This window comes from Oncorhynchus mykiss, chromosome 11, assembly GCF_057628025.1.
Source record: "Oncorhynchus mykiss isolate SJ-2025 chromosome 11, ASM5762802v1, whole genome shotgun sequence".
Taxonomy (NCBI): domain Eukaryota; kingdom Metazoa; phylum Chordata; class Actinopteri; order Salmoniformes; family Salmonidae; genus Oncorhynchus; species Oncorhynchus mykiss.
Genome location: NC_143032.1, coordinates 63115001 through 63242500, shown reverse-complemented (window position 1 = coordinate 63242500; position 127500 = coordinate 63115001). Strand labels below are relative to the sequence as shown.

The following is a 127500-nucleotide window of genomic DNA, read 5'->3' as shown; positions in this document are numbered from 1 at the left end:
CCCAATATTAATGAGTTGAAACTGAAGTGTGGTGAGGGTGCCCATGTCAGGCCGGTGAAGAGGTTGAAGCTGGGGAAGGTGCAGAGCATCCTGAATGAGATCCTATCATGCTCCAGCCAACATGGCAGCCTGGCACTGAAGTCCGCCTCGGCTCCGGTCTCTTCCGCCATGACGGTCATGGCCTCTACCATTGAGGCTCGTCTGGGAAAGCAGATCAACGTCAGTAAAAGAGGAACCATCTACATCGGGAAGAAGAGGGGGAGGAAGCCGCGCTCTGACACCCAAACCCTTCCCCCCAGAGGTGGGGGGACCAAGCCCCCTGTGCCTGCCTCCATGTCCAGCCTGTACAACAGACTCCTAGTGCCTTCCTCCCCCCCTCTCAGCTCCAGTACCCTCCTCCTCAGACCCCACACCCTGTCCTCTCTGTGCCACCCCAGCCCTCACGGCCTCCACTCTGACGCCACCATGCCCAGCCTGCAGCCCATCAGTGCCCTGCCCTCTAAACACCCAGGCAGGGGGCTACTGGGGGCCGGCTGGAAGCTCTCTCCCCCGCGCCTCCTGGCCAACTCCCCGTCCCACCTATCTGAGGGGGCGGCGTCCATCAAGGAGGTGACGCTGTCACCCATCAGTGAATCACACAGCGAGGAGACTATTCCCAGCGACAGCGGCATAGGGACAGACAACAACAGCACCTCTGACCAGACAGAGAAGGGGACCAACGCACGACGCAGGTATCTATCTCTCTGTTAGTTTACATGGTTAGTTAGTTAGCTAGAAGTTACGGAGTGAGTGAGTGAGATAGGATGCTAGTTAAGTGAGTGAGGGAGGGAGACAGTGAGTGAGTGAGATAGGATGCTAGTTAAGTGAGTGAGGGAGGGAGACAGTGAGTGAGTGAGATAGGATGCTAGTTAAGTGAGTGAGGGAGGGAGACAGTGAGTGAGTGAATATTGCCCAGGGGTTTGTATGAAACCACAATATCGACATTGTACATCCAGTTGACAGGTTTTTGTTTTGTGTTGCAGGTACTCCTTTGACCTGTGTGGGTTTGAGGCTGCGGAGTCTGCCGCTCTGCAGGCATCCAGTCGCGGCAGTAGGGGTCGCTGTGAGCAGCCGGCAGTGGTGGACAACTTCCTGTCCCACCAGGAGAAGAAGCAGAAACACCGCAGGAAGAGGAAGTGCCTGCAGAGCAGAGACCACCTGAACTACCTGTCTGAGCTAGAAGAGGTATCAAATCCAACTTTCTAATAAAATGTCATTAAACTTAGTGTAGGAGTAGAAAGAAGTTGCCACTAGACTTATTGTATATGATGTCACAGAGATATCAGAGGACAGGCCCATTGTAATAGCTGGAAAAGATTAAATAGACCGGTATCTAACAAATGTTGAGCCCATGTGTTTGATGTGTTTCATACCTTTCCTTTAGTATTATCCAGTACTGATATGGTCTCTCCTCTGGACTGTATGTATTATCCAGTACTGATATGGTCTCTCCTCTGGACTGTATGTATTATCCAGTACTGATATGGTCTCTCCTCTGGACTGTATGTATTATCCAGTACTGATATGGTCTCTCCTCTGGACTGTATGTATTATCCAGTACTGATATAGTCTCTCCTCTGGACTGTATGTACTATCCAGTACTGATATGGTCTCTCCTCTGGACTGTATGTATTATCCAGTACTGATATGGTCTCTCCTCTGGACTGTACGTACTATCCAGTACTGATATGGTCTCTCCTCTGGACTGTATGTATTATCCAGTACTGATATGGCCTCTCCTCTGGACTGTATGTATTATCCAGTACTGATATGGTCTCTCCTCTGGACTGTATGTATTATCCAGTACTGATATGGCCTCTCCTCCTCTCCTCTGGACTGTATGTACTATCCAGTACTGATATGGTCTCTCCTCTGGACTGTATGTGTTATCCAGTACTGATATGGTCTCTCCTCTGGACTGTATGTATTATCCAGTACTGATATGGTCTTTCCTCTGGACTGTATGTATTATCTAGTACTGATATGGTCTCTCCTCCTCTCCTCTGGACTGTATGTACTATCCAGTACTGATATGGTCTCTCCTCTGGACTGTATGTGTTATCCAGTACTGATATGGTCTCTCCTCCTCTCCTCTGGACTGTATGTACTATCCAGTACTGATATGGTCTCTCCTCTGGACTGTATGTGTTATCCAGTACTGATATGGTCTCTCCTCTGGACTGTATGTATTATCCAGTACATTTTCGGCCTCTCCTCTGGACTGTATGTATTATCCAGTACTGATATGGTTTTCCTCTGGACTGTATGTATTATCTAGTACTGATATGGCCTCTCCTCCTCTCCTCTGCACTGTATGTATTATCCAGTACATTTTCGGCCTCTCCTCTGGACTGTATGTATTATCCAGTACTGATATGGTCTCTCCTCTGGACTGTATGTATTATCCAGTACTGATATGGTCTCTCCTCTGGACTGTATGTATTATCCAGTACTGATATAGTCTCTCCTCTGGACTGTATGTACTATCCAGTACTGATATGGTCTCTCCTCTGGACTGTATGTATTATCCAGTACTGATATGGTCTCTCCTCTGGACTGTACGTACTATCCAGTACTGATATGGTCTCTCCTCTGGACTGTATGTATTATCCAGTACTGATATGGCCTCTCCTCTGGACTGTATGTATTATCCAGTACTGATATGGTCTCTCCTCTGGACTGTATGTATTATCCAGTACTGATATGGCCTCTCCTCCTCTCCTCTGGACTGTATGTACTATCCAGTACTGATATGGTCTCTCCTCTGGACTGTATGTGTTATCCAGTACTGATATGGTCTCTCCTCTGGACTGTATGTATTATCCAGTACTGATATGGTCTTTCCTCTGGACTGTATGTATTATCTAGTACTGATATGGTCTCTCCTCCTCTCCTCTGGACTGTATGTACTATCCAGTACTGATATGGTCTCTCCTCTGGACTGTATGTGTTATCCAGTACTGATATGGTCTCTCCTCCTCTCCTCTGGACTGTATGTACTATCCAGTACTGATATGGTCTCTCCTCTGGACTGTATGTGTTATCCAGTACTGATATGGTCTCTCCTCTGGACTGTATGTATTATCCAGTACATTTTCGGCCTCTCCTCTGGACTGTATGTATTATCCAGTACTGATATGGTTTTCCTCTGGACTGTATGTATTATCTAGTACTGATATGGCCTCTCCTCCTCTCCTCTGCACTGTATGTATTATCCAGTACATTTTCGGCCTCTCCTCTGGACTGTATGTATTATCCAGTACTGATATGGTCTCTCCTCTGGACTGTATGTATTATCCAGTACTGATATGGTCTCTCCTCTGGACTGTATGTATTATCCAGTACTGATATGGCCTCTCCTCTGGACTGTATGTATTATCCAGTACTGATATCGTCTCTCCTCTGGACTGTATGTATTATCCAGTACTGATATGGCCTCTCCTCTGGACTGTATGTTTTATCCAGTACTGATATAGTCTCTCCTCCTCTCCTCTGGGCTGTATGTATTATCCAGTACTGATATGGTCTCTCCTCTGGACTGTATGTATTATCCAGTACTGATATGTCTCTCCTCTGGACTGTATGTATTATCCAGTACTGATATGGTCTCTCCTCTGGACTGTATGTATTATCCAGTACTGATATGTCTCTCCTCTGTACTATATGCATTATCCAGTACTGATATGGCCTCTCCTCTGGACTGTATGTATTATCCAGTACTGATATGGCCTCTCCTCTGGACTGTATGTATTATCCAGTACTGATATGTCTCTCCTCTGTACTATATGTATTATCCAGTACTGATATGGTCTCTCCTCTGGACTGTATGTATTCTCCAGTATTGATATGGCCTCTCCTCCTCTCCTCTGGACTGTATGTATTGTCCAGTACTGATATGGCCTCTCCTCTGGACTGTATGTATTGTCCAGTACTGATATGGCCTCTCCTCCTCTCCTCTGGACTGTATGTATTATCCAGTACTGATATGGTCTCTCCTCTGGACTGTATGTATTGTCCAGTACTGATATGGCCTCTCCTCCTCTCCTCTGGACTGTATGTATTATCCAGTACTGATATGGTCTCTCCTCTGGACTTTATGTACTATCCAGTACTGATATGGTCTCTCCTCTGGACTGTATGTCAAATCAAATCAAATTTTATTTGTCACATACACATGGTTAGCAGATGTTAATGCGAGTGTAGCGAAATGCTTGTGCTTCTAGTTCCGACAATGCAGTAATAACCAACAAGTAATCTAACTAACAATTCCAAAACTACTGTCTTGTACACAGTGTAAGGGGATAAAGAATATGTACATAAGGATATATGAATGAGTGATGGTACAGAGCAGCATAGGCAAGATACAGTAGATGGTATCGAGTACAGTATATACATATGAGATGAGTATGTAAACAAAGTGGCATAGTTAAAGTGGCTAGTGATACATGTATTACATAAGGATACAGTCGATGGTATAGAGTACAGTATATACGTATGCATATGAGATGAATAATGTAGGGTAAGTAACATTATATAAGGTAGCATTGTTTAAAGTGGCTAGTGATATATTTACATCATTTCCCATCAATTCCCATTATTAAAGTGGCTGGAGTTGTGTCAGTGTGTTGGCAGCAGCCACTCAGTGTTAGTGATGGCTGTTTAACAGTCTGATGGCCTTGAGATAGAAGCTGTTTTTCAGTCTCTCGGTCCCAGCTTTGATGCACCTGTACTGACCTCGCCTTCTGGATGATAGCGGGGTGAACAGGCAGTGGCTCGGGTGGTTGATGTCCTTGATGATCTTTATGGCCTTCCTGTGACATCGGGTGGTGTAGGTGTCCTGGAGGGCAGGTAGTTTGCCCCCGGTGATGCGTTGTGCAGACGTCACTACCCTCTGGAGAGCCTTACGGTTGAGGGCGGAGCAGTTGCCGTACCAGGCGGTGATACAGCCCGCCAGGATGCTCTCGATTGTGCATCTGTAGAAGTTTGTGAGTGCTTTTGGTGACAAGCCAAATTTCTTCAGCCTCCTGAGGTTGAAGAGGCGCTGCTGCGCCTTCTTCACAATGCTGTCTGTGTGAGTGGACCAATTCAGTTTGTCTGTGATGTGTGGCCTCTCCTCTGGACTGTATGTATTATCCAGAATTTATATGGTCTCTCCTCTGGACTGTATGCATTATCCAGTACTGATATGGTCTCTCCTCTGGACTGTATGTATTATCCAGTACTGATATGGTCTCTCCTCTGGACTGTATGTATTATTCAGTACTGATATGTCTCTCCTCTGGACTGTATGTATTATCCAGTACTGATATGGTCTCTCCTCTGGACTGTATGTATTATCCAGTACTGATATGGCCTCTCCTATGGACTGTATGTATTTTCCAGTACTGATATGGTCTCTCCTCTGGACTGTATGTATTATCCAGTACTGATATGGCCTCTCCTCCTCTCCCCTGGACTGTATGTATTATCCAGTACTGATATGGCCTCTCCTCCTCTCCCCTGGACTGTATGTATTATCCAGTACATATATGGCCTCTCCTCTGGACTGTATGTATTTTCCAGTACTGATATGGTCTCTCCTCTGGACTGTATGTATTGTCCAGTACTCATATGGTTTCTCCTCTGGACTGTATGTATTATTGAGTACTGATATGGCCTCTCCTCCTCTCCCCTGGACTGTATGTATTATCCAGTACTGATATGGTCTCTCCTCTGGACTGTATGTATTATCCAGTACTGATATGGCCTCTCCTCTGGACTGTATGTATTATTGACTACTGATATGGTCTCTCCTCCTCTCCTCTGGACTGTATGTATTATCCATTACTCATATGGTCTCTCCTCTGGACTGTATGTATTATTGAGTACTGATATGGTCTCTCCTCCTCTCCTCTGGACTGTATGTATTATCCATTACTGATATAGTTTCTCCTCTGGACTGTATGTATTATCCAGTACTGATATGTCTCTCCTCTGGACTGTATGTATTATCCAGTACTGATATGGCCTCTCCTCTGGACTGTATGTATTATCCAGTACTGATATGGTCTCTCCTCCTCTCCTCTGGACTGTATGTATTATCCATTACATATATAGTCTCTCCTCTGGACTGTATGTATTATCCAGTACTGATATGTCTCTCCTCTGGACTGTATGTATTATCCATTACTGATATAGTCTCTCCTCTGGACTGTATGTATTATCCAGTACTTATATAGTCTCTCCTCTGGACTGTATGTATTATCCAGTACTGATATGGTCTCTCCTCTGGACTGTATTTATTATCTAGTACTGATATGGTCTCTCCTCTGGACTGTATGTATTATCCAGTACTGATATGGTCTCTCCTCTGGACTGTATGTATTATCCAGTACTGATATGGTCTCTCCTCTGGACTGTATGTATTATCTAGTACTGATATGGTCTCTCCTCTGGACTGTATGTATTATCCAGTACATATATGGCCTCTCCTCTGGACTGTATGCATTATTCAGTACTTATATGTCCTCTCCTCTGGACTGTATGTATTATCCAGTACTGATATGTCCTCTCCTCTTCTCGTCTGGACTATATGTATTATCCAGTACTGATATGGTCTCTCCTCTGGACTGTATGTATTATTCAGTACTGATATGGCCTCTCCTCCTCTCCTCTGGACTGTATGTATTATCCAGTGCTGATATGGTCTCTCCTCTGGACTGTATGTATTATTCAGTACTGATATGGCCTCTCCTCTGGACTGTATATATTATCCAGTACTGATATGGCCTCTCCTCCTCTCCTCTGGACTGTATGTATTGTCCAGGACATTTTTGGCCTCTCCTCTGGACTGTATGTATTATCCAGTACTGATATGGTCTCTCCTCTGGACTGTATGTATTATCCAGTACTGATATGGTCTCTCCTCTGGACTGTATGTGTTATCCAGTACTGATATGTCCTCTCCTCTGGACTGTATGTATTATCCAGTACTGATATGGTCTCTCCTCTAGACTGTATGTATTATCCAGTACTGATATGGTCTCTCCTCTGGACTGTATGTATTATCCAGTACTGATATGGTCTCTCCTCTGGACTGTATGTATTATCCAGTACTGATATGGTCTCTCCTCTGGACTGTATGTATTATCCAGTACTGATATGGTCTCTCCTCTAGACTGTATGTATTATCTAGTACTGATATGGTCTCTCCTCCTCTCCTCTGGACTGTATGTATTTTCCAGTACTGATATGGTCTCTCCTCTGGACTGTATGTATTATCCAGTACTGATATGGCCCCTCCTCCTCTCCTCTGGACTGTATGTTTTATCCAGTACTGATATGTCTCTCCTCTGGACTGTATGTATTATCTAGTACTGATATGGTCTCTCCTCTGGACTGTATGTATTATCTAGTACTGATATGGTCTCTCCTCTGGACTGTATGTGTTATCCAGTACTGATATGGTCTCTCCTCTGGACTGTATGTATTAACTAGTACTGATATGGCCTCTCCTCTGGACTGTATGTTTTATCCAGTACTGATATGGTCTCTCCTCTGGACTGTATGTATTGTCTAGTACTGATATGGTCTCTCCTCTGGACTGTATGTACTATCCAGTACTGATATGGTCTTTCCTCTGGACTGCATGTATTATCCAGTACTGATATGGCCTCTCCTCTGGACTGTATGTTTTATGCAGTACTGATATGGTCTCTCCTCTGGACTGTATGTATTATCCAGTACTGATATGGCCTCTCCTCTGGACTGTATGTATTATCCAGTACTGATATGGTCTCTCCTCTGGACTGTATGTATTATCCAGTACTGATATGGTCTTTCCTCTGGACTGTTTGTATTATCCAGTACTGATATGGTCTCTCCTCTGGACTGTATGTATTATCTAGTACTGATATGGCCTCTCCTCCTCTCCTCTGGACTGTATGTATTATCTAGTACTGATATGGTCTCTCCTCTGGACTGTATGTATTATCCAGTACTGATATGGTCTCTCCTCTGGACTGTATGTATTATCCAGTACTGATATGGCCTCTCCTCTGGACTGTATGTATTATCCAGTACTGATATGGCCTCTCCTCTGGGCTGTATGTATTATCCAGTACTGATATGGTCTCTCCTCTGGACTGTATGTATTATCCAGTACTGATATGTCCTCTCCTCTGGACTGTATATATTATCCAGTACTGATATGGCCTCTCCTCTGGACTGTATGTATTATCCAGTACTGATATGGCCTCTCCTCTGGACTGTATGTATTATCCAGTACTGATATGGTCTCTCCTCGTCTCCTCTGGACTGTTTGCATTATCCAGTACTGATATGGCCTCTCCTCTGGGCTTTATATATTATCCAGTACTGATGTGTCCTCTCCTCCTCTCCTCTGGACTGTATGTTTTATCCAGTTCTGATATGGTCTCTCCCCTGGACTGTATGTATTATCCAGTACATATATGGCCTCTCCTCTGGACTGTATGTATTTTCCAGTACTGATATGGTCTCTCCTCTGGACTGTATGTATTGTCCAGTACTCATATGGTCTCTCCTCTGGACTGTATGTATTATTGAGTACTGATATGGCCTCTCCTCCTCTCCCCTGGGCTGTATGTATTATCCAGTACTGATATGGTCTCTCCTCTGGACTGTATGTATTATCCAGTACTGATATGGCCTCTCCTCTGGACTGTATGTATTATTGAGTACTGATATGGTCTCTCCTCCTCTCCTCTGGACTGTATGTATTATCCATTACTGATATAGTTTCTCCTCTGGACTGTATGTATTATCCAGTACTGATATGTCTCTCCTCTGGACTGTATGTATTATCCAGTACTGATATGGCCTCTCCTCTGGACTGTATGTATTATCCATTACTGATATAGTCTCTCCTCTGGACTGTATGTATTATCCAGTACTGATACGTCTCTCCTCTGGACTGTATGTATTATCCATTACTGATATAGTCTCTCCTCTGGACTGTATGTATTATCCAGTACTGATATAGTCTCTCCTCTGGACTGTATGTATTATCCAGTACTGATATGGCCTCTCCTCTGGACTGTATGTATTATCCAGTACTGATATGGTCTCTCCTCTGGGCTGTATGTATTATCCAGTACTGATATGGTCTCTCCTCTGGGCTGTATGTATTATCCAGTACTGATATGGTCTCTCCTCTGGGCTGTATGTATTATCCAGTACTGATATGGTCTCTCCTCTGGACTGTATGTATTATCCAGTACTGATATGGACTCTCCTCCTCTCCTCTGGACTGTATGTATTATCTAGTACTGATATGGTCTCTCCTCTGGGCTCTATGTATTATCCAGTACTGATATGGTCTCTCCTCTGGACTGTATGTATTATCCGGTACTGATATGTCCTCTCCTCTGGACTGTATATATTATCCAGTACTGATATGGCCTCTCCTCTGGACTGTATGTATTATCCAATACTGATATGGCCTCTCCTCTGGACTGTATGTATTATCCAGTACTGATATGGTCTCTCCTCGTCTCCTCTGGACTGTTTGCATTATCCAGTACTGATATGGCCTCTCCTCTGGGCTTTATATATTATCCAGTACTGATGTGTCCTCTCCTCCTCTCCTCTGGACTGTATGTTTTATCCAGTTCTGATATGGTCTCTCCTCTGGACTGTATGTATTATCCAGTACTGATATGGTCTCTCCTCTGGACTGTATGTATTATCCAGTACTGATATGGTCTCTCCTATGGACTGTATGTATTATCCAGTACTGATATGGCCTCTCCTCCTCTCCTCTGGACTGCATGTATTATCCAGTACTGATATGGTCTCTCCTCTGGACTGTATGTATTATCCAGTACTGATATGTCTCTCCTCTGGACTCTATGTATTATCCAGTACTGATATGGTCTCTCCTCTGGACTGTATGTATTATCCAGTACTGATATGGCCTCTCCTCTGGACTGTATGTGTTATCCAGTACTGATATGTCTCTCCTCTGGACTGTATGTATTATCCAGTACTGATATGGCCTCTCCTCTGGACTGTATGTATTATCCAGTACTGATATGGCCTCTCCTCTGGACTGTATGTATTATCCAGTACTGATATGTCTCTCCTCTGGACTGTATGTATTATCCAGTACTGATATGGTCTCTCCTCTGGACTGTATGTATTATCCAGTACTGATATGTCTCTCCTCTGGACTGTATGTATTATCCAGTACTGATATGGTCTCTCCTCTGGACTGTATGTATTATCCAGTACTGATATGGCCTCTCCTCCTCTCCTCTGGACTGTATGTATTATCCAGTACTGAAATGGCCTCTCCTCTGGACTGTATGTATTATCCAGTACTGATATGGTCTCTCCTCTGGACTGTATGTATTATCCAGTACTGATATGTCTCTCCTCTGGACTGTATGTATTATCTAGTACTGATATGGTCTCTCCTCTGGACTGTATGTATTATCCAGTACTGATATGGCCTCTCCTCTGGACTGTATTAATTATCCAGTACTGATTTGGCCTCTCCTCTGGACTGTATGTATTATCCAGTACTGATATGGTCTCTCCTCTGGACTGTATGTATTATCCAGTACTGATATGGTCTCTCCTCCTCTCCTCTGGACTGTATGTACTATCCAGTTCTGATATGGTCTCTCCTCTGTTCTGTATGTATTATCCAGTACTGATATGGTCTCTCCTCTGGACTGTATGTATTATCCAGTACTGATATGGTCTCTCCTCCTCTCCTCTGGACTGTATGTATTATCCAGTACTGATATGGCCTCTCCTCTGGACTGTATTAATTATCCAGTGCTGATATGGTCTCTCCTCTGGACTGTATGTATTATCCAGTACTGATATGGCCTCTCCTCTGGACTGTATTAATTATCCAGTACTGATTTGGCCTCTCCTCCTCTTCTCTGCCAGGTGGTGGTAAAGCTGCAGCAGCTACATGTGTCCCACCGACGCTACGCCTCCTGCTACCCCCAGCAACCCTACCCCTCCATCTTCCGCCTCAACTTCCACCATCACTACTACCCCCTGACCTATGACCCCTACCCCTGTGATCCCGCCCCGTACCTTCGCAGGACCGCCGAGCTCAAGGCCAAGAGGAGGCGTGGCCGGCCCGCCAAAACCAGCGAGCCAATCACATCCAAGCTGCCTTTTGTCCAGGGTTTTGGGTATCCGCTGGCGGGGGGGAACTACTATGCACCATATGCCATGCCTTATGCCCCGCCTCTGAGCCTGGGCTACTACACCCCATCACCCCCACTCTACCTTCCCCACCATCCCCACGGCCCTTCACCACCCTCCCCCTTCATGAGGCCTGCCGTCCCCCCTCCGAAGTTCCACTCTGGGGGCCACTCCAAGCTCCAGGCATCTAGCGGCCCACTGCAGGGCTCCTCTGGTCGGGGAGAAGGACTGGGATCCCTGGGTGGTGGAGGTCTTGGAGGGGTGAGGCTCCACAAGAGGAAACACAAGCACAAACACAAACATAAGGAAGAGACCAACCTCCTCTCACCCCATGACAGACAGGAGCTGGGCGGGCTCTTCAGCGGTGCCAAGACCAATGGGCTGCTCAACCTGCTGACGGACAGGTGGGAGATGACCAACCAGAAGCGTCAGGAGAAGCAGAGGGGGGGTGGGAGAGGCTCTAGAGGGGGATCCAGGGGAGCGATGTTTGAGTCGAACCCTCTCTCTTCTCTCTCTGTGGACCATGTCCAGTTCCGCCAACGCACACCCGGAGAGCCAGTGTGCAGCTTCGTGAGCAACTACAGCAGCCAATCACTGCGGCCAGATTTGACCTCTGACCTTTTCAGATTGCGGGAGGAGGGCAGTGGGCATGGCAGAAGGAGGGGCTTAGCAGTGTTCGGAGAGGAAGGGGTGATGTCGTTCCACAATGCCAGGAAAGAGAAGATCCATGAAAGAGAAGAGTCCTTCCACAGTTCCAGCCCCACTCTAACAGGTAACATGTTACTATTCTATTAGACTTATTACCATGTTATAACACAGCCCCACTCTAACGGGTAACAACGTGTTACTATTCTATTAGACTTATTACCATGTTATAACACAGCCCCACTCTAACGGGTAACATGTTACTATTCTATTAGACTTATTACCATGTTATAACACAGCCCCACTCTAACGGGTAACCTGTTACTATTCTATTAGACTTATTACCATGTTATAACACAGCCCCACTCTAACGGGTAACATGTTACTATTCTATTAGACTTATTACCATGTTATAACACAGCCCCACTCTAACGGGTAACCTGTTACTATTCTATTAGACTTATTACCATGTTATAACACAGCCCCACTCTAACGGGTAACAACGTGTTACTATTCTATTAGACTTATTACCATGTTATAACACAGCCCCACTCTAACGGGTAACAACGTGTTACTATTCTATTAGACTTGTTACCATGTTATAACATATGATGTGGATAGTGTTTAAGGTGTCTTCCAAGTTTTCGAAGCAGCCAGATGAACATGTGTAAGCCTATAGCAGACAAAGAGGCAGTCAGCTCCTAAATCACCAAATACTGAACAAATGTGTTTGTGGTACATTCTGTATTCTGAGTGCAGCGAGCACATCTGGCCAGAGAGGGAGAGAACGAAACGCATGGGTGGAGAGGTCTATAATTCACCAATCTCTCCCTCCCTCCCTCTCAGCCTGCCAATGGTTGGTCCCAGAGATATATGATTCCCAGGTTGTGATTTATATTCTCCAGACAGGCAGTAAAAGGCTGTGGCTCTGTTAACAGAGCTGGCTACCAGCCAGGACTTTAATGAGTGGGGCCTAGTCCAGCGGAGGGGGAGAGAAGCCAGGGGCTCACTTAGATTACATCCCCCTCCCCAGGGGTCCCATGAGAGATGACTCACGCACACACTACCCCCCTCTCTAACTGCCTTCTTCTACCCCTTTTTCTCCCTCTCCCTTCCTCCATCTCTTCTACTGCTCTAGACAGGGTATACCCCCTCTTTCTCTCTATTCCCTCACTCTCTCCTCTCCCTGTTCCCTCTCTTTCCCCCATCCTCCCCGTCTCTCCTCCCTCCCTCTCCACTCCCTCTTCCCTATCTCCCTCTTTCTCTCCTTCCTCTCTCTACTCCTTCTTCCGTCTCCCTCTCTCCTCCCTCCACCAGCATGACTTACTGCTACGTCCACAGACCAGCCCTAGCCCAATTAAAACACACGCACACTGACACACACAGACACACTGATCCGAAATGTATATTTTTCTCCACTCTTGTGTGATTGAATGTTTCTAAATCATTTCTTCCTGTGATAGAATGTTTCTAAATAATTTCCTCCCTTGATAGAATGTTTCTAAATCATTTCCTCCCATGATAGAATGTTTCTAAATCATTTCCTCCTGTGATTGAATGTTTCTAAATAATTTCCTCCCTGTGATTGAATGTTTCTAAATCATTTCCTCCTGTGATTGAATGTTTCTAAATAATTTCCTCCCTGTGATTGAATGTTTCTAAACCATTTCCTCCCATGATAGAATGTTTCTAAATCATTTCCTCCCTGTGATTGAATGTTTCTAAATCATTTCCTCCCATGATAGAATGTTTCTAAATCATTTCCTCCCTGTGATTGAATGTTTCTAAATCATTTCCTCCCTTGATAGAATGTTTCTAAATCATTTCCTCCTGTGATTGAATGTTTCTAAATAATTTCCTCCCTGTGATTGAATGTTTCTAAACCATTTCCTCCCATGATAGAATGTTTCTAAATCATTTCCTCCCTGTGATTGAATGTTTCTAAATCATTTCCTCCCATGATAGAATGTTTCTAAATCATTTCCTCCCTGTGATTGAATGTTTCTAAATAATTTCCTCCCATGATAGAATGTTTCTAAATCATTTCCTCCCTGTGATTGAATGTTTCTAAATCATTTCCTCCCATGATAGAATGTTTCTAAATCATTTCCTCCCATGATAGAATGTTTCTAAATCATTTCCTCCCATGATAGAATGTTTCTAAATCATTTCCTCCCATGATAGAATGTTTCTAAATCATTTCCTCCCTGTGATTGAATGTTTCTAAATCATTTCCTCCCTGTGATTGAATGTTTCTAAATCATTTCCTCCCTGTGATTGAATGTTTCTAAATCATTTCCTCCCTGTGATTGGGTGTTTCTAAATCATTTCTGCCCTGTGATTAGATGTTTATCTGAGCCTGATTAGAACTGTGTGTCTGCTCCCACTAATCAGCAGGTTCAACTGCTGAGTTAATGAAAGTGATTTTCTCTGTGTGTGTGTGCACACCCACACCCACACACACACACAATATATAATTCATCCTCCTGCAGTTGGCTAAAAGCTCTGGATAGCAGTGTACCTTAAACACAGGTCTAGGATCAGGTTACCATACCAAAATCTTAAACAGGACACAGAACTGACCTCAGACCTGTAACTTTATTCTCCACTGGACTGAGGCTATAGATATTGAGCTATACGTACTGCTGAATGTAATCATTTTTATGATGCTAATACACTGAGTGTACAAAACATGACAGGTGAATCCAGGTGAAATCTATGATCCCTTATTTGATCCCTCAATCAGTGTAGATGAAGGGGAGGAGACAGGTTTACAAATTGATTGTATGTGTGGCATTCAGAGGGTGAAGGGGTAAGACAAAAGATTTAAGTGCCTATGTACAGGGTATGGTAGTAGTTGCCAGTCGCACCAGTTTGAGTGTGTCAAGAACTGCAACGCTGCTGGGTTTCTCACGCTCTATAGTTTCCTGTGGGTATCAATAATGGCCCACCACCTAAAGGACATCCAGCCAACTTCACAAAAATTGTGAGAAGCATTGGAGTCAACATGAGCCAGCATCCCTGTGGAACGCTTTCCACACCTTGTAGTCCATGCCCTGATAAATGTAGGCAGTTCTGAAGGCAAAATTGGGTGCAACTCAATATTAGGAAGGTGTCCCTAATGTTTTGTACACTCAAGTGTATGGAGCTCATAAATTCCTGTCCCTGTGTGTGTGTGTCCTTGTGTGTGTGTTTCTGTGCCTCACAAATTGCTACTACTCAGTGCTAGTGTATTGTCTCAGTAGAAGAGAAGCTATGGACAGGAGGCTTTATATGTTATCATGATCGTATTATGACGCAGGTCTTATTTCAATACCATTGGGCATGTTTACAATACTAGAGTCTGGACTAAACGTTTTATGTTGTTTAAAATCATCAGCAAGCATTTGATAGCTATGAAGACCAATGATGGATTAAATATGAATTCATTTGTGTGTCATTCAAATGTATTTCGGTCTAATTATCACTTTGTTAGCCGTAGTGGTTAGTTAGTACTGTTACATTGTCACAGCTTAGAACAACGTGGAGGAAAACCCTGAAATACTGAGAAACCACACTGAATAGGAGAGAATGAGGTAGAGAGAGGAAGAGAGCAGGCGCGTTTAAAGGCGGCTCTTTTTGGGCCTGTTGTGTCTGATTGTGCTATTCCTCCATTTTGGCTTTGGTTTAATCTGGGAACACTGCCCAGAGAAGAGGGGGTGGGGCTGTGAGAGGAGGTAGGAGCTAGAGAGGGAGAGAAGATCTGAATTGCATACTCCTCACATCCTCTATCCTCGTCTCCTTCTCAAAACCCATTGAACGAGGAAGCCAGAAGTCCTTCCCAGACAGCAAGAGCGAGATAGGGGAGAGAGAAAGAGCTGTGTGTATGAAGGGCAAAGTTCCCAGTTCATCAGCACGAAGGAAACAATATGGCTCCAGTTTCCTCTGCTCAGCCAATCTTATGCTGAATTTGTGTGTATGTGTGCCTGCTTGTGTGTGCATTTGTGTTATTATCTGTGGTGCGTGTGTGTGTGTCTGGCCTGTTTGCCAGCCGGTGCTCCAGATGTGTAGAAACACTGTTGTATAGCGACACATTTAATGGCTGGACACATTTCTGTGGGTTTCCTGCTAGCAGAATGGAAGCTCCTCTCTCTCACACTATTCATCATTCTCTTTCTCTCTGTCTCTCTCACTATCCATCTCTATCTCCTCTCTTTAGCACAGGATGGAATCTCTACTTCTGTTTCAGCTGCAAGGCAAGCCTGAATAAGGCGGAAATTAGCAGGAAGGAGCTCGAACAAAAACCCAAATATTTCAATGAGCAGCAATCTGGGCTTTTTGTTGGTATTCAAGACAATTCTTTCTTGGTAGCATTGTCTTGTGAACCCCCTAATTTAGCTTTTGTTTCATTCACTGTTAAACGGCTGATATATGTCTTGTAACCCCACTCTTCTCCATCTTACATTGTCAAAGTGCGGCCACACATCTAACTCTCTCCTCTGTCTCTCCTCTTTCTGTCTGTCTCGCTCTCTCTTTCTGTTTGTCTCTCTCTCGTTCTCTCTGTCTTTCTCGCTCTCTCTCGGTCTCTATCGCTCTCTCTCTCTCCTTGTCTCTCTGTCTCTCGCTCTCTGTCTGTCTCGGTCTCTCTCTCTGTCTCTCGCTCTCTCTGTCTCGGTCTCTCTGTCTCTCTATCTGTTGCTCTCTCTGTCTCGGTCTCTCTCTCAGGTGTTCCAGGTAAGAGGAGATATAAGCGTCATGAGGTGGAACAGATCCACGGTGAGGTCAGGAGGATGTGTTCTCTCAACAATCAGAGGAGCTTTGAGCACGTGCAGAAGATCCTGCGTGTGAAGCGTCTCCAGCGCCAGGCCAAGACCGGTAACAACGTTGTCAAAAGGCGACCTGGTCGCCCCCGGAAACACCCCATTGATGAATTTGAACCCAACAATTACGGGAGCGACATAGGGAGGGGCTTCGGGATGCCGGTGCTGGAGAGGTGTGTGGACCTACCGGGCAAGCGGAGCTTAAGACCAAGTCCCGCCCCACAGCCTCTGGAGTTTTCCAATCACGACTCAATCTCAGTGGCTATTGAGACGGTAGTTCACAGAGCACGTTCTCTGGCGCCCCCACTGACCAGAGGAGGGAAACGCAGGGGTAGACCCAGGAAGGAAGAGGGAGGGGATATGGCGTTTCATTAGCTAATCAGTCAGCAGGACAGTTGCAGATACAGATGAGCTCTGACCTATCAGAGAGCTGGTGAGAGGAGCTAACACTGGCCTTAGCAGCCAAAACGGACGTCAATTCTGGGACCTCTGTGCACTTTGACCTATTGGCCTGTCTGTTTCTCTTCTATGATTGGATGTAAGGAGTGTGTAAGGAGAGTAACATTAGAAGAGCAACAGTGTTGCACTTCTGAAGACGGACAATGACACTTACCATACATGTATGTGAAACAATGATGCGTATGGTACTTTAATATGATACTGTATGGTACTTTATGGTACAATATCTGATACTATATGGCACTATTTGATAAGGTACTGTATGATACTATGGTACTATACAGTATGAAATACAATGGTACTTTATGATAGTCTTTATCTGAATGTGGCATTAGCCACACCTTTACCAGCAGACGGGGGGTGGTGATTGGTTAATATGATATTGTGCAGCTCTGCTTAGTTTTGCCCCCCCCCCCCCCTGCCGCAGAGATACTATAAAGGCAATATGCTGTACTGAGCCTCCCTGGCCTTTACAGCTATGATCTAACTGTACATAGGAACATACTCCACTTTTACCCGCCTTTTACCCCGCAGAATACAGTCCATTTACATGTACTGGCTACTCATATCAAACTGAAATGTTGTACCATAGTCCATAAACGTTGGGATTGTGGTTTTATAACCAAAAATAGACCTGGATGTGACTCAGGACATGTTTGTTTTCAGGCTGAAGGAACCACATCTATTCATTCATTTATTCTGTGTATATAAGAAGGTCATCACATACATGGGAATATCAGGGGTGTTTGGTGAAACCTTAAAGGTCAACTTTGGGCAAAAACACAAAGATAACGGCTTTTCACTGTATAACTGATCAATGCTCCATCATACCAGGTCATTTAATGCAACAACAAAAAATATATAGATAAGATATTTGGCTAAAGAAGTGCCATTTCCTACCGATCTCTACAGCTTCTGTCCAAAAACAAATCCTGTGAAATGACTTCTACACATGGAGGAGATACTGGCTAGCTACAGTGGCTAGCTTAGCTAACAAACTAGCTACGTCGGTCGCAGCGTAAGAACAGAATGACACGTCGATGATCCACCAAACCACCAACACCCCATTTCTGTTTGAAAATTGAGAAAGAGGCGAGGTTGGACCATTTTTTTGTTCCCAATGTCGACCTTTAAAGATGGTTTTCATTTGCTATCTAAACATACACTTTCATTTAATCAAAGTCAACACTTACATGCTTGTTCTAGCCTTACGATTTGGCCTTGACTTCATTGGTGGACATCCATTCAGAAACGTGCTTTAATGTAAACTATTTGAATATGCAGGATGCTCAGCCAATGGCGTCAAACCTAAGCCCAAGCCTGAGATTTGATTGGACAGTAAAGATGGAGGAGGACTAATGATCAGTGTGTGGTACTCTGATGGTTTCTATCTGAGTAGTGGTAGGAAAACAACATGAGTAGTGGTAGAAAAACAACAATTAAGTATTGGAATAGGGAACCAAAGCCTCAGAGTTATATGTGTTTCACAGACTTGTCAGACAGGTGTGGGGTTGTCAGTGTTCTCATTCTGCAGCTAAACACACAGGACATTAGATGTTAGCTAGCTAGAATGTTTTCAGTATTTCATAAAATAGCAGTAGGTACGTATTTCATTGGGACCTATGTCTAATGTAAACTTGGGAAGCCTCTCCTCTCTCTGTGAGGGTCTTGTCAGCTCCAGCAGTTCTGCACGTGCCTTATGTTTGTTTCTTAAACCATCACATCTCATTCTGTGGGAATAAAAAATGGCAGAGAAGTCACTGAGATTGAAACCACGTACTAATGATTGTGCATTTTCGACACGTGTGTCTTAGCCACCACAACACGGGCACTACCTATGTCCCTTTGCAGCCATACGTACAACAGGCCTGATTCCATTTAAGGTTTCACGCCCCTTATGCTCATCCCTGGCTCTTTGGATTGAACAGATAAAAGAGCTCTGTGAAGCACTCTATTAGAGAGAAAGGTGGATCCATCACCATGCAGTCTTTTCATATCTGAGCTGTGAGGAGCAGAGGTGGTAGGAGCCAGGGAAAGTGGACTTGAATCTAAATGGAACCAGGCCCCCCGGGCTGTGGGCGGGCAGGCTGTGCCAGGGGAGTTCTGGTGGGAACCATGCTGTCTTACGTAGTTGTTTGCTATGCATCAGGTCTGGCCTGAGCTGTCTGAGGAGTCCACCCTTCCACATAGACAAATAAGTGTCTTATTTACCCAATAAAACATGCAGTCATGTATCCAGAAGTGTGAATAATATCAGTAATAATTTGTAAAGCGTTGTGCAGAAGGTGACTATCATTTCATGTCAACTTTAGTGACTGCAGCTCCCTGCAGTGCTGCCTTAATCAGAAGTCAAGCTCCAGTTGTGAAGTGTTTATCTGTTGTAAATAGTCTGTTCTGTTGTGTACTGCCTGCATGGATACAAACTGGCCTCAGCTACATGTGATGGCATATCCCCTCAGACCAACCTAAGCCCATCCTAGAACACAGACCCATCTTAGTCAACATTAGACATTAGAACCAGCAATACCCCTTTAGTCAGTCTCTATCCATCAATTAGAAAAGTCATCAAACAGTCATAGCAAGGTTAAGATCCCAGGACCTGTGCCAGCCTATGATAATGACTCTTGTTGCACTTCAGCCAAGACCAAGAACCCCCATTGGCTAGCAGCTATACTCCCCTCAGCCAATGGGTGCCTAGTGCAGAAGTGCGTGTGTGTGTGTGTGTGTGTGTGTGTGTGTGTGTGTGCACAGAGGGCATTACCAAACCACGTACTCAGACCACGTGCTCAGAGGGCATTACCAAATATACACCTGTCCTTGTCAGTGTGTGTGTCAGTTCTAGGCCACTTAGAGAGAACAGAGACTGAACTGGATCTCATAACCAAACTACACCTTTCACAGGAGGCCTGGATCTCTCTAACCGGGTCTAGGGTCTGGGTGTCTGAGTGTGGTCTAGTGGTAGTCTAGGTTTGGTATAAGGGGTCTAGATGTGGTATAGTTGCGGTCTAAGGGGTCTATAGACTTCAAGCTTGGCAGCTCAGTATTCCATGGTTGGTCTCTGATGTTGGAGTTAAGCCACTGGGATCTGTCTGTTTCTCTACCAGCCGATGTTCCGGTGCCTTCTACAGCTGACTAGTATTGTCCTGATCCTCTGCTTAACTACACACAGAGACCGACCGCATGGTCCAGTACGGTCAAGGTGGGTGTTACGGTCCCTGTTGTGTACTGGATTCTGTATTCACTCTGGTCCAGCTGTGTGGCTGGTATGATTACAAGTAGAAGTTTCCCTTAACCACAGATCCAGGATCAGATCACCCAACCCTAAATCATAACTTTCATTATCAGGGGGATGAAAGAACATCTGGTCCTGGATCAGTGGTTAGGGGAGAGTTCGACCCCTCCACAACAGTCTGACTAGTCCAATACAGCTACTGGAGCTGAATCATACTGTATGCATCTCAAATCACTCCCTACACCCTAAGTAGTGTACTACTACAGAAGACTATATGGAAAATATGGAGTTATGTGAGAAGCAGCCACAGTCTCTACTAATATGTGTAGTCATTAACATATATGTTATGTTCCTACGCTATATTGTTGTTCAACGCTGAACATGCAGATGAAGGGTCGATGAGGAAACCAATAAATGTACTTTGCAAGAGCACAAAGTGAGCTCTTAACTGTGTTGGCATATTTGAGTTGGTATACATAGTGTATTTGAACCTTTTTACTAGAGTGGGTTTTCTTTTATTTGCATGCTCCACTTGATTGTATTCATCAATATTTTAGACGAGCGGAGAAGTTGACTTTCAGTTGAATTTGGAGCAAGACTTGTACATTGTTTGATATGTTTCTTTTTGTAATGGATTTTTAATTCATAAAGCAGTTTTGTACATTGTATGAATTTAAAAAAAAAATGCAAATATTTGACATATAGAAATAAGTAAATACTTAGATGGGCATGCATATGCATATATCCTTCTTAGTATGTATGTGTAAATGTGCACATATTTTGTATTTGCCTTCGCTCATATACAGATATATGTCATATGCACATATACATGCAATATATATGTATATCCATGTCTGCTGGCATGCTTCTGGTCATGTTTACCTATCATGATCTTGTAGTCTATTTTTTTTATTTCTTTTCTCTGAGGAAAAGCTTGTTCTTTTGCTACCGTTTTCCTGGCTGGCAGCATTGGGCACTTATTAAGATGAAATACAGTTGAACTTGTTCATGTTATTCATTGTGTGAAATAATAAATGAATTTATTGAAAGCTGATGATGTCATTGATATGTTTGTTCTGACCTCTTATTGAGGTAACCTTCCACAGGGGGACATCGGTGTGTGTTCCAAGTGCACCCTGTTCCCTATATAGTCTACTACTTTTGACCAGTTCTCTGCGTGCGTGCGTGTTAGATGGCTGCAGTAAGCTGTGCAATGCTGCAGAGACCTACAACTCTGTCACACTTACACACACACATACATACACACACATTTTCTCACATATATCCTTCTTAGTATGTATGTGTAAATGTCACGTTATTTTCACACTCTACTAGCTTGCAGAGGATCACACACGCACATACACACACACACACACAGTCTCACACTTACATTTTACTCTCACACCTGCATTACAACACACACACACGCATTATGTCCTCGCTATTAGCATAACCTACAGAGTAGATACCCTCTACTTTCGCCCTCTGTTAGTTCATCAAGAGCTGTAGGCTGGGCTGCAGGCCACTTTGTGATTGGTGTAGGCTAAGAGGGAAGTGCCTTACCATTGGCCGCTGCCACCTTGTAAAATTCTCCTGTTGCCATGGTTGCAGTGTGAACTGCCCAAATGTGTGTCTGTGCATTTGGTGTAGTGCTGGAAATGTTGGAACCGGTGTTATTGCGCTAAAATCATTCCTCTTTGATGGAACTCTGGAATGTAGTGCTGTCACATTTAAATCTCCCCTCAGGAGCCCATGTTTGACTGATCACAATGCACTCCTCTTTACCCTAGGGGTCAGGCACCTAACACATTTAAAGTATCAAATCATAACTCTACCAGCAGATCAATAACACATATAGCTCACCAACTCAACAATGAGTCTTTTTTTCGTAACATATGAAGTGATTTCTAGCATTGCCATCTATTGACTACCACAACTCTCTCCACATATCTAATCTGTCTTTATGAAAGGTTACAGGGTGAACAGACAGATGTACTAAACATTTGCGTATCTTTTAGAACTGAAAAGTGAAGGTCAAAACACCATAATGATATACTCCATCACCACAGACTGTTGAAGTCTGGTCAGTACTGGGAGTTGGGCCTGTTCTCTAGCAGAGTGCATCGTAAATGGCACCCTATTCTGTATATAGTGCACTACTGTTGACCAAAGCCCTAAAGGACCTGGTCAAAAATAGTGCACTATATAAGGAATCACAGGAGGTTGGTGGCACCTTAATTGGGGAGAACGAGCTTGTGGTAATGACTGGAGCGGAATAGGTGGAACCGTATCAAGTAAATCTATGACATGGTTTCAATATGTTTGATGTCATTCCATTGGTTTTGTTCCAGACATTACTATGAGCCATTCCCCTTTTGACTCTGGCTTTCCAGTTCTATGGTCCACACAGCAGAGAGACTGGAGATGACCTCTGGTGGTAAGAAATTGAACTATACCCTGAACATCACTGTCCACCAGGCAGATCGCTCAATATTGACTTTGAAATTGGACGTCTGTCCATGTCCTGAGGACATCAGGAATGCTTTCAAAACTGGCCACAATAGGCAACATTGAGCGCTATCAAAATCAAGTAGTCTTGGGCTTTGCTAAGGTTTGGTGGATAATCCCATGACTCTGGATCCGAGGTCACATATTCAATCCCAGGGGTAGACACTAATGATCTTTTTTTTGTTATAACCCTATCCCTTAACCCTTAACTATTCGGAAATGAATGCCTAAACGTAATGTTTTAACTGTATCCAAAACCTTTACCCTTAACTTCCAAATTTGACATTTGGAGAAAAGGAAAGATGCTGAGCAGGAGGAGTCAACCTAGGGTGTGAAAAAACATAGGATTGGTGAAAGTAATGTGGTGGATGCTCACTGTGGAGCGATCTGCTTTTACCTGTCCTGTTCTGATCTGGAGCTGGAGCTGATCTGCTCTGCATAGTGATGGCTACTGTTGCCATGGTGACAGCATGACTCATGGCAGTTTGGTGAGTGTAGTCGTCTTTTTGGTGTGTGTGCACGTGCATGTGTGTGTTGTGCATTTGTTGAGCCTTCATGAGCAGATCCATTTAAATTATATTAGTAGAATACTTCATTTTCTCTCTCTCTCTCTCTGTCCCCACATGCTTCAAGATGGCCACCATTGTTCCTGTACCCAAGAAGGCAAAGGTGAACTTAATGACTATCGCCCTGTAGCACTCACCTCTGTCATCATGAAGTGCTTTGAGAGACTAGTCAAGGATCATATAACCTCTACCTTACCTGCCACGCTAGACCCACTTCAATTTGCTTACCACCCCAATAGATGCACAGACAATGCAATCGCCATCACTCTGCACACTGCCCTATCCCATCTGGACAAGAGGGATACCTACGTAAGAATGCTGTTTATTGACTATTGCTCAGCATTCAACACCATAGTACCTGCCAAGCTCATCATTAAGCTCGAGGCCCTGGGTCTGAACCCCACCCTGTGCAACTGGGTCCTCAACAGTGGGGCCCCACAAGGGTACATTCACCCATGACTGCGTGGCCAAGCATGATCAACCACCTGAGCCACTGCCTGTTTACCCTGCTATCATCCAGAAGGCGAGGTCAGTACAAGTACATCAAAGCTGGGACTGAGAGACTGATAAACAGCTTCTATCTCAAGGCCATCAGACTGTTAAACAGCCATCACATTAGAGGCTGCTGCCTACAGGCATAGCCTAGGAATCACTGGCCACTTTAAGGAATGGAACACTAGTCACTTAATAATGTTTACATATCTTGCATTACTCATCTCATATGTATATACTGTTTTCTATACTATTCGTCTGTATCTTAGTCCGTTCCGCTCTGACATCGCTCGTCCATATGTATATAGTCTTAATTCATTCCTACTTACATTTGTGTGTATTGGGTATATGTTGTGTAATTTGTTAGGTATTACTTGTTAGAGATTACTGCACTGTCGGAGCTAGAAGCACAAGCATTTCACTACACCCGTAACAACATCTGCTAAAACCGTGGATGTGACCAATAACATTTGATTTGATCATTTTGGTTATTGGCCCAATGCTCTTAACTGGTAGGCTACCTGCTGCCCATCTGAGCCAAATTTCATCATCTGCTTGCATGCGCCTCCCCTATATTAAAGTGTTTTGCTACTTCCCTGCACTACGCTTTTCCATGTACTAACTTTTACTATACCACAGGTCAGTATAGTCTAACGGTCTATCCTGCCCTCTACCCACCATTCATAGTGACAATAGTGGTAGGTGGATTGTTTGTCCAGATCTGCAATAGGCTAACTAGCAATACATACAGTGCATTCGGAAAGTACTCAGACCCCTTGACGTTTTCCACATTTTGTTATATTACAGCCTTATTCTAAAATAGTTTTTTTCCTCATCGATCTACATGCAATACCCCATAATGACAAAGAAATTCTGTTTTTGGGAAATTTGTGCAAATGTATAAAAAATGTAAAACGGAAATATCGCATTTGCATATTGAAGGTTTTCAGACCCTTTACTCTGTACTTTGTTGAAGCACCTTTGGCAGCGATTACATCCTCGAGTCTTCTTGGGTATGACGATACAAGCTTGGCACACCTGTATATGGGGAGTTTCTCCCATTCTTCTCGGCAGATCCTCTCAAGCGCTGTCAAGTCTGAATTCCTGAGCACTCTGGAGCAGGTTTTCATTAAGAATCTCTCTGTACTTTGCTCCGTTCATCTTTCCCTCGATCCTGACTAGTCTCCCAGTCCCTGCCGCTGAAAAACATCCCCACAGTATGATGCTGCCACCACCATTCTTCCCCTTAGGGATAGTGCCAGGTTTCCTCCATACATGACGCTTGGCATTCAGGCCAAAGAGTTCAATCTTGGTTTCATTTGAGCAGATAATCTTGTTTCTCATGGTTTGAGAGTCTTTAGGAGCCTTTTGGCAAACTCCAAGTGGGCTGTCATGTGCCTTTTACTGAGGATTGGCTTCTGTCTGGCCACTCTACCATAAAGGCCTGATTGTTGGAGTGCTGCAGAGATGGATGTCCTTCTGGAAGGTTATCTTATCTCAACAGAGGAACTCTGGAGCTCTGTCAGAGTGACCAACGGGTTCTTGGTCACCTCCTGACCAAGGCCCTTCTCCCCCGGGCGGCCAGCTCTAGGAAGAGTCTTGGTGGTTCCAAACGTCTTCCATTTAAGAGTGATGGAGGCCACTGTGTTTTTGGGGACCTTCAATGCTGCAGACATTTTTTGGTACCCTTCCCCAGATCTGTATCTCGACACAATCCTGTCTTGGAGCTCTACAGACAATTCCTTCAACCTCATGGCTTGGTTTTTGCTCTGACGTGCACTGCCAACTGAGGGACCTTTTATAGAAAGCTGTGTGCCTTTCCAAATCCTGTCCAATCAATTGCCACAGGAGAAATCCAATCAAGTTTTAGAAACATCTCATGGATGATCAATGCAAAAAAGATTCCATTGACATGACAAAATGTGGAAAAAGTCAAAGGGTCTGAATCCGAAGGCACTGACAAAGCATTCAAACTGCATCAATTTTCCATATGAATCGACAAGAACAAATAGGAATAGCTTCGGACAGTCCAGGAACATCATGAAAGAACAGTGAATACATGGAACTCAGCTCAAAAACTCCCCTATTGATATTGTTTAGGGGAAATGCAACTATCCTACCTAGACTATAGTAGCCTACAATGTAATGAATAATTGCATTATTGTTTTCAATTGTCCAAAATCCGACTCTGGCTGCAGTAGAAATGTTGTTTGAATGTCGTTTCAATTGGATCCGTTGTTGGTCTACTCTTGACAGTTGATATGGTCTAGAAAGGAACAGTAGCAGCCAGTCTGGCTGCATTTTTACTTCTGATACTGAATGCGCTGTATGTTTTGAATTCTCATTCTCCCAAGTCGTCCTATAATAATGTGGCCAGATATGCTCCAAGCAGGCCCAGTTACGGGCATGATACAGTAGCACAGAATGCCGTGTGGTGAAACACCGCTTCCCATTAATTTGAATGGAAGGTAAACGGCGAGACGCGGAGAGGGCGGTGGACCTTTGGGCGATGTGAAGGTGGTGTGGGAGGCGATTAAAAATATGTACTTTTTCCCAACCTTATGTAAATCACCAGCGGCGACCGCTGGGCAATGACCAATCATATCGAGTGGTTCCCATGACGAATTTGACGCTATGCAACCCAAGGATGGAGACTTTCTTCAGCAAAGATGGCTGACAAAAATACAAGGATGGAAGCAAAGTGATTTATAACATCATAACGAATCATACAAAAAATGTACAGTTGACAGGAATATGTTAGTTAATGTAGAGACAATTTTTTTTAAATCATAGTTAATTTAAATTGCGATTTAACAAGTTCGGTGACTAGCTAACATGGGTTATGGGTTATGTGACATGAGTATGAAATTGTAATTTTGGATGTTTAATGTTTTAGGGGCTCCTGAAACAACCAGCAACCCAGGCTGTCGTCTTGTGAAACAGTGGATGTAAAGAAACTAGCTAGCTAAAATATTTACTGCAAATCCAATGTACAATTTTGTAAACTTGCCTTGCTGATATTTTCCATGCAATGCAGCTAGATGAAATAACGTAGCTAGCTATGTTCTTGCTTATTGTGCAGGGGAGGATTAAAAATACCTGTATGATGTGTAGCTAGCTATCTAGCCAATCTGCGTATGGACCAAAACGTTTGGTAAACATATTTGTTCAGAACCTAGCTAGGAACCTTAGCTATCATAGCCAGTTGTATAAACTTCAAAGCCGTCTGAATTACATTAATGAAGCCTATGGATTGAGTAGAATATAACTTTGTGCCAAGGATGCAAGTCATACAGTTGAAGTCGGAAGTTTACATACACTTAGGTTGGAGTCATTAAAACTTGGTTTTCAACAACTCTACAAATTACTTGTTAACAAACTATAGTTTTGGCAAGTCAGTTAGGACATCAACTTTGTGCATGACACAAGGAATTTTTCCAACAATTGTTTAGACTGATAATTTCACTTATAATTTACAATTCCAGTGGGTCAGAAGTTTACATACACTAAGCTGACTGTGCCTTTTAAACAGCTTGGAAAATTCTAGAAAATTATGTCATGGCTTTAGAAGCTTCTGATAGGCTAATTGACATCATTTGAGTCAATTGGAGATGCACCTGTGGATGTATTTCAAGGCCTACCTTCAAACTCAGTGCCTCTTTGCTTGACATCATGGGAAAATCAAAAGAAATCAGCCAAGACCTCTGAAAAAAATTGTACACCTCCACAAGTCTGGTTCATCCTTGGGAGCAATTTCCAAATGCCTGAAGGTACCACGTTCATCTGTACAAACAATAGTACGCAAGTATAAACACCATGGGGCCACTCAGCGGCCCTACCACTCAGGAAGGAGACGCGTTCTGTCTCCTAGAGCTGAACGTACTTTGGTGGCGAAAGTGCAAATCAATCCCAGAACAGCAGCAAAGGACCCTGTGAAGATGCTGAAGGCAACAGGTACAAAAGTATCTATATCCACAGTAAAACAAGTCATATATCGTCATTACCTGAATGGCCGCTCAGCAAGGAAGCGGCCTTTCAGCGCCAAAACCTCCATAAAAAAGCCAGACTACAGTTTGCAACTGCACATGGCTTGCATGCTGAGAAACACCATCCCAACTGTGAAGCACGGGGGTGACAGCATCATGTTGTGGGGGTGCTTTGCTGCAGGAGGGACTAGGGCACTTTACAAAATAGATGGCATCATGAGGGAGGAAAATTATGTGGATATATTGAAGCAACATCTTAAGATATCAGTTAAAGCTTGGTCGCAAATGGGTCTTCCAAACGGACAATGACCCCAAGCATACTTCTAAAGCTGTGGCTTCCGACTTCAACTGTATTGCCTGATGTTAACCATGCCTTGAACAAAAGAGATCTTAGAAGACCAATTAAGAATTGTTGACTTGCATAACGCTGGAAAGGGTTACAAAAGTATCTCTAAAAGCCTTGATGAACATCAGTCCACGGTAAGACAAATTGTCTATAAATGGAGTAAGTTCAGCACTCTTGCTACTCTCCCTAGGAGTGGCCGTAATTGAAAGATGACTGCAAGAGCACAGCGAAGAATGCTCAATTAGGTTAAGAAGAATCCTAGAGTGTCAGCTAAAGACTTACAGAAATCTCTGGAACATGTTAACATCTGTGATGATGAGTCTACGATACATTAAACAAGAATGGTGTTCATGGGGGAACACCACGGAAGAAGCCACTGCTGTCCAAAATAAAAATTGTGGCACGTCTGAACTTTGCAAAAGTGCACCTGGATGTTCCACAGTGCTATTGGCAAAATATTCTGTGGACAATGAAACTACAGTTGAGTTGTTTACAAGGAACACACAACACTGTGTGTGGAGCAAAAGCACACCAACATCAAAACCTCATCCCTACTGTAAAGTATGGTGGAGGGAGCATCATGGTTTGGAGCTGCTTTGCTGCCTCAGGACCTGGACAGCATGCTATCGTCAACGGAAAAATCAATTCCCAAGTTCATCAAGACATTTTGCAGGAGAATCTGTCTGCCATTTGAAGCTCAACAGAAGTTGGGTGATGCAACAGGACAACAACCCAAAACACAGAAGTAAATCAACAACAGAATGGCTTCAACAGAAGAAAATATGCCTTCTGGAGTGGTCCAGTTAGAGTCCTGACCTCATCCCAATTGAGATGCTGTGGCATGACCTCAGAGCGGGTCACACCAGACATCCCAAGCACATTGCTGGACTGAAACAGTTTTGTAAAGAGGAATGGTCCAAAATTCTGCCTGACCGTTGTGCAGGTCTGATCTGCAACTACAGAAAACATTTGGTTGAGGTTATTGCTGCCAAAGGAGGGTCAAACAGTTATTGAATCCAAGGGTTCACATACATTTCCCACTATGCACTGTGAATGTTACGCAGTGTGTTCAATAAAGACATGAAAGCATATTGTTTGTGTTATTATTTTAAACAGACTGTGCTTGTCTATTGTTGTGACTTAGATGACGATCAGATCACATCTTATCACCAATTTATGCAGAAATCCAGGTAATTCCAAAGGGTTCACATACTTTTTCTTGACACTGTATGTATTACAATTATATACTTCAACAGTGTTTAGCAATCTTGGTCCTGAGACATCAATGGTTATACATTGTAACTATGCAATAGACTAGAAACATGATTTAACTAGTTAAAGGCTGACTTGTAGTTAATATATACAGAAATATAAAAACAATGAAACAGTGCACTACATTTCCTATTCATCATGTAAATAAATACTCTATAACCAGTTCATCTCAATATCTAATTTCCTTCATCTGCATTGTTCTGATAAACACAGGATAGATGTAGTATTTCATCATTCATTTCAACCAGTAGAGAATGTGAAACGCTTAATTGAAAGAAGTTCATTATCCAAGTGTTATGAATACATAATACATGCATTATAACTATAATTGTAATATATTATAAATACAAGTTCAATATGTACTTCGCTGCATTATAAAAACGGAGGAAAAAAGCGGAGACGCAAGAGAGGTGTAAAAGACAAAGAGAAAGCGGTAAGAACAGAGGAGCAGCGAAGGCAGCACAGTGCTGCCCTAATATTCTCTCAGTTCATCATAATTACATAGTGTCTATAGGGGTGTCTCCTAACCAGCTTGGGCTCCCAGTCGGCCCGAAGGTTATCTTAAGAGCGGGTGAGGTGGCGATGACGGGACTGGGGGTTGGCATCCTCTCTCACATCAAAACATACCTGCAGACGAGAGACAGATGGATAGAGAGAGAGCATGATTAAGCCTTGTATTTTTTTTATTCTAACACCCTCAGTCATCATAATCATCAGGAGGTGAAATGCAAAACTGACCTTGACTCATTAACTCTGGGACTACTGCATCTCTATCTGTATTTTGATGTAAAGCGTCTTTAATAATAATTCCTGTTGACTCGACCAAGTGACCTCACACCTCTGATCATGCTGTGCCCTCTATGTAGCCAGTTCAGATGTGGGAGGGGTTCCCCGACACAGCTGATATAACCTAGAGGACTTAGTGAGAAGGGGAGAGAGGGATGAAGTGAAGAAGAGACTGTTATTGAGAAAATAAGGTAGTTAGAGACTGTTCAACAGGAATCTGTGTGTGTGGTCTCACCTGGTGTCCACACTAAGTAAGCTACAGAGTACTTTATGCTGAAAAACATGCAGACACACGAGGACAAACAATATAGCATAGTTATAGAAATAATTAAGTGTTTTACTATTCTCCATGGTTGACCATCTTGCCTATACTTTGAAGGTGGAATGAGTCACAGTTATGCACCTGAGCCTGCACAACACAATCCCTCAATCAGATTGATACATGAGTGTGTGGGTTATAGGGTGTCTAATTGCTCTACATCAATATGGGTGACTTAAAATAGCCTGTTTTGTTTTTGTACAGACCTCACACCCTTACCTAAACAGCACACAAATCAAAGAGACAGAAACTGCGAATTGAATAACTGCAGTTGACATAGCAAAGTAAATGGAAGAATGCTCTTATTGCAATGTGAATGGCTCTTAAAAAGAGCCTTTGGTTGTGCATAGTGTAGTCTATGGTGTTGCCAGGGAACAGCACCCTCTTCGAAGAAGTAGGAGGGGAAGATCTCCCACACACGGATTGCCTCTCTTACTCCTTTGTTAGACCCCATCCTTTAAACATCCTGCAGAGCAGCAGACTTCTCCTCTGGCACACAGCGGCGAGCTGCAGATCCCCTCCTGATCCTCGTGTCCATCCTCATGAAGTTATGCAGGACACAGGTAGCCTTCACATGCCTGAATTCCTCCAGGAGGCAGTCCCAGATGGCCTTGGTCACCCAACCTTGCAGTGCCCTACACAATATCTGTAGGCAATCGTTTTGAATGAATCTCCAGTTACAAGGTACCTGTAGGAATATGGAAGATAATGTAATTATTAGACTTTTACATCACCAGGTCATTGTGGATTACCAAAGTATAATATCCCTTATAACAAATCATGATAACATTGGATTTATAGGTGCATGTGTAGCATATGACAATGACAGGATCATATCAAGGATAGCGTCACAAATGAGTACATAAATACCACTTGAAGCTTGATGAGTTGATCATTTGAATCAGCTGTGCAGTGCTAAGGCAAAAACAGAAATGTGCACCTCTTTGAGCCCCCAGGACCAGGACTGAGAACACTGCTCTTCATATGTAGACAGGCTTTCATAGCTCTCTATATCTGAGGACAGACAACCTCACAACAGACTTAATTTCTTCAAATTACACCGCACTGAATATTATGTTACTATTATCTCCGTCCTCACTTCAAGGGACTGGAACTACACAAAAGTACCTGCTCACTTTGACAGTTGGGGCTGCTATGCTTGCTATGCTTTCACTCTCCTCCATGGCTGTTAGCTAGCTACCTACAAATGCATATAGTTTTTTTTTACAGTGATAAATACATCAAGATAGCTAGCTAATATGAAGTTAGGTAGCTGGTGATATTTAATTAACTTAGCCAGGTAGCTGGTGATATTTAATTAACTTAGCCAGCTATCTATACAGTACGTAAAGTTAGTTAGATAGCTAGCTAACTACGTTAGCAGCTCATTTGAATTAGCCTGCACTGTATATTTTTTTATTTCACCTTTTATTTAACCAGGTAAGCTAGTTGAGAAAAATGGCTCATTTTCAACTGCGACCTGGCCAAGATAAAGCAAAGCAGTGTGACAGAAACAACAACACAGAGTTACACATGGAATAAACAAGCGTACAGTCAATAACACAATAGAAAAAAAGAAAGTCTACATACAGTGTGTGCAAATGGCATGAGGAGGCAAGACAATAAATAGGCCATAGTAGCAAAGTAATTACAATTTAGCAGGCAGATTAACACTGGAGTGATAGATGAGCAGATGATGTCGAGCAGATGATGGTGTGTAAGTTGTGATACTGGTGTGCAAAAGAGCAGCAAAGTAAATAAAAACAATATGGGGATGAGGTAGGTAGATTGGGTGGGCTATTTACAGATGGCCTATCTACAGCTGAAGCGATCGGTTAGTTTAAAGTTAGTGAGGGAAATGTAAGTCTCCAGCTTCAGCGATATTTGCAATTCGTTCCAGTCACTGGCAGCAGAGAACTGGAAGGAAAGGCGACCAAAGGAGGTGTTGGCTTTGGGGTGACCAGTGAGATATACGTGCTGGAGCGCTTGCTACAGGTGGGTGTTGTTATCGTGACCAGTGAGCTGAGATAAGGCGGCGCTTTACCTAGCATAGACTTATAGATGACCTAGAGCCAGTGGGTCTGGCGACGAATATGTAGCGAGGGCCAGCCGACTAGAGCATACAGGTCACAGTGGTGGGTGGTATAAGGCACTTTGGTAACAAAACGGATGGCACTGTGATAGACTACATCCAATTTGCTGAGTAGAGTATTGGAAGCTATTTTGTAGATGACATCGCCGAAGTCGAGGATCGGTAGGATATTCAGTTTTACTAGGGTAAGTTTGGCGGCGTGAGTGAAGGAGGCTATGATATCAATACTATGATATAACACATATGAAATCATGTAGTAACCCAAAAAGTGTTAAACAAATCAAAATATATATTACATTTGAGATTCTTCAAAGTAGCCAACCTTGACAGCCTTGATGACAGCTTTGCACACTATTGGCATTCTCTCAACCAGCTTCATGAGGTAGTCACCTGGAATTGTCACCTGCATTTCAATTAACAGGTGTGCCTTTATTTGTGGAATTTCTTTCCTTCTTAATGCATTTGAGCCAATCAGTTGTGTTGTGATAAGGTAGGGGGGTATACAGAAGAAGGTCCTATTTGGTAAAAGACCAAGTCCATATTATGGCAAGAACAGCTCAAATAAGCAAAGAAACGACAGCCCATCATTACTTTAAGACATGAAGTCAGTCAATCTGGAACATTTCTGGAACTTTGAAAGTTTCTTCAAGTGCAGTCGCAAAAACCATCATGGTGAAACTAGCTCCCATGAGGACTGCCACAGGAATGGAAGACCCAGAGTTACCTCTGCTGCAGAGGACAAGTTCATTAGAGTTAACTGCACCACAGATTGCAGCCCAAATAAATACTTCACAGAGTTCAAGTAACAGACACACCTCAGCATCAACTGTTTAGAGGAGACTGCGTGAATCAGGCCTTCATGGTCAAAATGCTGCAAAGAAACCACTACTAAAGGACACCAATAATAAGAAGAGACTTGCTTGGGCCAAGAAACACGAGCAATGGACATTAGACCGGTGGAAATCTGTCCTTTGGTCTGATGAGGCCAAATTTGAGATTTTTGGTTCCAACCACCGTGAACGGATGATCTCCATATGTGTGGTTCCCACCATGAAGCATAGAGGAGGCGGTGTGGGGGTGTGGGGGTGCTTTGCTGTTGACAGTGTCTGTGATTTATTTAGAATTCAAGGCACACTTAACCAGCATGGCTACCACAGCATTCTGCAGCGATACGCCATCCCATCTGGTTTGCGCTTAGTGGGACTATCATTTTTTTTACCACCAGGACAATGGCCCAAAACACGCCTCCAGGCTGTGTAAGGGCTATTTGACCAAGACGGAGGGTGATTGAGTGCTATCAGATGACCTGGCCTCCACAATCACCCGATCTCAACCAAATTGAGAGGTTTGGGATGAGTTGGACCGCAGAGTAAAGGAAAAGCAGCCAACAAGTGCACATCATATGTGGGAACTCCCTCAAGACTGTTGGAAAAGCATTCCTCATGAAGCTGCTTGAGAGAATGCCAAGAATGTGCAAAGCTGTCATCAAGGCAAAGGGTGGCTACTTCGAAGAATCTAAAATATATTGTTTTGGTTACTACATGACTCCATATGTGTTATTTCATAGTTTTGATGTCTTCACTATTATTCTTAAATGTAGAAAATAGTACAAAGAAGGAAAAACCCTTGAATGAGGGGGTGTGTTAACTTTTGACTGGTACAGTACATGTTTTTTTTTCTTTTACTGACAAATTAAAATCAACCAGTCAAATCAATCCAAACTGTGCAGCCGCTATGTGATGAATGGAAAGAAAGATATGTTACAAAACACCTGTTACAAAAGTTTAATGACATTCAGGAGATTGACAACCCAAGCCTTCAATACTGGGTAACCCTGCAAGGTACGGAGGAATGACTTGTAGGCTTGTTTGTCGAGATTGACATAGTCTATTTATTGTGGTGATGAAAACACTATCCATGATATCGAAGTGCTCGAAGTCGGTATGCTTTGTTTATTCGTTGTGTGGTTCATTGGTACAGAAAACTGTTGGTGTTGCATATATTTTACATAACTATAAATATGGCATCAAAATGTTGAAAATCTGAATCCCCTAGCTGTTCATTGTCTGCAACCGGCTCTGATCGTGAAGTAATGAAACCGGCAGGGAGAGTGACAGGCAGGGAGAGTGACAGGCAGGGAGAGTGACAGGCAGGGAGAGTGACAGGCAGGGAGAGTGACAGGCAGGGAGAGTGACAGGCAGGGAGAGTGACAGGCAGGGAGAGCAAACTCTCAACCTTCTGTCCCGGAAGCCCTGCTGGCATAGACTGCATGCTTAAGTGGCAAATTCAATATCCACATTTTTATTAACATAGGGTCACTACAGTTATTTTTATTTGTGGGCTTAAACGTTATTTTGAGTCAATTCTACTAGGAGGTCGGTGTTCAATTTATTTTACAGTAGAAGGGAAGGGTCATGTGAAAATATAGAGCCCAACAGTGGAGGTGTCATAATACCTATAAAACCTAGAGGTCAAACAGGGAAATGATTCCACCGTTCGTTTTTACCATAGGAATTTTAGAAACACTTAAAACGAGTTGTGTTTCATGTAGGCTTACCGTGGCATGACGATTTGATAACCATGTAAATCTCTTTTGGACAAGGTGACTTTTGCCAATATTTTCTGCTCTACTTCCTCTCAGATTCGAAAATTCTAATAGCATCAAAGTAGACATCATGCAGGACTACAAATCCCTGCAAGCTCCTGCATGTCATCTCTAGCTGACACCTTTGCTAACAGGTATTGTGTCAATTTAAAACTTCCACAAGACAGTTCTCAGAATTCTCAATTAATAATAATGTCTTAATTTCTAAATGTAGATGGTTGATCCAGAGATTCTTACCTTTGCCTCGATTCGGCAGTCTGGTCCAGATCATCATAGCGTTTTAAGTTCATTATGACAGCTGAAGAATTGTAACATTTACCTGCGATTTGCAGCTAACTCTGCAAATAGTACTGCTGGGTGATTTGCTAAAATGTTTATCTTTAATTTACAATCTGTAGAAACTGAGACATAAAAGGTTCAGAACTTTTGTGAAATATCACAGCAGCATTAAAAAATATATGGCAAATAGAAATCAAAAGTGGATGGTGTTCAGAGATAGATGGGAGGGGTTGAGGGAAGGTGAAGTATGGGACTGGATGGTGTTCAGAGATAGATGGGAGGGGTTGAGGGTAGGTGAAGTATGGGACTGGATGGTGTTCAGAGATAGATAGGAGGGGTTGAGGGTAGGTGAAGTATGGGACTGGATGGTGTTCAGAGATAGATGGGAGGGGTTGAGGGTAGGTGAAGTATGGGACTGGATGGTGTTCAGATATAGATAGGAGGGGTTTGAGGGTAGGTGAAGTATGGGACTGGATGGTGTTCAGATATAGATAGGAGGGGTTGAGGGAAGGTGAAGTATGGGACTAAAAACAAACAAAAGATAACTATTGTAAAATAGACTGCGCCCATAAAATGTATATAGTATGTATAAGCTGGAAGTAGAAGCCCAAGTCCATTAGTTTAGTACAATTAGGGGAGGGAGGGTTAGGCGAAAATAATAAAGGAAAATATACAGTGCCTTGCGAAAGTATTCGGCCCCCTTGAACTTTGCGACCTTTTGCCACATTTCAGGCTTCAAACATAAAGATATAAAACTGTCTTTTTACGTGAAGAATCAACAACAAGTGGGACACAATCATGAAGTGGAACGACATTTATTGGATATTTCAAACTTTTTTAACAAATCAAAAACTGAAAAATTGGGCGTGCAAAATTATTCAGTCCCTTTACTTTCAGTGCAGCAAACTCTCTCCAGAAGTTCAGTGAGGATCTCTGAATGATCCAATGTTGACCTAAATGACTAATGATGATAAATACAATCCACCTGTGTGTAATCAAGTCTCCGTATGAATGCACCTGCACTGTGATAGTTTCAGAGGTCCGTTAAAAGCGCAGAGAGCATCATGAAGAACAAGGAACACACCAGGCAGGTCCGAGATACTGTTGTGAAGAAGTTTAAAGCCGGATTTGGATACAAAAAGATTTCCCAAGCTTTAAACATCCCAAGGAGCACTGTGCAAGCGATAATATTGAAATGGAAGGAGTATCAGACCACTGCAAATCTACCAAGACCTGGCCGTCCCTCTAAACTTTCAGCTCATACAAGGAGAAGACTGATCAGAGATGCAGCCAAGAGGCCCATGATCACTCTGGATGAACTGCAGAGATCTACAGCTGAGGTGGGAGACTCTGTCCATAGGACAACAATCAGTCGTATATTGCACAAATCTGGCCTTTATGGAAGAGTGGCAAGAAGAAAGCCATTTCTTAAAGATATCCATAAAAAGTGTTGTTTAAAGTTTGCCACAAGCCACCTGGGAGACACACCAAACATGTGGAAGAAGGTGCTGTGGTCAGATGAAACCAAAATTGAACTTTTTGGCAACAATGCAAAACGTTATGTTTGGCGTAAAAGCAACACAGCTCATCACCCTGAACACACCATGCCCACTGTCAAACATGGTGGTGGCAGCATCATGGTTTGGGCCTGCTTTTCTTCAGCAGGGACAGGGAAGATGGTTAAAATTGATGGGAAGATGGATGGAGCCAAATACAGGACCATTCTGGAAGAAAACCTGATGGAGACCTGAGACTGGGACGAAGATTTGTCTTCCAACAAGACAATGATCCAAAACATAAAGCAAAATCTACAATGGAATGGTTCAAAAATAAACATATCCAGGTGTTAGAATGCACTGTATATATTTACCCCCAAAATATATGGGGGACTGGAAATGATGCAGACAATTATGTTGATGGAAGCCACAACCTCTCTGCAATATTAAAGTGAATGCTTGAACTGAAGCCTAACCTAAAAAATGTGGAGTTAATGCCTGAACATAAACACTTCGAAATTTGACATTTGAGAAACATGGATTAACGTCTAATCAAATCAGATGTTATTTGTCACATGTATGGGGGGGGGGGGGGCTGTTCAGTTGCCATTTGATTAGCTGTTCTGGAGTCTTATGGCTTGGGGGTAGAAGCTGTTAAGAAGCCTCTTGGACCTAGACTTGGCGCTCCTGTACCGCTTGCCATGCGGTAGCAGAGAGAACAGTCTATGACTTGAGTGGCTGGAGTCTTTGACAATTTTTAGGGCCTTCCTCTGACACTGCCTGGTATAGAGGTCCTCGATGGCAGGAAGCTTGACCCCGGCGATTTACTGGGCGTACGCACTACCCCCTGCAGTGCCTTGCGGTCGGAGGCCGAGCAGTTGCCATACCAGGGAGTGATGCAACCCGTCAGGATGCTCTCGATGATGCAGCTGTAAAACCTTTTGAGGATCTGAGGACCCATACCAAATCTTTTCAGTCTCCTGAGAGGGAATAGGTTTTGCTGTGCCCGCTTCGCAACTGTCTTGGTATGTTTGGACCATAGTTTGTTTGGGTTAGGGTTAGTTTGTTGGTGATGTGGACGCCAAGGAACTTGAAGCTCTCAACCTGCTCCACTAAAACCCTAACGATTAGTTTTTAATGTTCCGTTGGTAGGATATACGTGCTTTCAGTTCGTCCAATTTATTTTCCAGCGAATGCATGTTAGCTAGCAGGACGGAAGGCAAAGGCAGATTAGCGACTCGTCGCCTGATCCTCACAAGGCCCCCTGATCTCTGTTTCCATCTCCAGCGAATGACGGGGATCTGGACCTGGTCGGGTGTCTGTAGTAGTATATCCCCCCCGTCCGACTCATTGAAGAAAAACTATTAGTCTAATCTGAGGTGAGTAACCGTAGTTCTGATTTCCAGAAGCTCTTTTCAGTCATAAGAGACGGTAGCAGCAACATTATGTACAAAATAAGTTACAAACAACGCAAAAAAAATAACACTGTTGGTTAAGAGCCAATAAGACAGCAGGCATCACGAAAAACCTCTGCCAGGATGACCGCTTGTGAAGTTGTAGTTCTGATGTGAGACTGTGAGGACTGGTTGCTCACACACTGACTGCTCATTACAAGCCCTGTGTGTGTGTGTGTGTGTGTGTGTGTGTGTGTGTGTGTGTGTGTGTGTGTGTGTGTGTGTGTGTGTGTGTGTGTGTGTGTGTGTGTGTGTGTGTGTGTGTGTGTGTGTGTGTGTGTGTGTGTGTGGAGAGAGAAATTCAAAGAAACGATTGCATAACATTTCCATCTCTCTGTTAGACAAGAGCAGAGTAGAAAAAACATTGTTCTTAACATGGCAATGTTAATGAAAAGAACCTCAAACTTTGCTCCATCTTTCATTTTTCTTTCTGCTTCACTAATGATTTTTATTTTTTTTACCCCTCTCTGAAAACTGCACCTCATTGTGTGTGCATTTGTGGATGTGTGCTTGCTTGTTGCGTGTGTCCCTCGAAGCGTAGCAGTATTATTGTAAACATATAATTTGATGGGGAGAGAGAGAGGGAAAAAAAGAAAGAAAGAAAGAAAGAAAGAAAGAGAGGGAGGGAGGGAGGGAGAGAGAGAAAGAAAGAAAGAAAGAGAGGGACAGAGAAAGATAGAAAGAGGGAGAGAGAAAGAAAGAGGGAGAGAGAAAGAAAGAAAGAGGGAGAGAGAAAGAAAGAAAGAGGGAGAGAGAAAGAAAGCGGGAGAGAGAAAGAAAGAAAGAGGGAGAGAGAAAGAAAGAAAGAGGGAGAGAGAAAGAAAGAAAGAGGGAGAGAGAAAGATAGAAAGAGGGAGAGAGAAAGATAGAAAGAGAGAGACAGAGAAAGATAGAGAGAGAGAAAGATAGAAAGAGAGAGACAGAGAAAGAGAGAGAGAGAGAGAGAGAGAAAGAAAGAGGGACAGAGAAAGATAGAGAGAGAGAGAAAGATAGAAAGAGAGACAGAGAAAGAGAGAGAGAGACAGAGAAAGATAGAAAGAGAGAGACAGAGAAAGATAGAAAGAGAGAGACAGAGAAAGATATAGAGAGAGAGACAGAGAAAGATAGAAAGAGAGAGACAGAGAAAGATAGAGAGACAGAGAAAGATAGAAAGAGAGAGATAGAGAGAGAGAGAGACAGAGAAAGATAGAAAGAGAGAGAAAGAAAGATAGAGAGACAGAGAAAGATAGAAAGAGAGAGAGAGAAAGAAAGAGAGGGACAGAGAAAAAGAGAGGGAGAGAGAGAAAGAAAGAAAGAAAGATAGAAAGAAAGAGAGGGACAGAGAAAAAGAAAGAGAGGGAGAGAGAGAAAGAAAGAAAGAAAGAAAGAAAGAAAGAAAGAAAGAAAGAAAGAAAGAAAGAAAGAAAGAAAGAAAGAAAGAGAGGGAGAGAAAGAGAAAGTAAGAGAGGGACAGAGAAAGATATAAAGAGAGAGAGAGCGGTTCAGGTTTTTGGCCGACTGCCCTGTCTTCATCTGGAGCAGAGGACTGCTGCCAACATCTGGACTATGTGAACGCACAGCACCAGTGTGTGTGTGTGTGTGTGTGTGTGTGTGTGTGTGTGTGTGTGTGTGTGTGTGTGTGTTTGCACATTGGGGTCCCTGGCTCCTTAACTGTCAGCCAGTGGAGGGGGAACAGATTGTCTTAGATGAATGTAAGGTGTAGCGTTAATGATGGACCCCCTACTCTGCAATACCCCCAGGCAGCCATTTGAAATCCTGGTGGGCAGGGCCAGAGAGCAACTCTGTATTCCTATTGGATGACCTGCTACAGTCACTCTCTCTTTCTCTCTTTCTCGCTCTGTGTATGTGACAGAGAAAGAGAGAGAGGAAGACAGGGGTTGTGTGTGCACAACCACAACTGACGCATGTTAAACTTCACCACAACTCCATCACTAGGAGCTTCCACTCTTATTGGTAAGACTATGATTTCTTTCTCTGGCCTGTGGTAAAATAACTACACACATATACACATACACATACATATATATGTAAATATAAGTCATTTCAGTAGTAGTGAGGGTCTTTTTTGGATTGCTGATGAGTGTTTAGATTGGCTCACGGACGGGTGCTGGAGAGAGTGTGTGTGTGTTAGCTAGTTCTGTCGACTCCACAGGGGTGCTTGGTAATCTGCTACAGCCCCCTAACAGCCTTAATTAGTGTTTCAGTGGCGAATCTTGTTAAGCTCATTAGCTAACGAAGAGCCATTAGAAGGTTAAACACAGGTCTGATTAACGAGTAGCTCATTCATTACTATATATATATGAGAACATGATCATAGTCTACAGCTACACATTGAATGTCATTACTGTGCTTAATAACTTAATTACATTGTTGAACTCATACATTAGTGTACATAACTGCTGTGTGACTCTCATAACTGCTCATATTACTGTACCCGAGAATTTGAATTAATGTAGATTTCATCATCGGAGGAGATGCTACCTGAACTTGACATTTTTGTTGGTAGTTTCCTCCAGCTAAGGACAGGTCCCAGGTATAGATACCTGACTCACAGTTGGATACATGGAGCACACTATGCTGACCCAGGGTGTTGTAAAAGGTACATGGTGTTGTGAAAGGTACAGGGTGTTGTGAAGGTGCAGGGTGTTGTGAAAGGTACAGGGTGTTGTGAAAGGTACAGGGTGTTGTAAAAGGTACAGGGTGTTGTGAAAGGTACAGGGTGTTGTGAAAGGTACAGGGGAGTACTTCAGTACTTCAATGGCCTCACAATCTCTTAAGTAATACTTTCATACAACACAGAGAACCTTTGGTTTGCCTGTTAGATATACTTTCCGCAATGCTCTGGGGATGAAGTGGGAAGGAACCAAACATCATAAATCGTACTGTATCCGATCTACAGAATCTTCTCATCGTTAGTGTGTCACATGAGTGATAGCTCTAAATCTTTTCACCACGAGCCAGAAAGGGAAAAGCACTTTGAAAGAGGAACTTAAAAATGCTATTCTGCCTGCCAATGTTTTGACTTATTAAACAAAACCTCAAGGCAACCAGGATCCTGTGTCAATGAGAGAGAGCAGGAGAGAGAGAGGGAGAGAGAAATAGAGGGAGAGAGAAAGAAAGAGAAAGAAAGAGAAGTAAATAAAGAAAGAACGGGAGAGAGAGACAGGGAGATATATAGAATGTCAAATAGCAGACAGATTAGTAATGTCTTCAGACTATACCAGTCCTGAGCGACTGTTAAGCATCTTGAAATTATTATCATAATCTTTCAACTGTAGTTTTTTATTTTCAGACTATTCCTCTAAGATTCAGCCTTTATTATTCTGTGAAGTCGGGAATAATAGTGAAACATTATACAATGATATTTTTATTTATTTATTTTTGAATACCCCCTTTTTCTCCCCAATTTCGTAGTAGCTACTATCTTGTCTCATCGCTTCAACTCCCGCACAACCCAACCAGCCGCACTGCTTCTTAACATCCAGCCGCACCAATGTGTTGGAGGAAACACCGTGCACCTGGCAACCTTGGGCACTGCGCCCGGCCCGCCACAGGAGTCGCTGGTGCACGATGAGACAAGGATATCCCTACCGGCCAAGCCCTCCCTAATTGTGCTTCGCCCCACCGGACCTCCCAGTCGCGGCCGGCTGCGCGGGGCCTGGGCGCGAACCCAGGGTCTCTGGTGGCACAGCTAGCGCTGCGATGCAGTGCCCTAGACCACTGTGCCACCTGGGAAGCCCCAATACAATAATATTTTGATTGAAATACAGTTTCTTCCACAATAATGAAGTCAGGATAATAGTAGATAGAATTAACATTTTACTGTTGTGACGTCTCTATTTGAATGCTCTCTCTCACTCTCTCCCTCTCTCCCTTTCTTTTTCTCTACCCCTCTCCCACTCTCTCCCTCTCTCCCTTTCTTTTTCTCTACCCCTCTCCCACTCTCCCCTCTCTCCCTTTCTTTTTCTCTACCCCTCTCCCACTCTCTCCCTCTCTCCCTTTCTTTTTCTCTACCCCTCTTCCACTCTCTCCCTTTCTTTTCCTCTACCCCTCTCCCAATCTCTCCCTCTCTCCCTTTCTTTTTCTCTACCCCTCTCCCACTCTCCCCTCTCTCCCTTTCTTTTGCTCTACCCCTCTCCCACTTTCCCTCTCTCCCTTTCTTTTTCTCTACCCCTCTCTCACTCTCCCTCTCTCCCTTTCTTTTTCTCTACCCCTCTCACTCTCTCCCCTCTCTCCCTTTCTTTTTCTCTACCCCTCTCCCAATCTCTCCCTCTCTCCCTTTCTTTTTCTCTACCCCTCTCTTACTCTCTCCATCTCTCCCTTTCTTTTCATCTACCCCTCTCCCACTGTCCCTTCTCTCCCTGACAGCTAACAGTTGGAGACGTGTGACGGGGCCACCGAACCATTTATGCCTGATTTATGCATGTGATTGTTGAGGAGGCTATGAAGCTTCTGTCTGTTGTTAAACACAGAGATTTATGTGTGTGTGTGTGTGCGTGCGTGTGTATGTGTTGACATTGTGACAAACTTTTGCTTCGCTCTGAGAAACGCTTGCTAATTTACTACACAGCACATCTGTCCCACTCGTGTGATCTCATGCAGAGCGGAGGTGTCAGTAAATCCATGACAAAGTCACACTCCACACTGGCTCACTCTGAACACACAGATAGACACTGTTTCAATGATGTGTGTGTGTGTGTGTGTGTGTGTGTGTGTGTGTGTGTGTGTGTGTGTGTGTGTGTGTGTGTGTGTGTGTGTGTGTGTGTGTGTGTGTGTGTGTGTGTGTGTGTGTGTGTGTGTGTGTGTGTGTGTGTGTGTGTGTGACCCAGATTCCTATGGTCTATAGAGGCCTTTCCATCTTTTCACTTTTCATCATTCCCCCTCCTATTTTTCACCCCTCCACCATCTCCTCAAATGTATCTATCTATCTCTTCTTATCTAATGTATCTATCTCTTCCTTTCTTCCGATCATCTCCTTTCCTCTTCTTCCTTCTCTCTCTTCCTCCTCTCCTATTGTTTCCATTTCTCTTCCTCTCCTCTAAAAAGCGTATATACCTCTTAGTGCCCTCTGGTGGCTACCTGATGTCTCTCTCTCTGTCTCTCTCTCTCTCTCTCTCTCTCTCTCCCTCTCTCTCTCTCTCTCTCTCATTCATCTTATTTCAGTCTTATTTCAGTCTTGCTGCTGAATCTTTATTTCAGACTAGTCTCTAGTCTGATATTATCTCTAGTAGCAGCCTATTCTCTAGTCTAGTGTTGTCTCTAGTAGCAGTTTAGTCTCTAGTAACAACCTAGTGTCATGACGTTGGCCTGATGAGGGAGGTTTATGACCCCCATAAATACCCCCCCCCCCCCTCCCCTCTGTTTCTCTCTCTCTATTCTATAGAGTTGACTCTTGAAAAGCCCTTTGTCAACATAGAGATTCTGGGAACATCAAAAGGTGGGAAACGGAACCATATTTCGGTAATCCAACCAGTTGAAAATATGCATTGGTACTTAATGACTATGATGTCAGATCAGTTGGCGTCTGAGACATGATGACTGATGATAGGACAACATAAACTATGTCTTGGAAAATCTACACATTTTAGTTATCAGATGCAGATGGAATTGTTGTGCAATTTTAAATGTTTAAATATGAAACTATTTGTGAAAAGATTAAATGTCATTTTTTGCTTCTTAATGAGACAACGGTTTGTCATAAGAACACCACTCTGTTTACTCAGAGGTCCCGCCCAAGTGAACAGACATGGGTTGTAAACTATGAAACAAGCCCTTCTTTTCACCACTATATAAACCCGTTTACAAAAAATGATACTTCCTGTTCCAAGGACGTGAGGACTTGCGGTCCCCACGTTGAAAGGACAAAGACCACCTACAGAACTAAGCCAACCTCAGCGTGAGCTCTGGTTGAACGACAGGAACCTAACAAAATTAGCATCGAATCTCAACGTGAAGGTGACGACCTACACGCCGGAAGGATGAATTTCGCCTATACCAGCCAGAATATAGCATGAGCATATAGCATGGCAACTTCGTATGAACTTTTAACTCTTATTCACTAAAGAAGTGAAACCCAACTAAACATGGGCTAGGAGAGGATGGACAGAGTATCCGTTCTACCACACTCCAGTTCACCACTAGACATTCTTCAGAGGACCAGAGAACCATGCTGGACCACCCCGTCTTCTATCTACAACCAATCTACCGACGCACAGCTCAGAGTAAATATTTATTGCATTTTCCTTTTTCAAATGGGCGGTTATTGAGAATGCATAAGATACTGTATTTACGATAGCATAGCTACCTACGGCCCAATAGAGACACAAAATATTTTGTTCCTCAGTCTTCCCGCACTTTCATTCAAAACCCAACCCCCTTTCTTTGTGTAACCAGCCCTCATATCTGTTCCGTCCGCTAGGGACCTTTTCCTTTATGACATTATTTGTAATCAATGTATGATCCATTCTGTGTAGATGTAATTCTGTGGGATTATTTAGGTGTTTAGTAAATAAATAATTAAACCAAATTTTGTATTGCTGATTCAACTTGTTAGCCAGGGTTCGTGAAGATAACCAATAATTTACAACTTTCAAATGAGACTGAATAAAGTGACGATTAAATTGACTGGTACTGATGTAAAAGATTATTAGGTCTTTAAGAGTTTATTCGAAAGATAACAGCTCTATAAACGTTATTTCGTGTTGCCCTGACTTTCTAGTTAATTACATTTACATGATTAGCTTAATCAGGTAATATTAATTACAGAGAAATGATTTTATAGAATAGCATGTCATATCACTTAATCTGGCATAACCAAACACACGGCACTAGTCTCTAGTCTAGTCTCTAGTAGCAGCCTAGTCTAGTCTCTAGTAGCAGCCTAGTCTCTAGTAACAGCCTAGTATCTAGTCTAGTCTATTGTCTCTAGTAGCAGCCTAGTCTCTAGTCTCTAGTAGCAGGCTAGTCTCTAGTCTAGTCTCTAGTAGCAGCCTAGTCTCCAGTCTAGTCTCGAGTATCAGCCTAGTATCTAGTCTAGTATGGTCTATAGTGTGTGTTTTTCCCCAAAAAATGTTGCCAATGTTTGTGTACATATATTCTATAATGTTATGTTTTTTCCCCACAACTCCACTATTCATCAATTTGTATACCAGACCCTCTTGCCAAATTGAGTCAAAAGCTTTTTTGAAATCAATAAAGCATAAGAAGACTTTGCCTTTGTTTTGGTTTGGCTACTCGTCAATTAGGGTGAGCAGGGTGAATACATGGTCGGTCGTATGGTAATTTGGTAAAAAGCCAGTACATTGTTTTCACTGAAGAAATGTATGAGTCTGCTGCTAATGATAATACAGAGGTGTTTCCCATGGTTGCTGTTGACACATATCCCACGTTAGTTATTGGGATCAAATTTGTCCTTGGGGTCAAATCAGTCCTTGGTTTTTATTTTTTGTATTTAACCTTTATTTTTTTATATTTAACCTTTATTTAACTAGGCAAACCAGTTAAGAACAAATTCTTAGTTACAATGACGGAAGATGCCAGAGCTGAGGATAATGTTAAAACGTTTAAGTATAGCCAATTTGTGGTATGTATATTTTATCATTTCATTTAGGATACTATTAACACCACAGGCCTTTTTGGGTTGGAGTGTTTGTGTTTTGTAGTTCATTCAATGTAATTGGAGAATCCAGTGCGTTCTGGTAGTCTTTAATAGTTGATTCTAAGATTTGGATTTGATCATGTTTAAGTTTTTGTTCTTTGTTCTTTGTTATAGAGCCAAAAAGATTGGAGAAGGGGTTTATCCATACATCTTCATTTTGGATATATAACTCTTCGTGTTGTTGTTTGTTTAGTGTGTTCAAATCTAACCCATAAGGGTTAGAATCTAATCCAGAAGTGGTTAGATTCTATGGATTATTCAATTACATTGAGCTGATTTCTGACGTGCTGTTCCTTCTTTTTCCGTAGTGTATTTCTGTATTGTTTTAGTGATTCACCATAGTGAAGGCGAAGGCTCAGGTTCTCGCTCTCTCTCTCTCTCTCTCTCTCTCTCTCTCGTCATTAGTTTATATCAATGCTCTATCTGTAGTTGTATGTGTGTGTTTGTGTGCATAAATGTTTTGCCCAAATGACAAAATACTACATTATACTATGGTATAAATACTATAGTATTCACAGTATTGTTTTTGTGGACTTTACTGTAGTATTCACTGTTGTGTTTTGTAATGTGAGGACTAATGACTGCAAAAACACTACAGTGAGTACAGTAGTATTTACTGCAGTGTTGCGGACATTACTATAGTATAGTATTTACAGTTTACTATAGTATTAATTATGTTGTAAAGAAAACTGTAGTAAACTTGCAGACATGTAGTGTTTTTGCAGTCTGTAGTATACTGTTGAATTTACCCTAGTATTCTAAGGTATACTACAAAATTTGATAGTAAGTTCTTCACATGATTGAGGGATACTACAGTGTATATAGTATAGAATTCTACAGTATACTACAGCTTACTACATAATTACATAGTAAGTACTGTAGTATTCTATAGTAAACTGTAGTGTTTTATCAAGTGTTTCCAGTTAAAACAATTTTGACGTGCACACACACACACACACACACAGGGATGTGATTGGGCGTCAGGCCAGAGTCTCTCTCCAGGAGAAGGAAAGTCACATTCCTGTGATCGGAAGTCATGAAGTATCAGGTTCCATAGACTGTTGCGGAACTCCCAGATAAACACACACACACGTTTTTGGGTGCTTTCTTCTGTGGTTCCCCATTGCTCTAAATCTCTGTGTGTGTGTGTGTGTGTGTGTGTGTGTGTGTGTGTGTGTGTGTGTGTGTGTGTGTGTGTGTGTGTGTGTGTGTGTGTGTGTGTGTGTGTGTGTGTGTGTGTGTGTGTGTGTGTGTGTGTGTGTGTGTGTGTGTGTGTGTGTGTGTGTGTGTGTGTGTGTGTGTGTGTGTGAGTGAGTGAATGGGCTTTTTTTATTTTTGTTTATTTTTTAACAGGCTGTTCCTGTGTCAGTGCCTGACATAGAGAGAGAGATGAGTTGTGGAGGATTGTACAACAGGACAGAGAGCACAGGAGAAGACAACTGGTAGTGTTGAGTAACAGCAGAGGGCAGCATCACTCCTACCCAGACTACACTAGACTGTAGTGGACAAAACATGCCTCTAACACTAACCCCAAATATTCCCACTCTCACCTGGATATCTCCACATTTGAATTCCATACTGTCACTGTCCCTTGTCCACTAAAGCTTAACATTGTTGTCATTCATCGCCCACCAGAGTACATCAATGGAGCTTGACACCTTGATAAGCTAATTTCCTGACGATGGCTCACTGCTCTTCGTACTTGGCGACTTTAACCTCCAGACGTCGGCTTTGATTAATTTCTTTCCAACTCTCTCTTTCCACTCCTTGCCTCTTTTGAGCTCACCCTTTCCCAGTCCCCTCCCATTCACAAGGCAGGCAATACGCTTGACCTCATCTTTACTAGAGGCTGTTCGACTACTAATCTCACTGCAACCCCACTCCAGGTCTCTGATCACTACTTTGTTTCCTTTTCTGTCTCCATTTCCTCCAACCCTGGCCACTCAGCCCCTGCCCAGATGGTCATGCAACCGTTGCAATCTTCGCTCTCTCCCTCCCACTACTCTCTTCTATCTTATCATCTCTCCCTTCTGCTAAATCGTTCTCCTTCCGGTCTCCTGATTCTGCCTCTTCAACCCTAGTCTTCTCCCGTTCCGCATCCGCATCACTCGCACTGTCCTCTTTTCTCCCAGCCGGCTCGGCCCTCCCCTCCTGCTCCGTGGCTCTGACTCATTGCGAGCTTACAGAGCGGGGCTGCGGGTAGCTGAGCGAAAATTGAGGAAAACTAAACTTCCTGAGGACCGATCATCCTTCCACTCCCTCCTCTCTACCTTCGCTTCCTCTTTATCTGCTGCTGAAGCCACTTTCTATCACTCTAAATTCCAAGCTTCTGCCTGTAACCCTAGGAAACTCTTTCCCATCTTCTCATCCCTCCTTTATCTTCCACCTCCTCCCACCTCCCTCTCTGTGGACCAATTTGTCAACAACTTTGAAAAGGAGACTGACAACATCCACGTCTGTCTGTCCGTCCGTTCATTCGTTCGTTCCTGGGTATTTATTGAGCTTGGGAGGATGGTCAGTCTGAAAAATAGACAATGGAGAGAGCCATAACATACCGTACACACACTGCTCTAGCCACATTCCATTCAGGCCATTCCTTATAAATTAATACAATCAAACATTATACAGCTGTGCAGTTGAAGTATTTTATTCAAACAAAAGTAAAATCTAGAATAAAATACAATAGAAACAATAATTAAAAATGACTTAAAGAGATGTTAAAAACATAACATAGACACTACTGAATTCTGGCTAAAATAAAATACTAGAAAAGGAGCTGCTCACTGAATCTTCTTCAAATATTATAGTTCAACAGCTGATGTCAAATGGACGCTCTCAGCAGCCCTCAGTGTGCGTGTGAGAGATACATGGGCCAAGGTCAATCTCCGTGTAACACTGTGATAGGTGGAAGACAACGTCATAAGAAGAGAATTGCCTCAGAATAGAATCGAACAAAGACTATTTGGTGGGACAGCAGATGTATGACACTAGAACCTGCATCACAGATCATGACATCTCTATTCACCTCCTGTCATTGTTACGGTGAACAGGAGATTATTTTCCCCTGTCATCCCGTCACCTGTGAAAGTGGGGTAGAGAAGGTAGAAAGTGATGTCATTTGGACCAGATGATGATCTTAATGTGTAGATAGTGCCACCAGATAGCCCGTCAGATGACCTGATATCCACACTCTCATGTGGTTTTGGACGTGAATTGAGCATTAGAAGAAGGCCCTCTTTTCATTATCAGGAACTTAGATCGTCATCTGGTCAAAGGGACTTTTATCTCATCATTGCGTACAAATGACAGACTATTATGCTTGTCTCTATTATGTCAAGCTCTATTTACTGTCTGCCTCTATCACATCATCGGGTCAAAATTTCATGAATGACTTTCTACCTTGTCACTTCCACTAATAACAGGATGACAGGGCAAAAGAAGAAACATATCTGGACGGACGGACGGACGGACGGACGGACGGACGGACGGACGGACGGACGGACGGACGGACGGACGGACGGACGGACGGACGGACGGACAGACAGACAGACAGACAGACCTTGCATAAACGTCACAGCTATGACAATACTTACACTTGACATATGATTTGAGATAAGAATCAGAACATAATCAAATTGTATTTGTCACATGCGCCGAATACACCAGGAGTAGTAGACCTTGCAGTGAAATGCTTACTTACAAGCCCTTAATCAACAATGCAGTTTTAAGAAACATAAGTGTTAAGAAAGTATTTACTAAATAAACGGAAGTAAAAAAAAACATTTTTTAAAGAGGAAAAAAGTAGGGGGCAGTATTTTGACATCCGGATGAAAAGCGTGCCCAAAGTAAACTGCCTGTTACTCAGTCGCAGAAGCTAGGAAATGCACACTCTAAAGTTTCTAAAATGGTTAAAATAGTCTGTGAGTATAACAGAACTGATTTGGCAGGCGAAACCCAGAGGACAAACCATCCAGGGGAGAAAAAAAATTGAGGTCATAGGATTTTCCAATTGTTTTCTATGGGACTCCCTTATTATTAGGAACCTGGTTGCAGTTCCTATGGCTTCCACTAGATGTTGACAGTCTTTAGAAATGGTTATATGTTTTTCTTTTGAGAAATGAAGAAGTAGTGGTATTCATTGTAAGTGTCACTCCAGGTGGACTCTTTTGGTGAGTGTGAACTGGAGCACGCTCCATTTTTATCCGGTATTAGAAACAGTTTATTCTGTCTTAAATTGTATCGATTATTTACGTTTTAGGGTCCCTGGTTGGTTGGATTAGGAACGTTGTTTGAAATGTTTGGACCAAGTTTACAGGAAATGTATTAGATAGTTTGTAGGCATGATGGGCGAGTTGAAACCGGTGTATTTCTGAATCAAACGCGCCAAATAAACTGTGGTCCCAGCTCTCTTCAGGTCATTGACCAGGTCCTGCCGTGTAGTTCTGGGCTGATCCCTCACCTTCCTCGTGATCATTGATGCCCCATGAGGTGAGATCTTGCATGGAGCCCCAGACCGAGGGTGATTAACCGCCATCTTGAACTTCTTCCATGTTCTAATAATTGGGCCAACAGTTGTTGCCTTCTCACCGAGCTGCTTGCCTATTGTCCTGTAGCCCATCCCAGCCTTGTGCAGGTCTACAATTTTATCCCTGATGACCTTAAACAGCTCCCTGGTCTTGGCCATTGTGGAGAGGTTGGAGTCTGTTTGATTGAGTGTGTGGACAGGTGTCTTTTATACAGGTAATGAGTTCAAACAGGTGCAGTTAATACAGGTAATGATTGGAGAACAGGAGTGCTTCTTAAAGAAAAACTAACAGGTCTGTGAGAGCCGGAATTCTTACTGGTTGGTAGGTGATCAAATACTTATGTCATGCAATAAAATGCTAATTAATTACTTAAAAATCATACAATGTAATTTTCTGGATTTTTGTTTTAGTACCTATGATGGAAATGACAAGTAGGAATGTAAGTAGGAAAACCTGCAAAATCGGCAGTGTATCAAATACTTGTTCTCCCCACTGTACACGTTATTCAATCATAGCACCCACACTGCTCGCGCGAGCCAACAAGCGTCTGCGTTGCCAGGTGCTAAAATAGAAGTTGTGCTTCTATTTGCGACGCAGAACGCGATGCAAGTCCTGCCTCTCCCATCTCCTCATTGGCTTTAAGAAGCATATACCCACGTGCCATCTCCTCATTGGTTATACCCACGTGGGTGATTGAAAGATGAACTGAGGTCGGTTGTGGTAATGCACCTTATTATGAAAGTTAGTTGCCAATAGCCATATAAAGTCCATAGAAGAAAAAGCCTGGAAGAAGGAGAGATGACTAGAAACGATTTGGCTGACCATTTCATGTGTGGATTAATTGTCAGAGTAGAGGATCTTGTGCATTTCAGGTAAAATAACAACTCAATGTTTATATCCCAGGACAAATTAGCTAGCAACAACAAGTTAGCTAGCTAAACAGCATAAATTAGCTAGCAACTGCAAGCTAGCTAGCTAAATGGCCATAAATGTTTAATGCTTTTCGACCTGTCCCCAAATTAATATAATTGGTTCAGTTTGTTTTGATATTTCAACCTGCGTGGCGTGATCGTGTGTGGTGTGGGGGGATAAAATCAATTTGCGCAGGATGGCGCAGGATGCACGCTCGCGTCCGGTTTGGGCATGGTGTGAGTTGCTATCGGAGGCATATTCTACGTTCTCACCTATCGGTTATCACCTGTGGTGAGTTCACACTACAATGGCTACCGTGTACCTCTTGTCTGTGTGTCATATGACCAATTAAAGGAGAGCGGGGAACAAAGAAGAGAGAAGGAAAAGTGGAGGGTGAAGGAGCAGGAGCTGATGGGTAACTCAACGACAGTCTCCAGATGTTTTACTATGAGATGTACAGTACATAAACTCAGCAGAAAAAGAAATGTCCCTTTTTCAGGACCCTGTCTTTCAAACATAATTAATAAAAATCCCAAAAACTTCACAGATCTTCATTGTAAAGGGTTTAAACACTGTTTCCCATGTTTGTTCAATGAACCATAAACAATTCATGAACATGCACCTGTGGAACGGTCCTTAAGACACTAACAGCTTACAGACGGTAGGCAATTAAGGTCACAGTTGTGAAAACTTAGGACACTAAAGAGGCATTTCTACTGACTCTGAAAAACGCCAAAAGAAAGATGCCCAGGGTCCCTGCTCACCTGCGTGAACATGCCTTAGGCATGCTGCAAGGAAGCATGAGGACTGCAGATGTGGCCAGGGCAATAAATTGCAAGGTCTGTACTGAGACACCTAAGACAGCGCTACAGGGAAACAGGACGGACAGCTGATCGTCCTTGCAGTGGAAGACCACGTGTAACAACACCTGCACAGGATCGGTACATCCGAACATCACACCTGCAGGACAGGTACAGGATGACAACAACAACTGCCCGAGTTACACCAGGAACACACAATCCCTCCATCAGTGCTCAGACAATAGGCCGAGAGAGGCTGAACTGAGGGCTTGTAGGCCTGTAGTCACCGATTGAAACGCTATTTTAGCGCGCACCGCTAACTAAGCTAGCCGATTCACATCCGTTACATAAGCAGTTAAAGTTCAAGTATAAATCTAAGAACATTTTTATAAATGAGGCCCCAACAGTGCTCCTTGGTGGGTTACCACATTCTTGATCTGGGGGATCTCTGCTGGGTCCATGTTTCGGCAGAAGCTTGCTGTGACATGGTAAGGTTGGACCCAGGTGCAGAGAAGAGACCAGACGAGGAATCAGTGGTTAAGGATAAACATACCACTTCATTGAGAAATGGTAGCCGCAGGATCCCAGTACACTTAAAACCACAACAAACACTACGTCTCGAAACCTCACTCAGGATACAACCACACACTGTAAACAATTCAAGCTCCTGCAAAGGACAACAGAAAATACACCTTTTAACAGGGAAATCGTAATGAGTAAATTGGACACACCTGAGTGTTGTTAATGTCTCTCGGACAGTCTCTGGAATCCTCTGGTGACAGGTGGAGCCATGACAGTGTCCAAACTTTTGACTGGTACTGTACATAAAATTTACTTAAGGTGTATTCAAAGTATATTTGTTTTGCTTTTGATCTAATATACTAAGAATATACTTAAGTACAAAAAAAGTGTCCCAATTTAGATGATTTAAACTGTATTTAATATACATACCAGCATGGCTACCACAGCATTCTACAGTGATACGCCATCCCATCAAAACACATCTCCAGGCTGTGTAAAGGATTTTTGACCAAGGAGAGTGAAAAGCAGACAAGGGCTCAGCATATGTGGGAATCCTTCAAGACTTTTGGAAAAACATTCCTCATGAAGCTGGTTGAGAGAATGCCACGTGTGCAAGACAAAGGGTGGCTACTTTGAAGAATCTCAAATATAAAATATGTTTATTTATTTAACACTACATGATTCCATGTGTTATTTCATAGTTGATGTCTTCACTATGATTCTACAATGTAGAAAATAGTAAAAATAAAGAAACACTTCAATGAGTAGGCGCGTCCAAACTTTTGACTGGTACTGTATATTTCTCATGAGTTTGAAGTATACTGAAATGGTATTTAAACTAGAATTCCTGCATTTTCTTTACAAATAAAGTGTATTTATAATGTGTTTCAAGTATATTTTTTACAGATAGACTTCTTCTCATTAACCACATTTGATATTGTAATTAGCCATGTAAAGGATACCTTGATTGACCAATGCATCTTCTCAGCCAATGTTAACATGCTATTTACCCAGCAGTTGTAGCGGCTATTTAAAAGTAAAATTTGATGTGCACGAGTGGCATTTCACACTTTTGTTGTTCACAATAAATACAGTGATAAATTAACATGTAAATAAAAGCACAACATAATTTGGTTTCAATAAGCTAAATATGAGGAACAATATTATAAATCTAAACTTCAGCTGCAGAAAAGGATGCATCTTCAAGCTCTATCAAGATGTTGGGGATCATGGCTAGACAGCCATTTTCAAGTCTTGCCAAAGATATTCAAGCAGATTTCAGTCAAAACTGTAACTTGGCCACTCGGGAACATTCACTGTCTTCTTGGTAAGCAACCAGTGTAGATTTGGCCTTGTGTTGTAGGTTATTGTCCTGCTGAAAGTTAAATTCCTCTCCCAGTGTCTGGTGTAAAGCAGACTGAAGCAGGTTTTTCGCTAGGATTTTGCCTGTGCTTACAGTAGCTCCATCTCATTTCTTTATATGGTTTGGCCTACAAACTATTACGACCCCTCTATGGAAAGATGAGACTCATGAACACGATGGTGTTCTCCGTTTTGCTCTACGACTGAAGTTGGTACAGTCGATCTGCCAACTTGTGTCTGTGCTGTCCGAACTGTTTGGGCTACATACTAATATCACCTCTGTGGAGAGGTGAGACGCTAATGAAACACATACATGTTTTGCTCACAGGCCTCACAAGACTCCTCTGAAGGTCCTCCTGTACCAGGTGAGAAAATGTATGGAAGTATACAGTGGGGCAAAAAAGTATTTAGTCACCAATTTAGTCCACCAGCCACCAATTGTGCAAGTTCTCCCACTTAAAAAGATGAGAGAGGCCTGTAATTTTCATGATAGGTACACTTCAACTATGACAGACAAAATGAGGGGAAACAAATCCAGAAAATCACATTGTATGATTTTTATGAATTTATTTGCAAATTATGGTGGAAAATAAGTATTACAAACAAGTACCTACAAACAAGCAAGATTTCTGGCTCTCACAGACCTGTAACTTCTTCTTTAAGAGGCTAAGAGGCTCCTCTGTCCTCCACTCGTTACCTGTATTAATGGCACCTGTTTGAACTTGTTATCAGTATAAAAGACACCTGTCCACAACGTCAAACAGTCACACTCCAAACTCCACCATGGCCAAGACCAAAGAGCTGTCAAAGGACACCAGAAACAAAATTGTAGACCTGCACCAGGCTGGGAAGACTGAATCTGCAATAGGTAAGCAGCTTGGTTTGAAGAAATCAACTGTGGGAGCAATTATTAGGAAATGGAAGACATACAAGACCACTGATAATCTCCCTCGATCTGGGGCTCCACGCAAGATCTCACCCCGTGGGGTCAAAATAATCACAAGAACGGTGAGCAAAAATCCCAGAACCACACGGGGGGACCAAGTGAATGACCTGCAGAGAGCTGGGACCAAAGTAACAAAGCCTACCATCAGCAAGGGCATTGAAGATGAAACGTGGCTGGGTCTTTCAGCATGACAATGATCCCAAACACCTCGCCCGGGCAACGAAGGAGTGGCATTTCAAGCATTTCAAGGTCCTGGAGTGGCCTAGCCAGTCTCCAGATCTCAACCCCATAGAACATATTTGGAGGGAGTTGAAAGTCTGTATTGCCCAGCAACAGCCCCAAAACATCACCGCTCTAGAGGAGATCTGCATGGAGGAATGGGCCAAAATACCAGCAACAGTGTGTGAAAACCTTGTGAAGACTTAAAGAAAACGTTTGACCTCTGTCATTGCCAACAAAGGGTATATAACAAAGTATTGAGAAACTTTTGTTATTGACCAAATACTTATTTTCCACCATCATTTGCAAATAAATAAATAAAAAATCCTACAATGTGATTTTTTTTCTCATTTTGTCTGTCATAGTTGAAGTGTACCTATGATGAAAATTACAGGCCTCTCTCATCTTTTTAAGTGGGAGAACTTGCACAATTGGTGGCTGACTAAATACTTTTTTGCCTCACTGTATATGGAGACTGTTTAGTGCAAAAATAAGGGGTTAAATACATGTTTCCTGACCTTTCTTATACACTATATATACAAAAGTATGTGAACACGCGTTCAAATTAGTGGATTCGGCTATTTCAGCTACACCTGTTGCTGACAGGTGTAAAAATTTAACACAGCCATACAATCTCCATAGACAAACATTGGCAGTAAAAAGGCCTTTACTGAAGATGCCACCTTTCCAACAAGTCAGTTCATCAAATTTCTGCCCTGCGAGAGCTCCCCCAGTCAAGTGTAAGTGCTGCTATTATGAAGTGGAAATGTGTAGGAGCAACAACGGCTCAGCCGCAAAGTGGTAGGCCACACAAGCTCCCAGAATGGAACCACTGAGTACTGAGCATGTAAAAAATAATCTGTTCTCGGTTGCAACAGTCACTACCGAGTTCCAAACTGCCTCTGGAAGCAACGTCAGGACAATAACTGTTTGTCAGGAGCTTCATGAAATGGTTTCCATGGCCAAGCAGCCTAAGATCACTACTTACAATGCCAAACGTCAGCTGGAGTGGTGTAAAGCTTGCCACCATTGGACTCGGGAGCAGCCTCTCTGGAGTGATGAATCACGCTTCACCGTCTGGCAGTCCGGCAGACGAATCTGTGTTTGGCGGATGCCAGGAGAACGCTACCTGACCCAATGCATAGTTCCAACTGTAAAGTTTGGTGGAGGAGGAATAATGGTCTGGGGCTGTTTCTCATGGTTCAGGCTAGGCCCGTAGTTCCAGCGAAGAAAAATCTTAGTGCTACAGCATACAATACAATGACGTTCTAGACAAGTCTGTGCTTACAACTTTGTGGCAACAGTTTGGGGAAGGCCCTTTCCTGCACAAAGCGAGGTCCATACAGAAATAGTTTGTCGAGATCGGTTTGGAGGAATTTGATTGGCCTGCACAGAGCCATGACCTCATCCCCATTAAACACTTTGGGATTAATTGGAACACCAACTGCAAGCTAGGTCTAATCGCCCATCATCAGTGACCGACCTCACCAATGCTCGTGGCTGAATGGAAGCAAGTACGCGCAGAAATGTTCCAACATCTAGACAAAAGCCTTCCCAGAAGTGTGGAGGCTGTTATAGCAGCAAAGGGGGGACCGACTCCATATTAATGCCCATGATTTTGGAATGAGATGTAAAGGCCCCAAAAATATTTAAGCCCATAACCATGTGTGTGAAGTGTATACTTTTGTTTCAAAGTAGATTTGTTTAAGACTATCAAAAAACACAGTGTGACCCTGATTTAGCCCACTGCAGTAAAATGTTAATACATCATCCACAGCATAATTATTAACTTGACCATTGCTTAAAGAGATATTCAAATGTATAATTTGACATTGTCACCCATCTACCGATCAATGCCTTTCTTTGAGAATTTTGAAAGGCTCCCTGGTCTTTGAATCTATGGTTGAAATACGATACTTGACTGAGGGACCTTATGGGTGATGTACAGTATGTATGGGGAACAGAGGAAGGGTTAGTCATTTAAAAGTCATGCCAACCCCTATTATTTCACACAGAGTGAGCATGTAACATATGTGAGTTAAGACAAATTTGGAACCAAAACTCTTCCTAGAGCTGGCCACCCGGGGGAGAAGAGCCTTGGTCAGGAAGGTGAACAAGAACCCTATGGTCACTCTAACAGAGCTCCAGAGTTCCTCTGTGGAGATGGCAGAACCTTCCAGAAGGACAGCCATCTCTGCAGCACTCCAACAATCAGGCCTTTATGGTAGAGTTGCTAGACGGAAGCTACTCCTCAGTAAAAAGGCACATGACATCCCGCTTGGAGTTTGCCAAAAGGCACCAAAGGACTCAGACCATGAGAAACAAGATGCTCTGGTCTGATAAAGTATACAAATTAATATATTAAAATATATAATTTTTTAACTTGGGCTGCTATACAGTAGATATTCCCACAGTTGTGTACTTTTATATTAGCTTGGTTTATATTCTGCTAAAATTATATATTTAAAAAAAAAGCTCAGAGTTGTTGCTCTTTGAAAATGCCACCATCATATCTCCACCACACTAGTCCTCATACACCATTGTCCCTGTTCCTAAGAACCTAAAGGTAACCTGCCTAAACGACATGGTCATGGCACACACAAACACCATCAACCTAGACACCCTGGACTCCAACAGATTTGCATACCGCCCCAATAGATTTGCATACCGCCTCAACAGATCCACAAATGCTGAAATCTCTATTTCACTACATACTGCTCTCTCCCACCTGGACAAGAGGAATACCCACAGTATGTGAGAATGCTGTTGTTGCTGACTACAGCTCAGTATTCAACACCATAGTCCTCGCCAAGCGCGGGACCCTGGGACTGAACTCCTCCCTCTGCAACTGGATTCTGGACTGTCTGGTGGGCCGCCTCCAAGTGGTGAGGGTAGATAACACATCTGCCACACTGACCTTCAACACAGTGGACCCTCAGGGGTGCGTGCTTAGTCCCCTCCTATACCTGTTCACCAGCAACTGCATGGCCATGCACGACACCAACACCATCATCAAGTTTGCTAACGACATGATGGCGATAGGCCTGATCATTGACGAAGATGAGACAGCTTACAGGGAGGTCGTCAGAGACCAGCAAAACAAAGGAGCTGATCGTGGACTACAGGAAAAGGAGGGGCAGGCACATCCACATGGACAGGGCTGTAGTGGAGTCAAGAGCTTCAAGTTCCTCGTTGCCCACATCACCAAGGACTTAACATGGTCCTCTTACACTAGCACAGTTGTGAAGAAAGCGCTACAGCGCCTCTTTCCCCTCAGGAGGTTGAAAAGATTTGGCATGGTAGGGGTGTGGATCAGAAAACCAGTCAGTATCTGGTGTGACCATCATTTACATAATGCAGCGCAACATTTCCTTTGCAAAGAGTTGAGCAGGCCATGCATTATCATGCTGAAACATGAGGTGATGGCAGCGGATGAATGGCACTACAATGGGCCTCAGGATTGCGTTACGGTATCTCTGTGCATTCAAATTGCCATAGATAAAATACAATTGTGTTCATTGTCCGTAACTTATGCCTACCCATATTATAACCCCACCGCCGCCACAGGGCACTCTGTTCTCAACGTTGACATCAGCAAACCACTCACCCACACAACGCCATAATACCTGGTCTGCAGTTGTGAGATCAGTTGGACGTACTACAAAATTCTCTGGCAACAGCTCTGGTGGACATTCCTGCAGTCAGAATGCCAATTGCACGCTTCCTCAAAACTTGAGACATCTGTGGCATTGTGTTGTGTGACAAATCTGCACATTTTAGAGTGGCCTTTTATTGTCCCCAGCACAAGGTGCACCTGTGTAATGATCATGCTTTTTAAATCAGCTGTTTGATATGCCATACCTGTCAGGTGGATGGATTATCTTGACAAATAAATGCTCACTATAAGGAATGTAAACAAATGTGTGCACAACATTTGAGAGAAATTAGCTTTTTGTGCATAATGATAATATCTGGGATCTTTTATTTCAGCTCATGAAACACGGGACCAACACTTTACATGTTGCGTTTATATTTTTGTTTAGTGTATACAGTCCCATAGCCAGTGTACGACAGGAGTTGATTGGTGCACAACCATGAAAGAAATAGTTTAAGGTTGTGTTTTCATATAATATATCTATGTTGTATTAAAATGTGCCCTCATCCATAGATATGAGGAACAAGGCTGAGGACAGCAAGGCCTCACTGGGAGAGGGAAAGAGCATCCTCTGGTGGTCTAGTTGTGCAATTAACCATACACAGTCCAATAACAGAACACCAGCTCCAAAAATGTTTTTATAACTAAGATAGACCACAGCCTGTCATTACCAATGGGACAAATGAGTCATAGTGGGCAGAACAAGCAAGATGGTTATAGCCAAGCATGAGATAGCGAGATCATTTTGGCGCATTCTAGCATATATTTGCATATTTCCGTTAGGGAACGCCTACTCTGATGTGCGAGTGTGCAATAACTAAATTCGTATTTGCACTCCTAAACAACACATTTTTTAATCAACTTTGGCAAAGGGTAAAGTCTACAAATCTTTATCCACTCTGTTCTGCACCGATTTTAGTTTTGGGAGCAGAAAACCAAATTGAGATCAAATGTTTCATTGATGACAATTTGGTAGTGAATGGGAAACCCCACACGGATGCTTCTGTTATACATCCAGTGAAATATCTGTCTCATTGTTATATCTGTGCTAGCTCTGTATATTCTACATTACCTTTATATCAATCAAATGTATTTATAAAGCCCTTACATCAGCTGATGTCACAAAGTGCTGTACAGAAACCCAGCCTAAAACCCCAAACAGCAAGCAATGCAGGTGTAGAAGCACGGTGGCTAGGAAAAACTCCCTAGAAAGGCAGTACATTTGGGTAAGCCTCAAGCGAACACTAACTGCTGAACACAGACCACGCTTAGCACACAAATACAGAACAGCAAAAGTCCAGAAAACATTTTATTCGTCTTTTTTTCATGACAATGAAGAGCTTGACAATATTCAGTATCATTCAACCCCAGTGCAAAACAGTTTAAAATGATGAGCCACTAGAGGTGGACTTGGCATAGGAATACACTGACAATTCTGCACCCAAGATAGAGTTCATAATAGACATATCATAACGGCCAATACGACCTAGCTGTTCCAATGTTTTCAACATGACATCACAACATTCAGAGTGAGAAGTAAACCCTCCTTCAGATTGAGACAGTACCAAACAGGAGACATAGCTACAGACCTCTGAGGCTTTAGATTAGAAGAGAAGCTACATTAGAAGCTCAGATATTCATTTGTCATGTTGTTATGTAATAGAAGATCTCCTTGAGGACATTCAGTGGTTGCCAACATCTGAGCCAATGCTGCTGCAGCAGAGAGGAGGTAGTTACCTCTAGACCAGTGGAGGCTGCTGAGGAGAGGACGGCTCAAAATAATGGTTGGTACGGAGGAATTGGAATGGCATCAAAACACATGGAAGCTGTGTTCGATACATTTGATACCATTATTCTGGTCCAGCCATTACCAGAAGCCCGTCCTCCTCATTTAACTGTGCCCTAGACACTGATCCAAGGTCAGTTTTATATTTGATTAAGGTCTGAATTGTTGTGTAACTGATCATAGATCTGTTCCTACAGGGAACTTCTACCCAGAGTCAGACGGGAGGCTGATACAATCATCTTCTACCCAGAGTCAGCCGGGAGGCTGATACAATCATCTTCTACCCAGAGTCAGACAGGAGGCTGATACAATCATCTTCTACCCAGAGTCAGACGGGAGGCTGATACAATCATCTTCTACCCAGAGTCAGACGGGAGGCTGATACAATCATCTTCTACCCAGAGTCAGACGGGAGGCTGATACAATCATCTTCTACCCAGAGTCAGACGGGAGGCTGATACAATCATCTTCTACCCAGAGTCAGACAGGAGGCTGATACAATCATCTTCTACCCAGAGTCAGACGGGAGGCTGATACAATCATCTTCTACCCAGAGTCAGACGGGAGGCTGATACAATCATCTTCTACCCAGAGTCAGACGGGAGGCTGATACAATCATCTTCTACCCAGAGTCAGCCGGGAGGCTGATACAATCATCTTCTACCCAGAGTCAGACGGGAGGCTGATACAATTATCTTCTACCCAGAGTCAGACGGGAGGCTGATACAATCATCTTCTACCCAGAGTCAGCCGGGAGGCTGATACAATCATCTTCTACCCAGAGTCAGACGGGAGGCTGATACAATCATCTTCTACCCAGAGTCAGACGGGAGGCTGATACAATCATCTTCTACCCAGAGTCAGCCGGGAGGCTGATACAATCATCTTCCACACAGAGTGGAAAACAACAGGGCTACAATAGACAACGGAGTACCATAGAGCTCACACATAGTGAGACAAATGTAACCTAGCCCACTAAGCCAGGCTAACCAACGACAGAAGACTGTTGGACTACAGACACAGCTAAAACTGCACTACCCAGGTCTACAGATGCAACACTGTTAGGTCACTCACTAAACTCCTTAAATGGAAAAGACAGAAACAATCAGGCAACCCTGTACTTTAAAAACGTACATTATAATTTAAAGAAGTTGTTGATTTCATTATTACCACCACTTAAATTGAAAAGAACCATGGTGCAGCCACCCAACCCTAATATGGATCTACAGTTAGCTGTGTTTCATACAAGATCCTGAGCCCTTGAAGTGACCTCACATTCATCAGTACACTTTGTTCTTTAGTAAAAACAAAACCATTAAAAGCATTTGACCAGGACTCATACGTCTGAGACATCACACTACACACCATATATACAATCAAAACCAAACATCAAAAACTAAAGAAAAATCTGCACGCAAAGGAAAAGCAGAAAGCGGTCTTAACTATACTCCTTCAATCTGAATATTGTTATATTGTTAGATAAACATGAATGTATGACTGTCAAAATAACTGTCAAAATATAACAATGAAAGTTACGTCAGAAGTGCCGGGGTGTTTAGCTCATCCACCGTTTACACCAGGGGGGCTCAAACTCTTGGGCTTGGTGTACCAAAACATCATCTGAGTGATGAGCTGCAGCCCATTAAAATAAATCATTTATTTAGAAATATAAAAAAAGGTAAACAATAGCTTTTTAGGGTCTTGAAACAGGAATCAAATCGTAGCCGTATAACTTGACACCTAACAACACATTCTGATTGCCAGTATTTTAAAGCAGATTTTCAGCAATTCAACATGACTAATTTCATGTGATTGTACACATTTTTCCATGGGATGGTGAGACATTTTGCCACATTTAATGCTAATTCCCTGCAGTTCTACATAGTTTGCTATGGCTTATGCCATGTTCCTATGATATCCGTGAGAGTGAATAACAAAATGAAACGAGGGGCCCCTGGAGGTCAGGGCCCCTGGGCATGTGCCTTGGATGCCCAGTCAGTAATTCGGCTATGATTACTACAAGGTTTAGATAGCTGGCTAGACTAACTTACCTAGCAATCGATGTTAGCTGACACGGGCTAGTTGATTGACTGTCAGTGACTGACATAACAAGAGGAAAACTGCTGAGGCACTACCACATTTTGAAATGACACGTTATGTATTCTACTATGGTATCTCGTAACAGTAAGTTGTGAACCCGACTGACTTCCTAAAAAAGGAAGTCAGTCGGGGGCCCCCTAGTGGTCCTTGCGGGCCAAACCAAACGTTGTCCCCTGGTTTATACCAACAGACCAAAACACTTCTTGAGGTCTAACTAACAGACCGACAGTGGTAGAAAAGTGGTAGAGTTCACTTTGGGAGCATTTAAACCAGGTGTCTCAAACTCATTTTACCCTGAGGGCCGCATTCGCTCTTTAAAAACAAATATCTAAAAAGTGCCAAAATCTGCCCCAAAAAATGGTCCTCTATCCATCATTTTGAGAATTTTCGATGCTCCCCGACTGTCTAGTTTTCATTTAAGTTATTATTAGTGAGCTGGACAGTCAATAAACGCTATAAATATAGCGCCATTAGCATTTTTACAGTTTCAATTTGGTTTGAGTTATTTTTAGTCCCACATTTTTGGGGGGACACCACTGATCTAAACAGTAAGGTATTTTCCTTCAACATATACACGTTCTGGCTGTAGCCTGCTGAGCGTGTCTACTGTACACGGTCACCTAACCCCTTTGTATTGTGTGTCAGCTCTGTAGCCTTACTCTGGCCTTCAACAGACATTCTCCCCCTCCTCCCCCAGACAGTAGGACATTCATGTGGAGGCTGGAGTCGGGGCCAGGGCCTGAGAGAGCACAATTAGTCACTGAGCCATGAGTTTCACAGGTGACACATACTGATGACATGTTGCCAGCGCTGATTACACAGCATGTTCTCTTCCTGTATTCCTTGTCCTTTCTCAGGTGGATGCTACAGCACTAGGGGGTGGTGGAATGGGTGAGTTGCCTCCATACAATGTGAAGCACGTTGAGTTTGTGTGTCCAGGCATGCTGTTGTGATGAAAGCGGTGTGAAGGTTTGGTCGACAGCATAGAGAAAGAGAGGAGTTAGAGTCTGATTGATACGGGGTCAGATACACAATCTCTAGAGCAACCCTGAGCTGGCTACTACAACTCATAGGACACCCTGTTCCCTATATAGTGAACTACTCTTGATCATAGTGAAAAAATAAAGTAGCCACTATATGGGGAATATGATGTCATTTGAGACACAAGCCCTACTATAGTGCAAACACTGCTGTTGCCATGGCAACATGGCCCTCGGAGCAGGTTGCCGGGAGCGACAGTTGCCAAGCGGCCATGTTAGAGCCATATTCTGAGTGTTGGGAGGTTCCTGTCCATCCAGAGCTGGTTCAGTCTGATGGTCTCTAAAGCCTCCTGGACGCTACGCATCTGAGACCCCCGCTCCTTCAGACTGGAGAAGAAACGCTGGACCTACACACACACACACACAGTTGACATGAGAGAAGACCAACATGCACTAGGCATCTGATACACAGACACATGATATAGAGTCGGCATGGTTCTGAGGTGTAAGCTCACCTCCTCCAGGTGTGTCTGAGTGGAGAACTGGGAGGTGGTGGACTTGATTATGCTTTGGATGGGATAGGACCCCACTGGGAATCTACACACACAGCCAATCAACAACAGGCCATTACTTCACAACAGCCAATAGAAACTAGCCACTTCTCCACAAGAGCCAATTGAAACAGGCCCACTGATATCGATTGGGAAACTATTGTTTTTGGGCCCATTGTTCTGTCGGTTGATGCTGTAAGTATGTAAATGTGCACTGACTATACCAAACATTAGGAACACCTTCCTAATATTGAGTTGCCCCCCCCTTTTGCCCCCAGAACAGCCTCCATTCATCAGGGCATGGACTCTACAAGGTGGCGAAAGCGTTCCACAGGGATGCTGGCCAATGTTGACTCCAATGCTTCCCATAGTTGTGTCAACTTGGCTGGATGTCCTTTGGGTGGTGGACCATTCTTGATACACACAGGAAGCTGTTGAGCATACTCTGTCCCATATGCTAATATATGCATATTATTATTAGTATTGGATAGAAAACACTGAAGTTTCTAAAACTGTTTGAATGATGTCTGTGAGTATAACAGAACTCATATGGCAGGCGAAAACCGATACACAACCCAACCAAGCCGCACTGCTTCTTAACACAGCGCGCATCCAACCCGGAAGCCAGCCGCACCAATGTGTCGGAGGAAACACCGTGCACCTGGCAACCTTGGTTAGCGCGCACTGCGCCCAGCCCGCCACAGGAGTCGCTGGTGCGCGATGAGACAAGGATATCCCTACCAGCCAAACCCTCCCTAACCCGGACGACGCTATGCCAATTGTGCGTCGCCCCACGGACCTCCCGGTCGCGGCCGGTTACGACAGAGCCTGGGCTCAGAATCTCTGGTGGCACAGCTGGCGCTGCAGTACAGCGCCCTTAACCACTGCGCCACCCGGGAGGCCGACTCCTTTCTTTGGCTGGAAAAATGGCTGTGTTTTTCTGTGGCTTGGTGGTGACCTAACATAATCGTTTGTGGTGCTTTCGCTGTAAATCCTTTTTGAAATCAGACACTGTGGCTGGATTAACGAGAATTCTATCTCTAAAATGGTGTAAAATACTTGTATGCTTGAGGAATTTTAATTAAGAGATTGTCATTTTGAATTTGGCGCCCTGCACTTTCACTGGCTGTTGCGGGGGGGGGGGGGGGTCTGCTAGTCCTAGACAGGTTAACCGGTCTCCTCCCCTTCATCAACACGTATTGAAGTGGATTTAACAAGTGACATCAATAAGGGATCATAGCTTTCACCTGGTCAGTCTGTCATGGAACGAGCAGGTGTTCTTAATGTTTTGTACACTCAGTGTATAATTGATCTTATGAATAAGGTGGCACTCACTTCTCTATGATCCTGTCCCAGTTCTCTTTGACAAATTCCCAGACGAGCAAGTGGCCAGCGAAGCCGTCACTCATGGTGCTGATGACCAATGGCAGCTCCTGGGTCTGGATAATCCCTCCCTCGAGCCCCGTGCTCAGAATCCTGAAGGAGGAGGTGTTTAGAGTGATGCAGAGACACACACCATAGGCCGCTACAAACATATCTGGGCACAGCTTAGGCACATTTTAGTCATTTAGCAGACACTCTTATCCAGAGCGACATAGTGGGCTGTCATGTCCATTCATCCTAAGATATGTGGTTGTCCCACCTACCTATCTCAGTCATAGTAAGTGCACTTTTTCCCCAATAAAGTAGCTATCAGTAAAGTCAGAGCAAAAAGTGAAGTGCGAATGTTAGTTCACGAAAGCCTCGGGCATGAGGAGGGGGTGCGAGAAGATGGGAGAGGGTATTTAAAATACTCCTTGAAGAGGTAGGGTTTCAGATGTTTTCAGGAAGATGGGAAGGGACTCTTCTGTCCTAGCTTCAGGGGGAAGATCAGCTTGAGTACAGCTGTATGTCTCTCTGCACAAACTCTGGGTAGAGGTTAGTTGGCCAGTTAATGTCTGTAAATTGATTCATTAAGTACCGTGGACCCACACTCACTCTCCACTCTCTTACCATACGATGCTTTGTGGGTCCTGTGTGGAGGCCAGGGCCTGCAGTATCTTGCGTTTCTCAGAGTCATATGTGGTGGAACTGTATGCCTCCATGAGAGAAAGCCATCTGAGGTCAGACTGGGCCGCTGTAGAGAACACCACTCGCTGCAAATCACCTGGGATCCTGGAGGAGACAACAGAGCACCACAAGATCACTATAGAATAGATATCTAGCTTTACTACGGCCCAAAAAATCTAAAAGTATATATATTTTTTAAACCAGCAAAAGTATATATTCTTATATATAAACTCTAGTCAATTGGTGTGTGTACCTACTGTTTGGTTTGGTTGGAGTTGGTCCACTGGTCGTAGAGGGCCGTGGCCTGGTCAGTACAGTTCTGCCGTCCCAGACTACAGGCCATCTCTAGCAGGACTGACCTCAGCTCCTGTCTGGACACACTCTCCTCCTCTCCCCAGTCCTGACTGTCCATCAGCTGGCCAAAATGACCCCAAATGTACACCTGAAACACACATTACAAAGTGAAAGCACAGTCAGTGTGTCCCAAATGGTGAGACTAGGCTCCAGAACAAGGTACCTGACAATCTAGTGTGTGTGTGTGTGTGTGTGTGTGTGTGTGTGTGTGTGTGTGTGTGTGTGCGCATTTACCTTCATGCGGGCCACCAGTCTTTGCTCCTGTCTCTTGTCCAGTAGTCTGTAGACAGAGCTGAGCTGTGACAGGGCCTCTGTCAGAGGAGCAGTCTCAGTCTCACTGGTGGCATAGTCCAACAGATTTAAAACTTGACGGAAGGACACACGACCCAGTCTGATGAGGAGAAGAGAAAAATAGACAATAGATCTGAATGAATTCTGTCTATTTGTGTCTGTTGTCTGTGGAACTAAAATGCAGACATTCACACAATCGTACAAGTCCAGGCAGAGGATTAAGACAGGCCTCCAATTATGACTCTTTTTTTTAAAGTGGTCATTGCTGTTAAAATAATGTGTTCTCAGTCATCCTACCTGGTAAAATGAGGTTAAAAATAGATGAATGTATAATCTATTTATAACCTTATTTTACCAGGTAGGTTGACTGAGAATATTATTTTTTACAGCATCGACCACATAAAGAAAAATTAATCGAGTCTTTCTGAGAGACGGACATCCATCTCCCAGCTACTATGATCATTGAGAGTACCATACCACAGTACAAACACACACACTGACCTGGACAGGGCAAAGATGTTGTGTATGAGTGAAGCGCGGTCGTGGGGTGTGAGTGTGTTGATATCAGTCTTAAGAGCATCTATGAGAGTGGCCCAGCCCTCGTCTCCATAGTGAACTATATAGAAGCCCGTGTTCATGTAGTTGAACTTCAGCCACTTCACACTGTCCGACACATTCAGAGTCGCTAATTGGAAACACATAATAATGCACTTAGACACATGGTCATGCTTTTACCTAGAACCTCAGCGCATACAACCAGCAGGCTACAATATACAGTGCCTTCGGAAAGTATTCAGACCCCTTGACTTTTTACACATTTTCTTACGTTACAGCCTCAGCAATCTACACACAATACCCCATAATGAGAACGTGAAAACAGGATCAAGACATTATAGCAAATGTATTAAAAATAAAAAAACAGAAATACCTTATTTACATAAGTACTCAGACCATTTGCTATGAGACTTGAAATTGAGCTCAGGTGCATCCTGTTTCCATTGATCATCCTTGAGATGTTTCTACAACTTGATTGGAGTCCACCTGTGGTAAATTCAATTGATTGGTCTATATCAGGTCCCACAGTTGACAGTGCATGTCAGAACAAAAACCAAGCCATGAGGTCGAAGGAATTGTCCATACAGATCTGAGACAGGATTGTGTCAAGGCACAGATCTGGGAAAGGTTACCAAAACATGTCTGCAGCATTGAAGATTCCGAAGAACACAGTGGCCTCCATCATTCTTAAATTGAAGATGTTTGGAACCACCAAGAATCTTCCTAGAGTTAGCCGCTAGACCAAACTGAGCAATTGGGGGAGAAGGGCCTTGGTCAAGGAGGTGACCAAGAACCTGATAGAGCTCCAGGGTTTCTCTGTGGAGATGGGAAAACCTTCCAGAAGGACAACCATCTCTGCAGCACTCCAACAATTTTGGATGCAGTCTATCACAGTGCCATCCGTTTTGTCACCAAAGTCCCATATACTACCCACCATTGCGACCTGTACGCTCTCGTTTGGTTGGACCTCGCTTCATACTCGTCGCCAAACCCACTGGCTCCATGTCATCTACAAGACCCTGCTATGTAAAGTCCCCCCTTATCTCAGCTCGCTGGTCACCATAGCATCACCCACCTGTAGCACATGCTCTAGCAGGTATATCTCTCTGGTCACCCCCAAAACCAATTCTTTCTTTGGCCACCTCTCCTTCCAGTTCTCTGCTGCCAATGACTGGAACGAACTACAAAAATCTCTGAAACTGGAAACACTTATCTCCCTCACTAGCTTTAAGTACCAGCTGTCAGAGCAGCTCACAGATTACTGCACTTGTACATAGCCCACCTATAATTTAGCCCAAACAACTACTTCTTTCCCTACTGTATTTATTTTATTTATTTATTTTGCTCCTTTGCACCCCATTATTTGTATTTCTACTTTGCACATTCTTCCACTGCAAATCTACCATTCCAGTGTTTTACTTGCTATATTGTATTTACTTTGCCACCATGGCCTTTTTTTGCCTTTACCTCCCTTCTCTCACCTCATTTGCTCACATCGTATATAGACTTGTTTCTACTGTATTATTGACTGTATGTTTGTTTTACTCCATGTGTAACTCTGTGTCGTTGTATGTGTCGAACTGCTTTGCTTTATCTTGGCCAGGTCGCAATTGTAAATGAGAACTTGTTCTCAACTTGCCTACCTGGTTAAATAAAGGTAAAATAAAATAAAATAAAAAAACAAATCAGGCCTTTATGGTAGAATGGCCAGATGGAAGCCACTCCTCAGTAAAAGGCACATGACAGCCCACTTGGAGTTTGCCATGAGGCACCCAAAAGACTCTCAGACGATGAGGAACAAGATTCGATGCTGTGATCGCTGCCAAAGGTGCTTCAACAAAGTACTGAGTAAAGGGTCTGAAATCTTATGCAAATGTGGGGGGGGTTTAATAAATTGGCAACAATTTTGTTTTTGCTTTGTCATTATGGTGTATTGTGTGTAGATTCACGAGGGGACAAAAACAATTAATTCCATTTTAGAATGAGGCTGAAACGTAACAAAATGTGGAAAAAGTCAAGGGGTCTGAATACTTTCTGAATGCACTGTATAAATATGTATCACAAGCAATTAAAATCATAAAGGCTTGCTTGAATTAGACAATTCATGAAGTTAGTCAAGCTCACTGACAACTACAGAGCTGAATGTACAGAGTTTTACCGGTCTTATTATTTTCCTGTCTTATTATTTACCTGTCTTATTTCTCAGCGTGAAGATCTGTCTGCAGGAAGGGGCAGAGCTACAGCTGTCATTCACATACGTCACGGGGATATGCCACAGGCTAAGGAGAACACAAAGAAAGGTTGGTCTGAATGTGTGTATGTGTGAGAGAGTGTGTGTGAGAGTGAGAGAGCGAGCGTGTGAGAGTGAGAGAGCAAGTGTGTGAGAGAGCGAGTGTGTGAGAGAAAGTGTGTGCGCGTGCGTGCATGTCTCACTTAGAGGTGTGTGTGGCGTTGTCTGCGGAGAGCAGGAAGTGTTCCTGCGTGAGCGTCACGTGACCACCCATGCGGCTGACGGTGACTAATGGGAAGCCGTTTTGCAGCGTCCATGTTCTCATCATGTCTGACACACTCTCCTGCTGGGGAAGCACCTGGGCCTGGAGCATCCAGAACCAACAATCATCAATAATAAATATAAAGAATCTACTAACTTGACTAGTCATCACCATGGGAGAGAGATGGAGTATCAGCATCAGTAGTACTAATACAACAGACCCCCACTTAATACAACAGACAAGACACACCCACTTAATACAACACAAGACACACACACTTAATACACAGACAGGGTGACCATTGTGAAAAGAGGAAGGATATGGCGCCAGATTTTACAGCCGCAAAATAAGGAACCTGTGAAAATAACTAATCAGGAAACGGAGATAGAGTGTCTCAGACAGACCACACCTACCTGGGTGAGACTGTTCCAGAGATCTTCAGTAACAGTGTTAGATCCTCTGTAGTTATCCAGGTATTTTATGAGTCCTTTCCTGAACTGACCATCTGGCAGAGTGGTTTTCAACATCAGCAGGAGGGAAGCACCCTAGAGACACACACGGACAGACAGTCACAGACAGACCCATTACTGATGTGACTACAGCACCAATATCCTTCGCTCTACTAATCAATAAAATTTTAAGCACATTTGTGAGTAAAGCTCAAGACTGTACCTTCTCATAGGTGACAGAGTCAAACATCTCAGACACCTGCTCAGGTGTGGTCACCTGGGACGACACTGACACTGGGTGGGAGGAATTTAAACAATCTTTGGCCATGGCCTTAAAGCGCACCCCCAGGAACACATTGTCCTGGAGACAGAGAAGAAGGATCATCAATCCATGGTTATCTAAACCTACACTGACACAGCACCTGCATGTGTGACGTGGTGCTGCTTACTAGGTCCAGCTGTGGGAACTCTGTCATTAGGGACGTGTACTGCCAGTAGGTGGCGAAGCCTTCGTTCAGCCACAGGTCATTCCACCAACGCATCGTCACCAGGTTCCCAAACCACTGACACACAACATTACAACGGAATTAGAACAGTTTTATGACCAAACATCAAAACAGCATTAAGACTGTTGAGATACATACACATATGTTCCATCACCTTGTAGTAGCCTACACACACACACACACACACACACATCAGACAAACACACACCTGGTGAGCGAGCTCGTGGGCTACGACGTTAGCGATGAGTTGTTTGTCGAGAGGAGAGGACTGGTTTCCCACCAGCAGGCTGGTCTCTCTAAAGGTGATCAGACCCCAGTTCTCCATCGCCCCCGCCAGAAAGTCTGGGATAGCAACCAGGTCTGGAGGAGGTGGAGAGAAGGAAGGAAGAGTAGAGAGAGAGGGACAGAAAGGTGGAGGGGTAAATACCAAGGCATATTTTGTGTCTCATTATCGAAAATATTACACTTCTCTCACACATTTTCAAATGAATCTACAATACAAGTCAAGGGTTCTGAATACATTCAGAAAGTATTCAGAACCCTTGACTTTTTCCACATTTTGTTACATTACAGCCTTAATCCAAAATTGATTTTTTTTATTTTTATCCCTAATCGATGAGTTTATTGTGTGAAGGCTGAGTGTCTGTGTGTTGTGTCTTTGTGTCACCTCTCACCTAGTTTCCTCAGAGGGTAGTCGATGTGAAAGAAGGTGTTGTAGAAGTGCAGCAGTGTGGAGGCTGTGTCCAGAGCATAGTGTGTGTGTTCCTTCTTCTCTGGCACAGAGTACACTGACACCTAGAACACACACACACCATAGAAATTTAATAAATACAATAGATCCCAAAATAGGGGGATAGGCACAGAGTAGACAGTTGCATTCCAGCGTTTTGCAGGTCATTTAAATAGTGTGAATAGATTGTGAGGCAGGGATTCTGTACGTACCAGTGTATTGGAGACGTTTCTAGTAATGCTGGTGAAGTTGGCTACGATGAAGGCCACCAGGTAGGTGCTCATATTAACGCCAGTCTGCTCAAACTCATCCTCCAATAGGCCGCTGGGTAATGTAGTCGTCTTAGCCTGGGGAACACAACAACAGTTATATTAACAGATGATTTAATCACTGGCATTCTTCATGTCAAGTGTCTCCAGTAATCACTTGATATCACATATTTGATTTTGTAATGTATTCATGTTTACCACTTAAAAATACACTGGTGCAGGCAAACTCTCAAGCACACACACACACACACACACACACACACAGTACCTGGGGCATGTTGGACAGAGTGATGTATCCAGGCTCCCTTGTGATCCTGACCAGGAAAGTGGCTTTAAAAGCCGGCTCGTCAAAACAGGGGAAGGCCTTCCTGGCTGCCTGGGGCTCAAACTGGGTGGCAGCTAGGACCCTGAGGAGAGGGTGGCCAGAGTCACACACAGAGAGCAAGGACTAGGCTCAAACTGGAGTTGTAGTTTACTACGTCAACAAACATTGTCAAGTTTACACACTACTACAGAATGCATCTCACTGCATTCACCAGGAGCTAATATGTTATTTTTAGATCAAACTTTAGTACATAGTTTTTAAAATAATTTTGCTTACCTCTTGGCTCCAGTCTTGTCGTTGTAGGAGCTGTTGTAGAAGCCGTCATAGGTGTGTGAGAGGTTGGCTGCGTAGTCCAACGTTAACACACACACCTGGCCTACCTTCAGATCCTCTGGGAAGCTGACAGCTATCTGCTGCCATGGTTTATACTCCAACACCTTCACCTCAACACTCTTATCCTCTCCAACCTGGAAGGGTTATAGTAAAAACAGCATTTAATAAGGTAAAACATCACCATCTAGGTAAAACATCACCATCTAGGGAAAACATCACCATCTAGGGAAAACATCACCATCTAGGGAAAACATCACCATCTAGGTAAAACATCACCATCTAGGTAAAACATCACCATCTAGGTAAAACATCACCATCTAGGGAAAACATCACCATCTAGGGAAAACATCACCATCTAGGGAAAACATCACCATCTAGGTAAAACATCACCATCTAGGTAAAACATCACCATCTAGGGAAAACATCACCATCTAGGGAAAACATCACCATCTAGGTAAAACATCACCATCTAGGTAAAACATCACTAGGTAAAACATCACCATCTAGGTAAAACATCACCATCTAGGTAAAACATCACCATCTAGGTAAAACATCACCATCTAGGTAAAACATCACCATCTAGGTAAAACATCACCATCTAGGTAAAACATCACCATCTAGGTAAAACATCACCATCTAGGTAAAACATCACCATCTAGGGAAAACATCACCATCTAGGTAAAACATCACCATCTAGGTAAAACATCACCATCTAGGTAAAACATCATTATCGAAGTAAAACAATTTATCTTCACAGGGGAAGCAAATCTTACTCTCTCTACACTGCTAGTGAGACAGTTACACACTGTGCATTAATATCAGAATAATTACAGTTAAAAATCAAAACCTATAAAATTGTATTTCTCTTCATATTATTTTCGAGTAAATAGCAATGGCACGGCTGATCATAGACTACCTGGAAGGTTGCCTTGGTGATATTGAGTTCAGAGCTGTGCAGAACTATGCGCTTGGTGTCGTGTAGTATTGTCATGTTGATGACAGTGCGGCCAGTGAAGGTCATGGAAGTCAGGTTAGGGGTCAAGGAGAGGTCATAGTTCACAGGCCGTACACTGGCTGGGAGTCGGAGCTCATTCCAGGGAAACAGCTCCCCATTGGTGCTGTTAGGATAGGATGGCTCCATAGGAGTGGAGGAGTTAGCCTTACCACAGCCAGCCTGGGGAGAAAGAGGATCAACACAGTGAATATACACAGTTACTTCAGAAAGTATTCACACACCTTGATTTTGTTGTGTTACAGCCTGAATTTTAAATTGATTCAATTGGCAATGTGTGTCACTGCACTACACACACACAATACCCCAGAATGTCAAAGTGGAATTATGTTTTTCAATTTTTTTACAAATTAATTCAAAATTAAAGCTAAAATGTTTTGAGTCAGTAAGTATTCAGCCCCTTCGTTATGGCAAGTCTAAATAAGTTCAGGAGTAAACGTGCTTAACAAGTCACATACCGTATTAAGATGCATGGACTCACTCTGTGTGAAATAATTGTGTTTTACATGGTTATTGAATGACTACCTCAACGCTGTACCCCACACATACAGATAAGTGTAAGGTCCCTCAGTCGAACAGTGAATTTCAAGAACAGATTCAACTACAAAGACCTGGGAGGATGTCCAATGCCTCGCAAAGAAGGGCACCTTCTAGATGGGTAAAATAAAAAGAAGCAGACATTGAATATTCCTTTGATCATGGTGAAGTTAATAATTACACTTTGATGGTGTATCATTACACCCAGCCACTATACAGATACAGGAGTCCTTCCTAACTCAGTTACCAGAGAGGAAGGAAACCGCTCAGGGATTTCACCATGAGGCCAATGGTGACTTTATAAACAGGTACAGTGTTTAATGGCTGTGATAGGTGAAAACTTAGGATGGATCATTAACATTGTAGTTACTCTAAAATACTAACCTAAATTACAGAGTGAAAAGAAGGAAGCCTGAACAGAATATAAATATTCTAAAACATGCATCCTAAGGCACTAAAGTAAAAGTGCAAGAACTTGGCAAAGAAATTAACTTTATGTGCAGAATACAAAACATTATGTTTGGGGCAAATCCTACACATCACTGAGTACCACTCTTCATATTTTCAAGCATGTTGGTGGCTGCATCTTGTTATGGGTATGCATGTCATCGGCAAGTGCTAGGACGTTTTTTGGGGATAAAAATAAACGGAATAGAGCACAGGCACAATCTTAAAGAAAAACTTGGTTCAGTCTGCTTTCCAACAGACACTGGGAGACACATTCTCCTTTCAGCAGGACAATAACCTAAAACAGGGTTTGAATCATTTGCAAATAATGTACAATCCAGGTGTGCAAAGCTCTTAGAGACTTACCCAGAAAGACTCACAGCTGTAATCACTGCCAAAGGTGATTCTAACATGTATTAATTCAGTGGAGTAAATACTTAGGGAAATGTGATGTCTGTATTTCATTTTTTGATACATTTGCTAAAATGTCTAAAAACTAGTTTTCCCTTGTCATTCTGGGGTATTGTGTGTAGATGCGTCAGAAAAAAAGAATATGTTTGAAATCAAATTATATTTATCACATGCGCCGAATACAACTGGTATAGACTTGACAATGAAATGCTTGTTTACGAACCTTCCCCAACAATGCAAAAATAATCCAAAATAAAATAGTAACTAACGCGAGAGGAATAAAATAAAATACACAAGAATGGAGCTATATACAGGGAGTACCAGTACCAGATCAATGTGCAGAGGTACAAGGCAATTTAATGCATTTTAAAATCAGGCTGTAACACAACAAAATGTGGAATAAGTCCAGATGTATGAATCATTTCTGAAGGCACCGTGTGTACAGTTGAAGTCTGAAGTTTACATACACTTAGGATGGAGTCATTAAAACTCATTTTTCAACCACTCCACAAACTATAGTTTTGGCAAGTCGGTTAGGACATCTACTTTGTGCATGACAAAAGTCATTTTCCCAACAATTGTTGACAGACAGATTATTTAACTTAATCACAATTCCAGTGGGTCAGAAGTTTACATACACTAAATTCACTGTACATTTAAACAGCTTGGAAAATTCCAGAAAATAACGTCATGGCTTTAGAAGCTTCTGATTGGCTAATTGACATCATTTGAGTCAATTGGAGGTGTACCTGTGGATATATTTCAAGGCCTACCTTCAAACTCAGTGCCTCTTCGCTTGACATCATGGGAAAATCAAAAGAAATCAGCCAAGACCTCAGAAAAATTTTTTTGGAGACCTCCCCAAGTCTGGTTCATCCTTGGGAGCAATTTCCAAATGCCTGAAGGTTCCACGTTCATCTGTACAAACAATAGTACGCAAGTATAAACACCATGGTACCACCAGCCATCCTACCGCTCAGGAAGGGGACGCGTTCTGTCTCCTAGAGATGAACGTACTTTGGTGGGAAAGTGCAAATCAATCCCAGAACAGCAGATGATGCTGGAGGAAACAAGTACAAAAGCATCTATATCCACAGTAAAACGAGTCCTATATCGACATAAACCAAAAGGCCGCTCAGCAAGGAAGAAGCCACAGCTTCAAAACCGCCATAAAAAGACAGACAGTTTGCAACTGCACATGGGGACAAAGATCCCTCTTTTTGGAGAAATGTCCTCTGGTCTGATGAAACAAAAATAGAACTGTTTGGCCATAATGACCATCGTTATGTTTGGAGGAAAAAGGGGGAGGCTTGCAAGCTAAAGAACACTATCCCAACCGTGAAGCACGGGGGTGGCAACATTATGGGTGCTTTGCTGCAGGAGGGACTGGTGCACGTCACAAAATAGATGGCTTCATGAGGCAGGAAAAGTATGTGGATATATTGGAACATCATCTCAAGACATCAGTCAGGAAGTTAAAGCTTGGTCGCAAATGGGTCTTCCAAATGGACATTAACCACAAACATACTTCCAAAGTTGTGGCAAAATGGCTTAAGGACAACAAAGTCAAGGTATTGGAGTGCCATCACAAAGCCCTGACCTCAATCCTATAGAAAATGTGTGGGCAGAACTGAAAAAGTGTGAGCGAGCAAGGAGGCCTACAAACCTGACTCAGTAACACCAGCTCTGTCAGGTGGAATGGGTCAAAATTCACCCAACTTATTGTGGGAAGCTTGTGGAATGCTACCCGAAACGTTTGACCCAAGTTAAACAATTTAAAGGCAATGCTACCAAATACTAATTGAGTGTATGTAAACTTCTGACCCACTGGGAATGTGATGAAAGAAATAAAAGCTGAAAGAAATAATTCTCTCTACTATTATTCTGACATTTCACATTCTTAAAATAAAGTGGTGATCTTAACTGACCCAAGACAGGGTATTTTTACTAGGATTAAATGTCAGGAATTGTGAAAATGTATTTGGCTAAATGTATTTGGCTAAGGTGTATGTAAACTTCTGACTTCAACTGTATACACATACCATCTTGCCCTATTGGCACTGGTACCACTTCCCGTACCTGTGGAGGGCAATGCAGGAGCCACACACTTTTCACATACACAAACCCCGACACCCCAACACACACACCTACCTTAGTGAAGGTACAGCCAGGCAGGAAGTAGAGAGCCATCGCCATGGACGCGACCAGTACCAAGATGAACACGCCCACCACCAGCATACGAGCCGAGGGGCAGGAACATGACCTGACCAAAAAACAGTATTTACAAATCTATAAATATAATATTACTGTTTATGTTTGTTTTTAATTTACTGTAAAGTGTACTGGGATGTTTAAATTCACTTTAAATACAGTTTGATTGGATTTGAAAAGTAAAAAGGACCTGGGTGGAGCCTGTCTGTTGTAAGGGGAGGAGCTAGGATTGTGGGTGGAGCTTCTGTTCATGAAGGACATGCCCAGTAGGCGGGCTGACGACTCATAGTCCTCCTCCTCATCGTCCAGGTCGTTCTCTCCCAGACCTCGCACCAGCAGACGGGAGCTACGGGGCTCGTACACCACCTCATCTGGTTCCAACGCCTGGAGGGAGGTGGAAGAGGGGGGACAATGTGAAAATCTGGAAAAAGTCAAACAGTTAGAAGAGACGATACAACTGATGGGTGGATTGGTTAATGTCAGTGCTGTATAGTATGTAATTACCGGGAAGGCTGTAGAGTCTTTAGCCAGGTCCACCACGTCAGGTTCCTCCTCAAACATACTGTTCTCTATCATGTTCCTGGGCAGGGACGCTCGCTCTGGTTACACAAACAAACAAAAAGGTTAATACACACACACACACACACACATTCAATAAAGTGTGTGTGTGGCTCCATTTCTATTGATTATCCCGTGTCTCTACAGACAAACGCTCAACTCTCTAATTCAATAACAACAACAGTTGTCAAACTGTATAAAATGTCCCATTCTCTCCTGTAATAAGAGCAAGTATTGTGAAGTCCCAGCGTGTCTGTGAATAGTGGGTGTACCGTGTAGGCTAAGTGAAGAGCCAGAACAAAGCCATCTCATACACCTAGTATGTTCGTTCCATTGTGTGTTTTCCATTGTGAGAAAGTGTGCGTGTTTGTAGGGCCGAGCTGCCTACACTAAGTTAAGCGAATGAAGCCATCAGTTTCCCCTATCCCTTCCTGCAGCAGACATAGTTCTGATTCAGAGGTCAACTGGTCTGCAGCACTGCAGACAGTCTTGCTCCTAATAATATGGAGCTGAATATCAGGCCTATGTAAATAATACCCAGATCAAAAGAAGAACCATGACAACCTTAGATTTTTCTGACTCACACCAACCCGACAGACCTAATGCCATGTTAGAACAACTCGTATTATAGTGTCGAATGAGGTGTTCTATAAATGTGGTATCTGTTATTCAGACCAAAATGACGGCACCTCAAACTGAAACAGCAAGGGCTGTAACGGAAGCAGCAGTGAAATGGAAAGTGTCAGCAGCAGCTCACCACACTTTTCCTGTTTTCACCAAACATACACAGAAACACAGACATATGTTTATCCTATAGCCTACACCACTTAGCTAGAGCCACGCAGACCTGAAGTTTGAGGCCAGTGCAGGGCATATAAGGCCAAGTAGGTGAAGCTGTGTTTGAGTGAAAACAACCTGACTGTCTGTCAGCTGAACAAGGCATAACCTCTGGACATTTCAGCTCCATACATAGGCCTACTAGTGCACTCACAATGTCCAGGACAGGACTCCCCCCATCAGTTAGGCTTTTCACAAAGGCCTTGTGCATTCTGAATTGCGGCAGGCTAGGCTAATGAAATAACATACTTGGAATATTTTTCAAATAGTCAATTAAGCTTTAATGAAAAAGCCCCCACAGAGAAAGACAGCTGTGTCTATTGACTAGTAGTGTGTGTGTCTGTGTTCTAATCCGAAAAGACAGAAGTCCTTTATTTGCTGTAATAAAGCTGTTGAGCCATAAAGCAGACAGCACAGAGCTAGAGCAGGAGAGTACAGTCAGTGCTACTGAGCCAACAGAAAGAACCTTCTGGTCCTTATCAGGTTAAGCACACACACACACCTGTCGTGTCTTTGGCTATGCCAGATTAAGTGATATGACATGCTATTCTATAAAATAATTTCTCTGTAATTAATATTACCTGATTGAGCTAATCATGTAAATGTAATTAACTAGAGAGTCGGGGCACCACAAAATAATATTTATAGAGCTGTTATCTTCCGAATAAACTCTTAAAGACCTAGTAATATTTTACATTAATAGCAGTCAATATCAATCATCATCTTAATTCAGTCTCATCTGAAAGTTGTAAATTCTTGGTTATCTGCACGAACCCTGGCTAACAAGTTGAATCAGCAATACAAAATTGGGTTTAATTATTTATTTACTAAATACCTAACTAATCACACAGAATTACACATACACATAATTAAATCATAACTTGATTACAAATTACGTCATAAAGGAAAACGTCCCTAGCGGGCGGAACAGATATGACAGCTGGTTACACAAAAGAAAAGGGCTGGGTTTGAGTGAAAGAGCGGTAAGATTGAGGAACAAAGGGCGAAGCTGTGCTATCGTAAATACAGAATCTTATGCATTCTAAATTACCGCCCATTTGGAAAAGGAAAATGCCATAAATATTTACACTGCGCTGCGCTTCGGTAGGTTGGTGGTAGATGGAAGGCCGTGTTGCCCAACCGAGTCCTTTGAAGAATGTCTCTGCTGGTAAATTTAATATGTTGTAGTAACGCCGTTGTGTGATAGACGGGATACTCTGTCTGTTCCTTCCTAACCCTCGTTTGCAGCGGCTGTTGCTAACTCAACGGCTAGGAGGTATCACTTCTGTAGTGAATAAGAGTTCAAAGTTCATACCATTCGCAACCAAAGCTCCCGCTGATGTTGGCTTCGTTCTGTAGTTATTATCTGAACCATTCTGACATCGGACCGTCGTCCTCACATCCTCAGAACAGGAGGTTATATTGTCGTCAAGGCTTTATATAGGAAGGGAGAGGAGGGCGTGTTTGAATTTTTTTATAGCCCATGTCCCTTCACATTGAAAACCCAAATCTCACATTTTAGAAGCTAAAATCACATTTCATCCCATCACGAATAATTTCATATTGAAACATTTAAATTGAATAACAATTCCATGTGAATCCAATAATTCTGATGTGTAGACTTTCCACTGTAGAGTTTGTCATCTTATCATTGATGAGAATGTCTCAGATGACAACCAAACTGACATCATATTCATTAAGTACCACCGCATATGTTCAATTGGTCGGATTACCAGAATATAGTTCATTTCCCCCCACCTTCTGATGTTCCCAGAATCTATATGTTAACCAAGGGTTTTGCAAATGTAACATCAGTAGGGTAGAGAGGAAAAGGGGGGGAAGAGGTATTTATGACTGTCATAAACCTACCCCCAGGCCAACGTCATGACACACCACAGAGATGGGATAAGGAGCCCAATCAAATGTACAGGCCTGAACAAGTAACCAGTTGACTGAGTTAAGAGGAAAATAAAATATGATTGAGTTGTGTAGGATAAACTCAACTGTGACATAATGTAGCCTGCCTTCTCGGGTGTGTCACTTGCAGTTGCTAGTGCGTATGTTGAACAGGGCTCGGCGTGTCTCCAACAGCTCGGTGTGCTTTTAGAACAGATAAACAAATGCACTGAGCTAAAGCAGTCACAGACTGTCAATAATACTACACACTGCTTGGCCTAGGCTGGCCTGAGTAACCAAAACAAGAGGAGATAGCATCTTTGAGTAGCAGAAAATTGTGGACTACATATCCAATTCTGACTAATTTTATCAATGATTGTTATTTACAGGAGATGCATGTAACATCTCCACCTGCAACTAACACCAAATGTCTATTACATTTCACAGGGATAGACATTAAGGTCTGAGAAAGGCACTTACCCATGAGGCGAGTCAGAAGTATTTTTGGGACAAAGATTAAGATTGCATGCCCAAAAATGCTATATTCCCCTACACACAGGAGAGGAACCAGAAAGACCAAACTACTGGAATTATTTGCATTTTGTTGTTATCAGTGAGCGATAGCAGTAGTAGCAAAGGACTAGAAATCCACAAGAGTAAAACATATTTTAGAATGCTGGCTAATACATGCACACATACAACGGTCCTCTGATGACGACTGGAAGAAAAAAAGCATCCAGCTTGCATCACATTAGAAATAAACTCAACTCAGACAGGCTTTACCTTGGCATATAACCCAGTGGGCTAAACCAATCTGAGTTGTGTTTCCTCACTTTCCTGAGTAGTAGGGTTTAATATTTTCCTGGTATTTTACAAATGTTCCATCCATCCCGAGAATAAATCCCCTTTCACCCAGGATAAACCGGTATTTCCGGCCAAAATCGTTAGTGTCATTCTAAAGTGCATAAATATGTCTGGATTTCATTAGAGCTTTGATCGGCATGAAAATTAAAGTCTGATGCTACCTGAGCCATTCATTAAAGACATTTTATGACCCCTACATTAAATACATTTTATGAGCCCAAGCCCAAATGATTGTGCCATTATTCAATATGATATATAGGATACCACACATTACGCACAACAGAAAAACATAAAAGCCCATAGATGTAACTATGCTCTCTTGGGTAAATAAATTAAACAAGTTCCAGGAGGCTAATCTTTTTTGGTCTGGACTGTATTACGTTACTGTATTGTATTATACAAACTGGAATTACGCACGTCGTTCAGACCATGAAGCTGGGAGAGAACATGCGATGCTGGTACAGGATATGCAGCCTACAAAGTTAGCATTATAGGCTAGCGAATTTGATTAGAATTTAGAAATATAATAGGACCTATTTAAAAAAATATATAATAATTAAGTATTAGTAGGCTGACACGTACACTACCGTTCAAAAGTTTGGGGTCACTCAGAGATGTCCTTGTTTTTGAAAGAAAAGCAAATTTTTTGTCCATTAAAATAACATCAAATTGATCAGAAATACAATGTAGACATTGTTAATGTTGTAAATGACTATTGTAGCTGGAAACAGCTGATTTTTTTATGGAATATAGGCCCATTATCAGCAACCATCACGCCTGTGTTCCAATGGCACATTGTGTTGGCTAATCCAAGTTTATAATTTTAAAAGGCTAATTGATCATTAGAAAACCATTTTGCAATTACCTTAGCACAGCTGAAAACTGTCGTGCTGATTAAAGTCTTCTTTAGACTAGTTGAGTACTCGGAGCATCAGCATTTGTGGGTTCGATTACAGGCTCAAAATGGCCAGAAACAAAGAGCTTTCTTCTGAAACTCGTCGGTCTATTCTTGTTCTGAGAAATGAAGGCTATTTCATGCGAGAAATTGCCAAGAAACTGAAGATCTCAAACAACGTTGTGTACTACTCCCTTCACAGAACAGCGCAAACTGGCTCTAACCAGAATAGAAAGAGGAGTGGTAGGCCCCGGTGCACAACTGAGCAAGAGGACAAGTAGATTAGAGTGTCTAGTTTGAGAAACAGACGCCTCACAAGTCCTCAACTGGCAGCTTCATTAAATAGTACCCGCAAAACACCAGTCTCAACAGTGAAGAGGCAACTCCGGAATGCTGGCCTTCTAGGCAGAGTTGCAAAGAAAAAGCCATATCTCAGACTGTCCAATAAAAAGAAAAGATTAAGATGGGCAAAAGAACACAGACACTGGACAGAGGAACTCTGCCTAGAAGGCCAGCATCCCGGTATCGCCTTTTCACTGTTGACGTTGAGACGGGTACTATTTAATGCAGGACTGAATCACTTCATTGAATATATCTATTGTTCCCTGGACAGCAAATAGATGGCATTATAGCGCAGCTGTTTAACAGAAAGGCCGAAATGGAACGCAACTGCTCAGCTACGGCGACTGACATTTATCAGTTTGCTACTAGCTAATTTTGCAGTCTGGTCGACATGGATCATTGTAAAAAAAAATAAACGTAAATCTATTGACAATGAAAATGAGGGGAAAGAGCTGGAGAACAACGTGACAGCTATGAACAAATAACCACCAGAAAATCAGGAAGATGACGGCAGGGGAAATGCAGCTAGCTAATGTGGCTCCGGTGGCTAAAAGAAGAACAGAGAAAGTTCCAAGAGAAATGGACAGAAGATTTTTGTTGTACTACATGGTGGGACTAGCTCACTTTGTCTTATTTGCCAGAAGGCAGTCAATTGTTTTAAACGAGCAAATTTAGTGACATTTCCAGTCACACCATGACAAAACATATCTGCCACAAAGCAACCTCCGAAACAACAAGCGCTACTCAAAGGACAAAAACAAATAAACAGATCTAACGCTGTTGCAGAGAAAACGACAGAGACAACACATGAGATTGCTAGGATACTCGCAAGAAACAAGGCGGCCTTCACAGACACGACAATGTAAAATAATGTTTTTTGGCCTAAGCCTAAATATTGTATGCTGATTTCACAAACAGGGAAGCTATTTTAAAGCAAATTAAGGGACTGCAATTCTGCAAGAGAGAGGATATTCCCGTTTCATTTAATCATTAATCAGGAAGCACTTGTGGCTAAACTCAAAGTGTGACGTACCGTGACGTACAGAATTTGATGCAGCAAGTCGTGCGCGTGGTGAACATTATTATTGCGAGGGCATTGAATCACCGGCAATTCTGCCAGTTGCTGGAGGAAACCCAGACAGAATACAGCGACATTATATTTTATAATGCGGTGATATGGCTGTCTGGTGGCAGAGTTTTGGAAAGATTTTTCCTCAAATCCGTGAATTTGTTGCAAGCAATACCAGAGGAGCCTGAGCTGGATGATCCACAGTGGATATTAAAGCTGGCTTTTTGAACTGACTTCACCTGAACAATGAATCCCCAACTCCAAGGGAAAGCTAAAACTCTATGCAAAATGCTGCGTGTGGTCATAGCATTTCAAAATAAAATCACCACACAGTTCATACCTGACAAGACTATTTCTTAAGTTCCCATTACTCAGAGCAGTCACCACATCCGACCCAGACATACTGCAACATTTTAGCTATGATGCATTTGTGCATGTGTTGGAAGAGTTGGAGTCTAGATTCAAAGATAACGTCATTAAGAACCCCTTTCATGTGCCAGTGTCATCTCTGGCCCCAGTCATTACAGCCCTCTGTCCTGACCGTGCTGGACTAGAGAGTGAGGTAGTGTCATCTCTGACTCCAGTCATTACAGCCCTCTGTCCTGACCGTGCTGGACTAGAGAGTGAGGTAGTGTCATCTCTGACTCCAGTCATTACAGCCCTCTGTCCTGACCGTGCTGGACTAGAGAGTGCGATAGTGTCATCTCTGACCCCAGTCATTACAGCCCTCTGTCCTGACCGTGCTGGACTAGAGAGTGCGATAGTGGAGGCCAATGACACATTGCAAGGTGAACTAAGATCAGATGTTTCTGGGGCATTGTGTCAGACTCATAGTATCCACGTCTGAAGCAGTGTGTGCAAAGGGTGACAATTTTTGTCAGCACTTATTCATGTGAAACAACATTTTCAACAATGAACATTGTGAAATAAAAACAGAAAAACAGACTGGCCAATGCATACCTGGTTTGCCTCGCAAGGATAGCAACAACAGACTATACATTTAGAATGAATTCAGTCAAGGAGCAGAAGGGACATTTTCACTCATCCAACTTATGGGTCTTATACATGTGATGTAGCCTATTTGGTGTGTGTATGTTTATATTTACATGTGCTCAATTTCTCTGAATTTGCTCTGAATTGATCATTGTTAATAAAAATAGTGAGTAACACTGATTTAATGGGTTAAATATATAGGCTCTCGGCTGAAAAGAGTCAAAAGTTAACCCTGAGCTCAGCCTGACTGGGGAATGTGTCCCCAAGTGAATGTCACACTGAGAATTAAAGCTACAGATCACAGTCTACTCAGGCAAACTCTGTCAGAGATACACTGGCTATTTTAATTTAGCTGTACTCCAAGGCCAGGCTTAGCTAGTCATGTTTCTATCAGCTAACGTACCCATCATTACAAGTGTATGAATGCTGATTAGTTCGTACCAAAACTGCTGCCTGGCTATCAAGAGCCTGACACTTGTTGACTTGGAACGTTATGTAGGTAACCGTCCGCAATCTAAAATGCTAGTTAGCTAACTAACTAACGTTACTACAGAAATTGTGGCTGGCTGGAAATTATGGGGAGCAGCTAGGAAGCGTCATCATTATTCCTTACCACTGTCAAATGGGTCCTCCATGACACGATATCTGAAAGAGCCGAGCTGTCCTCACTTCTGGCTGGCTGGCTGGCTGAGCTATCAGCCCCGATCAGTCCACTGTGTTGCTGCAGTCTGTGGGCTAACTTGGCTGGTAGCTACTTCTGACACACTAGCTAGCTGCCACAAACACGGTGGGTGAAGTTATTAGCGTGTGCGATCAAATTAATTAAATATGATCAACCATCCAAACGACATTCTGTCACCAAACTATTCGCCATGCATTTAAATTACTACTTCCTTCCTTCGTCTCCGCCCGGCAATGACTGTAGGGAAGAGAGGCCCAACTCGGCGGAAAATCTGTCTCCCTCCAGCAGGTGGCGTTGTTTTGCCCACCAAGCAAGGGAGTTTTTGTATGGAGACCAATGAGAGTGTCGACTGGTCAAAAACAAAACATTGTGGCTTATTTCATACGTGAGGTTCAGTTGATCGAATATAAGTTTCGTAATGCTTAAGTTCGTACAGGTGTACTGACAATTTTGAGCAAAAACACTATATCGGAGTTGTTTGGAGATGGCTAGGCATATTCTAGGGCTCCTGAGCGGTGCAGTGGTCGAAGGCACCTCAGTGCACGAGGTGTCACTACAGTCCCTGGTTCAAATTCAGGCTGTATTATATCTGGCCGTTATTGGGAGTCCAATAGAGCGGTGCATTATTGGCCCAGCTTTGGCCGGGGTAGGCTGTCATTGTAAATAATTATTTGTTTCCTAACTGACTTGCCTAGTTAAATAAAAATGTATAATAATTCATGGCATGAGGAAAGTAGCATCGCATCTCTCTCCATTGAATACATGCGATTGACGTCAACAACCCTCATTGAATATTCAATAAATATTACAATAATGTGCTGCTTTGTGGACAACTCCTGTTGTTTGGGCAGAGAGACATGTATCTTGTCAGTTTATCCATACTCTCTATCTTTCTCAATTTCAATATAAGGGGCTTTATTGGCATGGGAAACATATGTTAACATTGCCAAAGCAAGTGAAACAAAAGTCAAAACTAAATGTAAAAAAAATTACAGTAAACATTATACTCAGAAAAGTTCCAAACAAATAAAGACATTTCAAATGTCATATTAAGTCTATATACAGTGTTGTAACAATGTGCAAATAGTTAAAGTACAAAAGGGAAACTAAATAAACATGGGTTGTATTTACAATGGTGTCTGTTCTTCAGTGGTTGCCCTGTTCTTGTGGCAACAGGTCACAAATCTTGCTGCTAAAAATGGCACACTGTGGTATTTCACCCAAAATAAATGGGAGTTTATCAACTTTTGATTTGTTTTCGAATTCTTTGTGGGCTTGTGTAATCTGAGGGAAATATTTGTCTCTATTATGGTCATACATTTGGCAGGAGGGTAGGAAGTGCAGCTCAGTTTCCACCTCATTTTGTGGGCAATGCATTTGTATTTTGTTATGGATCCCCATTAGCAGCTACTCTTCCTGGGGTCCGGCAAAATGTACGCAGTTATACAATTTTAATGCATGTGTCTGTGCCTATGTTTGCGTTGCTTCACAGTCCCCGCTGTTTTTTAATCTGTTTTTTTAAATCTGATTCTACTGCATCAGTTACCTGTAGTTACCTGTAGTAGTCATGACTCTATGTAGTACTGTGTGCCTCCCATAGTCTGTTCTGGACTTGGGGACTGTGAAGAGACCTCTGGTGGTATGTCTTGTGGGGTATGCATGGGTGTCTGAGCTGTGTGGTAGTCATTTAAACCGACAACTCGGTGCTTTCAACATATCAATATCTCTCGTAAATACAAGTAGTGATGAAGTCAATCTCTCCTCCACTTTCAGCCAGGAGAGATTGACATGCATATAATTAATGTTTGTGCTATGTGTACATCCAAGGGCCAGCCATGCTGCCCTGTTCTGAGCCCAAAACTTTGTGGCACCTGACCACACGACTGAACAGTGGTCCAGGTGTGACAGAACTAGAGCCTGTAGAACCTGCTTTGTTGATAGTGCTGTTAAGAAGGTAGAGCAGGGCTTTATTATGGACAGACTTCTCCCCATCTTAGCTACTGTTGTATCAATATGTTTTGACCATGTGCATATCCTGTCTTCTCTTGAGAGAGGTCTGCCTACGGAGGCCTTTCTCAATAGCAAGGCTATTCTCACTGAGTCTGTACATAGTCAAAGCTTTCCTTACGTTTGGGTCAGTCAACAATGGTGAGGTAATCTGCCACTGTGTACTCTCTGTTTAGGGCAAACAGCATTCTAGTTTGCTTTTTTTTTTTTTATTCTTTCCAATGTGTCAAGTAGTTATCTTTTGTTTTCTCATGATTTGGTTGGGTCTAATTGTGTTGCTGTCCTGGGGCTCTGTGGGGACTGACGAGCGGCTCTGGAGCGTCCGGACTGGAGGGAGACTCTGGAGCGTCCGGACTGGAGGGAGACTCTGGAGCGTCCGGACTGGAGGGAGGCTCTGGAGCGTCCGGACTGGAGGGAGGCTCTGGCAGATCCGGACTGGAGGGAGACTCTGGCAGATCCGGACTGGAGGGAGACTCTGGCAGATCCGGACTGGAGGGAGACTCTGGCAGATCCGGACTGGAGGGAGGCTCTGGAGCGGCCGGACTGGAGGGAGGCTCTGGAGCGTCTGGACTGGAGGGAGGCTCTGGAACGTCTGGACTGGAGGGAGGCTCTGGCAGATCCGGACTGGAGGGACACACAGGAGACTTAGTTCTTAGAACAGGCACAGTGTTCACCAGGCTGGAGAGATCTACTGGAGGCCTGGTTCTTGGAGGAGGCGCAGGATAGACCGGTTCGTGGAGGCGCACTGGAGGTCTCGAACTAAGGGCCTGAACAACCCATCCTGGCTGGATGTTGATTTTAGCCCGGCACTTGCAGGGCGCAGGCACAGGACGGACTGGGCTGTGCAGACCCATGGGAGACACAGTGCTTAGGGCTGGTGCCATATAACACAGACAGAGGAGACGCACTGGAGACCAGATGCTCTCAGCCGGCTTCATCCCTCCTGGCTCGATGCCCACTCTAGCCCGGCCGATACGAGGAGCTGCGATATAGCGCACTGGGCTATGTATGCGCACTGGGGACACCGTGTGCTTCACTGCATAACATGGTGCCTGCCCGGTCACTCTCTCTCCGCGGTAAGCACGGGGAGTTGGCTCAAGTCTCCTACCTGACTTTGCCAATCTCCCCATGACCACCCCCAATACATTTTTGGGGCTGCCTCTCGGGCTTCCTTGCCAGCCGTGTTTCCTTGTACCGCTGGTTCACCTCTCCTGCTGCCTCCGCTCTCCTGGCTGCCTCCACCTGTTCCCATGGGAGGTGATCCCTTCTGGCCAGGATCTCCTCCCATGTGTAGGATCTCCTCCCATGTGTAGGATCCCTTCCCATCCAGAATGTCCTCCCATGTCCATTCCTCCTTTTTACCACGCTGCTTGGTCCTTTTGTGGTTGGTAGTTCTGTAACGGTTATCGTTGGTGGAAGAAGGAGAGGACCAAGGTGCAGCATGGTACGTGTTCATGATCTTTTCATTACACTGAACACTAGAACAAAACGGAGCAAACGAAACAGTCCTGTCTGGTACAGAGACAGAAAACAACTACCCACAACTCAAGGGCGAAACCAGGCTGCCTAAGTATGGTTCTCAATCAGAGACAACGATTGACAGCTGCCTCTGATTGGGAACCATACCAGGCCAAACACATAGAAATACAAACATAGAATAACAACATAGAATGCCCACCCCAACTCACGCCCTGACCAACTAAAATAAAGACATAAAAAGGGAACTAAAGTCAGAACGTGACAGGGGTCTGTTTGTGTTCGTGAACAGAGCCCCAGGACCAGCTTGCTTAGGGGACTCTTCTCCAGCTCATCTCTCTGTAGGTGATGGCTTTGTTATGGAAGGTTTGGGAATCACTTCCCTTTAGGTGGTTGTAGAATTGAACATTTTTTTTTCTGGATTTTGATCATTAGCGGGTATTGGCCTAATTCTGCTCTGCATGCATTATTTTGTGTTTTACATTCTACACAGAGGATATTTTTGCAGAATTCTGCATATAGTCTCAATTTGGTGTTTGTACGATTTTGTGAATTCTTCGTTGGTGAGCGGGACCCCAGACCTCACAAGCATAAAGGGAAATGGGTTCTATAACTGACTCAAGTATTTTTATCAAGATCCAAATTGATATTTAGAATTTTATGTTCCTTTCGATGGCATAGAACGCCCTTCTTGCCTTTTCTCTCAGATTGTTAACAGCTTTGTGAAAGTTAACTCTGGCGCTGATGTTTAGGATGAGGTATGTATAGTTTCTCGTGTGCTCTAGGTGTCACGGTCGTCCTCCTCTTCATCTGAAGAGGAGAGGCGAGAAGGATCGGAGGACCAAAATGCGGCGTGATATGTGTTCATGTTGAATGTTTAATTAAAGAAAGAACTGAACACTGAAAACTATACAAAAACAGTAAACAAAATAACAACCGTGAAGCTAATGCGAGCTGCGCTGAAACAAGCCATCAACATAGACAATCACCCACAAACAAACAGTGCAACCCAGGCTACCTAAGTATGATTCTCAATCAGAGACAACTAATGACACCTGCCTCTGATTGAGAACCATACTAGGCCGAAACCTAGAAATGCCCCAAAACATAGAAAAACAAACATAGACTGCCCACCCAACTCACGCCCTGACCATACTAAATAAATACAAAACAAAGGAAATAAAGGTCAGAACGTGACACTAGGGCAATGGTGTCTAGATGGAATTTGTATTTGTGGTCGTGGAAACTGAACCTTTTTTGGAACACCATTATTTTAGTCTTACTGAGATTTACTGCCAGGACCCAGGTCTGGCAGAATCTGTGCAGAAGGTCTAGGTGCTGCTGTGGGCCCTCCTTGGTTGGGAACAGAAGCACCAGATTATCAGCAAACAGTTGACATTTGACTTCAGATTATAGTAGGGTGAGGCCGGGTCCTGCAGACTGTTCTAGTGCCCTCCCCAATTTGTTGACATGTATGTAGAAGAGGGTGGGGCTCAAGCTGCATCCCTGTCTCACCCCACGGCTGTCACACCCTGATCTGTTTCACCTGTCCTTGTACTTGTCTCCACCCCCTCCAGGTGTCGCTCCATAACCCACTGGATTCTCCAATTACAGTGAATGAACTACAGGACAACCGAAAAAGGCCTGTGGTGTTGTCCTTAGCTCTGGAATCTTCCCCAATATTTGGAACCAAGGACTGATCATCTCAATCCACAAAAGTGAATACAAATTTGACCCCAATAACTACTGGGGGATATGCGTCAACAGCAACCTTGGGAAAATCCTCTGTATTATCATTAACAGCAGACTTGTACATTTCTTCAGTGAAAACAATGTACTGAGCAAATGTGAAATTGGCTTTTTACCAAATTACTGTACGACAGTCCACATATTCACCCTGCACACCCTAATTGACAAACAAATCAAATCAAATCAAATCAAATGTATTTATATAGCCCTTCGTACATCAGCTGATATCTCAAAGTGCTGTACAGAAACCCAGCCTAAAACCCCAAACAGCAAGCAATGTAGGTATAGAAGCACGGTGGCTAGGAAAAACTCACTAGAAAGGCCAAAACCTAGGAAGAAACCTAGAGAGGAACCAGGCTATGTGGGGTGGCCAGTCCTCTTCTGGCTGTGCCGGGTGGAGATTATAACAGAACATGGCCAAGATGTTCAAATGTTCATAAATGACAGGCATGGTCGAATAATAACTGGAGCAGCAGCACGGCCAGGTGGACTGGGGACAGCAAGGAGTCATCATGTCAGGTAGTCCTGGGGCATGGTCCTAGGGCTCAGGTCCTCCGAGAGAGAGAAAGAAAGAGAGAAGGAGAGAATTAGAGAACGCACACTTAGATTCACACAGGACACCGAATAGGACAGAAGAAGTACTCCAGATATAACAAACTGACCCTAGCCCCCCGACACATAAACTACTGCAGCATAAATACTGGAGGCTGAGACAGGAGGGGTCAGGAGACACTGTGGCCCCATCCGAGGACACCCCCGGACAGGGCCAAACAGGAAGGATATAACCCCACCCACTTTGCCAAAGCACAGCCCCCACACCACTAGAGGGATATCTTCAACCACCAACTTACCATCCTGAGACAAGGCTGAGTATAGCCCACAAAGACCTCCGCCACGGCACAACCCAAGGGGGGGGGGGGGGGGGGGGCGCCAACCCAGACAGGATGACCACATCAGTGAATCAACCCACTCAGGTGACGCACCCCCTCCAGGGACGGCATGAGAGAGCCCCAGTAAGCCAGTGACCCAGCCCCTGTAATAGGGTTGGAGGCAGAGAATCCCAGTGGAAAGAGGGGAACCGGCCAGGCAGAGACAGCAAGGGCGGTTCGTTGCTCCAGAGCCTTTCCGTTCACCCTCCCACTCCTGGGCCAGACTACACTCAATCATATGACCCACTGAAGAGATGAGTCTTCAGTAAAGACTTAAAGGTTGAGACCGAGTTTGCGTCTCTGACATGGGTAGGCAGACCGTTCCATAAAAATGGAGCTCTATAGGAGAAAGCCCTGCCTCCAGCTGTTTGCTTAGAAATTCTAGGGACAATTAGGAGGCCTGCGTCTTGTGACCGTAGCGTACGTGTAGGTATGTACGGCAGGACCAAATCAGAGAGATAGGTAGGAGCAAGCCCATGTAATGCTTTGTAGGTTAGCAGTAAAACCTTGAAATCAGCCCTTGCTTTGACAGGAAGCCAGTGTAGGGAGGCTAGCACTGGAGTAATATGATCACATTTTTTGGTTCTAGTCAGGATTCTAGCAGCCGTATTTAGCACTAACTGAAGTTTATTTAGTGCTTTATCCGGGTAGCCGGAAAGTAGAGCATTGCAGTAGTCTAACCTAGAAGTGACAAAAGCATGGATACATTTTTCTGCATCATTTTTGGACAGAAAGTTTCTGATTTTTGCAATGTTACGTAGATGGAAAAAAGCTGTCCTTGAAATGGTCTTGATATGTTCTTCAAAAGAGAGATCAGGGTCCAGAGTAACGCCGAGGTCCTTCACAGTTTTATTTGAGACGACTGTACAACCATTAAGATTAATTGTCAGATTCAACAGAATATCTCTTTGTTTCTTGGGACCTAGAACAAGTATCTCTGTTTTGTCTGAGTTTAAAAGTAGAACGTTTGCAGCCATCCACTTCCTTATGTCTGAAACACATGCTTCTAGCAAGGGCAATTTTGGGGCTTCACCATGTTTCATTGAAATGTACAGCTGTGTGTCATCCGCATAGCAGTGAAAGTTAACATTATGTTTTCGAATAACATCCCCAAGAGGTAAAATATATAGTGAAAACAATAGTGGTCCTAAAAACGGAACCTTGAGGAACACCGAAATTTACAGTTGAAACAAACAAATCAAAACAAAAGCAAATTCTTCTCATGCTTTATAGATTTCAAAAAAGCCTTTGACTCAATTTGGCATGAGGGTCTGCTATACACAATGGTGGAAAGTGATGTTGGGGGAAAAACAAATGACATAAAATCCATGTATACAAACAACACATGTGCGGTTAAAATTGGCAAAAACACACACATTTCTTTCCACAGGGCCGTTATCAGGAATCAAGGTAAGACCCAAGTGCCGACTGTGTGAAGCAACAATGTTTATTGTAACAACAGGGGCAGGCAAACGACAGGTCCAGGTCATGGGTCGATAATCCAGAGTAGGAGCAAAGGTACAGGACGGCAGGCAGGGTCAGGGTCAGGGTCAGGCAGAGTTCAGTAATCCAGAGGTGGAGCAAAGGTACAGGACGGCAGGCAAGGTCAATTTCTTTCTTAGGTTTTTACATTCTTCATCAAACCATTTGTCATTAATTTTCTCTCTGTATATTTATATATATATATATATGAAGGTCTCTGGCAGTAAATTGACAAGAGTTTTTTATCACGTATTTACCAGCATTCTATTGGTCGCTGCTGTGACAGAGCGGGGCTAGGAGTGGAGGCTCGTAAGGAAAAGTCAGAACCCTTGCTCTATTTTATGAAAAACAAAAACGTGTACGTGTCAAATGGGAAGATTCTTTCACAAATCTCTGGGGAAAAAACTTGGTGTTTCAAACCAATAGTGATACAGACAGACGGGTCAGTAATATATTCATATAAGCATTGAAAGACAGTTCGACCTCTGTGTAGGACCCTGACCGTCTCTGTGGCTACTAGTCCATTAGGAGAGGAATCCATACACTCAGCATTCTGAGTTGCATGGGCGGGGGGGGGGCTGTTTGTCTCACACTGGCCTTTCTCTCGCTCTCTCTCTCACACACACACACACACACACACACACACACACACACACACACACACACACACACACACACACACACACACACACACACACACACACACACACACACACACACACTGTACAGGAGGTCAGGAGTCAGATGATGGCCCCATGGCCCAAAGCCAGCATGTGACTGAGCTTTGGCTACTTCCCTGTCATTAACAATGAAAATAATGTGTGAGTTGAGATAAATAAAATAGATGATTTGAACAGCAAAATGTACATGATATTGTTATGAGACGCAGTGATAATTTATGAGATGAAACTGTTAAGCAGGCATAGTGTGCCTATAAAGGCCAATACAGCACGGCTAAGAACGCTGCCTGTCCAATCAGCATCGAGGATCCTAACAATCAGTTTTATAACAAGCGATTGCTAACAGTCAGTCACCACACACAGTTTAGCGTGTCACAGCACTTCAGAAACATTACATGTGTATGCATCTGCAAATGTGCATTTGCTTGGAAGTTCATTATTGGTCAGTGTAGCCAAGATATTTGAATTGCTAGAGCACTGGAGGTAGTGCTCCTGCCCTGCAACTGTGTGTCTGATTTCAGGAAGTAGTTGTTTTTGTGACCAGAGACGGAAGAGGAAGCGAGACATTCACTAAGCAGACCAGACCCAGCTGCCATTGCAGTGGTGCCTATGGGAGAGCCACTCCATTAAGCAGACCGGAACTGCTTTTTATTCAATAGTAAACGGTCTGAGTGGGACATCTTAATTTATCCACAATCTTTGGCTGTACTGCTCCAACAGCTTTTTCATATTTTTCAGGCCCATCCACTGGTTTCCTGGCTATTGCCACGACAACAGAGAAGAGATTGAGTTTCTCATCGCCTGTTCCTCCATCCTCCATCCCTGATCCCTGATGACTGTGTCATCACGCTCTCTGTAGCCGATGTGAGTAAGACCTTTAAACAGGTTAACATTCACAAGGCCGCAGGGCCAGACGGATTACCAGGATGTGTACTCAAAGCAGGCGCTGACCAGCTGGCAAGTGTCTTCACTGACATGTTCAACCTCTCCCTGACCCAGTCTGCCCAAGAACACAAAGGTAACCTGTCTAAATAACTATCGCTCTGTAGCACTCACATCTTCAACCTTAAAATGCTTGTAAAAGCTGGTAATGGCTCAGCCAGCCGGCTAATTTTCAACCGCAGTCCCTGGGCAGGTTATTAAAAAACAATTACAATATAGACAATCATTGAGCAGTGAGCACACGCAGAGCAACATAGGACAAGCAAGACGTAGCATACAGACAGAGCAACAAGGAACAAAAAGCAACAAGACAAGGGGAAGACCTATGTGAGAATGCTGTTCATTGACTTCAGCTCAGCGTTCAACACCATAGTGCCCTCCAAGCTCATCACTAAGCTAAGGGCACTGGGACTGAACACCTCCCTCTGCAACAAGATCGTGGACTTCCTGACGGGCCACCCCCAGATGGTGAGGGAAGGCAACATTTTGACTAGCTGCATCATAACTTGGCATGGAAACTGCTCATCATCCGACCGCAAGGCGCTGCAGAGGGTAGTGTGTATGGCCAAGTACATCACTGGGGTCGAGCTCTCTGTCAACCTGGACCTCTATACCAGGCGGCGTCAGTGGAACGCCCTAAAAATGGTCAAAGACTCCAGCCACCCAAGTCATTAGACTGTTCTCTGTGCTACCTCACGGCAAGCAGTACCGATGCACGTCTGGAACCAACAGGACCCTGAACATATTCTACACCCAAGCTATAAGACTGTTAAATAGTTAGTCCAGGCAGTTATTTGGTTAATTATTTAACTATCTGCATTGACCCTCATTGCAACTTTCTTGACTCATCACATATGCTGCTGCTGCTGTTTATCATCTATCCTGTTTTCTAATAATTTTATTCCTAGTTAAAAGTACAGCCGTGGCCAAAAGTTTTGAGAATGACACAAATATTAATTTTCACAAAGTTTGTTGCTTCAATTTCTTCAGATATTTTTGTCAGATGTTACTATGGAATACTGAAGTATAATTACAAGCATTTCATAAGTGTCAAAGGCTTTTATTGACAATTACATGAAGTTGATGCAAAGAGTCAATATTTGTAGTGTTGACCCTTCTTTTTCAAGACCTTTGCAATCTGCCCTGGCATGAAATCAATTAACTTCTGGGCCACATCCTGACTGATGGCAGCACATTCTTGAATAAACAACGCTTGGAGTTTGTCAGAATTTGTGGGTTTTTGTTTGTCCACCCGCCTCTTGAGGATTGACCACAGATTTTCAATGGGATTAAGGTCCGGGGAGTTTCCTGGCCATGGACCCAAAATATTGATGTTTTGTTCCCCGAGCCACTTAGTTATCACTAATGCCATATGGCAAGGTGCTCCTATAATGCTGGAACAGGCATTGTTTGTCACCAAACTATTCCTGGATGGTTGGGAGAAGTTGCTCTCGGAGGACGTGTTGGTACCATTCTTTATTCATGGCTGTGTTCTTAGGCAACATTGTGAGTGAGCCCACTCCCTTAGCTGAGAAGCAACCCCACACATGAATGGTCTCAGGATGCTTTACTGTCGACATGACACAGGACTGATGGTAGCGCTCACCTTGTCTTCTCCGGACAAGTATTTTTCCGGATGCCCCAAACAATCGGAAAGGGGATTCATCAGAGAAAATGACTTTACTCCAGTTCTCAGCAGTCCAATTCCTGTACCTTTGCAGAATATCAGTCTGTCCCTGATGTTTTTCCTGGAGAGAAGTGGCTTCTTTGCTGCCCTTCTTGACACCAGGCCATCCTCCAAAAGTCTTCGCCTCACTGTGCATGCAGATGATGGCATGTGTTTCCTTGCAGGTAACCATGGTTGACAGAGGAAGAACAATGATTCCAAGCTCCACCCTCCTTTTGAAGCTTCCAGTCTGTTATTTGAACTCAATCAGCATGACAGAGTGATCTCCAGCCTTGTCCTCGTCAACACTCACACCTACGTTAACAAGAGAATCACTGACATGATGTCAGCTGGTCCTTTTGTGGCAGGGCTGAAATGCAGTGGAAATGTTTTTTGTAAGGATTCAGTTCATTTGCATGGCAAAGAGGGACTTTGCAATTAATTGCAATTAATCTGATCACTCTTCATAACATTCTGGAGTATATGCAAATTGCCATCATTCAAACTGAGGCAGCAGACTTTGTGAAAATTAATATTTGTGTCATTCTCAAAACTTTTGGCCACGACTGTACATATCTACCTCAATTACCTTGTACCCCTGCACATACAGTGCCTTGCGAAAGTATTCGGCCCCCTTGAACTTTGCGACCTTTTGCCACATTTCAGGCTTCAAACATAAAGATATAAAACTGTATTTTTTTGTGAAGAATCAACAACAAGTGGTACACAATCATGAAGTGGAACGACATTTATTGGATATTTCAAACTTTTTTAACAAATCAAAAACTGAAAAATTGGGCGTGCAAAATTATTCAGCCCCCTTAAGTTAATACTTTGTAGCGCCACCTTTTGCTGCGATTACAGCGGTAATTCGCTTGGGGTATGTCTCTATCAGTTTTGCATATCGAGAGACTGAAATTTTTTCCCATTCCTCCTTGCAAAACAGCTCGAGCTCAGTGAGGTTGGATGGAGAGCATTTGTGAACAGCAGTTTTCAGTTCTTTCCACAGATTCTCGATTGGATTCAGGTCTGGACTTTGACTTGGCCATTCTAACACCTGGATATGTTTATTTTTGAACCATTCCATTGTAGATTTTGCTTTATGTTTTGGATCATTGTCTTGTTGGAAAAGACAAATCTCCGTCCCAGTCTCAGGTCTTTTGCAGACTCCATCAGGTTTTCTTCCAGAATGGTCCTGTATTTGGCTCCATCCATCTTCCCATCAATTTTAACCATCTTCCCTGTCCCTGCTGAAGAAAAGCAGGCCCAAACCATGATGCTGCCACCACCATGTTTGACAGTGGGGATGGTGTGTTCAGCTGTGTTGCTTTTACGCCAAACATAACGTTTTGCATTGTTGCCAAAAAGTTCAATTTTGGTTTCATCTGACCACAGCACCTTCTTCCACATGTTTGGTGTGTCTCCCAGGTGGCTTGTGGCAAACTTTAAACAACACTTTTTATGGATATCTTTAAGAAATGGCTTTCTTCTTGCCACTCTTCCATAAAGCCCAGATTTGTGCAATATACGACTGATTGTTGTCCTATGGACAGAGTCTCCCACCTCAGCTGTAGATCTCTGCAGTTCATCCAGAGTGATCATGGGCCTCTTGGCTGCATCTCTGATCAGTCTTCTCCTTGTATGAGCTGAAAGTTTAGAGGGACGGCCAGGTCTTGGTAGATTTGCAGTGGTCTGATACTCCTTCCATTTCAATATTATCGCTTGCACAGTGCTCCTTGGGATGTTTAAAGCTTGGGAAATCTTTTTGTATCCAAATCCGGCTTTAAACTTCTTCACAACAGTATCTCGGACCTGCCTGGTGTGTTCCTTGTTCTTCATGATGCTCTCTGCGCTTTTACCGGACCTCTGAGACTATCACAGTGCAGGTGCATTTATACGGAGACTTGATTACACACAGGTGGATTGTATTTATCATCATTAGTTATTTAGGTCAACATTGGATCATTCAGAGATCCTCACTGAACTTCTGGAGAGAGTTTGCTGCACTGAAAGTAAAGGGGCTGAATAATTTTGCACGCCCAATTTTTCAGTTTTTGATTTGTTAAAAAAGTTTGAAATATCCAATAAATGTCGTTCCACTTCATGATTGTGTCCCACTTGTTGTTGATTCTTCACAAAAAAATACAGTTTTATATCTTTATGTTTGAAGCCTGAAATGTGGCAAAAGGTCGCAAAGTTCAAGGGGGCCGAATACTTTCGCAAGGCACTGTACACTCAGTACTGGTACCCCGTGTATATAGCCATGTTACCATTACTCATTGTGTATTTATTGTAACTTTTATTATTACGTGTTATTACTTTTCTAATATTTCTATATTTTCTCTCTCTCTGCATTGTTGGGAAGGGCCTGTAAGTAAGCATTTAGTCTACACCTGTTGTTTCCAAAGCATGTGACGAATAACACTTTATTTGATATGGTTCAACCAACTTGCAAACACTATAGGTGAAAGACGTCTGTCTTTTGGAAACCAACTAAACCAACTGAACCAACTAAACCAACTGTCAACATAGAAACAGACCTTAGTTTGACCCTGCTTCTGACAGCAGGACAATAATCATGCAGCAACAGGAAATGTGAATTAATGTGGATTATAATTCATGTACATTTTTGTTGGGATTGATAAATGTCTTAATAGGGGAAATCAAGTCTGACATTTAAAAGTGGAAATTGCTAACTTTAGAAGTCTTTTTAAACCTTGAATACACTACAATTTGCATATCCTGCTGCACATTAAAATGTTCTGCTGATAACAGTGATCAAAATAAGATAGCAGATCTGTATGTGTACATTGCAATATGTTTACACACATCTGCTTCACACTAAATTATCAGCAGTCTGCTCCTGTGAGGTTGTAGTGTGTGAGGCCAGGCAGGGGCCAAGCTTCATTCTGTCCTGTGATGTTTTAGCATTTTCAGACCACTCCTACATTCACAGCTAAACATGGTTTTCTGTTTGTATTTCATTTGCTTTTACTCTGTGTAATTCAACATGATCTTGGCCTACTTACTGCTCTTCAAATAATACTCTCACAACATTTTATTATCAAACATCTTAACCAAATTCAACAAAAACATTTCCAAATCCCCGATGTAAACTGAAAAACATGACACTCAATTATCCCACAAATATTCATAATTAAAAATCAAAGCTCTAATTAAGCTTTAAAAAACTCCAAGCTCATTTTCTATTGCTCTCTCTCTCTCTCCCCACCCCTCTCCCCTCTCCCCCTTTCTCTCTTCAATCTATCTGTTGGTCCAGCCAGCTCCTCAGAGTTCCCAGGTTCCTTTGCAACCAGAGGATGTTCTTCTGGATGTTGTCCATGGCAACCTGAGTGACTCTCAGCTGAGACGCCTGCTCATGGATCGACTCAAAGAATACACGCACCTAGGGTACACACACACTCTTGGTAAGCATGGCCGTGGGCTTTGGGACACACACACCCTCGCTCATACATTGCTACTGATACAATACATTTTCAGGGTCAGGGTCTAGTTGTTGAGAATGATATTGCCACTAACAGATCAATCATCTCACCTCAGTGAGTTCCTCTGTTGAGAAGAACTGGCCTGTGGTGCCGATGATGATGTTTCTAATAGAGAACGATCCCAACTGGAACCTGCAGGGTAGAAACAAGAGGAAACATCACAGGTTGGCTAAAGCACCCAGGCTATGGGACTGCTGGTCGACTAATACCTACTTTTTCACCCACGTGCCAGTTTATCAGTTCATCTTTCTCCCTTTCCCTCTCTCATTCTCTACCACAGGGATAGACTCCCCCTATCTCCCCTCCTGAGTGTTCGTTTCTCTCTCCCTCTCCCTGTGCCTGTCTCTTCCTCCCCCTCCCTCTCTACCACCTACTTGTCCACCAGGGTGCTCCAGTATTTCTGGACGTAGCTCCAGGCCAGATGATGTCCCCTGGGGTTCCTGGCTACCATGACGATGAGGGAGTCCAGGTCCTGGGTACGGATCACCTCCCCCTCTAGACCCAGCTCCAACAACCTGGGGTACACACACACACACACACACACACAAAATGTGAGGTCATATATTGAATTGAATTGACAGAGTATAGAAGACTATACGTACCTGTGTAGTTTATTTGTGTCTCTGCTGCTGGCCAGGGCAGAGAGGATCTTATGTTTGTGTGTCTCTGAGAGGGAGAGAGTGTATATGTGGAGGAGAGACGCCCAGCCACTGTCCTCCTGGGCCCCTACTGAATACACTGTCTCTGTCACATCTGCAGGCAGGCTGGTGGAGGGAGAGGCACAGACAGGACATGGTTTACTTCTGCAGTCAGGAAAAGTTTGCTTTGATTGGGTCAGGGATTGAACAAAGTACTGTATGTTGCTGTCCATGGGATGTAACTACTCTCTCAAATAGCTGACAGACAGTAAGAAAGACAGACCTGAGTGTGCTGTTGGAGTCCAGCCAGTGTGTGAAGCTGCGCTGGGCCTGCTCCAGACAGGAGAGGTCTCCTAGATGGCAGGCCAGAGAGAGGAGCTCCGACCTCAGCCGCCTCTCAGACACAGAGCCCTTGTCGCTCCACGTCTGACGGTCAATCACACCACGGAAATACCACAGGATGTACGTCTACAGAAAACACACACAGATAGGACATCAGACCACACACACACACCCAACTCAAACTTCATGTAATTTAACCAGAATGTTTGAGATTTATTTTATGTTTTATGTGTATGTGTCCTACACTGAGGTTATGTGTGACGTCAGGTATGTCCATCCTCTCCACCATCCTGTAGAAGGCTTCCAGGTAGGCCAACCCTTGGAGGAGGGGCACAGTGTGACTCTCTGATCGCAGGTAACCAATGAGGTCCAAGGCTTTATCGAGTGACAGCCGACCTGCTCTATAGAAATATTATAGAGAGATGATGTCAGAAACTAAAGAGTGTTTGTGTTGTCTATTCACATAATCACATGGACACACACACACACACACACACACAGGTCTCTTACGTGGTGAGTTGGAAGGCGTTATGTATGAGGTGTGTTCTGTCCATGAAGCTGAGAGCTGTGTGGTTGTCCTTCAGTAGTTGTATCAAGTCGTCCCAGCCTGGACCATCATAGTGGACCAGGTAATAACCAGCCATGTCCACATTCACCTTCACCCATCCCACCTCCTCCCCCACCTCCACACTGTCTGAGGAGAGGAGAGACACAGCAATCAATAATTTAGTGAAACAACCAGTCAATCAACTCCACAGCAAGCTCCACACTGAGGAGAGAAAAAGCAATTATATTCCCTGTGAGTGTGGTCAGTAGGTGTCCTACCTGTGAGTGTGGTCAGTAGGTGTCCTACCTGTGAGTGTGGTCAGTAGGTGTCCTACCTGTGAGCGTGGTCAGGAGGCGTCTTACCTGTGAGTGTGGTCAGCAGGTGTCCTACCTGTGAGTGTGGTCAGTAGGTGTCCTACCTGTGAGCGTGGTCAGGAGGCGTCTTACCTGTGAGTGTGGTCAGTAGGTGTCCTACCTGTGAGTGTGGTCAGTAGGTGTCCTACCTGTGAGTGTGGTCATGAGGCGTCTTACCTGTGAGTGTAGTCATGAGGTGTCTGTGAATGCTAGATGAGGTGTCAGTCCTGTATGTCAGAGGGATGTGCCACAGGTACCTAACACACAGAGATCAGAGAGGGGAGGGATTAGGTGCAGGAATATGACCTCACAACACCTGACCATCAGAGTAAGTGAGTGTGTGTGCGTGTGTGTGTGTGTGTGTGTGTGTGTGTGTGTGTGTGTGTGGTGTGTGTGGTGTGTGTGTGTGTGTGTGTGTGTGTGTGTGTGTGTGTGTGTGTGTGTGTGTGTGTGTGTGTGTGTGTGTGGTGTGTGTGTGTGTGTGTGTGTGTGTGTGTTTACCCCTGCTGCAGGCTGGGCCATGCTGGATCAGACGGATGTGTGGTCCTCAGGAACCTCTCCTGTTTCAGCACCAGACGAGACCCCTGTCTAGCAACCGTTACCAAAGGCACACCTGTCTGCAGCGTCCAGGTGTTCATCATGGTCGTCAGGTCCAGGTGCTCCCCAGCGTACAGGTACTGACACACACATCAAAACCACACCCACAGGTAAACATCACACAGTTAAATCAGTGGTGAAACTTTTACAGAGCACCTGTTTGTAATGGTCAGACTGTTGGTCTTGTAATGTAATGTACTGTTATGTTCAGAGAGGTGTGTTTACTGCATTCTTAGCTGCCTGGCTGTTGCTGTAGCAGTGTCCTCCAGAAGTGAACTCCTCTTCTGAACATGTCTGAGAACAACAACACAGCAGTTCACATTTACATACTAAAGCAGCCTGCAGGGATCAAAAAATTATGTATAATTTGATCGATCTACGAACGTTGGCCACGCTGTCCCACAGGTCCTGGTTGCGAGCGTTGCTGTAGCTGTACCTGCGAAGGTAACGCATGATTCCAATCTGGAACACTTGGTCAGTCAGGTAGTGTCTTAGCATGTGCAAGACACATGCCCCCTGGTGGAACAAACAACAAAGTACATCAACACTGGGGGCCTGATCCAATACTTTAGACATGAATCCTTACTCCCTCATTTGAAGTAAAGACAGGGTTGATGAAAGCTATGAAATAGAAAACGTGTGCTTGTGTGTATGCGTGTTTTTCTACCTTATTGTAGGATACTGTGTCGAACATCTCTTTAATCTGTGTAGGGCTTTCAGCTACACTTGAGATGGGGCGGGAGGAGTTTAGAGAGTCTCGACCAATCGCAACGAAGCAGGTGTCCAGAAGATAGTCCTCCTAAGAGATTAAAAAGGCACAATTTAAACAAGAATTTCCCTCAGGGACATGTCTAGATCATTTGGAACATTCATATTATGAACTCGGGCCAGGGATGTGCACAACAAGTGAGTAACAGGATCATACCACTCTGAGTTTGGGGTATGTGGTGTCCACTGAGATGTACTCCATGTACGTGGCGAAGCCCTCGTTCAGCCAGATGTCATTCCACCACTTCATGGTCACCAGGTTCCCAAACCACTGACAGACAGACAGACAGACAGACAGACAGACAGACAGACAGACAGACAGACAGACAGACAGACAGACAAACAGGCAGGCAGACAGGCAGGCAGGCAGGCAGGAGAGGACAGACAATGAGAGATGTCAAGAGAAGAGAGGAGTTCCATTTGTCTTCCAGTGCAGATAAACTTTCTGAAGAATCCAGAGGTTCATGGCATCACTTTTAATCCCTCTTCATGTCATTGTAGTCATATCATATAAAATCAAAATCATTGCCATGACTGGCTACTTCCTGTTCTACACTGTGAACTTAACCTGTCTGACTCTTACCTGGTGGGCGAGCTCATGGGCGATCACCTTGGTAACCCAGAGCCTATCGGAGGCTGAGGAGGTGGTGGGGTCGTAGAGCAGGCTCGTCTCTCTGAAAGTGATCAGACCCCAGTTCTCCATTGCTCCGGACTGAAAGTCTGGGATAGCCACCAGGTCTGGAGGGGGAGGCAGGCAGTAACTGTAGAATGATTGTCTTGTTTAAGCAACTGTGTTGTTCTTGAATTACGGTGGCCTTTGGGCAAGGCATTTTGGAAAAATGTTACTTAATTTTTCTAGATTTGTATTGAAATGTATTTGGGTACATCTTCCCATTCTAAAATAACCAATATGGTAGCTTAATAACTTCAATAATGTGCACAATTATGATAACATTGTGACACCAGTAGGAGTTGTAAGGTCAATGATGGTAACACCAATGAGACATTTTAGATAAATTAGGATTTTCTGAAATGCAGGCCTTAAATGCTCAAATCTAAGGCCATCAAACCGTTAAGACATTTACTAAAGTGATGTGATTAATCATTTTGCTCACAATGTTATTTCCACTTCATTTTAATTGACTAACACCAAGTGACACTTCCGATTTACACACACCAACTTATCAGAGGGATGGAAGCCTCAAATTGATGACATACTAAAAGGGTAGCTTTAGCTAATACACTTTTTTAATATCCCTCCCCCAATAACAGTTTGCCACTGGAGAGAATGCTCAAAGCCCTTGTATATTTGCACTGATTCACGTGTACACTCATCCAGATACACACACACACACACACACACACACACACACACACACACACACACACACACACACACACACACACACACACACACACACACACACTCATTCATGATACACATCACAAATGCTATCAGACTCTTGTTAGATTGCTAGATACTGCCTTCCTCTATTATAGTGATGCTGAAATATTTATTATATTCTACTGAGCCAATTACTTTATGTTCATATTCTTATATTTTATTATTTCTTATTGTTGTTGCATCGTAGACAAGGAACCTGCAAGTAAGCATGTTGTTGGAAGGTGTATACCATGTGTTCGTCTTACTGTTGTTGAGAACATTATACTATTAGGGTAGTTATGTAGCTTCTTGCTGTACAGTTCATACTTGTTTAGGTAGTGGATTAATAAAACTTGAATTGTGGAACTTGATATTTTTGTAATCAGTTACGTTCAATGACATAAAACTGAGAAACACACATTATACTAGTAAAAATAATAGCTTTCTTTGTTTTTATTGATCTATATAATACATTAAATCATGTTATTCATTGTCTAGCGTTCAAAATAATAGAAACAGATGTAGGATCTTAATTTGATCACCCTGTTGCAGGAGAACTTGTGAAACATTTATGAACCCCTACCAAAATGTACATGAATTATAATTCACAGAATAATTCCCATTTCCTGTTGCTGTACAATTTGACTGGGGCAAGCTCATGAAACATGGGACCAACACTTTACATTTTGCGTTTATATTTTTGTTCAGTATAGTTGCCTTGTTTAGGTAGTGGGTAGTTGATATTGATATATTTAGTTACCTTGTTTAGGTAGTGGGTAGTTGATATTGATATATTTAGTTACCTTGTTTAGGTAGTGGGTAGTTGATATTGATATATTTAGTTACCTTGTTTAGGTAGTGGGTAGTTGATATTGATATATTTAGTTACCTTGTTTAGGTAGTGGGTAGTTGATATTGATATATTTAGTTACCTTGTTTAGGTAGTGGGTAGTTGATATTGATATATTTAGTTACCTTGTTTAGGTAGTGGGTAGTTGATATTGATATATTTAGTTACCTTGTTTAGGTAGTGGGTAGTTGATATTGATATATTTAGTTACCTTGTTTAGGTAGTGGGTAGTTGATATTGATATATTTAGTTACCTTGTTTAGGTAGTGGGTAGTTGATATTGATATATTTAGTTACCTTGTTTAGGTAGTGGGTAGTTGATATTGATATATTTAGTTACCTTGTTTAGGTAGTGGGTAGTTGATATTGATATATTTAGTTACCTTGTTTAGGTAGTGGGTAGTTGATATTGATATATTTAGTTACCTTGTTTAGGTAGTGGGTAGTTGATATTGATATATTTAGTTACCTTGTTTAGGTAGTGGGTAGTTGATATTGATATATTTCAGTACCTTGTTTAGGTAGTGGGTAGTTGATATTGATATATTTAGTTACCTTGTTTAGGTAGTGGGTAGTTGATATTGATATATTTAGTTACCTTGTTTAGGTAGTGGGTAGTTGATATTGATATATTTAGTTACCTTGTTTAGGTAGTGGGTAGTTGATATTGATATATTTCAGTACCTTGTTTAGGTAGTGGGTAGTTGATATTGATATATTTAGTTACCTTGTTTAGGTAGTGGGTAGTTGATATTGATATATTTAGTTACCTTGTTTAGGTAGTGGGTAGTTGATATTGATATATTTAGTTACCTTGTTTAGGCAGTGGGTAGTTGATATTGATATATTTAGTTACCTTGTTTAGGTAGTGGGTAGCTGATATTGATATATTTAGTTACCTTGTTTAGGTAGTGGGTAGTTGATATTGATATATTTAGTTACCTTGTTTAGGTAGTGGGTAGCTGATATTGATATATTTAGTTACCTTGTTTAGGTAGTGGGTAGTTGATATTGATATATTTAGTTACCTTGTTTAGGTAGTGGGTAGTTGATATTGATATATTTAGTTACCTTGTTTAGGTAGTGGGTAGTTGATATTGATATATTTCAGTACCTTGTTTAGGTAGTGGGTAGTTGATATTGATATATTTAGTTACCTTGTTTAGGTAGTGGGTAGTTGATATTGATATATTTCAGTACCTTGTTTAGGTAGTGGGTAGCTGATATTGATATATTTAGTTACCTTGTTTACGTAGTGGGTAGATGATATTGATATATTTAGTTACCTTGTGTAGGTAGTGGGTAGATGATATTGATATATTTAGTTACCTTGTTTTACGTAGTGGGTAGATGATATCGATATATTTCAGTGCCTTGTTTAAGTAGTGGGTAGTTGATATTGATGGATATAATTACATTTTTTAGGTAGTGGGTAGTTGATATTGATATATTTAGTTACCTTGTTTAGGTAGTGGGTAGTTGATATTGATATATTTCAGTACCTTGTTTAAGTAGTGGGTAGTTGATATTGATATATTTAGTTACCTTGTTTAGGTAGTGGGTAGTTGATATTGATATATTTAGTTACCTTGTTTAGGTAGTGGGTAGTTGATATTGATATATTTAGTTACCTTGTTTAGGTAGTGGGTAGTTGATATTGATATATTTCAGTACCTTGTTTAGGTAGTGGGTAGTTGATATTGATATATTTAGTTACCTTGTTTAGGTAGTGGGTAGTTGATATTGATATATTTAGTTACCTTGTTTAGGTAGTGGGTAGTTGATATTGATATATTTAGTTACCTTGTTTAGGCAGTGGGTAGATGATATTGATATATTTAGTTACCTTGTTTAGGTAGTGGGTAGTTGATATTGATATATTTAGTTACCTTGTTTAGGTAGTGGGTAGTTGATATTGATATATTTAGTTACCTTGTTTACGTAGTGGGTAGTTGATATTGATATATTTAGTTACCTTGTTTAGGTAGTGGGTAGATGATATTGATATATTTAGTTACCTTGTTTAGGTAGTGGGTAGCTGATATTGATATATTTAGTTACCTTGTTTAGGTAGTGGGTAGCTGATATTGATATATTTAGTTACCTTGTTTAGGTAGTGGGTAGCTGATATTGATATATTTAGTTACCTTGTTTACGTAGTGGGTAGTTGATATTGATATATTTAGTTACCTTGTTTAGGGAATGGGTAGTTGATATTGATATATTTAGTTACCTTGTTTAGGTAGTGGGTAGCTGATATTGATATATTTAGTTACCTTGTTTAGGTAGTGGGTAGCTGATATTGATATATTTAGTTACCTTGTTTAGGTAGTGGGTAGTTGATATTGATATATTTAGTTACCTTGTTTAGGTAGTGGGTAGCTGATATTGATATATTTAGTTACCTTGTTTAGGTAGTGGGTAGCTGATATTGATATATTTAGTTACCTTGTTTAGGTAGTGGGTAGTTGATATTGATATATTTAGTTACCTTGTTTAGGTAGTGGGTAGATGATATTGATATATTTAGTTACCTTGTTTAGGTAGTGGGTAGTTGATATTGATATATTTAGTTACCTTGTTTAGGTAGTGGGTAGATGATATTGATATATTTAGTTACCTTGTTTAGGTAGTGGGTAGTTGATATTGATATATTTAGTTACCTTGTTTAGGTAGTGGGTAGTTGATATTGATATATTTAGTTACCTTGTTTAGGTAGTGGGTAGTTGATATTGATATATTTAGTTACCTTGTTTAGGTAGTGGGTAGATGATATTGATATATTTAGTTACCTTGTTTAGGTAGTGGGTAGTTGATATTGATATATTTAGTTACCTTGTTTAGGTAGTGGGTAGTTGATATTGATATATTTAGTTACCTTGTTTAGGTAGTGGGTAGCTGATGTTGAAGTATTTCTCGTAGAACTCCAATAGTTTGACTGCAGCCTTGAGAGCGTAATGGGTCTGCTCCCATTTCTCAGGGGCAGCATAGACAGAAACCTGAAACATTATTAAAGTCATGTTCTGAAATCATACACATACACACTCACACACACACACATTGCACATCCATACATGTACACACACCCACATACACACCGCTGCCCCAGTCATACCTACCTTGACCCCTGAGGCAGTTGTTGCACTGACAGATCTGAAGTCACACACGATGAAGGCCACCAGATAGGAGCTCATCCTCACACTCACAGCAAAACGATCCTCCATTAGTTCATCATCCAGGACCACTGTCTGCTCCTAGAGGAAAAACACACACACATGCAGACACACACATTGTAATGTTTGGTGCCTTCAGAAAGTATTCATACCACTTAACTTATTCCACATTTTGTTGTGATAGAGCCTGAATTCAAAATGGATGAATTGAATTTTTCTCACCCGTCTACACACAATACCCCATAAAGTGAAAACATGTTTTTAGAAATGTTTGCTAATTTATTTCAAATGAAATACAGAAATATCTCATTTACAAAAGTATTCACACCGATGAGTCAATACATGTTAGAATCCCCTTTGGCAGTGATTACAGCTGGTGAGTCTTTCTGGGTAGGTCTCTAAGAGCTTTGCTCACCTGGATTGTACAATATTTGCCCATTATTCTTTAAAAAATTATTCAAGCTCTGTCAAATTGGTTGTTGATCATTGATAGACAACGATTTTCAAGTCTTGCCATTGATTTTCAAGCTGATTTATGTCAAAACTGTAATCCAGCCTCTCTGCAACATTATCTGTCTTCTTGTAAGCAACTCCAGTGTAGATTTGGCCTTGTATTTTAGGTTATTGTCCTGCTGAAAGGTGAATTAATCTCCCAGTGTTTTGGTGGAAAGCAGACTGAACCAGGTTTTCCTCTAGGATTTTGCCTTTGCTTAGCTCCATTCCGTTTATTTTTTATCCTGAAAAGCTCTGCAGTCCTTAATGATTACAAGCATACTCATAACATGATGCAGCCACCACCATGCTTGAAAATATGAAGAGTGGTACTCAATAATGTATAGTATTGGATTTGCCCAAACATAACACTTGGAATTCAGAGTCCATGTAAATTATTATGGGACTTTTTAAGCACATTTTTACACCTGAACTTATTTAGGCTTGCCATAAAAAAGGGTTGAATACCTATTGACTCAAACATTTCAGCTTTTCATTTGTAGTACATTGTACATAATTCCACTTTGACATTTTTGGGTATTGTGTGTAGGCCAATGGAGAAAAAAAAATCTCAATTGAATCTATTTTAAATCCAGGCTGTAACACAAAATGTGGGAAAAGTCAAGTGGTGTGAATATTTTCTGAAGGCACTGTACACTAACACACTATGATCTGCCTGCCACCATGTTGTCTTACATCTCCACCATGGTGTGTGTGTGTGTTTACTCACTACAGGCATGTTGGACAGGGCGGTGTGTGCTGGGCTTCTCCTGATACTGATGGAGTAGTTAGCCTTGAAGCTAGGCTCATCAAAACAGGGAAACGCTATCCGCGCACTGGTTGGCTCAAAATGAGTGGAGGCCAGGGTCCTGGAGAGATAGAGGTAGGGGGAGATAGGAGGGATGGTGGAATGGCGAGAGAGAAAGAGAAAATACAAGGAGTTTCATGTGATCTCTCTCCTCATACCAGTTGTTTCTGTGTTTAAATGAGGAGTGTCAGACTTTCTCCCCCACATAGAGATGGAGAGCGAGGTAGCCTACACAGAGCCCGTGTACATTTAATATACCTCACACACACACATATACAGTGGGGCAAAAAAAGTATTTAGTCAGCCACCAATTGTGCAAGTTCTCCCACTCTCCCACTTAAAAAGATGAGAGAGGCCTTTTCATCATAGGTACACTTCAACTATGACAGACAAAATGAGAAAAAAAATCCAGAAAATCACATTGTAGGATTTTTAATGAATTTATTTGCAAATTATGGTGGAAAATAAGTATTTGGTCACCTACAAACAAGCAAGATTTCTGGCTCTCACAGACCTGTAACTTCTTCTTTAAGAGGCTCCTCTGTCCTCCACTCGTTACCTGTATTAATGGCACCTGTTTGAACTTGTTATCAGTATAAAAGACACCTGTCCACAACCTCAAACAGTCACACCCCAAACTCCACTATGGCCAACACCAAAGAGCTGTCAAAGGACACCAGAAACAAAATTGTAGACCTGCACCAGGCTGGGAAGACTGAATCTGCAATAGGTAAGCAGCTTGGTTTGAAGAAATCAACTGTGGGAGCAATTATTAGGAAATGGAAGACATACAAGACCACTGATAATCTCCCTTGATCTGCGGCTCCACGCAAGATCTTACCCCGTGGGGTCAAAATGATCACAAGAACGGTGAGCAAAAATCCCAGAACCACACGGGGGGACCTAGTGAATGACCTGCAGAGAGCTGGGACCAAAGTAACAAAGCCTACCATCAGTAACACACTACGCCGCCAGGGACTCAAATCCTGCAGTGCCAGACGTGTCCCCCTGCTTAAGCCCGTACATGTCCAGGCCCGTCTGAAGTTTGCTAGAGAGCATTTGGATGATCCAGAAGAAGATTGGGAGAATGTCATATGGTCAGATGAAACCAAAATAGAACTTTTTGGTAAAAACTCAACTCGTCGTGTTTGGAGGACAAAGAATGCTGAGTTGCATCCAAAGAACACCATACCTACTGTGAAGCATGGGGGTGGAAACATCATGCTTTGGGGCTGGACCTGGACCAGGACGACTGATCCGTGTAAAGGAAAGAATGAATGGGGCCATGTATCGTGAGATTTTGAGTGAAAACCTCCTTCCATCAGCAAGGGCATTGAAGATGAAACGTGGCTGGGTCTTTCAGCATGACAATGATCCCAAACACACCGCCCGGGCAACGAAGGAGTGGCTTCGTAAGAAGTATTTCAAGGTCCTGGAGTGGCCTAGCCAGTCTCCAGATCTCAACCCCATAGAAAATCTTTGGAGCGAGTTGAAAGTCTGTGTTGCCCAGCAACAGCCCCAAAACATCACTGCTCTAGAGGAGATCTGCATGGAGGAATGGGCCAAAATAACATCAACAGTGTGTGAAAACCTTGTGAAGACTTTTGACGTTTGACCTCTGTCATTGCCAACAAAGGGTATATAACAAAGTATTGAGATAAACTTTTGTTATTGACCAAATACTTATTTTCCACCATAATTTGCAAATAAATTCATTAAAAATCCTACAATGTTATTTTCTGGATTTTTTTTCTCATTTTGTCTGTCATAGTTGAAGTGTACCTATGATGAAAATTACAGGCCTCTCATCTTTTTAAGTGGGAGAACTTGCACAATTGGTGGCTGACTAAATACTTTTTTGCCCCACTGTATACACACACGCACACAAGTACACACATTCCGTACCGCATCTCTCCGGTGCTAGTTCTGTAAGTGCTCCTGTAGAAACCATAGAAGCCCTCTCCTAGCTCCGCCCCAAACTCCAGTAACAGGAAGTACTTCTGCCCACCAGTGAGCACTCTGGGAGAGAATATGGCAACCTGCTCATGGGTAGGATTGTGGAGAACAGGGAGGACCTGAGGACACACACGAACAGGAAGACACACACACAAGGTAGTCGTTAGACAGATTTGTCAGAGAAGGCAGAAGTGGGAACGTTGTTAGAAACTGGGCATGATAGTTTAGTGCTGAGGGAGTAGTTTACCTGGTCTGACAGGTGAGCAAGGTTCTGGTCCAGCACAGTTGCCGTAGTGATACGAAGCCCCTTGCTGTGCAGCACCACCCAGTTGGTATTGTTCTGAACCTGGAGCTCTATCCTGACTGTACCGATGTAGCTGAGTATGGTGAGGTTAGGGTGGAGCAGGAGGTGGTAGTGGAGCGGAACAATGTTCTCCGGAAGACGGAGGTAGCTCCAAGGGAATGAGAGGCTTCCCGTATTCAAGGGAGGCTGCTCCTCAGTGGGGTTAGGAGGCGCAGAGGCATGGGTTGGGCTAGAGGAGGTCTGGGTCACACCAGCCTGAGACAGGAGGGCCAGAACCAAGAACCTGACCCAGAACATTATGGTGGAAAAGTTGTTGGCTGACTACTGTAAAGATAAGGATACTAAAGATCACTCGAGTGCAGTAAATGGTGCACTGGCATTCCGTTTGTTTTCAGAATGTAGATATCTGTCAATCATTAGACTTCAGGAGGAGTGTAGTCTAAGCTTACAGCAACAGGCCAGTAGAATTGACTTGAAATGTTCAGCAGCTCTTTCTCGAACCTGAAGACAGAAGAAGAAGCTATGTTATTGTTATTTAAAAACAGCAACAGTGAATCTCATCTAGGATCTCACACACATATGTTGTATTGATTCTGTCTGATTTTATAAATCCAAGAAGCTGAACAACTCATATTTTGGTCGGGTCGGTAAAGGTTACTATCTATTCTGTTATGATACACACGCTTACAGCCCAGACTGCAAGCCCCGTGTGTTACATGTCAACAAATAACATAGTGAGTGGAAGAGATAGTTGGTTGAAGAGTTACACTATAGCTGTCCAGGGCTTTCATTGTAATCTGATACTGCTACTGAGTTCAAAGTGGGATAGACACACACAAATGCACACTCAGCGATGGGCAAAAATGACAAAATACAATTACAAAATTAAAGCACAAAATAGCATAAAGATTAATGTATCAAAATAAACGACAAAATACAAGTATTTTTAATGTATTTTATTCAAATACATGTATTTTGTATTTTAAAATACAGAAATACATTTGCAAGTAGCCGGCCCAAACAGCAACAACATTCTCAGTGAAGGTTACAGAAACCTTTTCTTGCTATAACTGTGATATGTTGTTGTTTATCTACCTTTTTTAATTGCACTGACTGTAAATAGTAAGTCACTCTGGAACGGCCAAAATGTATATGTATATGTGAAAATGAACATACCAAAATGAACTGCAAAATACACTAGGTATTAATTATTGGCTTTGTTCGGGGCGGAGCTCAGTCAAATAATACTCAGCATGCTTTGCAATTGTTCATTTTTAAATATATGTACATTTATAGTTAGTTCATTTAGCGGACGCTCTCATCACACCATAGTACCATCAGACTTCTGATACCAATGTAGGGTGAAAGGGGGCCACCAAATGGTGAACATAAATTGCATTTTGAAAATACAGCTCTCGAAAGTATCTTGTAACAAAATACATTGGAGTGTAGTTCAGCCCAGGGTAATACAAATGACAAAAGTCTTAAAAGTAATTTAAATATATATTTGAAATACATGTAACAGAAATACTGCCCATCTCTGATCACACTCATTCCACACACAGAATCATGCCCTGCAAAACAGCAAAATAACTTTTAACGTGAGTAAGTTCAGCACTACCACGATAGAGCAGTAATCATGTTTCCCTAGCACCCCAGCTGTTTCCTGAGTTGGGGGAGGTCTAGAATGACGGTTAATTCCATGTTTGTATTTGTTTACCTCATGTTAGCTTCATCATCATTCCCTTGCTCTTTGTCTCTGCTTTCATTTTCTCTTTCATGCTCCCGCCCCCATATTCTATGGCGAGTACAGAAGCTGTGTGTGTGTGTGTGTGTGTGTGTGTGTGTGTGTGTGTGTGTGTGTGTGTGTGTGTGTGTGTGTGTGGTTTTACTATCCTTGTGGGGACCCGAAATCCTCACAAGGATAGTAAAACAAGGAACATTTGGACAAGTGGGGACATTTTGCCGGTCCCCACAAAGAAAAAGGCTGTTTTAGGTTTAGGGTTACAATTAGGGTTAGGGATTATGTTTAGGAGTTAGGTTTAGGTTAGGTTAGGGAAATATGTTTAGGAGTTAGGTTTAGGGTTACAATTAGGGTTAGGGATTATGTTTAGGAGTTAGGTTTAGGTTAGGGTTAGGGATAATGTTTAGGAGTTAGGTTTAGGTTAGGGTTAGGGATTATATTTAGGAGTTAGGTTTAGGTTAGGTTAGGGATTATGTTTAGGAGTTAGGTTTAGGTTAGGGTTAGGGATTATGTTTAGGAGTTAGGTTTAGGTTAGGGATTATGTTTAGGAGTTAGGTTTAGGTTAGGGTTAGGGATTATGTTTAGGAGTTAGGTTTAGGTTAGGGTTAGGGATTATGTTTAGGAGTTAGGTTTAGGTTAGGGTTAGGGATTATGTTTAGGATTTAGGTTTAGGTTAAGGTTAGGGATTATGTTTAGGAGTTAGGTTTAGGTTAGGGTTAGGGATTATGTTTAGGAGTTAGGTTTAGGTTAGGGTTAGGGATTATGTTTAGGAGTTAGATTTAGGTTAGGGTTAGGGATTATGTTTAGGAGTTAGGTTTAGGTTAGGGTTAGGGATTATGTTTAGGAGTTAGGTTTAGGTTAGGGTTAGGGAAATATGTTTAGGAGTTAGGTTTAGGTTAGGGTTAGGGATTATGTTTAGGAGTTAGGTTTAGGTTAGGGTTAGGGATTATGTTTAGGAGTTAGGTTTAGGTTAGGGTTAGGGATTATGTTTAGGAGTTAGGTTTAGGTTAGGGTTAGGGAAATATGTTTAGGAGTTAGGTTTAGGTTAGGGTTAGGGATTATGTTTAGGAGTTAGGTTTAGGTTAGGGTTAGGGATTATGTTTAGGAGTTAGGTTAGGGTTAGGGATTATGTTTAGGATTTAGGTTTAGGTTAGGGTTAGGGATTATGTTTAGGAGTTAGGTTTAGGTTAGGTTAGGGATTATGTTTAGGAGTTAGGTTTAGGTTAGGGTTAGGGAAATATGTTTAGGAGTTAGGTTTAGGTTAGGGTTAGGGATTATGTTTAGGAGTTAGGTTTAGGTTAGGGTTAGGGATTATGTTTAGGAGTTAGGTTTAGGTTAGGGTTAGGGAAATATGATTTTGAATGGGAATCAATTGTTTGATCCCAGCAAGGATAGTAAAACAAACTTGTGTGTGTATTTCTTCGTATTTTCCAGGCTGATGTTAGGACTGTTTATATATATATATATATATACACACACACACACACACACACACACACACACACACACACACACACACACATAATACCGTTCAAAAGTTTGGGGTCACTTAGACATGTCCTTGTTTTTGATAGAAGAGCACATTTTGTCCATTAAAATAACATCAAATTGATCAGAAATACAGTGTAGACATTGTTAATGTTGTAAATGACTATTGTAGCTGGAAACGGCAGATTTTTCATGGAATATCTACATAGGCGTACAGAGGCCCATTATCAGCACCCATCACTCCTGTGTTCCAATGGCACGTTGTGACGATGTGCGCTGAGAGTCGGGAAGCAAGTTCAGGGAGTGAGTGTTTTAATAAATAAACACAACATAAAACAAGAAACACAAACAAAGCACAGACATAACACTGGAACAGAAACAATAACACCTGGGGAAGGAACCAAAGGGAGTGACATATATAGGGAAGGTAATTCGGGAGGTGATGGAGTCCAGGTGAGTCTGATGACTTGCAGGTGAACATAACGATGGTGACAGGTGTGCGCCATAACGAGCAGCCTGATGACCTAGAGGCCAGAGAGGGAGCACACGTGACACACGTTGTGTTAGCTAATCCAAGTTGATCATTTTAAAATTATAAACTTGGATTAGCTAACACAGCATGCCATTGGAACACAGTAGTGATGCTTGCTGATAATGGGCCTCTGGATGGCTACTATATGTAGATATTCCATTAAAAATCAGTTGTTTCCAGCAACAATAGTCATTTACAACATTAACAATGTCTACACTGTATTTCTGATCAATTTGATGTTATTTGATGTCCCCGTGCCTTTACATGAAGACCAAACAAACACTTATACAACAGACAGGGTTGAAACCCAATCAAAAGAGCGAGGAGTACCTCAAATAAATAAAACTAGAGCATAATGATTATCACACGGGACGAGACCCATAATCATCTGCGCACTCCACAATGGCACGAAAGCCAAAACAACAAGGCACAGGTACTCACACGACCAACGGATATTGTAACAATAATCGACAGCCCAATGGTGAACAAAGGGAACATATATACAATTACTAATCAATGGGAATAGGGGCCAGGTGTGCATAATGAAAGTTCTGGAGGGATCCGTGACAATGCTGGTTAAGTGTACCTTGAGTTCTAAATAAATCACTGACAGTGTCACCACCAAAGCACCCCCACACCTCCTCCATGCTTCACGGTGGGAACCACACATGCAGAGATCATGCTTTCACCTACTCTGCATCTCACAAAGACACGGCTGTTGGAAGCAAAAATCTCAAATTTGGACTCATCTGACCAAAGGACAGATTTCCACCGGGCTAATGTCCATTGCTCATGTTTCTTGGCCCAAGCAAGTCTCTTCTTATTATTGTTGTCCTTTAGTAGTGGTTTCTTTACAGCAATTCGATCCATGAAGGCCTGATTCACGCAGTCTCCTCTGAACATGTTGAGATGTGTTTGTTACTTGAACTATGTGAAACATTTATTTGGGCTGCAATCTGAGGGGCAGTTAACTCTTATGAACGTATCCTCTACAGCAGAGGTAACTCTGGGTCTTCCTTTCCTGTAGCGGTCCTCATGAGAGCCTGCTTCATCATGGTTTTTGCGACTGCACTTGAAGAAACTTTCAAAGTTTTTGACATTTTCCGGAATGACTGACCTTCATGTCTTAAAGTAATGATGGACTGTCGTTTCTCTTTGCTTATTCGAGCTGTTCTTGCCATAATATGGACTTGGTCTTTTACCAAATAGGGCTATCTTCTGTATACCACCCCTACTTTGTCACAACACAACTGATTGGCTCAAACACAATAAGAAGGAAAGAAATTCCACAAATGAACAACAAATGCATTCCAGGTGACTACCTCATGAAGCTGGTTGAGAGAATGCCAAGAGTGTGCAGAGTTGCCATCAAGGCAATGGGTGGCTACTTTGAAGAATCTCAAATATAAAATATAATTTGATTTGTTTAGCACTTTTTTGTGTACTACATGATTCCATATGTGTTATTTCACAGTTTTGATGTCTTCACTATTATTCTACAATGTAGACAATAGTAAAAATAAAGATAAACCCTTGAATGAGTAGGTGGTCTTGGCCATAGTGGAGTTTGGAGTGTGACTGTTTGAGGTTGTGGACAGGTGTCTTTTATACTGATAACAAGTTCAAACAGGTGCCATTAATACAGGTAACGAGTGGAGGACAGAGGAGCCTCTTAAAGAAGAAGTTACAGGTCTGTGAGAGCCAGAAATCTTGCTTGTTTGTAGGTGACCAAATACGTATTTTCCACCATAATTTGCAAATAAATTCATTAAAAATCCTACAATGTGATTTTCTGGATTTTTTCTTCTCATTTTGTCTGTCATAGTTGAAGTGTACCTATGATGACAATTACAGGCCTCTCATCTTTTTAAGTGGGAGAACTTGCACAATTGGTGGCTGACTAAATACTTTTTTGTCCCACTATATATACTGTATATATACTGTCCCTGTGCCCGCATTTAGCCTGTCAGCAGGGGAAACCAGGTGGTTAATCCACATGGCCTGCACAAGAACTCACACTACATACTGGAGACCAACATACTATATCCAACCCCACCATCTCTCCTGTATACACACACTGCAAGAAAACATACTTTCCATGTATCTCATCCACAGTGCTAAACTAGCCTCCTGACAGTACCATGGGGTTCATGAAGTGAAGCTCTTTTGTTCCAGAACACCAGGCTTCTGTAGAGCATGAGATGTGTGTTTGTGTGTGTGTGTGTGCAGGTGTACTCTGGGGATGATTGATATGATCAGCCTCTTACCTCAGATCTAACAGCCCAGAGCTCCAGGTGTCTTCTGTGGTTACCTGTTTACTACTGCTCTACTACTGGTAGACTGCTGGCCTACTCACACAGTTGAAGACACAACCAGCGAACTCCCTGTTGTACACAACATTAAGATCCTATGGACCTCGGAACTATAGACACTTTATCAGACACACTACTTGATACAGTTAAAACAACACTGTAAAAGAGCAGAGGTGAAATGGTCGCTCTCCTTCTCTCGTTGTCTTCTCTCAATCTCCCTCTCAATCTGTGGGGAGATTCCGTGGCGGGTGAGATCACATGACTATGGGCTGATAACCCCCCCCCCCATGCACTGCTGTGAAAGGTCTCCACCCTGTAGAACGCTACTGACAAACAAAAGAACACGCTCAAACACTCTCCCAACTCATGCACTCTCTCACACACTTTCAAACGCATGCATAACGGCTCCATAGAGCAGGATGCTCATCAGTAACATAGACATACAACAGACATGAAAGTACGACATAGGATTCTCCTCTGCCTCACTATTCTCTACCTTTGGATTGGTGAGTAAAAACTGACTAACTAAAAAACTGCCTGACTACCTAACTAACTAATAGTCTTTAACCTTTTACTGCAGTGGGCTAAATCGGGGTCACACAGAGTGATTCTTGGTAGTCTTGAACGAATCTACTTTGAAACAAACGTATACACCTCACACACATGGTTATGGGCTTCAAAAAAAGATGACACCTGTACCATGTCAGATATAGAGTTGTAATGTATTACATTTTGAGATTGCATCCCAATTTTACACTTTATATACATCACAGAAGACTGACATATATCAAAACTGTTTGACAAAGAAACACTGGATTTTCGGCATTTAAAGAGAAATATGAAATTATGAAAAATATGAATAATATTCCATCCATGAGGCCACTAGGTAATTTGCCAGCACACCTTTTGCTGCTCTCAAGAGTGATCTTTAGTATCCTCATGCATAATCAACTACTGTTTTTTTGTTCTCAATAACTTAAATGATGATGTAACAAACTAAAGGAATGACTGGTAGAGCCTGAGACCATTAGAGACTGTGTTACAGCTCACTCTCACTCTCTTCATCCTTCTCTTTTTATCATGCCCATACCCACAGTGACTTACAGTAGTTTTCTCCTCTCCTTCTCCCCCTCTACCCGACCACAGTCCTAGTACATGGTGATGTGTTGGCCTCCCTGGCCCCACCAGTGCACCTGGCAGGTGAGAGGGTGGGCTGGACGCTGCTGGTGTGTGTCATCACTGACCTGGGGAGGGGTCACTTGGAGGTCAGCTGGAGGTCACCTGGAGATGGTAGGCACATCAGCACACACACTAGACTAGATGTTACATTTGAGAAATTCTTGCTGTTTTTGCCCTTTCCAGTATGACAGTCTGGTGAATTGACACCTCTGTTCTCTCTGACATGGTAATCTAGTGAGTCCTGCCAGTGCTCCCTACAGTGTAGCCGGGGAGGAACAGGACAGTGGCCGCAGCGCCGTGGCCATAGTAACCGTGGCGACCAGCGAATGGGCATCATACAGCTGCTTTGTCAGTCACCGCCGCCACGCCAGAGTCATTAGGACACACCATGCCACCTTCACAGGTAAGGTTTGTGTGTGTGTGTGTGTGTTTTCTTTCAAATACCCTGGTATACAATACTCTAGTTCTGTTGAAAGAGTGTGATGGTGAACAACTTTTTTCTACAGATGAAGACGAAGAGAGTTGCTATGAACATCACAACAGTGTGTTTCAAGGTAAGTGTAAGCATTGTCAATAACTAAACTGCCATTGAGGTAGTGAGTTTAGTTAGAACATTCATTTGAAACAAACACACATTTATTACAGCTGTGTTCCTCTCTCTCTGCAGCCAATGGCCTATGGACTGATCATGTGACTCTACAGGCCTTGAGGCTTCTCCTCCTAAAGACCACCATCTTTAATGCTCTGATCACAGCATGTGCTGTTAGAAAGTGGTGAGACCGTAACCCTGATCTCTAACCCCTGATCTCCAACCTTTACCTCTAACCCCTGATCTCAAATGACCTGAGATTTTAGTTCTGGGTTAACCAGGATTGACTTTTTAAAATTTAAAACTCTTTGACCCCTTGGGAGCATAGTGTGTCCACCATGACTCAACCGAGATTACTTGACCCTTAAATCTGCTCTTGACTTTTAACTCTAAACCCTGACTATTTATTTTCAGACATCACTGATTTACAGTTAAAGTCGGAAGGTTACACACACTTAGTTCGGAGTTATTAAAACTAGTTTTTCAACCACTCCACAAATGTCTTGTTAACAAGCTATAGTTTTGGCAAGTCGGTTAGGACATCTACTTTGTGCATGACACAAGTCATTTTTCCAACAATTGTTTACAGACAGATTATTTCACTGTATCACAGTGGGTCAGAAGTTTACATACACTAAGTTGACTGTGCCTTTAAAAAGCTTGGAAAATGATGTCATAGCGTTACAAGCTTCTGATAGGCTAATTGACATAATTTGAGTCAATTGGGGGTGTACCTGTGGATGTATTTCAAGGCCTACCTTCAAACTCAGTGCCTCTTTGCTTGACATCATGGGAAATCAAAAGAAATCAGCCAAGATCTCAGTAAACATTTTGTAGACCTCCACAAGTCTGGTTCATCCTTGGGAGCAATTTCCAAACTCCTGAAGGTACCACGTTCATCTGTACAAACAATAGTACAAACACCATGGGACCACGCAGCCGTCATACCGCTCAGGAAAGAGACACGTTCTGTCTCCTAGAGATGAATGTACTTTGGTGTGAAAAGTGCAAATCAATCCCAGAAGAACAGCAAGGGACCTTGTGAAGATGCTGGAGGAAACAGATAAAACAAGTCCTATATCGACATAACCTGAAAGGCTGCTCAGCAAGGAAGAAGCCACTGCTCCAAAACCGCCATAAAAAAGCCTGACTATGGTTTGCAACTGCACATGGGGACAAAGATCGTACTTTTTGGAGAAATGTCCTCTGGTCTGATGAAACAAAAATAGAACTGTTTGGCCATAATGACCATTGTTATGTTTGGAGGAAAAAGGGGGAGGCTTGCAAGCCGAAGAACACCATCCCAACCGTGAAGCACGGGAGTGGCAGCATCATGTTGTGGGGGTGCTTTGCTGCAGGAGGGACAAGTGCACTTCACAAAATAGATGGCTTCATGAGGCAGGAATGATGTGGATATATTGAACCAAAATCTCAAGACATCATAAGTTAAAGCTTGGTCGCAAATGGGTCTTCCAAATGGACAATGACCCGTGGCAAAATGGCTTAAGGACAGCAGTCAAGGTATTGGAGTGGACATCACAAAGCCCTGACCTCAATCCCATAGAAAATATGTGGGCAGAACTGAAAAAGCGTGTGCGAGCAAGGAGGCCTACAGACCTGACTCGGTTACACCAGCTGTCAGGAGGAATGGGACAAAATTCACCCAACTTATTGTGGGAAGCTTGTAGAAGGTTACCCAAAACGTTTAACCCAAGTTAAACAATTTAAAGGCAATGCTACCAAATACTAATTGAGTGTATGTAAACTTCTGATCCACTGGGAATGTGATGAAAGAAATAAAACTTTAAAAAATCACACTCTACTATTATTCTGATATTTCACATTCTTAAAATAAATTGGTGATCCTAACTGACCTAAGACAGAGAATTTTTACTAGGATTAAATGTCAGGAATTGTGAAAAAATGGAGTTTAAATGTATTTGGCTAAGGTGTATGTAAACTTCCGACTTCAACTGTATAACATTAACTGTTGGCTGTAATAGTAACGTTAGCATTTCCCTTTTTCAGATGGCCAGGAGTAGATGAAAAGAGATTACTTCTATATGGTCTTCTATATGGTCTTTATAGAGGAGAGACCATGGTCCACAGAAAGGATGACTTCTCACCTCTACCATGATGACCACCACAGAGGACATTGCCCAGTAATGTCTAGGGTCTGCAGAGGGCGTCTCCTGGAGTAGCTGTGCATGTGTGTGTTCATGAGTTTGGGCGTGCTTCTCAGGAACCTGGAGGTTGCAGGTGTCCCTGTGAATGTTAGGGTGACAGTTATTGTAGCTGTGTGTGTGTGTGTGTGTGTGTGTGTGTGTGTGTGTGTGTGTGTGTGTGTGTGTGTGTGAAAACAAACCTGTAGTATCTGATCACCTCAGACAGATGTACACATACAGAGGCTTCCACTCTGACCTAATTCTCTGTCAGATAGAAACACTAAGACCAGAGACAGACAATGTGAAATAACATAAGATATGTAAATACAATGTAAATAAGTTTGAGAACAAAATTATTTGGTCTGATTGATTTCCCTTTTGTCATTGTTTACAACAACAACAAATAATCTGAAAAAGAAACAATGGGTCTCTTTTTCATTTATTGTTTTTTAAATAAAACACTTGTACACATTACATTTTTCCCCCACATTTCTCTTGAGTGCATCCATTAAGAGTAAAACACTGACATAGCAACGAAGCGCCACTAGGTGGCAGTACAGTCCCATCTGAAACAGCCAGAATATGAAGCGTACCTTCCTCTAACAGACACTATGTTTATAAATAAGTTACATATTTCAACATTGAGCAGTCACTCTTCACCACGGACACAACTTAATAATTCACAATGCCAGAGGCAGGCTGAGCATTCATTTACCATCAGATACGGCTTTGTGATTGTACATGAGCGCAATAGGCATGTACAGTATATCCCATCAGACACTGCATTGTAGATTTATCTGTAAGTGTGTGACGTCGTCTCGGCCTGTAGGAGTCCCAGTGCTCCATCTACAGCCTGTAGGCAACACTATTACTGTAGGGAATTGTGTGCCGACCTCTGTTCCAGCACAGCTAGAACTTACCTGGTTTAACTAATCAACCAATCATCAATATATTGGGTAGCTGAATCAGGTGTGTTAGTGCTGGGCTGGAAGTAAAGGTTGCAACCCTGGTCTACAGTTTACTACAGTCTAGCCATGTGTCCAGTTGGGGAGCAGCCCAAAATAGAGTTGATCTACAGTAGCAAGTTTACTAAGAGTTACAGATGTGTAGGAAGGGGTCAGGGAGAGGGTTACGGTTTGGGTTTGGAGGGGATGTGTGATCATCATGTTCGAACATATGAAAACTGGCGAACTTGTATAGTGAATCACTGCACGTGTTTGTCTTTGAAAGCAAACTGAACACTCATAAAAAGAGAAAACCACAACATAGAAAAGCTGAGAGTCAAAGCTGTTTGGTAAATGGATTGTTACCACCAGCTGAAATTTGTGGAAGTAAAAATAAACGTAGTCAGAGCATGTTATAGTCATTACACCAGTGTGAACAAACAGGGAATATGTTCATAAAAAGAGTTGCTGAGGGTGACTGACAAGCCAGGTAAACACATGCAAACTTGTGCACAAGCACACACACACACACAAAACACACACACACAAACACACACACACACAAAACACACACACACAAACACACACACACACAAAACACACACACACAAACACACACACACACAAAACACACACACACACAAAACACACACACACACAAAACACACACACACAAACACACACACACACAAAACACACACACACACACAAAACACACACACACAAACACACACACAAACACACACACACACACACACACACTGTATTTGCAGAAATACTGTAAAATGTAAATGATAACCAAACATTAAATGGTAATGGTGTGTGAAACTGTTCTTAAACTGCTACTATGGTACCATACAGAATACATTCAACAGAAAAATGTATTTACAATAGAACAGAGGCTAAATCAACTCAACTGCCTTTGGAATGGCGGCTCACTGTGTTAGTGAGCTGGTTAATTGTCTCAAATGGCTCCCTATTCCCTATATAATGCACTACATTTGACCATGCCCTATTCCCTATATAATACACTACATTTGACCATGCCCTATGTTTCCCTATGTCCCTCTGGTGAAAAGTGCATATTGAGGAAATCAGGAGTCATTTGAGATTTGCACTGTGAGTGAAGAAAATGGCAGATGAAATCCACAGCTTGGGCTGTTGGTGGGTGGGGGGTGGGAAGTGTCATGTAGGGGGAAAGGTGGAGAGGGGGGGTGGGGTAGAGAGGGGAGAGGGGGGGTTGGGGTAGAGAGGAGAGAGGGGAAAGTTTGAGGGGGTGGGGTAGAGAGGGTAGAGAGGGGGGTGGGGTAGAGAGGAGAGAGGGGAAAGGTTGAGGGGGTGGGGTAGAGAGGGTAGAGAGGGGGGTGGGGTAGAGAGGAGAGAGGGGAAAGGTTGAGGGGGTGGGGTAGAGAGGGGAGAGGGGGGTGGGGTAGAGAGGGGGGTAGGGTAGAGAGGAAAGAGGGGAAAGGTTGAGGGGGTGGGGTAGAGAGGGGAGAGGGGGGTGGGGTAGAGAGGGGGGTGGGGTAGAGAGGGGAGAGGGGAAAGGTTGAGGGGGTGGGGTAGAGAGGGTAGAGGGGGGGTGGGGTAGAGAGGGGGTGGGGTAGAGAGGGGAAAGGTTGAGGGGGTGGGGTAGAGAGGGTAGAGGGGGGGTGGGGTAGAGAGGGGGGTGGGGTAGAGAGGAGAGAGGGGAAAGGTTGAGGGGGTGGGGTAGAGAGGGTAGAGGGGGGGTGGGGTAGAGAGGGGGGTGGGGTAGAGAGGGGAAAGGTTGAGGGGGTGGGGTAGAGAGGGTAGAGGGGGGGTGGGGTAGAGAGGGGGGTGGGGTAGAGAGGAGAGAGGGGAAAGGTTGAGGGGGTGGGGTAGAGAGGGTAGAGGGGGGGTGGGGTAGAGAGGGGGGTGGGGTAGAGAGGAGAGAAGGGAAAGGTTGAGGGGGTGGGGTAGAGAGGGGAAAGGTTGAGGGGGTGGGGTAGAGAGGGTAGAGGGGGGGTGGGGTAGAGAGGGGGGTAGGGTAGAGAGGAGAGAGGGGAAAGGTTGAGGGGGTGGGGTAGAGAGGGGGGTGGGGTAGAGAGGAGAGAGGGGAAAGGTTGAGGGGGTGGGGTAGAGAGGGGAGAGGGGGGTGGGGTAGAGAGGGGGGTGGGGTAGAGAGGAGAGAGGGGAAAGGTTGAGGGGGTGGGGTAGAGAGGGGGGTGGGGTAGAGAGGAGAGAGGGGAAAGGTTGAGGGGGTGGGGTAGAGAGGGGGGTGGGGTAGAGAGGAGAGAGGGGAAAGGTTGAGGGGGTGGGGTAGAGAGGGGGGTGGGGTAGAGAGGAGAGAGGGGAAAGGTTGAGGGGGTGGGGTAGAGAGGGGGGTGGGGTAGAGAGGAGAGAGGGGAAAGGTTGAGGGGGTGGGGTAGAGAGGGGGGTGGGGTAGAGAGGAGAGAGGGGAAAGGTTGAGGGGGTGGGGTAGAGAGGGGGAACACTGGTGTGGATTTAGCAACAAAAAATAAATAAAGTGCTTCTGTTAAATCAACTTCCTGTCTGAGGTATAAAAAAAACTATCACAACAAAATCAAGCCAAAATAACAACAAAAACTCGACGCCATTCAGAGTTCCTGGATACAATACTCACACACACTATTTACAGTCTGGGGTGTGTTTCTACAATATACACAAGTTGGGAGTGTTTATTGGGGTCTTCCTTTATGTGTTATCCTCACATATAGATGGGTCATAATCTCCACAAGGCTTGCTCACATATAGATGGGTCATAATCTCCACAAGGCTTGCTCACATATAGATGGGTCATAATCTCCACAAGGCTTGCTCACATATAGATAGGTCATAATCTCCACAAGGCTTGCTAGATCCCACATAGCAGAGTTGGGAATAGTACAAGAGTGTCATGGAATCTGTTCAGAATCCACCTGTGGGCTTGGACCTGTGGGCTTGGACCTGTGGGCTTGGACCTGTGGGCTTGGACCTGTGGGCTTGGACCTGTGGGCTTGCAGCTCATTTGTGGCAGTAATATGCCTTGGGGTGTTCAGTCAAGAAGAAGAAAAGGGTAAATCTCCAGAGGGGCTCTGGTTAGAAGTTTCTCCTAGACACAGATCTAGGATCAGCTTAGGTCACCCTCCCCAATCATAACCATTAGAGCGAAAAACACAATACTGAACTTAGATCTGCATCAAGAGGGAACTTTATCCTACAGCTCAGCTAGGACCTCTATATTAACACACACATACACAAACACACACACACATACAAATACACAAACACACACACACACATACAAATACACAAACACACACTCACGCTATACCAGTGCCTATCCGAGCGCACAGAGCGTAAGCAGTAGGAGCCATGTGATAGGCTGAGAGGTGTGGGCTGAGCTGGGTGGGTAGATCGTCCAGCGCTCGCGGTGGGGGTGGAGACTCTCCATGTCCTTCAGAGCGCTGAACGCCGCTGCCGTGAAGTTAGCGTCCCCGGTGGTCAGGAGGTCAAACACACACGAGTGGAAATAAATATCCTGCACCTCAAGCTGCTCCCTGCAGCGTGCCCGCGCACCCTCCATACTGAACCCATGGGGGGCACTGTAGGGAGCCGTGTGGGAGTGTGTGTGTGAGGACTGGCCCTGGCCGTGTGGCTGTTGGAGCTGTAAGCCCAGGGCTGGATGTGGTAGAGGGAGGGGCAGGTGACCCCCCCGATCGATGCGTTCCGAGGTAGGACATCCATTCAGGCAGAGCTGCAGGTCCTGCGTAGCGTCGTAGGCATGAGCCATCTCCTCCGGGATGCGCACCGCCAGGGTCAGGTAGCGCCCCAGCTGCCGTACGATAACCGTCACGCCGATGTAGCTGGCATGCAGCTCCACGTGGCGACCGGGGCTATGCTCCGAGATCCACAGCGCCTTCCCGGTAGAGTCACCGTTATTCCCGTTAACGTTGTGGTCAGGGGCCCCACTGCTCACGGTACCGTCTACGAAGGCAGCGGGCAGGTCATCTGTTACTGCCTGGTAAACACGCTGCTCTGTACACTCCTCAAAGGGCTTGAATATGATGGTGATCTGTGGACACACAAACGTCATCAAGTGACCAGGCACACAATAACTTTGATCTTTGTACGAAACAGGTTAAAACAGGTTTGCCAGACACTTTATAATATCTTATGAAGTTTATCTTGCAATCCAAACACAGCAAGGATACTGGCCTCCCGACTTGTTTAATTCTAACCCACCATTCTAGGC

General features: G+C 43.1%; 5 protein-coding genes across 11 annotated transcripts in view; 2 read left to right on the top strand and 3 right to left on the bottom strand.

Annotated features, from left to right (window-relative positions):
* Positions 1 to 21413, top strand: part of LOC110536152 (SET-binding protein) — an 81201-nt gene extending 59788 nt beyond the window's left edge. For both annotated transcript variants that reach the window (XM_021621736.3, XM_090190869.1), the window contains exons 3-6: positions 1 to 731; positions 1023 to 1224; positions 10960 to 11998; positions 16576 to 21413. The exon at positions 1 to 731 is cut by the window's left edge and continues 2061 nt beyond it. In XM_021621736.3, the coding sequence (XP_021477411.3) occupies positions 1 to 731; positions 1023 to 1224; positions 10960 to 11998; positions 16576 to 17045 (2442 nt within the window). In that variant the 3' untranslated portion in view covers positions 17046 to 21413. The remainder of the gene's footprint in view (positions 732 to 1022; positions 1225 to 10959; positions 11999 to 16575) is intronic.
* Positions 21414 to 60457: 39044 nt separating this feature from the next.
* Positions 60458 to 85975, bottom strand: lnpep (leucyl/cystinyl aminopeptidase). Of its 3 annotated transcripts, none has more exons than XM_036936024.2 (22): positions 85617 to 85975; positions 78054 to 78148; positions 77740 to 77933; positions 77490 to 77601; positions 73848 to 74105; positions 72875 to 73065; positions 72542 to 72680; positions 72217 to 72351; positions 71949 to 72069; positions 71483 to 71634; positions 71218 to 71331; positions 70992 to 71129; positions 70733 to 70864; positions 70261 to 70421; positions 70018 to 70106; positions 67774 to 67957; positions 67216 to 67372; positions 66885 to 67069; positions 66571 to 66732; positions 65914 to 66054; positions 64543 to 64624; positions 60458 to 64434 (listed from the first exon to the last, which is right to left on the bottom strand). In XM_036936024.2, exons 1-22 carry the CDS (start codon positions 85636 to 85638, stop codon positions 64303 to 64305), a joined length of 3096 nt encoding a protein of 1031 aa, XP_036791919.2. In that variant the 5' UTR covers positions 85639 to 85975; the 3' UTR covers positions 60458 to 64302. The 3 variants fall into 3 exon arrangements, with proteins under 3 accessions (XP_036791919.2, XP_090046990.1, XP_090046991.1); XM_090190864.1 differs by lacking the exon at positions 85617 to 85975 and adding an exon at positions 81321 to 81454; XM_090190865.1 differs by lacking the exons at positions 60458 to 64434; positions 64543 to 64624; positions 65914 to 66054; ... (5 more) ...; positions 70261 to 70421; positions 70733 to 70864 and having other exon boundaries at positions 70980 to 71129.
* A 13684-nt stretch (positions 85976 to 99659) lies between these two features.
* Positions 99660 to 118694, bottom strand: LOC110536151 (endoplasmic reticulum aminopeptidase 2). 2 transcript variants are annotated; one of them, XM_021621735.3, is made up of 20 exons: positions 118366 to 118694; positions 112278 to 112835; positions 111980 to 112149; positions 109997 to 110135; positions 108721 to 108855; positions 108480 to 108600; positions 103951 to 104105; positions 103525 to 103638; positions 103267 to 103398; positions 102984 to 103115; positions 102825 to 102893; positions 102504 to 102679; positions 102180 to 102259; positions 101613 to 101796; positions 101347 to 101503; positions 101044 to 101228; positions 100725 to 100886; positions 100497 to 100637; positions 100173 to 100254; positions 99660 to 100022 (listed from the first exon to the last, which is right to left on the bottom strand). In XM_021621735.3, exons 2-20 carry the CDS (start codon positions 112629 to 112631, stop codon positions 99876 to 99878), a joined length of 2835 nt encoding a protein of 944 aa, XP_021477410.3. In that variant the 5' UTR covers positions 112632 to 112835; positions 118366 to 118694; the 3' UTR covers positions 99660 to 99875. The 2 variants fall into 2 exon arrangements, with proteins under 2 accessions (XP_021477410.3, XP_021477409.3); XM_021621734.3 differs by lacking the exon at positions 118366 to 118694 and adding an exon at positions 114055 to 114161.
* A 45-nt stretch (positions 118695 to 118739) lies between these two features.
* LOC149979662 (uncharacterized) lies at positions 118740 to 122814 on the top strand. 2 transcript variants are annotated; one of them, XM_090190868.1, is made up of 6 exons: positions 118740 to 118916; positions 119557 to 119700; positions 119825 to 119992; positions 120096 to 120143; positions 120257 to 120362; positions 122207 to 122814. In XM_090190868.1, coding segments are annotated over exons 1-6 (522 nt in total). In that variant the 5' UTR covers positions 118740 to 118861; the 3' UTR covers positions 122208 to 122814. The 2 variants fall into 2 exon arrangements, with proteins under 2 accessions (XP_090046994.1, XP_090046993.1); XM_090190867.1 differs by lacking the exon at positions 122207 to 122814 and having other exon boundaries at positions 120257 to 120493.
* Positions 122815 to 125915: 3101 nt separating this feature from the next.
* The window catches only part of LOC110536150 (repulsive guidance molecule BMP co-receptor b), an 11191-nt gene continuing 9606 nt past the window's right edge, over positions 125916 to 127500 (bottom strand). For both annotated transcript variants that reach the window (XM_021621732.3, XM_090190866.1), the window contains exon 3: positions 125916 to 127320. In XM_021621732.3, the coding sequence (XP_021477407.3) occupies positions 126586 to 127320 (735 nt within the window). In that variant the 3' untranslated portion in view covers positions 125916 to 126585. The remainder of the gene's footprint in view (positions 127321 to 127500) is intronic.

Excerpts from the sequence above, each read along its gene's own strand:
- LOC110536151 (XM_021621735.3), bottom strand. The coding sequence starts at position 112,631 with ATGTTCTGGGTCAGGTTCTTGGTTCTGGCCCTCCTGTCTCAGGCTGGT. Across the intron at positions 108,856-109,996 it reads CCCTGTCCAACATGCCTGTA|GAGCAGACAGTGGTCCTGGA; the intron begins GTGAGTAAACAC and ends TTTTTCCTCTAG. Across the intron at positions 103,399-103,524 it reads CATACCCCAAACTCAGAGTG|GAGGACTATCTTCTGGACAC; the intron begins GTATGATCCTGT and ends TTAATCTCTTAG.
- lnpep (XM_036936024.2), bottom strand. The coding sequence starts at position 85,638 with ATGGAGGACCCATTTGACAGTG. Across the intron at positions 73,066-73,847 it reads TCACCAAGGCAACCTTCCAG|GTTGGAGAGGATAAGAGTGT; the intron begins GTAGTCTATGAT and ends TAACCCTTCCAG. Across the intron at positions 72,070-72,216 it reads GAAACGTCTCCAATACACTG|GTGTCAGTGTACTCTGTGCC; the intron begins GTACGTACAGAA and ends TGTGTGTTCTAG.
- LOC149979662 (XM_090190867.1), top strand. The coding sequence starts at position 118,862 with ATGAAAGTACGACATAGGATTCTCCTCTGCCTCACTATTCTCTACCTT. Across the intron at positions 119,993-120,095 it reads ACACCATGCCACCTTCACAG|ATGAAGACGAAGAGAGTTGC; the intron begins GTAAGGTTTGTG and ends TTTTTTCTACAG. Across the intron at positions 120,144-120,256 it reads TCACAACAGTGTGTTTCAAG|CCAATGGCCTATGGACTGAT; the intron begins GTAAGTGTAAGC and ends CTCTCTCTGCAG.